General features: G+C 45.4%; 2 protein-coding genes across 5 annotated transcripts; one reads left to right on the top strand and one right to left on the bottom strand.

Moving 5' to 3' along the window:
• Positions 1 to 30,089: 30,089 nt before the first annotated feature.
• On the top strand, positions 30,090 to 41,749 carry CST7 (cystatin F). Of its 2 annotated transcripts, none has more exons than XM_037811206.1 (4): positions 30,090 to 30,258; positions 39,404 to 39,612; positions 40,628 to 40,744; positions 41,145 to 41,749. In XM_037811206.1, exons 1-4 carry the CDS (start codon positions 30,189 to 30,191, stop codon positions 41,220 to 41,222), a joined length of 474 nt encoding a protein of 157 aa, XP_037667134.1. In that variant the 5' UTR covers positions 30,090 to 30,188; the 3' UTR covers positions 41,223 to 41,749. The 2 variants fall into 2 exon arrangements, with proteins under 2 accessions (XP_037667134.1, XP_037667135.1); XM_037811207.1 differs by having other exon boundaries at positions 30,099 to 30,258; positions 39,404 to 39,576.
• Positions 41,750 to 44,413: 2,664 nt separating this feature from the next.
• Positions 44,414 to 136,595, bottom strand: LOC119515351 (adipocyte plasma membrane associated protein). 3 transcript variants are annotated; one of them, XM_037811204.1, is made up of 9 exons: positions 136,457 to 136,595; positions 66,315 to 66,431; positions 58,640 to 58,755; positions 56,806 to 56,898; positions 55,233 to 55,349; positions 54,059 to 54,233; positions 52,075 to 52,209; positions 51,563 to 51,755; positions 44,414 to 46,742 (listed from the first exon to the last, which is right to left on the bottom strand). In XM_037811204.1, exons 1-9 carry the CDS (start codon positions 136,546 to 136,548, stop codon positions 46,533 to 46,535), a joined length of 1,248 nt encoding a protein of 415 aa, XP_037667132.1. In that variant the 5' UTR covers positions 136,549 to 136,595; the 3' UTR covers positions 44,414 to 46,532. The 3 variants fall into 3 exon arrangements, with proteins under 3 accessions (XP_037667132.1, XP_037667131.1, XP_037667133.1); XM_037811203.1 differs by lacking the exon at positions 136,457 to 136,595 and adding an exon at positions 111,520 to 111,687; XM_037811205.1 differs by lacking the exons at positions 66,315 to 66,431; positions 136,457 to 136,595 and adding an exon at positions 63,314 to 63,421.
• Between the last annotated feature and the right edge of the window lie 7,584 nt (positions 136,596 to 144,179).

Genomic DNA, 144,179 nt, shown 5'->3' with positions numbered 1-144,179 from the left:
TTCAGGTATTTACTTCTAGCTATTCCAATACATTAATGCCTAAGAGGTGTTATCTATATAGTGCATAAGAATGTCCACCAGAGTGACCTCTCGACTCCATTTGGAATCTCTCAGCCACTGAAACTATTTCGTCTCATTTTGCATCCCTCTTTTGGTCAAGAAGATACTCTCAGTCCCACGATGCCGGGTCCACATTCATCCCCGGGAGTCATACTCTGCGTTGCCAGGGAGATTTACACCCCTGGGAGTCGGGTCCCACGTATTCACCCCTTAATTTTTATTTTTTGAATTAACATGCAGTGGAATTCACTCTTTTTGCTTATAGTTCCATGCTTTTTGACAAATATATGGAGTCACATAACCACCACCATAATCAAGATTCAGAAGTCGCATTACCCCAAACAATTCTTAGAGCTGCCCCTTTGTGGCCAGCTTGTCCCTAAATCAGGTTTGCAAAGACAAGAAGAAAGGAGAAGACGCCACTTTTGGATTCCATGACATCACCGACATCCCATAGCCATGGCCCTGTGAATAACACGAATGAACACAGAAAACCTTTGAGTGACAAAAGTTTCAAACTGCTTTGACATATGACTCCATCAAACTGAGGTCAAATAAGCCCATCTGGAACAGAGATGCTTTTCTACTTCCCAAGTCCCCCCATTCCACCTCCCAACCCAGGACAGCAGAGAAGGCTGTACCCTCTGCCTTTGGTCCCGGGCATTTAGCACGTCATGGCCTTTAGCATCTGCCAGTAAATAACAAGACCCAAACCAGACTTCCAAGGTTCCACATTTTGGTGCCACAAAACAGGGAAATGGGCAGTCTCCACCTTCCCCACCCATGAAAGCCCTGGTTACAAGAGAACTGAGAATGGGCATAGGTCTGCAGACGTGTTTACGCAACAGTCAATTACCTGGGAAAGAAAGGCAACCAAGGAAATTCCCTGTGCAGCTGCCTTTTGCTGCGAAGACACCATGCGTCAATGAGTTCTGGGAAGAACCAGGGTAAGGCGGGGCCAGGCCAAGGATTTCCATGTCCTCCATTGCCAGCTCTCTCTTGTATGAGACCTTAGGTAAGCGGTAGCATTGTAAGTCCAAGATCATGTTCAAACCAACAACTTGATTGTGCTGTTTTAATCTGCTTGTGACACTAGATACGATTGCTTTGGTAAAGTGGAGAAATGCCTCATTTCTTTGTGTGTACATTCTCTTCTGGACATTATCAACGCTGCTATGCTATGCATAGGCATCAAATCAAGCGAGAAATTGGGACCTGATGTAATAGGAAATAGGATCCTTTGTAGAGTCGATCAGGAGGTTGTTTTGAGGGAAGCACAGATGCAAATAGGTGGTTCTGGGGTCTCTATCAACACTGAGCAGGAGGCTGGCCCTGACCTCACCTAGCCAGAGCCTGACGTGGAAGATGGCCAGTGCCACACACAAGGGCCAGCGTCCTGGTGGCCCCAGAGCTACGGGATGGACCTCATGGAGAGTACAGCAATAATGACCACTACCTGAACTAGTTCTATGGGCCAGACATGGCTCCCTCCTAGGTACACCTGGGAAAGCTGAGTCTGAGAGGCTAACTGAATTTCCCCTGAGCAAAGCCAGGATTCCAAAGCCAAGCCCCATTGGCTCAGAAGCCGGCACCTAAAACCATGTGCTGTGTTGCCCACCTCCACCCAGTGAACTCCATTCCCTGGCACCCTAAGTGAGCTCCTTTGGTGTCAGAACTTCCCATATAACAGGGAAGAGGCACATGATGGAAAATCATTCAACTGTAAAGAAGAATGACGTTCTGATGCATGTCAAACGCACAAATATTTTATGATCTTGTTCATATGAAATGCCTAGAATAAGCAAGTTCCATCGAGTCAGAGAGTAGATTACAGGTTACCAGGGGCTGGGGGGTGGGATGAGGTGAAGGGGGAATTATTGCTTAATTGCTACAGAGTTTCTATTTAAGGTGATGGAGAAGTTGGAGTAATGGATGTTGCTGATGGTAGCACAATATTGTGAATGTCATTAATACCATCAACTTCTACGCTTGAAAGTGGATAAAAATGGGAAATTTTGAGTTGTACATATTTTACTACAACAAAAACTTTAAAACAAACAAAAAAAAAAGAGCATATCAAAAACAAAACAAAACGAAACCAAAAATAAGTGAGGAGGAAATAACCATGAAAGAGTGAGTCAGATACCATGCTCCAAGAAAGTGGTTAAAACTCAAAATGATGTGTTAACATCATCCTCAAACTGTGTACAAAGCAGGTGACAATTCCACTGAGTAGCACGTTTGTCATTGGGTCAGTCGTCAGATCCATCACCCTCCCCTCCCCCACCCAGGATGATACACCCAGACCTCTCTGCAGCTTTGCAGTGTCTCCCGCTAAAGAGGCAGAGGGTATTTGCCACCCCTTGATTTGGGTTTGGTCACGGGACTTGCTTTGGCAGATACTTAAGATAGAAGATATAGTGTGGCTGTTTCAAGCCAAGGTCATGAGACGCCTTGTGAGTTTCCGCTCACCCTCGGTACATCTGCCACTGCCGTGAGAACTTGCCCAAGCCAACCAGCTGGAGCAGGGGAGGTAGTGGTGCAAAGCCCCCCAGTCTCGGCCAGCCACTCCCGGCAACCTGCAGATGCAGCTGTGCTTTGGAGCGGTTTCTAATGCTGCAAGAGTTGACACTTGATTCTTCCTTTGCTTGATGTGGGCCAACTAGATATTGCTCTATAATCTTAGAGCCAAAGAGACTGAGGCTTGGGGGTGTCCAAGGTCAAGGCCACAGAAATAGGTGGTGACAGGGCTGGGAATTGACCTCAGGTCTTCTGATTACTGGGACAGAGCACTTAGCTGCCTTCTGGCCACCATTCATGGAATCCAGCCAAAATTCCTGAAATTACTTTTACCCAGAGGGTTGTTTTCTGGATCTGTTCCTTGGACTCTGGGCATCAAATTGTCTGGCTCCCATTAAAAGCCAACCCAGTGACATGAAAGGAGGAAGCTCTCGAAACAGAAAGGGGCCTTTCTGTAATGGAGGTGGCCGTCGGTTCTTTGTATCAGGGCAGGGTTTAATTGCACTCCGCGTTGGCGGATCTTCACAGAATGGACTTACTTGTGGTCTCTGGCGTCCCAGCTGAGCCTGGCTAACAAGTATGTCAAAAATGACACTGGCACAGAGAGTTGACAACAGAAGTTATATGGGAAAAATCTACATATTCCACAGTAGGGACTATAATTAATAGAAATACCTTACTGGTATCACACAATAAAATAGGGACAAATAATTAAGGGCTGACAAGAGCTACAAGGTGTTTTGGGTCATAAGAACTGTTTAAAATGGAGAGTGGTGAGGATTGCACAATTAAGTGATGATGATGTGAGATATGGATGGATTATCGGGAAAAAATGCAGCTAACCCTCTTGAAGTTTTAACTCGATCCAAAACCCATAATTAAGAGATGTGGGACATTGTAAAAGAAAAATCTAGTTTGTCAGCCTGCTTCACCTGAGGGGCGAGTTCCTCAGTCGCTTGTTTTTATATGACAAGTCTAATTCCTGCACTACTAGCATTATTAAACTGCATCACCTACCTTCAACTGCTGTGGACTCAGATATTTCTCAGAAGCCCAGCTCCTGGTACAAATCAGTTCTTGAAACATGGGCCAGTGACCCCCTTTAAATTTCTTAGGCACGAGTTGTGGCAAACAAGATGGTTGACAGGCATTTCTTGTCCTCCTGGCCAACAAGCCGCGATGGTGTTCAGACAACAGCGGTCCAACCCCAAGTGGTGATTATAACTGGCCCAAGCCAGACTAGGGAACCAAATTCCTTTTGTAGTCATTAGTTCACGGGTGGGCACATGACCTAGTTCTGGCCAATGACACATTAGGAGAACCCTGCTGTGGACTTCAGAGGAAGACATTTTCACTCTATGATTAACAGAAAGGAAAGTCCAGGATATCTGTCTATCTATCTATCTATCTATCTATCTATCTATCTAACTCTCCCCCCTCCTCCCTCCCTCCCTCCCTCTCTCTCCCTTTCTCTCCTCCTCCTCCTCTTCCTCCTTCTTCTTCTCCTCCTTCCTCTCCCTCTCTCTCTCTCTCTCACACACACACACATTTTCTAGGCTGCTCATACCCTTCCTAGGCTGTCCACATACCTCTGGCCTTTGAATACGATAATATGGGGAAATAGTGTGGGGAAATGAAGTCTGGAGCCAAGGCAACCATTCTGCAACCCTGAGGCAACAAGCATGAGGACAGAAAACCAACGAGTTGAGGATGGCAGAGAATAAAGATGGACAGAGTTCTAATCTGGGTCCCAGATGACAACAGTGAGCCACTGAATCATATCTGGAACCAGCTCCTTACTTACTCCTTGTAATGTTGAACACAACCAACTCATACGTAGATGCAGCAACTCATTTTATGAGGCCAGCATAGCCTTGGATTCCTAAACCTTGAAAAAGATATTTTGAGAATGTTAAATTAAAGGTTAGTCCTTCCCATAAACATAGATGTGAAAGTCTAAAGGAAAATATTAGCAAATCAAATCCAGCAATATATTTAAGGGTAATAGCAACACCAAGTTGGGTTTATTCCATATATGCAGGGTTGATCTATCATTTGAAAAGCATTTCTTATATCTCATCACATTAGGAGAATAAAGAGGACTCCAGATCATGTCAATAGATAAAGATGCATTTATTGGCAAACAATATGGTTGACAGACATTTCTCATCCTCCTGGCCAACAAGCCCCAATGGTGTTCAGACAACAGTGGTCCAACCCCAAGCCAGACTAGGAAACCCAATTCCTTTTGTAGTCATTAGTTCACAGGTGGGCACATGACCCAGTTCTGGTCAATGACGCATTAGGAGAACTCTTCTGTGGACCTCAGAGGAAGACATTTTTACTCTATGATTAAAAGAAAGGAAAATCCAGGACTAAGTTTATCTCATATATGAAACACCCACACTCAGGTGGGGACAAGAGGGCCGCGATACCACTGATCTGGATGATGGTTCCATGATATGTTCGCTGCCAACATTCACCAGGCTGTACCTTGTGACCTGGCCACTTTCCCACATGTCTATTACACATCCACTGGAAATGCTTACTTTAAAACGACAGCCCAAATAGTCACATAACAATTAAAGAAACTGAATGCTAAAATCTTCCCACCCAGAAAGCACCAGGCCTTGATGGTTTTACAGGCAAGTTCCAGTCAGGGGGCAGATCAGGTGGCTACGCAACCTGCCCAGAGCACATAAAGGGAGCTCCTTTCACACAGATGGTAAAACCTTGACACCAAAACCAAACAAGTTACAAGGCAAGCTTGCTCACGAACATAAATTCAAATCCTAGACAAAATTTTAGGAACTTGAATATAGCAATTAAAAACTGATAGTTTTATTTCAAATAATCTCAAAAAAGTTTATTTCAAATAACCTAAAAACAAAAACAAAAACAAAAAAAACTGATAGTATGACCAAGTGGGGTTTATCTCAGAAATGCAAGGTTGGTTGAAAATTGAGAAATGCAGTTTACCGCATGATGGATTAAAGGGAAAAGATCAAGATCATCAATAGATGCAGAAAAGGCATTTGATAAATGTCAACACCTCAGCCAAGGTAGAACTTCTTAGCAAAATAGGAATAGAAAGGCATGTACTCAACCTAATAGCAGTTCACACAAAAAGGCCTGAGCAAAACTCAAGCACAATGCAAACGGTTAAAAAACATTGCACTTTAAAATCAGAACAAGACAAGAAGAGCTATGTTCACAACTTCTCTATAACATTGTGCTGCAAGAGCTAGCCAGCACAGGAAGACAAATAAAATTCTTTTTTGTATAGAAGAAGTAGAAGGGAGGAAACAAATGTGTCACTTATGTTTGATTTAATTGTCTACAGAACCCGGGAAAAAACAGAAGTGACAGGAAAATTATAGAATTAGAGGTTCTTAGATATAAGATCATGTTGAAACATCAAATGGATTTCTATAGACTAGAAACATCCTGTTAGAAAATTAATTTGAACCGTAACAGTTACAATGGTAAAAGGTGGGGGGAGGAAGGAAAAGAAAGAAAGAGAGGCACACACACACATTTGATTATTCAGGGTTCTTCAGAGATATAGAACTGTCAGGATGGTAGAGGGGAGGGTTGATTATAGGAATTGGTTCATGCAACCATGGGGATTGGATAGTTCAAATTCTGCAGATGAAGTTGTATTCCCAGGAGAAGTTGGCTGTCTGAAGAAGAGGCAGAAATTCTTTTTGACTTCTGAAATCCTCAGTTCTGTCCTTAAGACCTCTTTTCCAGTTGCTAATGCTGCTGGAATGCAAAATTCAAAAAATGGATTGGCTTTTATAAAGGGGGTTTATTTGGTTACAAAGTTACAGTCTGAAGGCCATGAAAATATTCAAATGAGGACATCAACACAAGTATACCTTCACCTAAGGAAGGCCAATGGCATCTGAAAAATTCTGTTGGCTGGGAAGGCACATGACTGGTGTCTGCTGATCCCGGGTTGTGTTCTAGCTCCACTGTCAGCTCCTGTGCGTCCTTCAAAGCATCTCTCTTGGCTGCAGGTGCACTGAGTTCCTTCTGTTTGTCAGTTCTTTTACATGGCTCCAGTGATTTAATTAAGACCAACCCTAAATGGGTGGGGTAACACCTCCATGGAAATTATCCAAACAAAAGTCATGCCCACAGTTGATTGAGTCACATCTCCATGGAAACAATCAAAGGATTCCAACCCAATCTACACTAATATGTCTGCCCACACAAGATTACATCAAAGAACATGGCTTTTAGGAGGACATAATACACCCAAACCAGCACAACTTCCAATTGATTGGATGAGAAGACTCTCCTTGTTACTGAGGGCAATCTCTTTTGTTGACTGTAGATGCAATCAGCAACAGATGCAATCAATGACCATAGAAGTAAATCCATCTACAAAATACCCCACATGTAACCATCAAGCCAGTGCTTGCTTGAACAAACAACAGGACACCATAATCTAACCAAGTTGATATGTGAGATTAACCAGCATAGTAACTAAGAATAGATCTAAGAAAAAAAGAAAATCCAAAAATAGGCTTTATGGGGAAAAAAACATAAAACTGAAAGACATTTAAGGAAACCTCAATAAATGGAAAGCTATGGGTAGGATGATTCAATATAGCAAAGATGTCTACACTTAACAAAGATCAGTGGATTCAATGCCATACAACCAAAATCTCAGCAGAAATGTCTGTAGAAATTGACACATTGATTTTAAAGTGTATATGGAAGGACAAAAGGCTTAGCCGAGCCCAGCCACTCCCAAGGACTTGCTCTATGAGATGTCACAACTTATTATAAAGCCAAAATAGTTAAGAGTATGCTAGTAACACAGGGATAAACAACAGGCCCACAGAACGCAGAACAGAATGTAAAGCCCCAAAACAGACCCTGGGTGCATGCAACTGAACACAAAGCAAAGGCAGCACTGCAAATCAGAGGAGAAGGAAATGAGCCAGGAGCGACTGGAAACATGGAAAAGAATGAAAATGGATCACTACCTCAGGCCACATACACAACCAGTTCCAGAGAGACGAAAGACTTAAATGAGAGTGGTGACTCCAAAAAGATTTCAGAAGCCAGCAGAAGAAAACATCTTCATGAGTTTGCAGTAGAGAAAGTTTCCTTAAACAAGACATAAAAAGAGCAAACCATAAAGATTACAGTGGATATACTTGCTTATGTCATTTATAACTTCATCAGCAGATGCCCTAGAAAGGCAAAAACCATGTCACATGCTAGGGGAAGATTTGCAACATACATATTTTTAAAAATAATTTGAAGCCATAATATAGGCAGAGCTCCTAAAAAATACGAAAAATGTAAACAACATAATGGAAAATCTGGAAAAGACATGAATTTGCATTTCACTGAAAAGGAAACACAAATGATCAGTAAACACATGAAAATGTGCTTAACCTTGGTGATAGGAGATGGTCCGAGCACAGCCAGCCATCATTTCCTCTGACCCAAAGATAAGCCCTTTGCCCAGGACAAGGTGTGCTAGCCTGGCTTCTAGGATAGGATGATAAATGCCAGCTGGCCCCCTTCTTGGGGTGTTTGAGGTGAAACACATCCTGTAGTAGATGGTGGCCTGCTGGAACATGCCTTCCCCTTTTGCCCTGAGCACCTGTTCCTGGCCAGGAAGGAGCCACATCCCTCCACTCTGGCACAAGAAGGGTAGACATAGACCATCTCCCTGTGTTGGCCCAAGATTGAGGCCCACTGGCCAGGGGGGACCAACACCCACTAGCGAAGCTGAACTTGCTCTGTGTCTTCTCTATGAGAGTAAATGTTGTCCCATCTATGCCTGTGAGTTGTGCATCTGCTGGCAACCTGACACCTGCAAACTGTGGAGTGGGGTCAGGACCTGGACCCTCGTGCGGTAAGACCTCTGCCCCGGAGATGGTAACAGGTGCCCCTCTTTCTGACCCACTGTTTTGCACAGTGAGCAGGATGCTGACAAGCTCATTACTCATCAGGGAAATGCAAAATATAGCCACCAAGAGCCACAATTCCATACCGACCAGGTTTGGGGGGTGTTCTGGTTTGCTAATGCTGCCAGAATGCAAAACACCAGAGATGGATTGGCTTTCATAAAAGGGGTTTATTTGGTTACACAGTTACAGTCTTAAGGCCATAAAGTGTCCAAAGTAACACATCAGCAATCAGGTACCTCCACTGGAGGATGGCCAATGGCATCCGGAAAAGCTCTGTTAGCTGGGAAAGGCATGTGGCTGGTGTCTGCTCCAAGTTCTGGTTTCAAAATGGCTTTCTCCCAGGACATTCCTCTCTAGGCTGCAGTTCCTCAAAAATGTCACTCTTAGTTACACTTGGGGTATTTGTCCTCTCTCAGCTTCTCCAGAGCAAGAGTCTGCTTTCAACGGCATCTTCAAACTGTCTCTCATCTGCAGCTCCTGTGCTTTCTTCAAAGTGTCCCTCTTGGCTGTAGCTCCTCTTTAAAACATTACTCACAGCTGCACTGAGTTCCCTCTGCCCATCAACTCATTTATGTGGCTCCACTGATCAAGGCTCACCCTAAATGGGCGGGGCCACGCCTCCATGGGAATATCCAATCAGAGTCGTCACCCACAGCCGGGTGGGGCGCATCTCCAAAGAAACACTGGAAGAAATCTAATCAAAACTGATAATGTCTGCCCACACAAGATTACATCAAAGATAATGGTGTTTGGGGGACACAATACATTCAAACTGGCACAGGGGGTAAGGGGGAAAGTTTTTTAAAAAACAAAACTTTAATTCTGAAAATCCTGAGAATTGGCAGGAATCTGAAGCTGAGGGAACTCTTGATGGAAACTTGTACCATCAACATGGAAAACCCTTTGCCCTCGGCACATTCTCATCCTCTTCCACCAGAAATTCCAGCTGTCAGCCACACCTGGAGAACCTCACTCCCAACCGGAGAACCTCACCCCCATGCAGACACAGAGACAGGCATCAAACCTGCATCGGAGCACTGATTATGGAAATGAGAGATTGGGGAACAAATTGTCAGATCATCACACAGTGGAGCGCTACTCAACTGAGTTACAGCACAAGCTTGGATAGATTTTTGAAACTGTAATGTTGAAAGAAAAAGCAAGTTGCAAGAGATTATACATATGTAACAATAATATTAACACAAGAACAGGAAGTCTGAATACCAAATTCTGAGTCGCCGTACCCACTTGGAGAGGAAGGAGTGGAATGAAACAAATTGATTCACAGAAATTACTTTAAACTGTACCTACAATGTTTTGTTTCTTTTAAACATAAGTTATCTGAATCTCTAGAACAAGCAAATTTATAGAGATGGGACATAAATTAGTGGTTAACGGGGGCTGGGGGTTGGAAATAGGTGAGTTATTGTTTAATGGGTGCAGAGTTTCTGTTTGGAGTGAAGAAAAAGTTTCAGTAATGGATAATGGTGATAGTAATGCAACATTGTAGATGTAATGATGCCACTGAAGTGTACACCTGAAAATGGCTGAAATAACAAATTTCACTATATATATATATATAACCATGATTTTAAAATTTAAATAAGTTGTCTGAAGTAAATAGGGTCAAATACCAACATTCACTGACTTGACAGCAGGTATACTGATGCTAATTATAGAACTTGGGTGTTTTTCTGTATGTTTGAAATATTTCATAATCTTAAAAATCATGATCAGTTTTAAAGAAAAAAAAAAACTCAGGCTCATACTCTCTCTAGAGTCATTTCATCCTTCTTTCCTGGAGCTAAAGAATGTTCCTGTGGCAATGGAAACCTCAGGGGGTAGAAAATTATGAACAGGAAAAGAAAATCCCAAAAAGAAGGCTCTAGGCTAGGACCTCCCAGTCATATCCCAAGCCCCAGGGAAAGCTGAATTCCACCATCTGAAGTGCTTTCACAGGTGGCAGCAGCACTGCTGGCCCAACTATTAATGCCAGCTACCCTGTCTCCATGTGCTTGCCACATCTCTAGTGTCTTGTTTTTTAATATATATATATTTGTGGTAAAATATATATAAAATAGAGTTTGCCATTTTAACTATTTTAAGTGTACAATTCGGTGTCATTAATTACATTTACAATGTTGTGCACACATCACCATCATCTGTTTACAAAATTGTCAACACCTCAAACAGGAGCTCTGCACCCATTAAGCAGTAACTCCCCATCCTCCCCTGCCCACCGCCCCCCCCCCAGCCTCTGGTAACCTCTAACTTACCATCTGTCTCTATGAGTTTGCTCATTCTAGATAGTTCATGTAAGTGGAATCAGACAATATTTGTCCTCATGATCTGGCTTCTTTCACTTAACGTAATGTTTGCAAAGTTCATCCGTGTTGTTGCACGTATCAGAACTTCATTCCTTTTTACAGTTGAATAATATTCCATTATATGCAAGTGCTATATTCTGTTTAACCGCTCATCTGTTGATGGACAACTTGGTTATTTCCCCCTGTGGCTAGTGTGAATGAAGCTACAATGATATGGGTGAACAAGTGTCTGAGTCCCTGTTTTCAATCCTCTGTGGTATATATCTAAGACTGGAATTTCTGGGTCTTAATGGTAATACTATACTTAACTATTTGAGGAACCACCAAACTGTTTTCCACAGTGGCTGCACCATTTTACATTCCCACCAACAAAACACAAGTGTTCCAGTTTCTCCACATCTTTGCCAACACTTTTTACTTTCTGTTTTTTTTTTTTTTTTAATAATAGCCCTACTAGTGGATGTGAAATGGTATCTCATTGTGGTTTTGATTTCCATTTCCTGGATGACTAATGATGTTGAGCATCTTTTCATGTGCTTATTGGCCTTATGTATATCCTCTTTGGAGAAGTGTCTATTGAAGTCCTTTGCTCATTTTTTAATTGTTTATCTTTTTGTTGTTGAGTTGTAGGGGTCTTTTATATATTCTAGATATTAAATTCTTATCCAATATGACTTGCAAATATTTTCTCTCATTTGTGACTTTTCAGTTTCTTGATAATGTCCTTTGATGCTCAAAAGATTCAATTTTGGTGATGTCCAATTTACCCCTTTTTTTCCTTTGGTTGCTCGTGCTTTTGGTGTCATACCTAAGAATCCACTGCCAAATCCAAGATCATGATGATTTTCCCCTATGTTATCTCCCAAGAGTTTTATGTTTTTAGCACTTATGTTTTTGGTCTTTGACAATTTGAGTTGATTTGGTGGCTGGTATGAGGTAGGGGTCCACCATCACTCTTCTGCATGTCAGCATCCAGTTTCCCCACAGGCTCAGCTTTGAGGGGCTTTAGAAACACTGTGCACCCCACTAAATATGACACGCATAAAACTAGAGAGGGTCAGCAGTGCCCAGAAAACCTGAAGGGGTGCATTTATGAGTTTCTCATTTATTGAAAGAGTCAATAAAATAATGAGCACTGTGCATGCACACGTTACAAATTGATGAGCATCAACGACTGACATGTACAATACCACATCTATGCCCTCCGCTGGGTTCAACAAGAAGTAAAATCTGTGGGGTGGCTGGGGCACGACCGGGATGTCGACCCATTGGGGCTTTTCACACCCAGTGGTATCCGGCCTGTGGGACTTATCTCTAAGAGGACAAGGAAAGCACAGAGCTTTTTTTCAGTTGAGAGACTGAACACAGACTTGGAATCAGACACTTCTGGGGGATATCCCTGCTCCCCCAGCACCCAGCACCTTACAGAAGAAGGTCAGTCCTCCCTGAAGCTGCTGGGCAAAGGCAAGGATGACAGATGGGGAAACGGAGACTCAGAAGAGGCAAGTGCCAACCCCAGGATCACCCCACTGGTAAATGAAGAGACTCGGATTCTAACCCCGTGGGGCTGACTCCAGTCCTCTTTCTCCCAATACCGAGCAGGATGCTGGAGGATGAGGCCCGGGTCCGCCCGGAGGAGCTGGGCAGGAGCAGATGGGCCTGCGGGGCCCTGGGGGGCAGGGGCTTCCCAGGCACTCTGCAGTCACGGGTCTGGGGGCAGCACCCACCTCAGTAGATCCTCCCTGGGTGGGCAAGGTTTGCTCGATATCCCAGCCAGGCTGAAAGCAGTGGTCATCAAAGGCAGGAGAAAAAAGGCGCCAGGCTTCAAAAGGCCACTCCAGGGACACCCAACACCTTACTTCTACCTCAGCGGAAACCTCCTCTGAAGGAGGCCACCCACTGTGAGGAGGGCTCGCCAGGGCAGGGAAGAAAGGATATTAGCAGGAACAGAGCTCTAAGTCCCTAAGATCAATAGCTGTGCCTTGAAGCCATTTTGAATTCTTCAGGTTTTTTTTTTTGTTTTTTTTTTTAAGATAAAACTGTTTCATTCCATTTTGAGCTACTCATCGTCTTATCCTCAAGCCGCTGAGCATAATTTTGGCAGCATAATTCTGTTCTCCAGAGAAATGTATTTTGATGGAGAAAAAAGACATTTTCAGCTTGGTTTGGCTGGAAGAGTGGCGGCACTGGCTGGGTCCCACGGGCTCCGAGCAGAGAGCCAGGACTGGGGCTGTCTGCGGCATCAGGGCTTTCTGGGCTCCTGGGGGTGCTGCCTCTTCTCGGGTCCCCTGGGCCTCACTCTGCCCAGGCTCGCTTCAGACATCAACGATACCCTCCTGCTTTTTTCAAATCTGAAAGCCGCAGTCTCTCACTTGCATCCTCCGTTCTTCTTTCCTAAACATTTGGAGCTATCCACGGCCCGTGGTGCAGAAGGCAGACAGGATCCCCACACCAGGGCAAATGAGGCTCCTCCAACAGAAGTCTCCCACCACACAGGGCATCAGGAGCTGGAGAGATCCTTTGCGGGGTAACGAGTTTCTGTTTATCCTTGACAAAGAAGGATCTCCCCCGAGAGCCAGCCTGTGTTGCTTCTCCCTAAACCTGGGCTGGCTTGTGTTTGCCTTGCAGGAATGGTGCTGTTTGACCTCTGGGACACGTGACAAGAGGCACCAGGCACCTCTGAGGGCTCCAGGAAGCCCTGCAGCTGCAACACGGGCTCCCCAGAGCACTCCGAGAAAGAGGTGGCCGCTGGCCAGACCCTACTGCTCCAGCTCCAGCCTGGCCCCACCTGTCCCCTGCACCCCGTCAAGGGAACCAAGAGAGCCTGGAAGGCTGAGTGACGGCTCTTGTTTCTTGACACGAAGTTTGGGGGAGGTTGGCTACATGGCACTAGAGAATCTGAACACCTGCTTTTTACTTCTCACTGCAAATCTCTGTTTTCAGCTGATAAAATTGTATAGACAAAAGCCTGGAGGCCTCTCAGAGCCATAAACAAAAAACAAAAATCATGTCCTCTTCATCTTTTGAAATTTGAATTCCCCACCAAGGCCGCTGATCCAATACAAAATAAAGCCCACCTGCCCTAAACCTGCCCCATAAAATGGGCAAACCCTGATCCAATCCACAGGAGTCACGCTAACTTCCTTGTTATGGCCATAAAAATTGTTTGCCATCCCTAGAACCCCAAAGCTATTTCCATTTTGGCTTGCTTTGCTGCAGCAAAATTTTGGTGCTTTGAATAAAATGCAAATCAACTTTGCACACTCCACTCCGACTTGTCTATCACACGGTCTCCTCCACGTACCCTCCGCCGACCTCCCTGAGAGCAGGGATGGGGTTTCCCTTGAATTTGTGTTTCCAGGAAACATTCAGCAGACGGGAGGGAGGGAGGGAGGCAGAGAGAGGCAGTGGGGAGGAGCCCACTGCCAGCCACTATCTGCCCACACTAGGAGAATGAAGCCCACAGATGTCCAATATGACTGGGGGTCTCGGGCTGCTGGCCTGTCCACCCAAAGTGGTTCCATTTTTATAAGAACTGCCACCTGATGTGCTCTACCGGACCCTCTTTCCAGCGGGGAGCAGGCACCCCGAACGAGCTCCCAGCCTGGCCTGTGCACTTCCATCTCACTCTGTGCCATTATGGTTGCTAAGACTTGGCCCTGCTCATCTGAAAACATCAATCCCATTTTTTATTCAGAGATCCCATTCCTGGATGGAGGCGAAGGCACAGAAGCTGGTGGCTTATTCACTTGAGAGAGGACGGAAGTGACAGTGTCTGTGGCTTGGGAGAAACGCTTCAGAAACCAGCTCAGAGTTTCCCAGAGGGGAAGGCACAGACTGCGTCAAAATGCGTTTGATCAAGCTAGGATCCACTCTCTAAAGAGAAAGGGCACTAACACCAGCACACAGCGTCAAGCATGAAGAGGTTCCTATGAAGCAAGCGGTGATTGCACCTTATCTAGAAGTCCCAAGGAATCCCCACGCATGGGCTCACTGCCCTGACGAGTGGGACAGAGGGACAGTCTGGCCGAAATGAGGAGTGAATTTGAAGGAAAACACATGTGGACATAGTCATAACCCATTTTTTAAAAGATGAAAAACAGTTGAACAGGAACTGAGGATCTCCTGGGGAATTGTTTGGAAAATGTTTGAAGCATGTCATTTGAGAAAGGCAAAGAGCAAGAAAGTGTGGTGGCGTGCAAAGGGGGAGAATAAAAGAAAGGATATTTCTGAACAGAAAAGGGTTTATGGAGATGGATTTCACAAATCCGTTTCTTTGAAATGAGTTGGCAGAAAAGTACTATTGGATTGCAATTGAGTAAGTAAGACTCTTATTCACCTATCAGACTGAAAAAAGATTAAGCACAAAATGACATTTGGTGCTGATTAAGGACTCAGACAACCTCACCCATTGCTGGAGGTGGTGGGGTTGGTGCTGTGGGGAAGAAATCCACAAAAGCAAATAACACTTAAAATGCAAGCACACTATGACTCAACAATGTCACAAGGGGGCTTTGTACAACAGGGAGAGAAAGCAACAGCACACAAAGATCTGCTGGCATGTTTGCTTACTTGCTGGTTTGCCTGCTTTGTTCGAGGAGGCAAGAAGCTGAAAACAACCTGTCGGCAAAAGAAAAAAATTTTAAAAAAGAGAAATAGTTAAATGAATTGTGATATATTCATTCTCTGGAACAATGATGAAACAAGCAAAAACAACTGGATTAGATCTCTATCTACAACCTAAATGGACAAACCCAATATACTTTTAAGTGACAGGAGTTGTTTCTTGAGTGTGTAGTATAATCTTGTTTAAGTAAGAAAAGATAAAACCCCATATGTTTGTGCATATGTGTTTGTATGAACATGGAGAATGACACAGAAGGATATATACCAGGCTTGGATTACTGGTTACCTTGGGGTGAGTTGTGTATGTGTGAGACTGATGGAAATAATTAAATTTTTTAATTAAAAAAATAAATAAAAATCCAATCCTAGTTCACAGCATCTAACTACATCTCACTCAACTCACAAAAGCAGAAAGCACTCTTAAAATTAAAAACTGTCACAGAAAGGCAACATTTGGAAAATGACAAGACAAGCCATAGACTGGGAGAAACATTTGCAATATGTATATCTGAGAAAGAACTTAGATGCAGAATATGTAAACAATACAAATCAACAAGGAAGGACAAGAAACTCAATTTTACAATGGGATTAAAATACAGATACTTCACAAAATAAAATGTACAGATATACAATAAGTTTGTGAAAAGACGCTCCCCATGATCAGTTATCAGGGAAATGTAGATTACAATCACCATGAGATGTTCTGCACCCATGAGAATGGCTAAAATAAAGACAGATAGTATCAAGTGCTGGCAAGGATGTGGAGCAACAAGAGTTCTTCTACCTGGCTGGTGAGAGTGAAACAGTACAGCCACTTTGTGAAGCAGTCTGGAAGTTCCTTATAAACTAAACAAGCAGTTTCCCAATGACCCAACCATCCCACCCAAGAGAAATGAAAACATGTGTCCACACAATGCGTTGTACAAGAAACACTTATAGCAGCAGAAACTGGGGGGAGAAAATCTAACATCCATCAGCAGGTAAATGCATAAAATGAAATGTGGTCTATAAACAGTGTGCTGGTTTGGAGCTGTTATGTGCCCCAGAAAAAGCCATGTTCTTTTACTCCATTCCTGTGGGTGCAGATCTACTGTGGGTGGGACTTTTTGATTATGTTGTTTCAATTGAGATGTGACCTGGCCCATTCAAGGTGGGTCTTAATCCTTTACTGGAGTCCTTTATGAGAGGATAAAAGGCAGAGACATTTGGAGAGAGCCTTAGAGAGAGAAAAATGCCCCAGAGTTGCTAAGAGAGAATCCACAGATGCTCAGAGAGATAGCCACTGGAATCAGAAGCTGAAAGTGATGAAACCTGGGAGTGAAGGACCAGCAGATGCCAGCCATGTGCCTTGCTATCTGACAGAGGAACCCTGGCTAAAGCTTTGTGAAGCGGTCTGGAAGTTCCTTATAAACTAAGGAACTTAGTTCTTCAGAGAAGAACTTTCTTCAGAGAAGGTATCCTCTTGTTGATGCCTTAATTTGGACAGTTCCATGGCCCTAGAATTGCAACTTGTAACTTAATAAATCACCAGTGTTAAAAGCCAACCCATTTCTGGAATATTGCATTATGACAGTTTTAGCAAACTGAAACACAGGATGGACTATTATCCAGCAACAAAAAGGAGTGGACAAGTGATACGCTCAGCCACGTGGCTGCATCTCAAGTACCTTGTGTTGAGGCAAAGAAGTCTGAAGAGTGCGAGCTGGGTGATTCCACCTCCAAGGAGCTCAGGAACTGGTGAGACTAACCAGGACAATGGTTGCCCATGAAGGAGGGTGGGTTGACCGCCCAGGGGCACAAGGGAACTTTCTGGGATGATGGAGCTGTCCGATATCTCCACTGGGGTTTGGGTTCCACAAAGCTCGTGCCCCTAAGGTCTCACATTCACTGTATGTAAACTTTACCTCCATCAAAACAAACTCACTGCCCTCCCTGCTATGTGGGACATGACTCCCAGGGGTGTTAATCTCCCTGGCAAAGTGGGACATGACGCCCAGGGATGAGCCTGGATCCGGCATCATAGGATTTAGAAAGTCTTCTTGACCAAAAGGGGAAAGAGAAATGAAATAAAATAAAGTTTCAGTGGCTGAGAGATCTCAAGTAGAGTTGAGAGGTCACTCTGGAGATTATTCTTATGCTTTTTAGTTTTTAGTGTTTTGAAATAGCTAGAAGGAAATACCTGAAACTGTTGAGCTACAACCCAGTAGCCTTGATTCTTGAAGACAATTGTGTGGCTATGTAGCTTACACTGTGTGACTGTGTGATTGTAGAAAACCTTATGGCTCACACTCCCTCTATCCAGTGTATGGACAGATGAGTACAAAAATGGGGACAAAAATTAAATGAATAATGGGGGGATGGGGGTTAGGGGGTGTTTGGGGTGTTCTTTTTACTTTTATTTTTATTTTTATTCTTTTTTTGAAGTAATGAAAATATTCAAAAATTGATTGGGGTGATGAATGCACAATTATATGATGATACCATGAACCATTGATTGTACACTTTGGATGATTACATGGTATGTGAATATATCTCAATAAAATAGCATTAAAAAATTAAAAAAAAAAAAAACACACAAAGTAGCAAGTCTCAGTGATAGACGAGGATGCAAGAGGAACTTGTCCACATCAGCACCAAAGGGAAGCCAAGGGGAAGGGGTCACCAGCACAGGCAGGGTTGAGGCTGCAAAAGTTTCCATTTCTCTTTTCTCCAATCTCCAAAATCCCCACTTACACACCCCATAAGTAAGTTCTTGCTTTTAACAGCTCCAACCAGACCTGCCTTAATTAGCTTTAACCGCAAAGACAATTGCAGTGAAAAGAAAGTTGTCCTAGGAAAAAACTTGGCCTAATTATAATAGTAAAAATCACACTCCCTGAGCTGTAACCCAGATACCTTGTTTTGCTGACACTGTTTTGAAACTGCGCCCTGTAACTGGACAATGACACGACAACTTGTGACTGGCCCCGCTTGTATCCCCTTTTCTTGTTTTGCAACCCTGAAGTGGGTTCCCTTGCAAGTATCCTATTGAAGTCAGGATCCTCTGTAGGGAGCCCCTTATTGATATGAGTCAGCTCAGAACTAAACACCCGAAATTCCCACACCGTCTTGCTGAACTAAGCCAGTTCTAATCACCTGACATGGCAATAGCCCAGGTCTGCAGTCACTCTAGGCACACACAGCCACTAGACCATCTCTGACCTCGTCATCTCACGCCACCTTGCATATAAACCTAAGCCAGCCTGCCTTTGTTTGAATGCTTTTAAACACCGAAAGTTTCCCCAGTTCAGAGAGGCAGATTTGAGGACTGCCCTCCTGTCTTCGTGAGGCTAACCTGTGCCGAATGAACTTTTCCTCTTCTCAAAATCCCGGGGTCTACTGATTGACTCTGTGAACACGGGGCAAGGACTCACTTTGCAGCCGCCACAGTCATCATTGCAAGCTCAGCCCATCTGTTTCTGATGCACCCAGCTCCGACTAAAGCCTCTAGGGGCTTCACCCTCGCCATTTCTGATGGAAAGGAATTGCCTAAAGCCCGAGCCTACAAACCCACATAACCCCCGGAGCCACAGCCCAGCGCCTGCCCTCATTATGCCAACTCCAGAACATCTGAGCAACACAGTCGCCCGGGGGACGTCTCTGCGCAACAGAAGGTCATAAAACATATTGACACTGGCAAGAGTTAATTAAAGCTTTTACAAGAGTTCACCCGAGAAGGGCCTTGGAGTTCAAGGCAAGCCCCAAAAGGAAGGAGAAATGAAGGAAACCCATGCCAGCCCCCAGCCTGCAGACCCATGCACTTACTAATAAGCCATCTGCGATTTACAAAGTTTGCTCTTTCTTTACAACTTGATTTGCAAATTCAGAGTGTTAAAAGCAACATCCCCCTGGGACTGCAGAAAGAGACAGAGGTATTTTGGGTGCTGCATGCTTTTTCCACTGAACATTTTAGCCCTGAGCAGTGAAGAAATCAACTGGGCAAAAGATCATCACTGGATGCACGGTTCATCCAATTCCAGTAATGACTCTCTCCAGGGACTTAGCCAGGATCGCATCCCCTGACGGTCCACGAAGCCAGTGGACACCCAGATAGGGAGGAGAGCCCCGAAGAGGCCATGGGACAACTGGAGCCAGGCCCCAAGGAAACAGACGCACGCAGGAGGGAAACCAGATACAGAACACATTCAATTGGCACCTAAGGTGCCCACAGGCCGGCCACTGGGTGGATCTGGAAGCCCCTGGGCATGGCTGGCTGGGGCTTCCTTAGAGATAAAGGCATCCTCAGGCTGGGAGCATGCACCCAGATCCTTCCCCAAAGGACACCCCAAATCCTGATCACTCCTTTTCACCCTCCAGTTATTTTAGGGATAATTGGAGCCCCAAGTAGCTGGGGACGCTTGGGCCAGCAATTCTCAAAGTGGGGACCTGGAACCAGCAGCACCAGCCTCCTCCAGGAACTTGGCAGAAATGCACATTCCCAGGCCATACCCCAGACCTGCTGAAACAGACACTGAGGGAGGGACCTGCCATCTGTGTTTTAGCACACTCTCCAGGGGTTTCTGGTGCACAAGAAAATTTGAGAACCACTGATGCATGAACAATTCCCTTCCGTGCTCCTTTTCAACCCATTATTGGGCTCCTGGCACACAGGAGAACCTGGTAGCAGAGTGAAGCTGATGGAATGGGGAGCAGTTCCAGGTAGTGAGTTTCCCGTCTCTGGGGGAGTCTAAACAGAGGCCAGGGAGTCACTGGGTGGGGTGGGGTCACAGAGACTCAGCATGAAGTGAGGTGCAGCTAAATCGCCCCAAAACAAATCAATAAGACAGCTTGATGGATGGACAGATGATAAAGCAAATGTAGAAAAGGGTCGTTGTGGATTCCAGGGGACGGGCATATAAATTTTCACTGAATGATTCAATCAACTTTTCTCTATTTGAAAAAATTCATACTAAAAGTTGTGTGTGGGGGGTGGGGGGGGGATAAAATGAAGAACTGAGTTAGATGAACATTGCCATCTGCTCCTGATCCTGGATTCCTATCCCAACACACAGGGCAAAAATCCAAGCCAAGACGGGCTGTGTGGCCTCCCCTGGGGTGGAGCAAATGCCCGCAGCAGACTCGCCACAGAAGGGGAAGCAGCTCACGAAGCGAGCTCCTTGCAGCAAAGGCAAGGAAAGCAGTGCAGTCAATCCCGAACTTTCCATATAGACAGGGGTGTGCTTTAAAGGGTCAACTTAGGGTCTTGAAGTTGCCCTCTGATGATTTCATATGAGAGCTGCAGGGGCGAATGCTAGACAGAAAGCCAGTAAAACACACTTGTCCTTGGTTCCACGTCAGCATCCAGCAAACAAATACGCCAGAGGGGTACAGACATCTACACCAGGCCAGGGGAAGGGTCAACAGAGCGTTTGATTAAGAGGGTGGTGAATGGGTTGTCAGACACGGAAGGGGCATTGAAGCTGACGTACCATCTTCATAAATTTAAATCGGCACACATTCATGAGAAACTAAAGGGAAACAGGGCAGGGAAGGGCCATCAGGCCTTCAGGGACAGGCAGGCAGTTCTGCTTTGTGAATTGCATGGTGCTCAGCTATCCGTAAGGTTCTGCCCGGATCCCCCAGGGAGCAATGCAAAATGCTCATTCCCAGGCCCTGTCTACAGAATGGGGTGGGGATCATCGAGGAACAAGGAATCTGCATTCTGATGAGCAGCCACTCTAAGAAGCAAGAATCCCAACACAAAGCCTCCTGTGTCCTGAGGCATCACTCTGGGTGCCCTGACAGTGCCCTGGGAGCTGCCGTCCGCCAACACCTCCTCAGCATCCTTACCCTCCAGGAGACCCGGTGGGGCTCAGGTTCCATGCGGTCACCCCGAGGTGCTGGGGCGATTGGACCCTGAATGCCCACAGCCAGAATCTGCTCACCAGCTGTCTCATGTCCCCACTCCCCAATCCATGTTTCCTGGGGGGAACTCCAACCTGTGCCTCGAGGTCTGTTCCGGGGGACTCAGCCCAAGACATTTCCCACGGGAGGAGAAGGAAGTTTACGTGGGAAGGTCCGTAAACTCATCCAGCTGTGGATTCTGCTACCCCACCCTCACATTGCGAGGCCCTGGAGATTCTCCATCTGGGGCGAGCAGTGGGGCCAGCCCTGGGGTCAGTGCAGCTGCTTCTCCCTCCCTCATCCTGCTACCATCCCGTGGTCAGCAGAATAATAGCCTCCAGAGATGTCCACACCCTAATGCCCAGGCAAGGGGTTACTTTGCAGATGTGATTGAACCTTGATATGGGGAGATGACCCCGGATTATCTGGGTAGGCCAAATCTAATCACCTGAATCCTTAAAAGCAGAGAACCTTTGCTGGCTGAGATCAGAGGCAAAGACGTGAAGACAGAAGCAGAGTCAGACAGATATGATGTTGCAGGCTTCAAAGACAGAGGAAAGGATCATGAGCCAAGGAATACAGATGGTCTCTAGAAGCTGGGAGCAGCCTCATTGTACAGCCAGCAGGAAAATGGGGGTCTTGGCCCTACAGTCCCAAGGACCTGAGTTCTGCCCACAGCCAGAATGATCCGGAAGCAGGTTCACCCCTAGAGCTTCCAGAGAGGAACACAGCCCTGCCGATGCTGTGACTTTAGCCCTATTTTGGACTTCTGACTTCCAGAATCATGAGATAATAAATGTGTGTTATTGGAGCTGCTAAGCTTGTGCTGATTTTTATGGCAGCCCCAGGAAACTCACGTACACCCCATGCTGCTCTACTGTCCACCCCCCTCCCAGGCACCCCTAGAGCCTCCCCATGGCGGCCGTCACGCCCCTGGGTCCCCAGCCTGGACCTTGCCAGACTCTGAGCATCCAGCAGCTCTTTTCCCTATGCCTTTCCCTCCTTGTCCTCTGGTCCCAACCTCTTCCAGGAATTATCCAGCATCCCAACTCCAAAGACAACTCCAAACTCCATCCCTGGCAGAGACATGTAATTCCCAACAGTCCTTATACAAAAACCCTCAGGGTGGAATTTTAACAGGGCAGATGGTTGAACATTTTAGGATATACACAAAGTCTAAATCTCTAGACAGCCCTTGGTTCTCCCAAATGCCAGGCAACTGCCCACTGTCCACTTGCCGGGTGAGGCTTAACTGTCTCCTTGGACATTGGCAGATGAGTCCTACTGATGACAGCAGGAAAAAGAAAAAGTTGTGCCCCAAACCACTATTTGTTCCCTTTTAGCAAAGCTTTCTAGGGTCAAGCAGTTCCAAGGATGACCCAAAAATCCAGGACCTCATGCCAACTAGGCGTATCCTGGCACCAGAATCTTCCATCCCAGCTCCCACGTCATAGAAGAAACACCATTGCCCTAAATGAAGAGCACACTGACATGTCCATGCCACACTTTTGCTCACACTGTTCCCTTTGTTTTTGCCCCTCCTTCTCTTCCAGGAAAACTCCTACTTAATCATCAGAACCCCACTTAAATATCCCATCTGCCTAGACAGTGCACCCCACTTGTGGCAGGTGAGATCCTCCACTTTTTCTCCTGGAGCTTTGTGAGTAGGAGATCTAATGGGGAGAGCCCTTGAGATCCAGTCTTGTGGGGAAGGGCAAGGGAGGGAAGATTGTGAGAGGGGGCTATGGGGCTAAGATGAGGTTGCAACAAAGGCCTCAGCTGACCCTGTGGGGAGCTGTGATGGTCCTGCAGATTCATCTTCTGGGAGGTTAGGGGCCAGGCCTTTTTGTCCCCACATGGATTCAGGCAGCCCCCAGACAGGATGAAGCCCTGGGCAAGGCCACTGTCTCCAGCCCAAGGGCACCTCCAAAGGGGCACTGAGCTGAGAGCCATCAGTGCCTGCACCTCCAGCAGCTGGGGGGACCAGCACCTCCTCAGTCCTGAATAGGTCTGGGTGGGACTTCCCAGTGTCCAGCAAGTCACCCCAGCAAAGAGAACACCTCCATCCTCAGCTGTCTGCTGTGGGCTCCTCGGGGCCAGGCCTGAGCCATCACCCAAGATGGGACCCAGGGACAGAGTTCTGCAAATAGACATCCACCTGCAGCCTGAGTGAGGAGGCTGCTGCATCCTTCAGAAATCTCCAAATTACTTAATGCGTGAGTCATCACTGGAAGCAGTGCAGCAGGAAGCCTCGGCAGCCAGCTCCAAAAGGCTAGGAAAGAGCCCAACCCTCCAGGGGCCACCGGCACGGTCCGGAATGCAGTCGCCCCGCACAGAGGAACATGATATCAGGGCTCCTGACCAAATCGGGAAGAGCAAAGGAAACGTGTCCTGCCCTGTCAGTCCACATCTGCCTCCTGCTCTGGTGATTAATGCAGAACCCAGGGCCCAGGCAACAGGAGCTGCTCAGGCTGACTCACCACAGCTGAGACCTGCCCTCACCTGGAAGAATGAGGTACAAAGAGCTGGCAACTCTCTCAGGTTCACCAGGCGAGGAGAGGTAGGGTTGCCAGATTTTACAAATAAAAAAATACAGGATGCCCAGATATATTTAAATCTCAGTTAACAAATCATTTGGGGCATAAGTATCCCCCATGCAATAAATATTTAGAGCATATGTATATGAAGAAATTATTTGTTGTTTACGTGAAATTCAAATGTAACTGGGTATCCTGTACTATAACACTGGGTAGGTTTGTTCCCACCCCCAGGAACCAACTCCATTTCAGCCTGCTAAAACCGGCTGTGCCCCGTGGCACTCGTGATCAGTTCCAGCCTGGATTCAGGCCTCCATCACTCCTATTAGGGTTCTCAGTCCTCCTGGGGAATGACATTACCAAGTTCTCTGCCCTGATTTGCTGTCCACTGGCAAGCACATACCCCTGATACTCACCCAAGCCACAAACCTGTTTCCCACCATGTCAGTTGGGGCTTTTTCATTCTAGGGAGAAAAAACTGGAAAACCCAACTCAGGTGGTCTTAAACAGCAAAGGAATTTATGGGAACTCACAGCAGATGAGTTAAGCAGTAAGTGAGCCTCAGGATGGGTTTGATCCAGGGTCTCATCACAGCTGAGTCTGTACAATTCTCCCCTCTTATAGCTTCCTCCTCAGACTGGCTGCCCTCATGTACCACACTGGCCACCAACAGCTCTGGGAAGGCTACGTGCTTCCTTCATATCCTTAGGAGGAAGGGAAAGGGGAGGAAGGGAAGCAGAAGGAGGAAGAGATAGACATCTTTTCTTCCCCCAATTTTAGAGCATAAATCCTTCACTTGCCTCTGGCTGAGCCAGTCTGAACCCACGGATCTGACATAGGCTATTCAGAACACCTCCCCATTCCATGAGCTAGGATGGTGTCAGCCCCTCCTGAACCCCACAGCTGCAGAACCAGCATCTCAACTGCCTGTCTCCCAGCCTCTTGTCCATGCTAAGAATGAAGGGAACTAGGTGGTATCTACATGGACAAAATCAGGCAGTGTCCCCGACATATACTTTAATTCTCTCTGGACCCCTTGTTGCAGATTATTTTTCAAAGATGCCCACAGCAATCTGTCCCATCCCACATGCTCTTCTGAAAATGTGACTTTGACATTGTCCCATTGGGAGGCAGGCTCTTGTTTATCTCCTATCCCTTGAATCGTGGTAGGTCTGTGATTCTGGCAGAAGGGACACTCTGTGACTTTCAAGGCTGAGTCACAAAAGGTGATACAGCTTCCACCTGTTGCTCTAGAGGACACTGGCTCTTAGAACCCAGCCACCAGGGCATGAGGAAGCCCAAGCAAGCCCCTGGAGAGGCCGCGGAGGTGTTCTGGCCACTGAGGCCCGGCCAACAGCCTTCAGACGGATGACTCCGAGCTCAGCCTTCCAGTCTTCCCAGCTGATGTCCCAGACACCGGGAGACAAGACGCCCCCACTCTGTGCTTTCCAAGCCCCTGCCCCGCAGAATGTGTGCTCCTAATAAATGGCTGTTTTTTCAGCATCGCTAAGCATGGAGTGGAGATTGATAAGTGGGACACCGCTCTCACATGACACTTGGGATGCCGAGATTCTCAAGGTCCAGTCAGGATGTGTGTGAAGGACTCCATGGCCTTGAAGATGCACAGGATTTCCCACACACACTGAGAACCCTGAGGCCTCACATCCCAGAGAGCTTTGCAGCTGAGGGAGCACCTTCTCACTCACAGAACCACACGTCTCCAGCAAGGCCCAAGGATGCCGGAAGTCTCCATCCCTGGCACTGCAGCTCTAAACAGCACAGAGGGGCCCAGTGGCCTGGTGATGGGAACAAGAAGACCCACCCTGGGAGGGTGAACTGGGCTCACACCTGAGGAGACCAGCCCCGAGGGGGTCACAAGCACCAAGCGGCCCTGAGCCAAAGTCAGGAAATACTAGTTTTCAGGCCCAGTCCCGTGTCTTAGAGCACAGCGCCATCTGGTGTACAAAGTTCTTCTTACATGTCCCCACAGCTATGGGGAGAGACTTAAATTACATTCTTCACAGAGAAGCATAAAGATAAAAATAAACCATGTCTTCTAATCTACTATTCAGATAAGCACTGTTATCTTAAAACTAAATAAAAGGAAAAAAGTACAAACAGAGCAGACAGGTAGCAAAATTCACCCCACCCACTCATCCTGACAAACCCCAGATAACCTCCCCTGGGGCAGCAGTTTGTGCTTCCTCCCGCCAGCACTGTTGCTGTGCATAGAAATCCCCTCTCAAGCACAGTAAGATGCCTTCTGAGGCCCGCCTCACCCTCTACTCTGCACAGGGTGTGACTTTTTGCTCTCTGTAGTAATTCTTGAAGGTCTGAGAGCAGTGCCTCCCCCAGCCTGCCAGGGCCTCTTTCGGTGCTGGGCTATGTCAGAAATTCCTGATCCACCAGCGCAGAGTCTGTGGCTGGCAGCTCCACCCGCTCACACCACCCCTGCCCAGCCCCAAGAGTGCAGCCAAGGGGCCTGGAACATTCTTGCCCCACAGTGGACTCTGGCAGCCTGGAATGAGGGGCAATGGGGGCAGTGGACAGGGGGACATGTGGCCAGGCCACACTGAGCCCATCTATGTTGTACACACATCCTGGGCACCCACGGTCAGACTGTAACCTGGGTGGTCCCACTTGCAAAGATGGGCTGTCATTTGGGTGCAGGGACAGAGACACAAAGGATAGAGCTGAGACCCACCCAGCCTGACCCTCATACCCCATGCTCTGTCCTGCCTTGGAAAAAACAACATGTACCTGGATGGATGCAAAATGCCAGGCCTTGAAATTGTCCCGAGGGACCTGCCAGCCCTCCCTCCAGAACACGGATGCACCTCCAACTGCTCCAGGGGCCGGGCTGCAGGTTCCCTGGCCTCCCCGGAATGTTCCCAGGGTTCAGTCTTGCATTTCCACCATCACCACAGATGGGCATTTGTGAGTGGCCCCTCACACCTGAGCTGTCAGAGCTGGTCTTTGATGGCTTCGCTGCTCTCTGGGAATGTTCCTGGCTCCTCTTGTCCACGTCCTGCCCTGCCCTGGAATTGGCCATTTCTCCAAAGGGCCTTGATTCCTTCTGCTGAGAAAATACATTTATGCTCATTGCTATTGGCTTGGTCACTTTTTGTAGACCTCCTCAGTGGACAGAGTTAGAGTGTGAGTGTGTGTACACAACTCTAAGTTGACAACCATAGTCCCTGTTTCCTTGTGTGGTTCCTTCCCCTTGAGTGTGGGCAAGGCCTGTGACTTGCTTCTTACCTATAGAATATGGCAAATATGATGGGATATCACTTTTGGGATAAAGTTAACATCTTGCCAGGAAACCCTCCCTCTCCCTTCCTGGCTTTGAGGAAGCAAGCAGCCATATTGAGAAGGCCCACTGAGGGTCTCAGTTCCTTGCTGACTGTTGGACTGAGGGTCTCAGTTCCTTGGAGGTGGTTGGGCTGAGGGTCTCAGTTCAGTTTTCTACTGGTTGTTGTACTGAGACCCTCACTCAAACCACCTCCAAGAAACTGAATGCTGCGGACAAACGTGAGCTTGAAAGTGGACCCTTCCTCATTAGAGCCTTCAAATGAGACTGCAGCCCTTGGAAACAACTTGATGCAGCCTTTCCAACCCTGAGCAGAGGACTCAGCCAAGCCGACCCATGGAAACTGTGAGATAAGTGTGTGCTGACTTAGCACTAACTGCAGTGATTTATAAAGTAGCAGTAGAAAACTAGTGCAATACCTGCATGCGATTCAGTGGATTTTTCCTTTCAAATTGCAAAAGTGATCTATGGTGGTGGCAACAAGCCAAGTAACCCAAGAGCGGCACCTACCCAGAGGGCATGCCCAGCAACACAGTGGGTGCCCAAGTGTGCTCTCCATGTGGTGAAAGTCAACGTGTTTGGGTCAGCCATGTGCCAAGCTGCAGAAGAAGTGCTAGAGGAAAGGGCAAGACTTAGATGCACACATGGCACCTGAGATGTGTCTCCCTTGTTTTCACCCTGAGGGGAAGCAGGGAGGAGTTCCCAGGAAACTTCTCTGTCATTGCCAAGGTCTGGGATTCTGGAGCTCCTCAAATCTGAGCAAGAAATGGGAGGCTCACCCAGCCTTTCATCCTGGGCCTTAGATATCCTGGCTCCAAAGTTTCTGGAACATTCAGAGTGGAACCACCAGCTAAGAAAGAGACAAATATGGAGGACATTGCTGCATCCACTGGGGAGAAATCAGGTGAAGACGCCGTTGGATGCCTCTGCGCCAGCTTTCCTGGCTCACCCTGTCCCCTCTGCATTTCTTCACCCCTGTAGGGGCCAGCAGAGAGCCCTGACTTCTGCTTGATCAAACCACGCCCAGCCAGGGTCAGCAATGGGCTGACCACCCAGGCCATTCGATGCCATGCATGCCAGTGAGGAAAGAGGCAGGTGGGGTGAGAGCTGTGCTACATCGGTGCTTCTCCAACATGAGAGGCCCAAAAGTCCCCTGGAGAGATTGTTTGTGAAAGCAGATTCCTGGGCCTCACCCAGGAGAGTCTGATTGGGCAGGTCTGGGTGAAGCCTGAGATCCTGTTGCTCCATCTAGTTCCCAGGGGTGCTGATTCCATTGGTCAGAGACCACACTTTAAGTAACAAGGGGTTAAATGATGGGTGGATGAATGAATGAGTGAATGAATGAATATGAATGCCTGTGCCACAGAACAGAGTCCGTCACCCTCTGAGCGGCACAGGCATGCCTTGAATGGGACAGAAACAGTCCACACAACACATATCCATGCACACAGTCACACACACACAGATATACACAAACACACATACACATGCACTTACACATAAATGCTCCCACATTCATCGAGGCACAAGTACAGACACACAGAAACACACACAGACACATATAGAGATACACAGACGCATGCAGACACAGGTACAGATACACAAGATAAACGTGTAGACACAGACACAGGTACATATACACAGAAACATACAATCACACAGAATCGCACACGTATCACAGAAGTACACACACTCACACAGTCACAAAAACATACTTAGACACAGTCACGCTCTATATATAAAGACAAACAAAAACTTCTGGACACACACAGACACACACAGAGACACAAATAAATACAGACACACATCCACACATATAACACCATACACACACACACACACACACTATCCCCCTGAATCGTGCAGCTACGATGCTGTAAAAACAGCCCCTCCCAGGGTATGGCACCGTGCAATGTGACAAGGGCTTCCCTGCGCCTTTGCTCACCAGCAGGTCTAGGGAAGATGGTGGAGGCCGCAGAAAGGGGGTGCCCGCCCCCTCACTTTCACAGATGGAAGGAGTGAGCCAACAGCCACAATGAGCAGTCATGAAAACCTGCTCACCTTACATCATGGAGGATCGAGTGAAATAAAGGGCTGGGAATGCGGTGCTCACCACAACCCAGTGAGAGGGAAACTGAGGCACAGAGCGGCTGTATTGTGCCTCAATTCACCCCAGTGTTAAGAAACAGCCAGGATTCGAACTCAGGCCCAGGCTCCTGAGCCCACGTGCCTACCCATTAGGCTGCCCTTTGCCATCAGACTAACAAAATCTGGTAGGAAACTTTGGGGTGGCTGCTACACTCACTTCTCTCTCCTTTATCAGTTTTAAGCAAAAGATAGGATGCAATCAATCATTCGATCAACCAACACGGCTCATCTCCTGATCTCCTGCAGAAACCACAGGGTGTGTGCGCTGACCACGTCGAAGGGTGGCTGTTTCTAACACTAACTTTCTCTTCATCCTCCAAAAGTGCAGGTCCAGACCTTGTCTTCCCACCTGAGTCCCCTGGGAGAGGTGCCAACTCCCACGCCGACAGTCATGGGCCATTCCCAATGCCGAGTCTTCCGCGAGAGGGTATATCTTTTGCTTCTGCCAATCCCTGCTAATTTTTGGAGAGCATCGTCTCTCCCAGGCGTGGCTAGAGGTTGGAAAATCCCACATGGATTTGTTCATAGACCTCACTTCCTTTCCTCCTCCCCCGGCAAGAGACCACTGCTTGGAAACTTTCAGAAAGGAAGCGGTTGACTATGTGGCCTCTTGATCTGGAGGTAAAGAGCTTCTGGTTAAAGTGATTAAGCAAGAAACCCCCCAACCCCAAAGCAGACAGGCCGTCCCCTGCTCCACACCCCGGGGCGGTTTGCAGGCAGCGCCCCTCCCCTTCCCCTCCCGGCCCCTGACACCGGCCTCCCGGGCGCAGAGCGCAGAAGGCGGCTGCAGAATCCGAGGTGCGGACCGCTGCGTGCCCTGCCCTCTGCTGCACGCGCCATGCGGCCGGCCTGGGCGCTTCTCGGCCTCTGCTGCCTCATCTGGAGGGTCACAGGGGGCCCTTCTGGAGGTAAGAGGAGGGTGTCTCCCCTCCCCTCCCCGCATCCCCCCTGGGGCTCAGCGCTGTGGCATCCCCCAGAGTGTTCTCCTGCTTCCCAGCCCACTCTCCGAAGCCGCCCTGGGGCGCACGGTGACCTGGTCCCTGAGTCTTTCTGGGTGCGCTTTCCTGCCTTGGTGGCACCGGGGGACCTGCACCAGCCAGGAGAGAGGTGGGGCTCCCTGTCCAGCTGCAGGGGCTGAGGCTGCCTGTTGGGGGAATGGGCTTTGGGGAGGAGGGTGCGCCTGGGGGTGCCACTGGCACGGCCCTGCGGGCTGGGACACGGGAAGCTGGAGCCCACACGCCCTCTGTCCCCGCTGCTCCCGGCTCTGCTCTGCGGCCTGATTGGGGCCCCCGGGGTAGAGCTTCCCTCGGGCGGTTTCTATCTGGTGGCTGCTCCTTTCTGCCTGGTGCCTGCTGTCCTGTGACTCAGCTCGAGGGGCTCTAAAGCTGAGGCACCCCGTCCTTCCTGCGTCTGCACCTGGGTCAGCGCTGGGGAGGAGAAAGGGAGGGGACAGCGGAGGGCAACCTGGGGCTAGGAGGGGACGCATAGGGAGGTTCCTGGACGCCCACTAGCATGGAGCCCTGGGGGCTCGGACCCCCGGGAGCCAGGATGTTGGTGGAGACCTAGAGGACAGCACCTCACACCCACGAGGAGATGGGCTCTGGAGGTCCGGGAGGGATGGGACCCAGTGGGAGGCTGGTTTCTGCCCTCCTCCCTCCTGGGAAGCGGCCTGGAGCCAGGCAAAGGTGACAGGCTGGGGGTCCTCAGACAAGAGCCGGGTCAAGAGGACTGGGGCCAGCAGTCCATAGAGGGGTGACACCCCCACAACTGTGAATCGGGCCTGAACCCAGCCAGGGTGGGTGCCTGACTCAGGGAGACCAAGGGGGCCGAGCAGGTGGAGGACGGGAGGTGACGGCCAGTGGATGCTCACACACCTCTACCGATTCTGGGAGGCCACAGCCAGCAGGGGGCTGGGGACAGGTCACCCCTCGCCTGCCTGACCTTGCCCGCCCCCCGCTCCCTATGCTCTCAGCCCGGCAGACCCTGCCCCCTGGGCTCTCCCCCCAGGCTGGCCCTGTGCTCTGTCCCTCCCCATCCACGAGATGAGTGACCACTTCTCAAAGCCCCAGAGAGGGGCATCTAGAGGGCGAGCGGGGCCCACTGTCTTAGCACTGGCTGGGATCTAACCGTGCATCCTGACTGTGAACTACTTCCAGAAGGGGCTTCTCTGTGCCTCAGTTTCCCCATCTAAAAAAAACGGGGACAGTAACAGGACCACATGGGCTGACCCTGGTTGCAAAGCCCCGGGCGACTGCTCGGGGGCGTTATTACTGGTGGCAATGCCTCCCGCCTGGCCTGGAGTCTCCTGTCCCTTCCACTGAGGACACTCACAGAGGGAGATGGAGGAGAGGGGCCTCGCCCCCTTCCAGAGAGGCAGAACCAGGCCGGGGCACCAGGGCTGCCCCAAGCCCCTCTGGTCTGAACCCACGTCCTGATCTGCACTGCTCCCCCCACTGACGGAGTGTTCAGAGGTTCAAACCCATACACAGAGGGCCTGGGGGCACCTCACCAACCAGAACGTCATGAAGCCTCAGTCATATCATCTATGAAATGGGTAATTTAAAAAAAAAGAAAACTGCCTCCACCTTGGGGCTCCAGAGGGCACGGGGTCAGCACACACTGGGTCTGGGCACCTGAAGGGGGTCGGGGGGCTGGCCCACGGGAAGCGCTGAGCGGGCCACACACCACCCGGGTTGCCAGGAAGGCAGGAGTTTCTTGTGCTCACCTTATCTGAAAACCTTGGGGCCTTGGCTGTAGATTGGGGGGAAGGGAGGACCCCAAGGGGTAGCCCACTGGCTCCTTGCTCCTCTCACACCCAGGCGCCAGAGCCCTCCGAGCTGAGGCCCTGCAGCGGCTCCCCTGGCCTGGGCCCTCAGAGCTCAGGAAATTGCTGCGCTGGTTTCCTCAGACCCTCTGCCGTCAGCTGAGATGCAAACCCCTCTTCTTTCTCAACCTGACTTTCTTCTTTTCTGGGAAGTGCCACCGGCTGACCCCAAGCCTGCCCCTCCCCGGGCAAGCCTGCAGCTGGGGTAGGGGGGCTTGTCAAGAAGACTGTCTGCTCCTCCCTGCCCTCGCCGTGGGACACGTGGGTGGGTGAGCATGTGGGTGGCTTCACCAGGACAGAGAGCTTTCGTTTGGTTCCTGTTCATGAGGCACATGATGGATGGATGGATGGATGGATGGATGGACGGATGGGTGGACCTTCCCGTCTGCCCGAGGGGCGAATGCCATCCAATTAGGTTTTACTTCTCCATTGCAGCTTTTCAAAGCAAACGTTCTTCCACCTTGGCCCTGGAAGCTTCCACGGCCTGGCTCCGTACATCATCCTGACTCCTCTCTTTCTTCTCCCAACCTGCTCCCTGGTTTCTAAAAGACCCATCATCCACTTGCCCTCTCCCACCCCACAGTATCTCAGCTCCTGCCCCCAACACCTCCGAAGCCCCCTCTCAGGACTAGGGCACCCCCAGTCCTCTCCTGCAGCCTCCCCTGGCCCTGTACTCCCCGAGCCTCACACGTACCCCAGAAGGCTCTGACCTGGAGCCTGCTCCTTGTAGCTCCCATATTGCAAGTCCGTACAAGGACGACACATTTTTGGGGAGACTGAGACTCCATTGCCCCTTTGCAGGGCCCCATGTGACACCCAGCACTTCACGTGCATCATCAGCACAGAAAATTTCCACCACAACCCTGTGATGGGGTTTCTGTGGTCTTCCTTTTACAGATGAGGAAACAGGCACAGAAACTTACGCCAGCAAGGGGCAGAGATCTAGGATTGAGCCCTGGAGTCCAGCTCCATCCCCCAGGCTCCAGCCCCAGGCCCTGATGCATCCCTTCATCTGGGAGAAGGGTAGCAAGGGCCCCCCACTCTCTTCCTTCTCCCCAACACCTCCCTCTGCCACCACTGGGGGGGTTCCCAGTCCTAGTGGCGAGGAGCATCATCCTGCCTCCTGGGGAGGGGGCCAAGAACTGTTCCTGCAGGGGGCTGTGCCTGGGGCCTGGCAGGGACCACGGGCCCATCCTCTGTGGTTTGAGATTTTTCCAGTGGGGGCCATCCATTTGCCCCGCCAAAACCCCCACTGGAGCTGCATCATTTGATGTTATATTTTACAGCAATTGCACTATTGCACGCCACTCACTGACAAGCACCCTTATGTGCTGCCTTGTACCTCCTCCCCTGTGAGGATGAGAGCACAGGCTCAGAGAGGTCGTGCAGCTTGCCTGGGGCTGCCCAGCCAGTGAGGGTCAGTGCCCGTGGGTTAGCCCAGCATCTTATGTGTGCCTGGGGCAGGGAGACCTGTGTGCCCCCCAAAGGACAAGGTGTACACACCCTGCTCCCCACAGACCCCCAGAGCCTGTGGAATCCACAGCCACCCAGGCTCACTGAACTTGGATGGTGGCATGTGGGGGGAGCAGGGGGGCCCAGGATCACGGTGGGCAGAAGGTGGGCACCAGCACCCCTGAGCTTGGCTTGCACTTGTCCCTGCCCCAAACCTCAGGCCCTGAGCCCCAGGGGGACCCAAAGGACCCTAAGTTCCCTGAGTCCAGGCCCCTGAGGTCCCAGTGCCTGTCAGCAGGAAAAGCCGAGGGGAGGGGGGTTTCCTGAGCAGCTCCCGCAGGTGACCCAGGGTTAAGCCAGCACCACTTGCCCTGCTCAGGTTTCACAACACAGGGGTCTCCCCGCCTCCACAGCCATACCCACAATCCTCTGGGAAGAGGAGGACCCTGGCCCCTTCCCCACCAAACACAGGAGCTCCACAGCAATGTGCCTTTAAAATAATCCAACTGTGTACACATTTCTGTCAAAATATTGAATTGAGGATATCCCTCATGTAGTCTGATTTGTTCACAGAGAGTCAATTGAAGAGGTCAACAAGAGGTATGTATAAAGCGCAGCTTTAAGAAAATACAGGGAAATGTTATAGAAGAAAAATAACGCAATGTTGAAATCAGTCTCTTGAGAAAAATCCTAGAAAGGTAATGTTATCTTGGTCACAGGGGCTGGCAGGGCAGAGGGTGGCAGGGCGTGGGGCGAGGGACAGACAGCTCATCCGTGTGTCCAGCACTCAGAAACGCAGCCAGGATCACGGGTTCCGGACCCCCTAAGCTGTACGCGCCCAGTGTGTCTTCATTTGCTGGAAAAGTCCATTCGGGATGCATGCCCAAAGCTCACCATTGGATCTTTTTGGCAAGTGCCTCTTTGCGCTCCACAAAAGGTGGCTGCCCAGGGGATGGGGGCGCACGGGACCCCCCGCCTCAGCCTCAGAGCCCTTTAGGGGTCACCAGCCGCTCCGAGGTTGGCCATGGGAAGTCCAGTGCTGTTGAGGGGCAGGACGCAGAGGCGAGGGTGCCACGTTTCTTGCACCTGTCCAGGTGCTCACACAGCGGTTCTCCTCCCTGCCTCTCTCCTGGGCCAGGACTGGACGTGCCCAGCTCTGCAGGGCCCTCATCTGAGGAGGGGGTCCGCACACACAGATGACTGCAGCCACCCCGGGGCTTCCCAGCCGGCACCGGCTGTGCCCTCTCGGAATCTGCAGCATCTTGCATTTTGCACAGAGGTTCCCATACCCCTCGCCCCGGGGACCATGTCACCGTGCCCGTGTGCGTGAGCCCAGGGCGTGGCAGCCCTTTCTGCGGCCCAGAGCTCATCTTTCCTGTGTGGGTTCACACCCTTCTTAGGCTGCAGCTGCTAGGGGACAAGGAGAGGGGGTTCCTTCCGGAGGAGGTGACACGGCGGGGGGGACACACACTAGCCGAGGGGCGTGCTGGGTGCTCAGAGTACCTCCCCTTGCACTCTCGGGGAGGTGGCCAGGTGGGGACTTTGCAGTCACCCTGCGTCTCAACGGAGGGTGCCACTGGGAGCATCGGTCATACTGATGGGCTTTGAATTCTCTCTGAAGGCGCCTGCCGAGTCCTGGGCACTGTCTCCCTGCAGGAGGATTTCATGCCCATCCTCGTCATCACTTTCCCTCCGTCCCACCCCTGCCTCCCCCACCTCCACTGAGGCCAGCTGTGCCCTCAGCGTCTTCCAGCTCCTTCTTCCCACCGCTCTGCCCAGCTCCCAGCCCAGCCCCTTTGCACCCTCTTTACCAGCGAGGCTGGATTCACCTGACCGGACCCGCTGCCACCACTCCCCACCCCCACCTATGTGGGCTCTACCTCCCCCACCAGCCCCAGCTCTGCAGCCCCCGTAGCACCCATCAATGAATGGCTCTTGAAGGGGGATGAACAGAGTGTGCTCTTTAGAATTCGTCAAGCCTGGGTGTCGCCCCTGCACCACTATGGACCTCAGTCTCTTCGTCTGCGAAATGGGGCTGGTCTCATGACACAAGTCAGCTCCAGCTCTCAGGACCCCTCCAAGAACCCGCTGGGTGCGTCAGAAATCCCAGATTCCCCCAAGGACCCTGAGACAGCCTGGGGGTCTCCCAGGGGCGTTGAGGTGGGGGGGGGGTCTCCCAAACAGTTCCTGTGAGGGGTCGGCAACCCTGGCAGAGGCTTGGCCCCAGGGCAGGGCTCTCAGTCTGAGGTTTGGCTGTGGGTTTTCCTCCTAAAGGGGATTCACCACTTTGGGGGTGCTTATTCTTAAAGATGTGCCTTTCCCTGGTGATTTCTCTTGGCGGATCATCCTAAAAAGAGGTTAGACGCTTAACCTTTTTTTTAAATGAAAAATGGAGATTTTACTATATCTTTAGATGAATGTGAGACAGCCGATGAAGGTTTATTTCCTCAGAGCCTACATTTAAGAAACTTGTAGGTAATTAAAAACAAACCGACATCAGTATTTTTCATTGTCTTTTGTAACCTTACAGAAATCTTTTAGGAACTATCATCACATGTCTGGAAGGGATGTTTGTCTGCGGTTCAGCATGACCTCCGTTTCACTTCATTAAAAAAAGTAATAATTCTGTTAAATTCAAGGAAAACTAAATTTAAACATTTTATTTCAAAAACGGTTAACCGCAGTTACCTTTGAGATGTTGAGGAATGATTTTTAAATTTTTCATTATATTCTTCTGCATTTTTCAAATTCTCTACCAAACATACATCAACTTAGAAAAAGCAGTGAATGTAGTTTTTACTAAGAAAAGAAGTGGACGGTCCTATTAATGCAGGAACAGAAAAAGAAGGGAAACCTTGGGCACAAATGTGCTCATGTTACTGTCACGTCCACAGAGGTGTCGCTTGCTTGCTTCCTCCACAGTTTAGATGCAGCCATGAGCAGAAACTGGTTTCCAGAACAGGCTTTTGTTAGGGTCAGAAATGGCCAAACAAATCAACCTCGGCTTACTGTCCTCCGCAAGCACAAGGAAGGAGGGGGTTCAGCACTGGGGCCCCTCTCTCCTCGCTCCCCACCTTCCCTCCCTCCCCTCTCCCCTGCGTCCCTCCCTCTCCCCTCCCCACACCAGCCCAGGGAAATGCAGGTTCCAGGCCCTGACATGGACCCACCCAGCCCCGCCCAGGGGCTCATTTGCATCCCAGGGGCCTTAGGCACAGCTCCCACCTGGTGCTGTGGGAACACCCCAATGGGAGCTGCACTGCCACAAACTGGAGTCCCAGAGGGCACTGTGGGGGTGCTGTGGTAACACAGGCCCCTGCAGCCCCCCTGGTTTTCTGGAGGGACAGCAGGCCAGGCCCCTCGGACGGCCCATCCAGGGGGGCCTGGCAGGGAAGCCCGTTTGCCGTGAGGTTCCCTTGGGGTCTGGCTGCTGCCCCCTCCCCTTGCCTCCTTAGGTGCTGGGGGAGGAAAGGCCTGCAGGGCTGCAGAGTGCCAGGCCCACCTGCCCTGGTGCTTTCTCTGCACAGGGTGGGGGGGTGGGGGGGCGTGTGCTCCCCAGGGCCGGGAACTGGGTGGCCTGCATTTCCAGCCCTCTTTCCTCACAGTGTGACAGCCCTGGTAGGGGTTCCCAGCTGCCCTTGACACCCTCAGTGTCCCCCAGGAACTGGGGCCCAGCTCTGCCAGCCAGGCCAGGTCCTCCACAGACACCTACAGGCCCCCCACCTGTCCACCTCTACCCCCAAGCTCCAGGTCAAGGTGAAGGGTATTTCCTGTACTCCCTCTGGACAGGTCTCAGGGCCCATCCACTCGGTTCCCGTGAGTTGGGGACTCCTTCTCTTGGGGCCAGCGAGGACACTGTGGGCCCGGGCTGTCCCCACTCCTGCTACAGTTTAAGTCTCAGCGCTCCCAAGGCCCAGCCCCTGGCCACCCTCTTCTCCAACAGAGGAGCCTCTGCAACCCAGACTCTGCTGTGTCTCTCTGATTTTATTTGTGTGACAAGGATGGGTGACCACAGCCATCACTGATCACTCTGCTCCCAGACCTCGAAATCTGGAGCATGGCTGCCTGGTGCCACATCCAGAACAGCCACCTTCTGCGGCCCCCTGCTACCCGGTGTGCCCGTCACACCATTGGCCTCCCTGGAGAGGGGTGTCCAGGGCACACAGAGCTGGGGTCCCCAGGGCAGGACTGTCCAGGAGGACCCTGAGCCAACCCACACAGGCCCCTGAGCACTTGGAACTAACCCGTGTGGCTGAGGATTCATCTTGCACGATAGTGTTTAATTTTACTTAATTTTAGCTAATTCCATAAAAGAGCCGCATTGGCCAGCACCTGCCTAAGGTACAGCACAGTGCTGGGCCATCTCTGGCTCACAGATATTTTGGTAAAGGTCTGGGGATACCCTGAGTAAAGACCCATTTTACAAACCTGGAAACCCCGTTCCTCCTTTGCCCAATTTCTTTCCAAAACTTATAACTTGATTATCTAATACACAAGCAATCCATGTCTGTGGTAGAAAAATTGAAAACATAGAGAATCCTAAATTCAAGCCACCTGGAAGCCACACAAGAAAAGTCCCCCAGGCACTTTTTACTACATGGGGTTTGCAAGGCTTTTTCTGTTCATGTTTATATTCATTCATATTTATTAATAATAAAATCCAAACTCTGTAACTGACACCTCTCCCTTTGCCCTCTGCACTGTAGCCCCTCTGGTCTCCTCTTAGTCCCTCGGACACCAAGCCCACCCCTGCCACCTGGGCCCCAGCAGCCCCCAGCCCCTGCACCATCGCAGCCCACGGTTTTTCCATTCGGATCTGTGCAGGCCATGGCCTTGGCAATTCTCCCAGCTACAGCCTGGGGGTCTCCCTGCCTAACTTCTCTTGGGGCTCCAGGATATTTTTCTTTCTTGTTTATTTATAGAACGTAAGTTCTAGCAAACATAAGCTGCTGCAACCCCAGAGCCTGGCAGGTCAAGGAAGGCTCTGGAAGGTGCTCGGCAAATGCTTGTGAATGGATTGAACGAAAGAATGAACAGTTTGCACATTCGTCTTCAGCGAGCCAGTCCTAACTTGAGTGAGACCATCAAGGAAAGGGTCCTCGGGTCTGTCATGGCTCTGCCCCCATGGGAGCCAGGGGGCTGGAGAGTCGGGGATCACTGGCTCAGCCCGAGTCTGGCACAGATGCCAAGGGACATGACTTTTTGGGGAGAAGCCCTTGTTGCTTCCCTCATCGGTTATCCAAATATGGGCCTTCTTGGTACAGGAGACCATGGCACAGGTTAAAGAAAACAACCTATCCATCCCTCTGTCCATCCAACCATCCATCCACCGTCCACTGATCCGGTACCACACGCCCAGCTGCAGAGTGGGAACTGTGTGGGGTGCAGTGTTACCACTCCCGGCCCCACTCCCAGGGCTCTCGACATTCCAGGAGAGAGGGGGCCTGCACCCGAAGAACTCGCAGGGGGCAGCACCCGGGGGCACCGGAAGCCCGGCACTGCAGGGGGACCTCAGGCTGAACCCAACTCAGAGCTGAAAGTTGGGAAATAACCCGAGTCCTGAGCACTGTGAGGGCAGGGACATGGGGACAGGTGCTAAGCCTTATCTGTCCCTGTGCCCTCACAGCCTGGAACCTGGGGCTCCACAGGGAGCAAGGGGTGGGCGAGGAAGCCCTCCCTGGGAAGAGTAAGGGAAGCTGGGCACCCCCAGATGTGAGGTAAGATGCCAGAACTGCACCCCGCAACACCAACGTTCTTGTGTGTCTGTGTTTCTCTTTTAGATTTTTGCTCCCAGATCCATAACTCAGGTGTAAAGCCAGGATTTCCTAAAACCATCAAGACCAATGACCCAGGAGTCCTCAGAGCTGCCAGGCACACCGTTGAACGGTTCAATAACTGCTCAAATGACATCTTTTTGTTCAAAGAGTCCCATGTCAACAGCGCTATGGTCCAGGTGAGGGCCCCAGTCCAGGTGGGGGCCCCAGTCCAGGTGAGGGCTCCAGTCCAGGTGGGGGCCCCAGTCCAGGTGGGGGCCCCAGTCTAGGTAAGAACCTCAGTCCAGGTGAGATACCCAGTCCAGGTGAGGGCCCCAGTCCAGGTGAGGGTCCCAGTCCAGGTGAGGGTCCCAATCCAGGTGAGGGCTGAAGTCCAGGTGGGGGCCCCAGTCCAGGTGAGGGCTGAAGTCCAGGTAAGAGCCCAGTTCAGGTGAGGGCCCCAATCCAGGTGAGGGCTGCAGTCCAGGTAAGATCCCCAGTCCAGATAAGAGACCCAATCCAGGTGAGGGTTCTGGTACAGGTGAGGGCTGCAGTCCAGGTAAGAGCCCTGGTCCAGGTAAGGGCCCCAGTCCAGGTGAGGGCCCCAGTCCAAGTAAGAACCCCAGTCCAGGTAAGAGCCCCAGTCCAGGTGAGGGCCCCAATCCAGGTGAGGGCCCCAGTCCAAGTAAGAACCCCAGTCCAGGTGAGGGCCCCAGCCCAAATGAGGGCCCCAATCCAGGTGAGGGCTGCAGTCCAGGTACGAGCCCCAGTCCAGGTGAGGGCCCCAGTCCAGGTGAGGGTCCAATATAGGTGAGAGCCTTGTCCAGGTGAAGTATACTGCTCTAGGGGTTCAGTGGGTGCATGCCGGGAACAGGACTCTTGTCTTTGGCCTGTGGCCAGGGCAGCCCCAGGGAAATCTGAGGGCCAAGTTCTGGGCAGGAAAGAACTGTGCTAGGATGGAACAAAAAACCCACATCCCACCCTGGGATCAAGCAAGCCAATGACTGCCAAGCATGGATCCCCCACAGACCCCCCCCAATACACTAGATGGAGGGAGGGGGTCTCAGCACCATCCCGAGGCCCCAGTACACCATGGGTGCGGCTCCACACCAGCTCAGCACCTCCCCCCCCACCCCAAATGCTGATCTCGACAGCTCCCCACCTCTCCTGACGCCACCCTTGTTTCTGGAAGAGCCACCTCCTTCCACCTGTGCCAGGTAACCCAGAAGCCCATCCTTCTGGTCTCTTCAGATAGTGAAAGGCCTGAAATACATGCTGGATCTGGAAATCGGCAGGACCATGTGCAAGAAAACCAGGCACCCGAGTCTGGACAAGTGTGACTTCCAGACCAACCACACCTTGAAGCAGGTACAGCCACCTGCTCCACCAGGGCTTGGGAAACACCCCCTTCACCACGTCTCTGACCGCACAGCTTCTGGTTTCACTCCTGGAACACAGCCCATGGCTTTGGGGGAAAGTGCCACCTTCCAAGAGAACATGAGTGGGGTGGGGGAGGCTATGGCGCCCCAATTCCCCAGCTACATGCTGCTTCTCCACCTGATGGGCCACATCTCCAGGGAACGAATGTGGTGGGCTGGGGGGAGGGGGCCGAGAGCAAAGAGGAGCTTCCAGTAATCCAGAAACTATATATGTACACACACACACACACACACAGACACACACCTACATAGAGAGGCAGAGAGAAGAGCACTCGCTGGGGGCGGGTGGCCAATCCGGAGGATTCTCCAGCAACTCTTCCTGCTTGCAGACTTTCGGCTGCTACTCTGAGGTCTGGGTCATCCCCTGGCTCCACGAGATCGACGTGCCCGTCCTCCACTGTCACTGAGCCCCTCCTCACCAGCACTGCAGCCTGGGACAGACGGGCAGCTCCTTCCCCTCAGTCACCTTCGGCCGCAGGGCCACCATCCGGCTGGTACCAGGCTCTGAGTCTTCTGAAACAGGATCTCGTGCGTGAGCAGAGGGGGAGGGCAGGTGGGCTCACAGTGCAGCGCGGTGGAGGCAGCAGACCACCGGTGCCAGGCTCGCTGTGTCTCCTTTGCTTCTGGAATTTACTCATTTTGCAGACACCGTGCACTTAGATTCAGGGTCTGGCATAGGGGGCTGAGTCCTTGGGTGGGAATTACTCAAGTCAGGGGTGAATCCTGGCCTCCTGGGGGATGTCAAGATGTGGGTGTCCCCTGCCCCTGCCCACCCACTGGTCCCAGGCCCGCAGATGTGAGTCCCAAGGGCCACCTTTGATCTGAATACTAGTTACAGCACTGGGTAGGGGGATGAGCCTGCTCCCAGCCACCTTGACCTCTCGGGGACAGATGATGATGAATAAAGATGAACAAAGAACTGGCCATCTGGAAAGCCATGCCTCTGTGCTTTTCCTTCTACATGCCGGGTCAGGAAGGTAAGGCAAGCACCGGGAGGGTCTCTGTCCCCAGGTGGTCGGGAGAGCTGCTTCCAGAAAGCCCCTCAGAGGCTTCTCCAGTGACTAGCTTCTAAGACACATAAGATGTTGAAGCCGCCTGGGGCAGGCAGGCCTGGGCCAGCACCACTAACCGGTGGGTGGGCAGCCACCCCACCTCGGGGATCACCCCCTGGCTTTGCTTCACCTTCCCCTGAGCTGGCAGAGGGAGCCCAAGAGTGAACGGCTGACAGCCTGGGTTCTCTTGAGTGTGGAAATGCTTATCACAAGCAGGTCCCCACTTGGACATAGGGGGTTGGGACCCTCTCTTTAGACCTACCCAGGAGACAGGGGCCCATTGCAAAAGAGGCTAAGGAAGGCACCCTCTGTTTGGGGCTTGGGAGAAGGAGAGACCACTGCAGGCCGGAAGGCACCGGGGTCTCTCAGAAAAGACAGGCCTTGAGCTTCAGACGGAAGAAGAGCGAAGCAGCACAAGAAAGGAGAGACTCAAGGAGACTGCCAGGGGCTGGGACAGAAAGGGCCAGGGACAGAAAAGGTGACCCCTCAGACTGCCTGCACCAGTGAGCCCGGATGAGTGCCTCTCGACTGCACTTCCCCCTCCCCAGCGACAAAGCAGGGCATGCTGGCATTCAGGATGTGTTGTCACCTGCAAAAACGAAGGATTTGATCAGAGGAAACAGAAAATCTGCATTAAATGCATATGGCAGTTTAGCAGGTGTAACCTTGAGCCACATGCTCACCACTTGATTTCCTTCAGGGATGAGATTAACTTTAATTCCAAACTCCCCTGCACTTTTGCTGCCTCGACACACCTCCTTCTGGGCATCGAATTCTGGGATGGGGGTGGCATACCATGCTGTAAAATATTTAATTAAAGGGCCTGAAGTCAGCCCCCTCCATAAGGGATAAATGAGCTTATCCCAGCCCTGTCAGCTCCCGACATTCCCAATGTGGCCCAGCCTTGGGAGTCGGAGAGATTCCCTGCCAGCAGAGCAGCGGGACACATCTGGCAGGCCCGACGTGATTTACACCAGATGCAGCAGCAAAGGAAGATGGAATCCAAACCAGAGCCCATCAAGATCAGGCCTCCTCGCCTTGCCTCCCAGTATCAGAAAGGGGCATGCATGTGCCCAGGGGTGGAAAGCAGCAGCCTAGAAAGCAGCACTGGCCTGAGCGGTATTGGGGCTCCTGGCTGCTTCACAGTGGGACGAAGGAGGAAAACGCAAATCCTGCGAATCCTAATCTGAGGCCAGGAGCATGTACTTTAAACTGCTGGGTCTGAACACTCACCTTGGACCTGAGATTTTCATGACATTAGTTGGGAATGGGCATTTATCCCATCCTATCAACTTAAAAAGAAAGAAGTGTCTTAGTGCTAAAGAAGCCTGTTAGTCGTGTGGCCCCTTCCCAGTGCTTGGCCCATCTGTGGAGTCTCTGTCTGGGGACACCCCAAGACCATATCCCCAGCGTTCAGGGTCACCTTGTTCCTGATGTCCACGAAGGCTCTGTGTGACAATACAGCACCCATTTTAATTGTTCCCAAGCTTTCATGTATTATACGCCCCAAAAGAAAATGTTTCTTCTTAAACGACTCCTAAGCCAGCGACGGTGAAACGAGGGGACGGCACGTGTCTGGCGGGTGGGCCATGGCACACACAGCTCCAGGCACCAGGGGTAGGCCCCGCACACCACGGCACATGCCGCCATGCAGCCCCCTCGCTTCCCGGTCATAACTCTGCTGGGACAGACTGTCCACATGGGCCAGGTGCACCCGGGCCCATCTCAGTGTCCGGTGGGCGACTCTAAGAACGTCACGGGTGCAACTTCCCACAGGTGGCAGGTGGCAGCCAGCAAGGCCTGAATCCCGTCCTTCCAGCCCCACTTTACCCAGGTTTTAGCTCCATCTGTCAGCTTCTCCCTGACAGAGGGAATTAACTTGACATGGGGGGAGGGGAGGGTGCCACCATCTATTTTTATTGTTACTACGAAAACGTGGGTTTAAATACCCACGACTCTAAGATGTAGCAGAATTTTGATGAAAAAGAAGAAACACTTCCTTTCAGGGTCTCAGCCTGGCCAAACCAGAGTGGAAACTCTAACAGAGAGGCCTGCCCCGAGGATTCTAGTGCTTTCCCCAGCCCATGGGTGCCGGCCTCCGGTGTGGGCTCAGCTTAGCTCCTCTTTGGGTTGCAAATGGGCCCGGGTCTTGATGATGCAGAAACACTGAGCCCCACTGCTGCCCGTGGCAGTCACCCCAAGACTCCAACAGAAGCGGGTAGGGGCCACGGCCTGCCCTGAGCCCCGGGGTCCCCGGGGCTGCCTCCCTGCCTCCCTCAGGTCCCAGCATCACACACTGACAGCCACACCCCTGGGGGCCCAGCTCTGCTGCGTGCTGGCTGAGCAGATGGCTCTCCCTTGGAGCCACTGGTCCACCATCTCTAAACGAGGTGACTGCTCCTTGCCCTGTGGGAAGAGTCAGTGTGTGTGAGAAAACCTTCAGAGCAGCAGATGGGTGTGATGATAATAAAAATCTCAAAACAAGGATCTGTGTCTTATGATAACTGAACCCCGGAGGAGTTTTTGCAATGGAGAAGAAACAGGCACACAATGAATCACTTGATTTAATTTACAAAGCATGTTGATAATTCACTTTAAGCAGATTCTTTTTATGCTTACAACAAAAGCATAGCACATATTTAAACCTAATAACAAGGCTACAGTTTGCACGTTACTTTGCCAAATTACCAGATAAGACGCAGGAAATGACACTTTGAGTCAGAAAATCATCCTGAGTCAAAATCAAGCCTCATTTGCTGAAAACTGTGAAAACCAATTTAGCAGCTTCTCTGCATCAGTGAAAACCAAGCTCTGAGAGCAGCGCCCTCCGATCTTGACTGAAGAAGTGAGAAGGGAACTTGCAGGCCCAGCACATTTGAACTTTTTTTATGAGTGCACATATATCTGAGGCACAAAATTAGTTACTAAAAACTAACTTGCTCCAGTAATACAATAAAGACATTGCAACTAAAAAAAAAACCTAATTAACAACTCAACTTTTCTTCCTTCAAATTTACGTATAGCACTAGCAGTTGTTTGTGATGCCACACGGGGTGCCTCAAGCAGGCTGAAGGCGATCCCTGACCCCTGTTCTGCTGGTGCTCACGCCAAGCCCCAAGGAGGGGGAGATGGCCGGTTCACCAGTATCCACATTCCCAGCTCCCTCTCACCATGAAAATCAGGCCTGACCAGTGTGCAGCGATGGGGGGGAAGGGCGTGGGGGGGTCTGTTCATCAGAGAGAGAGCAGAGGGGTAGACAGCCAGGACAAGACACAGAAGACTCAGGCGTCACCACAGCTGCCAAGAGTCTCTGACTTCTGATGCCGGCACCTGTTTATACAGGTGTCTAAAACACACCCACAAGCCCGGCCTCCTGTGCCTTCCCACAGACACCGGGGGAAGAGAGGAACCAAATTACTGCCATTTGGCAGGTTGGAAAGCCAGGGAACAAAGTAGTATCAACGTGCCCCAGAACAACGCCGGGAGATGCACCCTGAGGCCAGGCTGCTCCCTAAAGGCAGGTGGCACAGTTGGGGGGCCTGAGACTTTCCTTTCTGAGCAAATCCAACAGATTTGCTTGTTGCCAAAACAAAACCCCTCGTAGCCAAACTCGATGCAATTACATTTTCAGTCATTGTTAAAATAATTATTTTAAAGCAGAGAAGGAACTCCAGGCAAGACCATGAGAAAGGTTCATCAGCAGAGAAGATTTCATTTGACTACTATTCCATGGGTCTCCCTAACAAAACCATGCCCAGTGTGCAGACAGACTTGCCAAGCTGTCAGCAACTCCGAGCCTTGAGCACTCGAGCAATCATGACATTAGAAAACCCTGTTCATGCCGCCAGGCCCAGAGGGGACAGAGTGGAGGTGCACAAGCAGCACCCCGCTCCCCACCCCGCCAACCGAGTCCATCTCTGAGGTGCCGAGTCACCGGATCATTCGGCTCCAGCGTGGCAGTGGTTTGCAGAAAGAAATCCAGTGAGGTCTTCTCGGAGCTGCCAGAATAAATACACTTTTCCTGTGAACTGCGACCAGGTCCTTGTCTCTAAATGGCTGGCAGGGACCAAGGAGTCTGGAGAGCTTCTGGCACGGAGGGAGGCCAAGCCGGCGCAGGCTCACTAGGGAAGGTGCACCAGGGCCAAGGGCCGTGTCCCGGCACAGCTTGGTGAACACAGTTCTCTGATCTAGGTCTGCACGGTGTCCGCCGGTGACCTCGGTGCACTTCTGCGCTCTGCTCCCATTGCCCATTCCTACTCCCCCAGAAGATAAGCTACTAACCCAGCTTTATGGTAAAGACACCGAAGCTGGCAGGACAGAGAAAGATCCCTGAGCAGCTTGCTGACTGCTCTATCCACCAAACCCTGAGCCCCGGTAAAACTGCAGGAAGTGTCCCAACTCCTAGAGAGCAGGTGTACATAGAGAGCCTTTTTTAAAGAAAGAGAAAATGGCTTTACATGGACTTATCTTCCCACAGCAGATATGTTACATGTCCCTTAAAACACGAAGTCAGCCCAGGTGAGGGGAGGGTGGACAGGTGCATGTGGACAGTGAGGCACCCACGGCTCACAGGACCAATCACCCCTTCCTGGGCGCCTGCAGCCTGACGATGCTCCAGGGGACACGTCATGGCCAGCTCTGGCAGCTCTGGGGTGGGGGTGCCAGTTAAACCAACTCGAGGCTGAGCCTGCAGAGGAACGGGGCCCGGAAGGAGCCCAGGTAGAGGTGCCCATCATGCTCATGCACTTCGCTGATGTACATGGCCACCAGCCCGTTGGGATCGTGCAGGCTCCTCCGGAAGGCCCCACTATCGCTGAGTTCCAGGACAAGGCTGTACCGTGGCACAAGCTTCATCACCGTGTCCTGACTGAAGAGCTGGAAGGGAAGCACAGAGCAAGGAGGTCAGGGCGAGCAGCCAGACCTCACAGCCGCTTCCCATGCAATGAAAGCAGCACCCCTGCCGGGGAACAGAGGCCACGGGCAGAGACAAGGCTCGTCCCGATCCGTCTGCCAATGCAGAGTTGCCCCCCATGCAAGGAGGCATTCTGCAACTCAGAACCAAACACACAAGGCTACCCTGGCCTAAGGATGGCATGTTAAAAGACATGCAGCAGATTCTCAATGGCTCAGCTGAGCACAGAAATGCAACCCTGCATCTGAGAAGGACAAGACACTGAAGCCAAGGTACCACCAGAAGGCTGGGCCAACACCAGCACAGCTTGGGTGGTGTCAACGGCAAGTCCTGGGATTAGGTTTAAAATATTTCAAATGTGCAAGTTTCAAATGACGGAGTTGAGTGGTTCATATTTAAAACAAACAAACGTGGGAGAGATGAATGGACATGTTTGCAACCCATGGGATACAGCTCCTGAAGGCAGCCCCCTGGCCCCAGCCTGCTTTACTGGGCACAGGGCCAGCCTGTGAGGACCCCTGTGCACTCAGCACTGCCAGGCTAAGGGCTCAGGCTTAGCTTCTAGGGGCAAGCAGGCTACTGAGGGTTAAAGAGAGAAAGCACGTGGTGAGAGTCACAATTTCTGGCAGAGCAGGATGCTGGCTAGGAAATTATACCAAGTACATTGGTATAATGAATGGAAATTAATAAGCACATTTCTACCTTTTAATATAAGGAAATTGCAAATGTCATACGAGTAGTCTACAGCACTGGAGCAAAGTTGCATTTTAGCGCAAACTATTCAGAAAGCTCTTGGGACCCCTGAAATGCCACCTCCCGCTGTCCTGGCCTAGATCCCCCCCACCTCCATCTAATCCCTGAGAGAGCTCACCCTTCTAATTACTTCAACTATTTACTTACCCCAGAAGCTCTCACTCTCAAATCTCTACCTGTATTTCCAACCCCCAGTGCCAGATTCCTCACTGCCACCTGGACTTTCTAATAGCACTTTCGCAGCTCAGCAGAGAGGACCCTTCCACCCAGCTGGGTCATCCAGGAGCCCAGGATTCCTGTCCTCCTGCACCCCACAAACCATCCATCACTGTCCTGCTGTCTCCAATGTGTGCATCTCACCCCCAGGCCCTGCCCCCTCCTCTTTCCTGGCTGCTATGCCCATCTCCACAGCCAGTCCAGCCCTGCACCAACCTCTTCAGCACACAGCAGCCTCCTGAGAAGATTCTTTGTACTATATCATCCCCCTCCTGAAGCGCCCCTCAGAGGGGTCAAGCAGGTCAGGCATCTTTAGAGGGTGTGGGAAACACTGTGGCCCAGACCAGGGTGTCGGAATCTGAGCAGGGTGAGGAGGGCATCTGCGGGGGCACAGCTTGGTGCCAGGTGCCAGGGCCCTCAAGGTAAGGCCAGCTTTGGACCATGGTGGGTGGTAGGAGGGGACAAGGCCCAGCCTGGGCTGTTAAAGTCCTAGCAGGGCCCTGTCAGAGGGGCAGTGGCTACAGACTGGTTACGTTTGGGGGACTGATCAAACATGGAAATCCATGAAGGGCTGAGGGCCCAGGTTTCTCACCCCTGGAGAAGCGATTTGTAAGCATAGAAGGGGAAAAGACGAGATGACTCCTGTGGTGCTGACCAGAACGGGGGGTGTCAGGGTGAACTCATGGTGTGCAGGTGCAAGCATGCGTGTGCACCCAGATGTAAACATGCAAACACACATGCACATGCTCCCTGGCTGTGTCTGCTGTGGCATGTGTGAGCAGTGAACCCCAAGGGCAAGGAGTATGCTCAGCACCCCAATCCCTTCCAGAAGGAACCAGGCTCCTGGGAGAAATTGCCGACGGCAGAGCTGGGGCAGGGAAAGTACAAGGTGAGCCTGGAACAGCTTGTGGTGCCAGAAAAGCTGGGGACTACTCCAAGAACAACAGGATGTGTCCAGAGGTCAAGGAGCCACATGGAGGGACCCCCACAAGCCGCACCCAGACAATCTGAGCATCAAAATAATCATAGCAACAGATTATAACCCATTGGGTAAAGTAGAGAACCATGAGATCTCACTTATACTTGGTTATAAATATTCATTAAGGACAAAAGGAGAAAGAGAGACAGGGAAGCACAGAAGCCTGGCCTTCCCCACCATCAGGTGACCAGTTCCCTCCACCAGTGATGCCAGGCGCCACCCGACAGGTGAGAAGACCACGACCTCTGCCCCAGTGGTGTTCCTGCCCAAGAGGCATCACCACAGCCTAATCATGAGAAAACACCAGAGAAACCCAAAGCGAGGGATGCTGCAAAACATAACTGACCTGTAATTTTCAAAAGGTCAAAAAGGCAAACAGAGACTGAGCAGCTGCTCCAGACGGGACGAACAGAGAGACTCGTGACAGCTGAATGCAGCACCGGGTCTGGGGTTAAAGGGCATTGCCGGGCAACTGGGGACACCTGAGAGGGGTCTGTGGCCTAGACAGCCACGTATGCTTGTGAATGTCCTGATTTCAGTGGGTGATCAGGAAGGAAAATACACACTTTAGTATCTGAGGCTGATGGGGCCTCGTGTCAGCAACTTACTTGTAAATAGTTCAGGGAAAGAAGTTATCTGTACTCTTCTTGCTACATGTAGCAGAATTTAAAAAATAAAAAACTGCAATGCTTTCTATTCTATTTTGAGTGGGATCTAACCCCTTCCCAAGTCCACCTGCCTGCAGTGCCCTCCCCCTCCTCAGCGCCCCCCAGGGACTCTCACAGAGGACCACCCATGAATGGGAGAGGAAGCTCAGGCTGTGGCTGAAGGGGCTGTGCCTGGTCACTGAGGGGCGGGTGGCTCCGTTTTAATGGGAAAGAGTTTGGTGTGTTGGGGTCAAAGGGCAGGGACCTGGGGAGAGCGGTGACCAAAGGGAGGTTCTGAGAAGGCTCAGGGTAGGGAATGGAGGCCGAGGCAAGTGCGTTTATGTGTGTGGCCTCAGAAGATGAGGAAGGGCCACCTGACAAACTGTTTTTTCAGTGAAAAAGGAGACAGCTTCTCTTGCCAAGGGCACAGGGCAAAGCCTCAGGGTCTTGAGGGGATGGGAGAAGGTCTGAATAGTCACAGAAGAGGGGAAAGTGACTGCCGGGCAGGGGAGAGGGCCCTCGTGATGAGGGGGTGACAACAGAGAGACCCAGAAACAGAGCACACTGGAGGACTACCACTTCCTGATTTCAAAACTTACTGCAATCCTACTGCCATCAAAACACTGTGGTCCTGGCACAAGGACAGACATACAGAACAATGAAATAGAACTGAGAGTCCAGAAATAAACTCATACATCTGTGGCCAACTGATTTCTGACAAGTCTGCAAGTCCATTCAATGGAGAAAGAACAGTCTCTTCCACAAATGGTGCTGGGACAACTAGCTTTCCACATGCAAAAGAAAGAAGTTGGTTTCCAACCTAAAACCACGTACAAAAATTTAATTCAAAATGGATCGACCTAAACATAAGAGCTAAAACCATAACACTCCTAGAAGAAAACATAGGGAACATCTTCATGACCTTGGATTTAGCCATTAATTCTTAGATTTTATACCAAAGGCACGAGCAACTAGAGAATAAATAGATAAATTGGACTTTGTCAAAATTTAAAACATTTGTCCATCAAAAGACATTATCAAGAAAGAGAAAAGTGAAAATAATGGGAGAAAATAATTGGAAATCAATTAATATCCAGAATATATAAAGAACTCCTACAACTCAACAACAAAAAGACTAACCACTCCATTTAAAAATGGGCAAAGGACTTAAATAGACAGTGCTGCAAGAAGATAAACAAATGGCCAATAAGCACGTGAAAAGATGCTCAAAATCATTCGTCATCCAGGAAATGCAAATCAAAACCACATTGAGATCTCATTTCACACCCAACAGGACAGCTAGAATCAAAAAGACTGATAAGAAGTCTTGGTGAGGATGTGGGGAAAATGGAACGAACCCTCATGCATTGCTGGTGGGAATGTAAAATGGTGCAGCTGCTGGGGAAAACATTTTGGTGGTTCCTCAAAAATTAAACATAGAATTATCATATGATCCAGTAATCCCACTCTTAGGTTTTCAAAATAATTGAAAGCAGGGACTCAAACAGACACTTGCACACCAATGTCCATAGCAGCACTGTTCACGGGAGCCCAAGTGTCCAACCACAGATAAATGGATGAACAAAATGCAGCCTATCCACACAAGGGGAGATGATTCAGCTATAAAAAGAATGAAGTTCTGATACATGAGCTAACATGGATGAACCCTGAAGACACTGTATTGAGTGAAATAAGCCAGATACAAAGGGACAAATACTGTATGATCTCACATATATGAACTATCTAGAATAGGCAAATTCATAGAAACAGAAAGCAGATTACAGATTACTGCTTAATGGGTTCAGAGTTTCTATTTGGGGTGATGAAAAAGTTCTGGAAATAGTGACGAAGGTTGCACAACATGGCAAATGTAATTACGCCACTGAATTAATTGTACATTTAAAATGGTTAAAAATGGCAAAATTTGTGTTACATGTAATTTTTACCACAATTATCTAAAATAAAATACCCAGAAACAAGGAAACCCAGAAGAAAAAAAATATCCAAGGATTCAAATATTTAAATTTACATTTCAGGCAGAAGAATGAAATGTGTTTTTTTTTAAGTAGTCTTTAAAAATTCCAAATATTACAAGCAGAACTAGAATTTTTAGGGTTATAAAGGTCAAAAAAGGTCACAATCGGATTCATTTCAGTGTGTTTTTTGGAATTAAAATTTTTAGAGTTACCTTAAAAATTATTCTCTTAATCCAGGGCCTCTCGGCTAAGAAATCCAACATAGAAAATCCAGGGTTGGCGCGGATTACGGACATGCCGAGCCAGTATCCCCCGGAGCTGCTGGGCCGGATGTTGTCTGGAAATCCAGGCAAGTTCTCCACAAACACATCGGCCCCTCCCTTCATCAGGCCGGACACGTAGAATCTGAAAAATTCCACCCACGTAGATGGTGACCAATAGCCCCCGCTTTAAGGAAGAAGTTTGGTCAGCACCAGACTGGTCTGGGTCTGGCCCAGTTTTCAGAAACCAGATGGGAAGTGGGACCAGCGGCCACGCCAGCCTCCAAGAGAGCTGCTTGCACAGACGGCAGCCGCCAGGCCTCCCAGGAGACGGGAGGAAGGACGCAGCGTGGCCGCGTAGTGGCCCCCAGGAGGCCCTGCGCACCTCAGCTCCCGGCCGTCCGTGTTCACCTGCCCGCCCGGCCACGACGAGCCCGGCAAGCCCCCAGCAGCTCCACACGCACCTTCGGATCCTGGCCATGGTGGTTTCTGCCACCAAAACAAAGTCCTCCGCAGGAGAGAGCTGGACTCCATTAGGGAACCGCAACTGGTCCAGCAGAACCTTCACCTCCTTGGTGACAGTGTCATACTCGAGCAGGCTGTGGAATGCCAGGAAGGAAGCGTCACAACTGAGGAGAACCATGGCCCCCATGGAAGGTGGCTCAGCCCCACACAGGGGTCACCGGGCCCCCCCAGTGGGTGCTGCTTGGATGCGGCTCCAGGCTGGCCCTTGAGGACCTGTCCTCATCCAGAGAGCCCCACAGCGCTCTCTCCCAGGGGACCTGCACAGTGGGTGCTCTCGCTGGCCTGGGGAATGGGACTGCCCCAGGAAGGCCAAGCCTGGCTCCACTTCACAGGGGCCCCCTTCAGAGGGGCGACCCAAAGCCTAGGCCTCCCTGGGCCACCGAGAACCAATGCCCAGCTGGACCAGCGGAAACCAGGCTGGCCCCAGAAATCCCCTTGACTCCTGCCAGACGCACCTCCTCGGGGAACACCCACCCTGCCCCCTGGCAGCTCCCTTCTATTTCAACATGCCCATCTTTCCCCTAGACAGAAGGGTCACTGGGTGCTTGCCCAGTGCTCCCTGAGAGTGGGGCACCAAGCTCAGCTGTGTGCTGTCACCTGATGGGGCCTGGCCTGCAGCTGCCACTGTCCGCCGTGCAAACAGAATGACCCAGAACTGCAGCACCAGCAGGAGTGCCCCAGAGTGGCCACAGCGTGCCACGTCTCTCAGCGGGCCGGGCAAATAGGGACAAATGGCTGCCAAGCTCTGTCAGCATGTGCTCTCAGGCGGGGTGCCATCCCACGTGAGGACTGCCTGCTGAGCAGGAGGGAAGCCGCCAAGGTGCCAGGCCCAGCTCGCACCTGCCACAGACCCTGTTTCTGGCAGAGAAAGCAAGGCTTTTTCTCCCTCACTGACACCAGAGATCTGACCGCTATTCCTGCCCACACTATTGGCCCACAGACCTGATGGCACACCAGACTCAGTTTACCCACCTTCACTGTACCCGAAATCCCTCCCTCTGAGTCCAGCCCCAAAGGTCCGCCCCAAGCAGGAGGACAGGGACAGAAGAGAGACCAGAGGGGGGTCCAGAGTCTGGGGAATGCCACACTATGGAAAGCCACCAAGGAATCGCCCATCCCCTCCTTCCCTGAGCATCCCCACACTGAGTTCCCACCTGCTCTCCTGGGAGGCTGCCCCAGGGCGAGGGGCTCGATTAGCCCCTCTCCCTGAGCTGAAATCATAGTGACAAACAGTAAAATGCCAACATGCTGAAGGTCAGCCCCTGGGAAGAGGGACTGGGCAAACCATCAACAGGGAAACCCTAAAGAGATGCTAGTCACACGGAGGAAAATATTTACTGCAAATCCTATTTGATGTTATTTTTTCAAAGAGAAAGCGAGAGCATCTTGCTCCGTTTTATTATATCCATCAAGGTCTTACGTCAAGGGCTGAAATAGTAGGCTTAGAAGCACGCCAGTTGCAACTACCAAACTGCAACCCAGTAGCCTTGATTCTTGAAGACGACTGTATAACAATGTAGATTACAAGGGGTGACAGTGTGATTGTGAAAGCCTTGTGGATCACACTCCCTTTATCCAGTATATGGATAGATGAGTAGAAAAATGGGGACAAAAACTAAATGAAAAATAGGGTGGAATGGAGGGGATGATTTGGATGTTCTTTTTTATTTTTATTTTTTATTCTTATTTTTATTCTTTCCAGCATAAGGAAAATGTTCAAAAGTTGATTCTGGTGATGAATACACACCTATATGATGGTACTGTGAACAGGTGATTATACACCACGGATGATATGTGAATATAACTCTATAAAACTGAATTAAAAAAAAAAAAGAAACATGCCAGTGATTCCTAAAAGTGAAAAACCCTGCTGGCGTTACCCTGCCCGCCAACTGTTTAACTGAAGAATGAACAAATACTCACCGCCCATCATCAGTTCCCTCCATAACCAAAAGCAGATAATCACGTCTCTGCCATTTGCTGCTAGAATCCGTAAAATAAATTTTCCTGCCATCCTTAGTTATCGTGAGATCATTGACAAAGGACATTTTCTTTCCCTCAATGGGTGTATCAGAAGACAAGAGCAGTTTCACTTCACCTGAGTTTTAAAAAATGAAAGGAAGGAAGGAAAAATTTGTTTTCATTCTAAGAACTTGTTTCTCAATAATTTCAAAATACTCATCAGCCCAATTTGATGTAAAAATGAAAACTAAAATGACCTTCTCCAAGCTCATATGTCAGATGATTCCTTCCTACGTAGAGTGAAAAATAGTACATTATCTGTTCGGTGATGAAATTTTGTGCACTGACTTTATCAAAGGCTGAATCTTCCTTCTAAGGATGAGGAAGTTTCTCTTTTATTGAGGCCAACTGATCTTAAAAAATCTGTTAAGAGCCTTAGGTAAAAGGCAATTTCGTTCTGTTTGTTAACCTGAGAGAAATATAAAATGCTCTACTCATCTGCTTTTCAAATAAAGAAGCAGCAACAGTAATAGTAAGTTTTTGAAGCAAATGGGCCTGAACGCTTACTGAATGCTGAGCTCCTGCCACATGTGATCTCACACCCTTGCAGCAGGCCCAGAAGGTAGGGCTGTTACCCTCCCTACTTCATGGACAAGGAAATGCCCCAGAGCCCCTGCCCACAAGGACAGACCCTTCCCGAGCCTCACCCTCCATCCAACACAGCACGTACAGCAAGTGTAACAGTGGTTAAATGAAAAGAGCAGACAAAGAGGGGAAGAAAAAGAGAGAAGACTGAGAGACAGTGAGCAAACAGAAGACCCAGATCAAGAGAGAAGCATAGAAAAATAAAGACAGAGGGACAAACCATCATGCCCTAACAGCCTCAAAATGAGACCCTGTGGCTGAAATGCCAATGCCAGGGGAAACTAGGGCAATGGCCAAATGCAGTCATGGTAGGGGGTTTCTGGTGTTCAGCTGACACCGTAGGCAGTGCATGCAGTACTACTATCCAACAAGAAAATACAACAGAGCCTCCAGCAGGCTGTATTCAAGGAATTCTATTGAATCTGCTTATGCATATATTATGTAAAGGATCTGAAATCCTCCCCAGAGGAAGCACAATGTTGTCACATACGTTTCCAGGGGTTGACTTCAAACAGTCCCTTGTAGGCGTCCGCCACAAAAAGGGTTCCGTTGGGCCCCACCCGGATACCCAGGGGCCGCCCACAGGCAGGCTCGTCGTCTCGGGTTTCTAGGAGGATAAACAGACAGGAATCAACAACAGGCCCAGGACTTCATCCGTGCCCTCCTCAGTGCCCAAATGCCTCTTCTGTCCCTTCATAAATATGCATCAGGCATCAGCTCTTTAAAGCTCTTTAAAGCTCTTTAAAGAGCTCAAAGGATGATGGCATAGAGGCAGGCCACCACCCACCCGGTCTTCCAGCCTCCTCAGGACTTAGAGTGACCATCCGATGGGTCGAGAGGGACCATCCAAAAATCTGGACATATGCATAACCACCGGTACCTAAGAATCATGCTCATGTCAGCAACCAAGTCACAAACAGCTGACTCAGGAGCAAAATCAGGACCCAGGCCCAACTCCAGAAGCCGCTCAGAATCCCAGGAGTTGGGAGTTTCAGCCCTACAGCTCGATCTGTACACTTTTACCCATCTAACAGCATGAAACTGCTTTGTCTTCACTTGGCACAAAGTGGAGACACCTGGGTGTAGACACTTCACCCCTCCACCACCCAAACTTTTTAAAATCTGTGGCAATGCATATTTATAGCAGGGGTGCTTTCCACAGGGTGCTTACCACAGGATGCTTTCCTCAGGGTGCTAATTGTAGGAAGCTTATTGTAGGCTGCATATTTCAGTATCCTTACCATAGCATGCTTAGTGCAGTGGTATTTACTGCAGGGTGCTTATGCAAGGTGCTCACTGCAGGGTATTCACTGGCAGGGGTGATTACTGCAGGGTGTTTGCTGCCAGGAGCTTATTGTCAAAATATGGAGTGGAAAAATGCAAGCTTAAGAACCACAGGCCCAATATAAGTCCATTATATAAAACTGAGAAGGGGGTGGGGGAAGGGTGTTCATGAAAAGAAAGACGTCAGAAAAACCATTCACCAAAATGTTAATAACAGTAACATCTGAGAGGACTTAGATGATTTTTACTATCTTCTTTGTATTGTTTCCACTTTATAATAAAAATAAGTCACTTTTAAAGAAACATTCCAAACTATTAAATAATGATAACTGGCAACTAATGAGAAGTCTGTGGGCTACCAGTTTTTAAACAGTGAGATTCTTGTTGTCTAGTTTTCAAAACTCAGAGTGACCAAGTGTATTTTCACTTTTGAGTGGCACTGCTGACACTCCTGTGCTGCTAATGCAGAAACTGCATTTGAGCATGTGAGAAATGGCAACACCAACACTTTCTACAGCAACACTCTGACGGCAGAGGTGAGTGTGGGCCTGAGTGGAATGGTGGGGGCCCATGGGTGAGCAGGCACTGATTAGGCCTCAAGAGGTCCAGAGACCACGCTGGAAAATAAAGAGTTCTTGGTACCCCCCATGGCGTGTTCTGTCAAAGGTCAGGGGTTCTTCTCAGGAGCATTCGTGACTTCTTGGGAAAAGCGGCCACACGTGGTCTCCTCCTGAGTGATGGGGGAGACACACGGTCATGGGGCACGGCCAACGACTTACTGCACGGGCCTGTTCCAAATCGGGCGATTGTCTCTACTTCATCGTTTTCAAGTTTTACCACCCGGCCATCTGCTGTACCAGTGAACAACACATCTGTTTGAAAAACAAGCAAGGAGTAAGAAAGAGCATTTTTGGGCTGGCCTACAGTGCTGCAACCACCCCCTCGCCTTCTACAGCACATCTCTCCACAAGGAGATGGCAGCTCTGAAGATGAAGAAGTAGAAGTGATGTCTGGGAATTTTAAAATAATCCTGGAAACTTAGAGGAATAAAATCATGGGTCCTGGGGACTGCAGAGCAAGGGTACAGGAGGTTCCAGTCAGCGGCAAAAACCAGGACTGGCTACTCCCAAAAGAGAGCCCGGCCATCCTGCAGGCCTCAGCTGACGTCAGCGGTCAGGGGCAGGAGCGCAGAGTTGCCTCATGCCCACGTCTGCTGCTCGTGCTGATTAGATCCAGCTTACGTGGAGGAACTGCTAGGAAGTCCTTCAGGATCAAATGACACTTGGTAACTGGTGATCACGGCCCCTCGGTGTTCTCTAAGAGGCTAGTCCCCCCGCACTGTCAGCACCAAGTGGACACCCACCCGACCACTGGGGAGGCAGCAGCAGTGGGTCCCCAAGGCCTCCCTGTGGCTCATACTATGGGGGTAACCAAAGGGGCCCTACAGGCCTCACGAGAAATGTCACCCAGAGGATGACATGTGGGGAAAGAGAAAAAAGGTGAAAAAGTTCAACAAGAGGTCAGTCCAGGTAGAAAGAGAGAAGACAGGAAAAGCTTCTCTTGGAGAGGTAAAGACCACTGCATTGTACTTGAACTCCTGGAAATTCCAGTTTTAAATATCAATATCTGGTTTTTCACCAACCAAAATTTATGACACTTACAAATACAATGTCCATTTCTTTTTAAGAGAAATAAAAAGTTTTATTAATAAATGGCCCACATGAAGTACTTAGCCCTCCTGAAACAATTTTGACTTTGCCAAAACGACTGCAGAAGTGACCCAGCCTTTGGGCCTTGTCAAACAGCAGGGACAGGGACAAGAAAGTAGCAGAACACACCTGGAGGAGGGGTATCTGCCGATCTCCCTGAAAAAGAAATCAGAACCCTGGACACAGGTCTATCCCCACCTCACAGACACATGCTGATATGTTGTATGAGGGATGTGTCGAAACAAGCTGTTCATAAATCCTGCACCATTTCAAGTTTGCAAACTTTTCATTAACGGTATTTTTTAATTCCGTTTTAACATTCAGAAAATGCCTTGCTCCAGATTGCTAGAGACTCAAGCAACAGAATTGGACCTGATTCTGGTTCTCCAGTTTAGGCAACTGTGAAGCAGATGGTCAGCCTTAACTATAACTACCAACATGAGCTTAAAACATAAAATAAAATTGTGGAACTAATAAGGACTACTCATCTTCATTTCAAAACTGAAATTTACACCAGGACAAATCGAGCTAAGAAACAATGTCGTCAAGTAATATCTACTGACTAACTCTGATAAATCAATTCATCACCAACGTCTGCATTTTCCTTTCATTTTAATGGGCCCAGCACTTTCAATAGTCGAGTGCTCCATGGAGATGAGCTCAGATTCACCCAGGCCTCCAAGGGCATTGCACCTGGAAGCAGCCACTCCCAGGAAGAGCCCACAGTCAGCTCCCGGGGATTGCTGGCTTGACCAGCAGTGTGCATGGGGCTAAGTAGGCGGCCCAGGCCCCACCTGGAGCTGGGGGCCCGCTGTGCCCAGTCCCTCCAAGTCCCTCTGTCATGGCAGTTGGCAGCCGTGAAGGCACCTCAGGGCCACACTCTGAAGGCCGGGCCTGTACTCACCCCCAATGTTGGCTATGGACTCGGGTCCAATTAGTTGATTTTCAAATAGCCTTTCCGCCTGCCGCAACTTCGTATTTGGTTGCAGAACACCAAGCATGAGAGGAGGTTCTTTGAAGCTGTAAAATAATGCAATTATAGGGATTTGTCTATAAAAACAAGATGAAGAAAATATTCACTGAGGACATACTGCACGCATAATTCCCTGCTCTCTGACAAAGAGGGCACATTCCAGTAAGATCCTTAGTTTCCAGAAATGCAAATGTTGAGGGAAAAAACTGTTCTAGGGCACCAGAGAAGATCACAGTACAAAATAAATATGAAAATAGGAATATGGCCTTTGTTGGATGATCAGCTCAGCGGCCACCTGTCAACCGCCTGCCACGTGGGAGTGCCTGGGGCCTCTGCCCACCCTCACTAACCCAGCCCCTCCTTTGCCATTGCCCAACGCCCATGGGTGTTTTAAGCCCACCCATCCTCTAACCTATAGAACCCTGGAGTTACTTTCCCAGCCATTAAGGTCCAGCCAAGACAGAAGGAAACAGTGTCTGTGTCTCAGCCCACGAGCACCCACCCACCTTCAGCTGCCAGTCTTGCTTCCTGCTTCCCACAGAAGACAGAAGAAATCAGGGAAGACCTTCTTCAGCAGGCCCCACGCCACCTGCCTGTCCCCATCCTCCTGCACGGCCCATCGGCCCCTCTCTATGCACAGTCTCTCCTGGGGGCAGTCCCTGCCCCTCACACATTCATTCTCCTCTCTCCATGAGTGGGTCCCATCCATGTGCAAAAGTGCTACATCTCCCAGTCCATCAGCAAATCCTGCTGACGATGCCTTCACAACCACTCCCCCCATCCTCTGCTCTTAGCACAGGGCCTCTGCTCCTCCCTTCTGCCCCACAGCCAGGGCTCAGCACAGCAGCCAGGGGGAGCCTCTGACAGGAAACCAGATCACGTAGTGTCTCTGCTCAGCACCCCGCAGGGCCAGGGCCCCATGACCTTGCCTCTCTTCTGCCAGCCCCCGGCTTGCTGCACTCCCTGAACATACTGCCCGTCTCCATCCAAAGCCCTGAGCGCTGGCGGCTCCCTCCCCTGGAGCACCCCCCCCATGGACCCTCACCCACATCTCTCCTTCTCAGTGGGGCCTATCCTGACCTCCCAAGTGCACATTCACCCCCAGCCCCACGCCCTTTGCCCTGCCCTGAATTTTCATAGTGAGTGGCACTTCACGTCCCATCTCACTGACTTCTGTTACGTTACTGTCTGTCTGTCTCCACTAGGTCTTACACTCCTCCGTGAGATGGGGAATCTGTTTCTGTGTTTTTCTCTGCTGTACCTCGAGCACCGGGCCCTCTAATTGCACCCAGAGGCTCCCAGGAACACCACTGAAGGAAGGAAGGAACAGGAAGGTCCTCCAATTCTCTCCCCCAGGCAGGCTCCTGGCCTCCCTGCCAGAGTGGGAGAACCAGGGGTTTGGGGGTGGTCCCGGGGCAAAGGACGGAAACCACTCTCGGCCCTGTCCATGCCCTCCCTTCCAGGCACAACACTTCACTGCCCAGCACCCCCTCTGAGTCGTTTACTCAGGACACAGCACAATCCCCCAGCTCGAGTCCCTCCCCTTCCCTCTTGGCCCAGCCCCCAGCTGTGGCCTCCCGCCTGCTCTTAGAAAAACACTCCTGGTTTAACTAAGGAGCTCTGTTCACACAGGGTGACCAGGGAGGCACTTCGAAAGCAGCCTGCACGCTCCAGTTAAAGAGCTCGGACTGTGGAGTCAGACCCGGCAGGGTGCAAAGCCTGACCTTGAGAAGGTCATCCTCCCACCTGCACCTGTCCTCCTCCCCACCTCAGAGGTCACTGGGTTCTGGGTTTAAACATAACCAAGTCCAGAAAGCCCCAGGACAGAGAGTGGCACCCAGGGGGTCCTCAGCCACCCCCCACCCTCTGGGGCCTCAGACTGGGCCTGATTCCTTCACACAGGAAGAACTCAAAAATATTGTTCAGTTAAACTAACCACACTCTAGGATGCACCATTCCTACCCACACTGATGCTGGCTGTACCCTCAGCAGGGAGACCAAGGAAACGCTCTGTAAGACAATGCAAAGGGCGTGCAGTAAAAGCCTCGGACCCTGCGGCAGCCAGGCTGCAGGAACTCCTGCTACAGCCGGTTGACGCCTGTCTGCTCTTAGTGGTGTCCTTGACTTTTAAAACACAAATGAAGGTCTTTATGTTCAGTCTGAACTTTTATCTTGTTCCTTCCCACAGCTTTGGCTGATCAGGACTCCTCTTTACTCTTCCTTCTGAGAGCAAACATAGTCAGTGTTCCTGCCAGCTCTGTCATCCATGAATGTGACGAGTGTGTCGCACACGCTCCACGTGGCCGGGACACGGCCACCCGTGCAGACCCTGACTCGGGCGTCAGCCCTTTCAGCCTTGCAGCCCAGAGTCATTCTGAAACAGAACCTGGCTTCTACTCGAAAGGAACAAAATGATTATTTTTCATAGACTATGAATGTGGCTAGTCGTTTTTTAAATTATCAGTAAAAGTAAATGTAAAAGTCAAAAAAATACAGTAGTGTTTTGAGAAACAGATTTTGTTGGTAGAGTTTTAAAGACCAACAGGAATAGTAATTCTACCTGCAGCTGAAAGTCGTTGCAGAACTGTCAGAAAACCACATTTTGCTACCAGGGTAAAACTGTAAAACTCAGATAATAAATACAAAATAGCCACAACCTTTATGGGTGGTCAGGGATGCAAAGAGTCAACAGAAGTGCAATAAACAACCCAGGGGGTCCACAGGCGCTTGCAGGGCAGGAAGAGACTGAGGGCACAGTGCCCCTGGCTGCCTGATCTCCCGCTGCAGGGAGAGATACGGCCCCTGTCCATCCGGGCATCCCAGGCGACGTCTGCAGCTGACACTCACGGAACCGATCCGCGCTTTCTTGCCCAGGGTCGAGCACAGCCACTCCACTCACATCTCAGCACACTATCAACAGGACCCTGAAGGCACCCTCAAACAGCGCTGAGCAAACCAGTCTGCCCATATACGCTGTGTCTCTGGCTTCCCTCTAAGCGTCCAAATAATGAAAGGAAAAGGAAGCTCCTCTGCATGGCAGGTCACCAGCAAAGCTCTGCAGTCGTCCTGCTGACCCTCTCTCTAAGCTTCACACTCAGAATCCACCCTGGAAGGGTTTCTGCCCCTCTCCTCTTGGTTCCCACCGGTCTCCTGGCCTGCCTGTTCCCCGGGATTTCTCAGATTCCTACCCATGTCTAAGCTCCCATGGTGAGGCCATCTGGCTCAAAGGCCCTTCGGTCAGCTGGATGCCCACTCCTGCCCGCCCATCTGGCCCGACGCCATACTTCCAGTGGACGGAGATGACAGAGGCGGAGCGGAAGCTGTGGCTCTTTTCTTCTGGTCCCAACTGCCCCCAAGAGTGGGTCTCTTCCGGGCTCTTTCTGCTCTGAACAAAGCTTTCAAGAAGCCCTCTCGGCTGCTGCCATTCGCATTTCTTCCCAAACTCAGCGCATTCCTCTTCTTAAGCTCTGTGCCATCTCTGGGCCCATCCTTCCACATTGGAGCAAGTCACTCACGGAGTCAGAGCCGCGGGAGGACTCTGTGGGCATGTGGGGCTCACTGGGTGCTCCCCTCTCCCTCCTCTTCAGCTCACCTGTGACTCCTCAGACAGAATCCACTTTTCAGAATCCCACACCTTTCTGGGGTCATGTTTCCTCTCAGTTTTTGATCAGGGACACAAATCTATCTTTCCTCTTAATTTTTCCACCACTCTTTGCACACATAAAATTCACTTTTCCATTATAGAAGTTGAAGTTTTTCGGTCATTTAAGCTCTATCCCTCCCTCTCCAACTCAAACTCCCTCCTCAGCTGCTCTCTCCCCTTTCCTCCTTCCATCTGCAGAAGGGCCCCCTCTTGTCCAAGGCTAACTCTGTAATCCAAGCCTTAGGTCCCCAGCTACATACACTGTTCCAATCATCCTGCCTTAGCCAACTAAACTATCCACAAAGGCCCTGGATTGGTTTCTATTTGGGGTGGGCCGAGCCCATCCTTCTACATGTTGAGGGGCTGAGAGATGACCCTCCCCCAACACGTCAAGGGAGCCCCAGGGGATGCTGACCCAGGCATTGCTGGGGCGTGCCTTGGCCCCTTCAGAAAGGTAACCTGGATGACCTTGGGGCTAGCACATGCAGAAAATGTGCCTAGGGACCCACTGAAACAGCAGGAATGACAGAGCTAGTAATCTTCACAACTGTCTACAGGCCCCAGGCTCCCAGACATTCTCAATCTTACATGCACTAATCATTTGTTTACTGCACCTCGTGTCCTGACTGATTCTGAATTCAATATAAAGTCAGTGCTTGTATACATGTGGCAATCTAGAGTCAGAAGCATGCCCTCCCTGTATCTTTGTATTCAGCTGGGTACACCCACCCTAGGCATCCTAGGGGACGAACACATTTTTATTGAATTGGATTCAATATAAAGCCTTAACTGTTATTTATAAAAAACCAACACATTATTCATTTGCATATGTTATATTTGCTCTTATAATTAGACATGGTCCTTGTCTGAATTTTTTATATTTTACATGGATTAACTCATTTAAAATGAGCTTCAGACAGCTTCACCTCCCTTGGCAGTATCAACGGGAAACGTGAACTTACTTAACCAGACTGCACAACCCTTTTGAAACCAGTTCTACATCCATGTCGTAAGTCATCATGACCAATAAAAGCCCATCGCGAGGTCGGGCAAGATGGCGGCATAGAGAGGAGTGGAAGCTAAGTAGTCCTCGTGGAACAACTACAAAAAACCAGAAACAACTAGTAAATAATCCAGAATAACTGCGGGGGGACAAACGAGACCATCCACTCATCATATACCAACCTGAATTGGGAGGAATGCCCGAGAACACAGCATAAAATCTGTAAGTAAAACCTGCGGAACCAGGTCGGAAGACCCCCTCCCCCATAGCCCGAGCTGCGGAGCCGCGTGGTGCCACAGAGAAGCTCTCTCCCAGCAAGCGAATACAGCTCAGCTGAGCTCCAACCGGGGTTTTAAGTAGCGAGTGTGAACTGCTCACTACAGGTACGCAGCCCCAAAAAACAGACAGAGGCTTTGGGTGATGACTGACCTTGGAGAGCCTTGGACTGGGCCTGAAGGGGACTATCTGTTTCTTTTTCGGCTCGTGGAGAAAGCCCCAGTCATTTTCAGTTTCCAGGGCTGTGAAGCGGAGAAGGGTGGAGACAGCACAAGCAGAAAGAGAGACCACTGAAATGCTAATAACCTCCACCTGGGGGGTCTGTCTTCTCTAGGAGGAAAGGGGTGGGGCCCTTTCCATTCAGGACCAGACCCCAGAGCCTGGGGGAACACGGCCATACCTCCTCATACCAGTCAAGAATTAGAGGCTAACAGGCATCATCTGCTGGGCAGAAAAGCACAGTGACCCGAAGCATCAAAGGGTGGAGCAATTTTCTAAGACCCACCCTCAGGTAAACCAGATACTGAATATTTCTTCTCTCTGGGACCTGAGCCTGTTCTGGTCTGAGAAAACCCGATTTGGATAACCAAGGAAACCATGCCTAGACAACAGAAAATTACAACCTACACTAAGAAAAACAAAGTTATGGCCCAGTCAAAGGAACAAACGTACACTTCAACTGAGATACAGGAATTTAAACAACTAATGCTAAATCAATTCAAAAAGTTTAGAGAAGATATTGCAAAAGAGATAGAGGCTGTAAAGGAAGAACTGGACATGTATACGGCAGAAATCAAAAGTTCAAAAAACCTACTAGTAGAATCTATGGAAATGAAAGGCACAACACAAGAGATGAAAGACACAATGGAAACATACAACAGCAGATCTCAAGAGGCAGAAGAAAACACTCAGGAACTGGAGAACAAAACACCTGAAAGCCTACACGCAAAGGAGCAGATGGAGAAAAGAATGAAAAAATATGAGCAACGTCTCCAGGAACTCAAGGATGAAACAAAGTACAATAATGTACGTATCATTGGTGTCCCAGAAGGAGAAGAGAAGGGAAAGGGGGCAGAAGCAATAATAGAGGAAATAATTAATGAAAATTTCCCATCTCTTATGAAAGACATAAAATTACAGATCCAAGAAGCGCAGCATACTCCAAACAGAAGAGATATGAAGGGGCCTACGCCAAGACACTTAATAATCAGATTATCAAATGTCAAAGATAAAGAGAGAATCCTGAAAGCAGCAAGAGAAAAGCGATCCATTACATACAAAGGAAGCTTAATAAGACTATGTGCGGATCTCTCAGCAGAAACCATGGAGGCAAGAAGGAAGTGGTGTGATATATTTAAGATACTGAAAGAGAAAAACCACCAACCAAGAATCCTGTATCCAGCAAAGCTGTCCTTCAAATATGAGGGAGAGCTCAAAATATTTTCTGACAAACAGACAATGAGAGACTTTGTGAACAAGACACCTGCCCTACAGGAAATACTAAAGGGAGCACTACAGGGTGATAGAAGACAGGAGTGCGTGGTTTGGAACACAATTTTGGGAGATGGTAGCACAACAATGCGAACTTGCTGCCCTCCCCCCTATGTGGGATCTGACTCCCAGGGGTGTAAATCTCCCTGGCAATGCAGAATATGACTCCCGGGGATGAATGTGGACCCGGCATCGTGGGACTGAGAATATCTTCTTGACCAAAAGGGGGATGCAAAATGAGACGAAATAGTTTCAGTGGCTGAGAGATTCCAAATGGAGTCAAGAGGTCACTCTGGTGGACATTCTTATGCACTATATAGATAACACCTTTTAGGTTTTAATGTATTGGAATAGCTAGAAGTAAATACCTGAAACTACCGAACTCCAACCCAGCAGTCTGGACTCCTGAAGACAATTATATAATAATGTAGATTACAAGGGGTGACAGTGTGGTTGTGAAGACCTTGTGGATCACACCCCCTTTATCTAGTGTATGGATGAGTAGAAAAATGGGGATAAAAACTAAAGGACAAATGGGGTGGGATGGGGGGATGATTTGGGTGTTCTTTTTTCACTTTTATTTTTTTATTCTTGTTCTGGTTCTTTCTGATGTAGGGAAAATGTTCAGAGATAGACTGTGGTGATGAACGCATAACTATGTTATCATACTGTGGACAGTGGATTGTATAACATGGATGATTGTATGGTGTGTGAATGTATTTCAATAAAACTGAATTTAATTAAAAAAAAAAAAAAAAGCCCATTGCATGAAGATAACTCATAAGCCCCAGGTGAGTACTATTCTTTTTTAAGTTGTACTTGACAGCATTGCTCATAGATCTCCACTGGTGAAAGGTAACTTAGGAAAAACAGAACACTGCAATCACAGGTTTGTAAAAAATCAGTTGCTGATAAAATTTGAACAAGGTAACAAAATCAACCTCTGAGTGTGAGTGCTTTTGACATTTCAAGTGAACTGAAGTTAAACTATCCCTAATACTTAAGCTTCTCTTCAGCTAGGACGTTCCTGACTTTTGGTTGTGGTTTGTATAGTCTCACTTCTGGAACAGTGGAGTGGACAACACCACGTGCGCATTCTGTATGGTGTCTAATCCAATGTGAGGACTCGGGCACCAGAGACTCCCCCCACCCAGAAGTCACCGCGGCTCCTGACACGCTGCCAAGAGGCTCACCTGAGTGGCTGTGGGTCGATGGGGGAGTCCAGCAGCAGCATGGCACCAAACAGGGGCACCGTGAGGGAAACAGCGAGCATCAGGAAGGTCACTCGGAAAACCCGGGCGCTGAAGGAGCTGCCAGAAACGAACACAGAGGCATTCAGTGGAGGCTGACACCATGACGAGCTCAGCTGTCTTCAGAGCCAGCTCTGACCCAGGACCCATGGAGCAAGACCTCTCACCCAGCTTCCCACAGCACGGTCCCCGACCTCAGGGGCCTGGGGTTAAAGATCATCACTGTGCACCACGCTTGGCAAACAGACCTTTGCTCTCAGAAAATCTTCCAGCTCTGGGAGACACTCTGACCGGATATAGTCCATATAGGATAATAGGCTACATCTTGAGTCTTCTAGCAGAGTTATAAAGAGAGCAAACTCCCAGAATTAATGAAAACAAAAAGTAATGGGAGAAAAACAACAACTAGATACCACTGCTCCCTGATTAGAATGGCTAAAATCCAAAACACTGACACCACCAAATGCCAGTGAAACCTGCAACTGTGTACTACCTTTTGTAGCAACTGAATTACTTTATAAAATTAGCTCTTATTTCTATTATATTCTTGATATATATATATGCATATATATACATATAGTAAAATAGTCAAAACTTAAATGAACTGTAACCCAAAAATGTGCTAATCTTTGATGAAGCCAGAATACTTCTCTATCTAAAATATAAACAGCCTCACTGAGCTTTTGTACAGTCTTGAGATCTGTAACCTTTTGAAGTCGCCAGAAGCAAAAACCTGTAACTACTTAAGGCACTGAGCTGTAACCCGGATGCCCGGATGCTCTGATAATAATGCTTTATTGTGTGTCTGTACAAACCTTATCTGTAAATGAAGACAGGTGACTGGTCCTGCCAGTAAACCCCTATCTTGTCTTAATGTCTGTTTACCTTTGAAGTAGCAAATACCTGTAAATGTTGTAAGGCTCTGAACTGTAACCCAGATGCTCGTATGTTTGGATAATGATATCTCACATTATAACTGATGACAAGCTCTGCCAAGGCTCACCTATCTCTCAGGTTATGTAACTGGACACTAACAGGACAATTCGTGACTGGCCCTGCTTGCAGCCTCTTATCTTATGTTACAATCCTGAAGCCTGGTCCCTTGCACGTAGCTCCCTAATAATTTATAAAGAAGTAACATGAGTCAGCCCAGAATTAACCACCTTGCTCACTACCCTAAGCCTGCCTGCCTCTGTTTGAATACTATAAAACTCTCCAAGTTTCTGCACCTCGGGGAGACAGAGCTGAGTTTTAGCCTCCTGGTCTCGTTGGGCTGCACACCACAAGTAAAGCTCCTCTCTCTCTGAAATCCCAGTGTCTTGGGATCAGTCATTGAGCGCATAGGGCAGCAAATCTGCATTTTTGTCCAGTATCAACCGGTGACCCATGGGATGGATGGTCCGTAAGGAGTGTGACTGCCCAAGGATCTGGGGCCCCAGCTAGATGGGCGAGCAGAGCAATAGAGTCTTTGTGGCCACCTAGACCAGTTAGCCTAGAGACCAAGCTGAGTTTATCCCATCCAGTTGGCATTCCAGGCTCACTGGCACTTCAACACTTCAAAGGGAGAAACAGTTCCAAGACCAGAGATCAGATTGGGTAAGTTATCAAGGCAGAGGCAAACCAGGAGGAAAGAAAATGGGTTAGAGTCCCTTAGACCCGATTTGAGGCCAAGGTCCTGCCTCCAGACGGTTCCCCTTGCTCTAAGCACTATACCTTATAAAAGAGGGTTGGAGACCCCTAAATAGGGATGAGCCCCCTAACAATAAGCCTTTGAGTCCCTGAGCATATAAGTGCACCTTGTATTATATATAGATGCATATGTGGTATACTGGTTTATGATTAAGTGTAAAAATTGGTAGTCAGTGATACTTAGTGTTAATATTAGCTATTATTAATAAGCCTGTACTAGAAGATTATGACATGGGGAATACTAACATTATTCCTAAACATAGCCCATTTGTCTGCACTCTAAGGAATTGGGATGAATTTGCCTACGTGTCCATGAAAAAGCAGAGAATGATTCCTTACTGTAACACTGCTTGGGCTGGCCATGTGTTAGAAGCAGAAGGGAAATGGTGTGAAAATGGAACACTGGATAAGGATATTTTACTGCACTGAGAACTGTTCTGTAAAGGGAAGAAGAAATGGGATGAATTAATGTATGTTGAATCTTTTACTTTTGCCTTTCCCAACAAGCTGTACAATGAGGAAATGGTACTATCTTACCTGAGATGTCAGTTAAAAACTCAAACAGAAGTGAAAACCGTCCTCCCTGATTCTAAACCAGAGGACCCAACAGACCCTGTATTAACCTTCATCCACTCCTCTGCCTCCCCCTTACAACCAAGGAGCCGGATAATCGGGAGGGGAGGGAGGGAATGCCTCTTTCTCCCCTCCACCCCTTTCTCCCCGTTTTCCTCCACTCCACTTCCTTCCCCTCCTTCACCATGCCCTCAACCCCATACTTTCTCCTTTGACTCTGTATACCCCCTTACCCGAATTAAAGAAATCAGAACTGGAAAGAGAAATGGTCTCTTCCTCACGTACCCAGCAGGGTACTCAATTTGGCCAGGGCGACTCTCTAAAACCAGCAGCAGAGCCACCGGAAAAGCTTCCTCCCTCTGATGAGTACCAGCAGGAAAAGATGAACAAGGGAGACTGAGGGAATCTGCATATGCACAGACCCCCCTTTCCACCTCGGATTTGTACAGTTGGAAAAATAGCAATCCTCTCTATAGAGAAAATCCCAGGAAAATGGAAAGTCTAACCTCTTCTGTATTTTCAGCCTACAATCCCAACTTGGATATATACAAGCTTTATTAAATAGACAGGAGAAGGAAGAAGGATGAAAATAGAAAAAGCAAATCAGGAAGCAGATAGAATACGAGGTGAACTGCCCGGTAATCCAGCACATGCTGGAGCACATTTGGCTGTACCAGTAACAGACCCAGGGTGGGGTCCAAATGATGGTGGAGACTGAGCCAAATTGGAACATTATAGACGGTATTAAAGTAGGCATATGAAATGGAGTTCCTAGACCCAGAAATTTGCAAAAAGTTCAACAATACAAAGGCCTACAGAAAACATCTTCAGCCTTCCTAGAAAGAATCTATGATACTTACAGACAAAATGCACTGACATAGACCCGGAAAGCCCAGAAAATGCTAGAAACATAAATATGACTTTTATTTCCTGGTATAAGGAAGAAAGTACAAAAATTTAGACGAGGAACTAGGGTGACCTATTTATAGATGGGTGGAAATCACTTTTAAGATCTATAATAACAAAGATCAAGTCAATGAGAATCAATAGCTCAAGAAATGATCAGCACTAGAGGACCAAAGCATGGAAAGACAAGCAGCCCTCACGGGAGCAAGGATCAACTCATGACAAATAAGACCTTCAAACTATGAAAAGGTAAGCACTTTGAGCCCAATTCAAGGACCAGGGAAGTCTCTAGAAAGCTGGAGACCAACAAGTGTGTGTACTGCAAAGAAAAAGGGCATTGGAAGAGGGACTGCCCCAGTTTCCCTCGAGGGAAGACTCGGAGGGACAGGGAGACTCAAATTCCAGATGCCCCCATGATGACAAGACAGAGACTAGGAATGAAGAGGCTGGGGGCTCCACTAGAGGGAACCTCACTCCTCTCCATCTCCCACCCGAGCCTCGAGTGACCATGTCGATAGAAGCTACATATTCAGTGTTAAAACAAAAGACCTAATGCTATTTATAACCAATTAGTCACTATAATGGGAGTATCTAGTAAAAGCACATGGAAGCCCTTCTTACAACCACTGGATTGTTTAATTGGAACGAAAAATGTAAAAACTCAGTTTCACGTATGTGTCCGAATGTCCAGTCCCCTTGTTAGGAAGAGACTTATTAACTAAACTCAATGCACTAGCAGTACGGGCAGTTGCCATCTGGGATGAGGTGGAAGTGGACCTTGTTCCTCTGCCACAGATACTTTTCCTGCTTCTCCACCCCAGCCAGTGGTACATACAAAGACACCTATTACAACTGATGAAATCTTAGCCTGGATGAAATTATGGACAAGACGGAGGATTAGGAGAGACCGAACAAACCTCTCCTCCTTGAGGAACACCAGATAAAGAACAGAAAGTGCCCGAGAAGAGTGGTTCCAGAGTTCCACCAGCTAGGCAGGGACCTCTCCACCCATAGCGACCGTGTGCTTGGAGAAACTGAGAGGCTGTGTTCGGATGAGTGAAGCTGTGTTTGGGTGAGTGTTCGGCCCAGAACACCAATGGGGAAAGGGCAGCCGGAGCTGAAGACAAGCGCACTGGGGAGTGACCTTCCACACGCTGCACACCCTCCTCAGTACCTGGCGTGAGTGATAACCATTCACAGACCTGCGGCCAGGAACCCCTGTGCCAGGAACTAGCTGTTGTAGCAGGCAAAAGATCACAGAAGGGGGTAGCTTTCCACATACCATGCAGCCATCTTTGCAGCTGGCTTGGAAGTCACCCCTTGGCAGGGCCATGGCCAAGAGGTCCCTTAAGGGAATTCGGAATTTGGCAGGCTTGTGATGGCATCTGCTCTTCCTCCACAGAAGCAAATGGTGTGCACAGCATAGAGGCAGGAGTGCCGCACAGAAGTGCCAGGAACCCTCCCCCAATCTCAGGGACCTGTGGGCGCTCCCAGAGAGGGACTGCGGGGCATCTGAACAGGAGGGGGAGACACACAACTCTGTAGCCCAAGAGTACTCCACTCACAGCCCCGGGAAAGGCTGGGATCACTATGTCCTGAAGCGGCTTCCCTGCCAAACTGCATAGGGCATGCCCCCCCCCACAGGGCTGGCAGTCCCCACTGCAAACAGAAAATAGGTGCACTGATTGGACTTCCACATGGTTTGGACCCCCACTGAGTGCATGGACAAAGTTGGGGAGAACTGGCTTGAGGGTAAGAAGTGGCTCAGGAGTGCCATCTGCAGATAGGTCAGGAAAAGTGCATGCATCCAAGCTGTAAGTCTGTCAAATTATAGATAAGTGCTCAAATAAGCCAGTATACTCTAAAAGAACCCTATCAAGATAAGCAAATGCTAAGAGGCCAAAAACAACAGAAAATTATAAAGCATAAGAAGAAACCGGAAGATATGGATAATCCAAAACACCCAAATTTAAAAGCCAGAGGAGACACAGAATTTGGAGCAATTAATCAAAGAACTACTCACAAATATCAATATCATGGCTCAGGATATAAAAGATATGAAGAAGACCCTACAACAGCATAAAGAAGAATTTGCAAGGGTAAATTTTAAAAATAGCGGATTTTATGGAAACAAAAGGTTCCATTGCCCAAGTTAAAAAGATTCTTGAGACACATAAGACCAGATTTGAAGAGACAGAGGAAAAAATTAGCAAAGTTGAAGATAGTGTGAAAGTAAAAGCATAAAAGAATGAATGGTGAAAAAAATCTAAAAATTTGAAGTAGATCTCAGGGAAATGAAGGACAATATGAAGCACACAAATATAAGAATCATCGGTGTTCCAAAAGGGGAAGAGAAGAGTAAAGGGCTGGGAAGACTATTCAAACCCACATTGTTGGGGAAAACTTCCCAACTGTTCTAAATGACATAAATATGCAAATCATAACACCCAACAAACTCCAAATAGAATAAATCCTAATAAACCCACTCCAAGACACATTCTGATCAGATTATCAAATGCTGAAGAGGAGAAAGTTTTGAAAGCAGTAAGAGAGAAGCAATTTACCACATACAAGGGAAACAACGTACGAATAAGTAGTGACTGCTCAGCAGCCACCATGGAGATGAGAAGGCAGTGGTATGACATAATCAAAATTCTGAAAGAGAAAAATTGCCAGCCAACAATTCTTTATCCAGCAAAGCTCTCCTTCAAAATTGAAAGAGAGCTTAATATTTTCAAAGACAAACAAATGCTGACAGAATTTGCTAAGAATAGACCTGCCCTACAAGAAACACTAAAGGGAGCTCTACTGGCTGAGATAAAAAAGAAAGAGAGATCTGGAGAAGGGCACAGAACTGAAGAGTTTTAGTAAGGGTACATTAAAGGGAATAAAAAGAAAGAGGAAAAAATACATCTGACAAATAAAAACCAAAGGATAAGACGGCTGATTCAAGAACTGCCTTCACAGTAAAAACATTAAATGTGAATGGATTAAACTCCCCAATTAAAAGATATAGATTGGCAGAATGGATTCAAAATATGAACCATCAATATGTTGCTTACAAGAGACTCATCTTATACCCAGAGACACAAAGAAAATGAAAGTGTAAGGATGGAAAAAATATTCCATGCAAGCTACAGCCAAAAGAAAGCAGGTGTAGCAATATTAATCTCAGATAAAATAGACTTTAAATGCAAAGATGTCATAAGCGATGAACAAGGACACTATATACTAATAAAAGGGACAAGTCAACAAGAAAAAGTAACAGTCATAAATATTTATGCACCCAATCAAGATGCTCCAAAGTACATGAGACAAACATTGGCAAAACAGAAGGGAGCTGTAGATGTTTCCACAATAATTGTGGGAGATTTTAATATACCACTCTCTCCTATAGATAAATGAACAAGACAGAGGACCAATAAGGAAATTGAGAACCTAAACAATGTGATAAATGAATTAGACTTAAGAGGCATACACAGAGCAAAACACTCCCAAAAAACAGGATACACATGGAACATTCTCCAGGATGGATCATACGCTGAAGCATAAAACAAGCCTCAATAACTTTAAAAAGATTGAAATTATTCAAAGCACATTCTATGGTCACAAGGAATACAACTAGAAGTTAATACAAAAATCTACAACATTCACAAATCTGGAGGTTAAACAACACACTACGAAACAATCAGTGGGTTAAAGAAGAAATTCCAAGAGTAATTGCAAAATATCTAGAGACAAATGAAAACGAGAATACAACATATCAAAACTTATGGGATAAAAGCAGGTATGACTGGGTAGTGGTGAGAAGTTTCCTGTGGAAGGAATGTAGGGTATGGGAGATGGGGCCATAAGCACAGAGCTGAGAAAACAGGCCAAGGCCACATATCGGGAAGATACTTATATACCAAACTGGGAATTTTACTCTATAGGTAAAATTTGGGGGAGAAGAGCTCTATAAGCAATGGGAAAGGTGGTTTGGAGTAAAAAAACCATTCCAGGGAGATGGAAGAAGATGGCACCATAGAGAGAAAAGGAAGTTAGTTAGTCCCCCCGGAGCAACTAATAAACAACCAGGAACAACTAGTAAATGATATGGAATAACTGCTGGGGGACAACCATGACTGTCTACACATTGTGCACCAACCTGGTTTGGGAGGAATGCTTGAGATTACAGTGTGGAATCTGTGAGTAGAAACTGTGGACATAAGCTGGGAGCCCCTTCTCTCCCACAGCAGCCCGAACTGCAAAGCCACACTGAGATAGAGAGCAGCACTCTCTGAACAAGCGAATATACCTCAGGCCAGCTCCAACTGGAGTTTTAATTGGCAAACGTGGACTGCTCAACCCAAGCTGAAAATCCCCAACAAGCAGACAAAGGCTTTTAGTGACGACTGACCTTGAAGAGCCAGGGAACTTCTCTGTCTCAGGAGGGTGAGCCCAGAGGACCAGGTGCTATCTCTGGCCAAAGGGTGAAACTGGGGGCTGTGGACTGACCCTGAAAGGGGGCTTTCTATCCCTTTATCTCTCTCTAAACCTGAGTGGCTCAATGGAGAAAGCCTTAGCCATTTTCAGTTCCCAGTGCTCTGACCCAGACAGTGGTAGAAACAGCAGAGTGAGAGAGACAAAGAACCTATTTAAATGCAAATGAAAACTCCCTAGGGAGTGTATCTTCCCTAAGAGTAAGGAGGTGGTGCCCAGCTCTACTACCCACCTTCCATGCAGAACCAGACCCCAGGGCCTGGGGAAAAACAATCAAATCAGAAACAACTTAAGCTGAGAATTAAAGAGCCACACCTCCTTACACCAGGCAGGAGCTATAGGCTGACAGGCACCACGTGCTGTACAGATTAGGAGAAGCACAACGGCTAGAGGCCTCACAGGGTGTGTCAATCTTTGAAGACACAACCTCAGGGAAACCTGGTGATGAATATTTCCTCCTTCTGGTACCTGAGCCAGTTCTGGTCTGGGAAAACCTGACTGAGGTAACCAAGGAAACTAGATGCCTAAACAACAGAAAACTACAAGCTACACTAAGGAAAACAAAGTTATGGCCCAGTCAAAGGAACAAACTTCCACTTCCACTGAGATACATGAATTCAAACAACTAATGCTAAATCAATTCAAAAAATTTAGGGAAGATAAGGCAAAAGAGATGAAGCATATAATGAAAACACAGGGCCTACATAAGGTAGAAAGCAAAAGTTCAAAAAAACAACTGGCAGAACCTATGAAAATGAAAGGCACAACACAAGAGATGAAAGACACAATGGAAGCATACAACAGAAGATCTTAAGAGGCAGAAGAAAACACTCAGAAACCGGAAAACAAGACACCTGAAATCCTACACATGGAAGACCAGATGGGGAAAAGAATGGAAAAATATGAGCAACATTTTTGGGAACTGAATGACAACATGAAATGCTTGAATGTATGTGTCATGGATGTCCCAGAGGGAGAAGAGAAGGGAAAAGGGACAGAACCAATAATTGTGGAAATAATCAATGAAAATTTCCCATCTCTTATGAAAGACATAAAAATTACAGTTCCAAGAAATGCAGGGTACCCCAAACAAAATAACTCTGAATAGGCCTATGCCAAGACACTTAATAATCAGATTTTCAAACATCAAAGACGAAGAGAGAATCCTGAAAGCAGCAAGAGAAAAGTGATCCATCACATACAAAGGAAGCTTGATAAGACTATGTGCAGATTTCTCAGTAGAAACCATGGAGGCAAGAAGGAAGTGGTGTGATATACTTAAGATACTGAAAGAGAAAAACCAACAAACAAGAATCCTATATTCTATAAAACTGTCCTTCAAATATGAGGGAGAGTATAAAATATTCTCTGACAAACAGACAATGAGAGTTTGTGAACAAGATGCCTACTCTACAGAAAATACTGAAGGGAGCACTACAGACAGGAAGAGACAGGAGTGAGAGGTTTAGAACACAATTTTGGGTGATGGTAGCACAGCAATGTAAATACACCGAACAAAGAGGACTGTGAATATGGTTGAAACAGGAAGGTTAGGAGCATGCAGGACACCAAAAGGAAAGAGGAAAGATAAAGACTGGGACTGTATAACTCAGTGAAACCTAGAGTGCTCAAAAATTGTGATAAAATGTACAAATATGTTTTTTCATGAGGGAGCACTAAATGAATGTCAATCTTGCAAGGTGTAAAAAATAGGGAGATATTGGGGGAAAAATACAATCAATGCAAACTAGAGACTGTAATTAACACAAACATTTTATTATGCTTCCTTTAATGTAACAAAGGCAATATACCAAAGCTAAATGCATATTAGAGGGGGACATAAGGGAAGGGTATGGGACTCCTGGCATTGGTAATGTTGTCTGAATCTTTATTCTACTTTAGTTTAATGCTGTCTTTCCTTTTGTTGCTTCCCAGCTGTCAAGTTTTTCTTTTTTTTTCTATTTCTTTTTCCTTTTTCTTTTGTCTCTCTACCTTCTTTGACTCTTCCTCCTGCTTTGTGGAAGAAATGGAGATGTCCTTATATAGATAATGGTGATGGTGGTGAATACATAAATACATAACTATACAGGGAACCATCAGTTGTTTACTCAGGACAGAATGCATGGTGTGTCAACAAAACTGTCAAAAAAATGGGTTGATATAAAAACTTTGAGGGCACTATATTGACTGAAATAAGTCAGACACATAAGGACAAATATTTCAGTGTCTCACTGATATGAAGTAATTATAATATGTAAACCACAGACACAAAATAAAAGTTACCAGGATATAGAACAAGGCTAAAGAATGGGGAGCAGCTGCTTATTATGAACAGAATGTTCAACTAGGTTGAACTTAAATGTTTGGAAATGGACAGAGATGACAGTAGCACTTTGTGAGAGCAACTAACAGTGCTGAATGGTACGTGAATGGGGTGGAAATTGGAAGCTCAGAGTCATGTGTGTCACCAGATGGAAAGTTGGAGGTTAAAAGATGGGAATGTATAAAACAGGGAACCTTGTGGTGGGCAATGTCCGTGATTAACTGTACAAATATCAGAAATCTCTTTCATGAACCAGAACAAATGTATGACACTATAACTAGAAGTTAATTATAGAGGGGTATACAGGAAAAAATATATAGCTATTGCAAACTATATACTACAGTTAGTAGTATTTTAACATTCTTTCATCAACAGTAACAAACGTACTATACCAATCCTATGAGTCAACAATGGAGGCGGGGTGGTTAGGGATATGGGAGGATTTGAGTTTCCTTTTCTTTTCTTCATTTCTTTTCTGGAGTAATGAAAATGTTCTAAAAATTGAAAAAAAAAATTGTGATGATGGATGCAAAGCTGTATGGTAGTACCATGGGCAACTGACTACAATTTGGATCTCTGGATAATTGTATTGTAAGTGAAGAATCTCAATTAAAAAAATTCCATCTTAAAAAATAAGAGAGCACAAAATACTATTTCTTGAACTTCTTTCCATTTTAATAAATATGCTTCTCAACAACACTTCTATAGACTGTATAAAATAACACTATTTATCAAACTGTTATGTTGGGACATCTTCGGTGTGCTGGTTTGAATCTATTACGTCACCCACAAAGGCCATGTTCTTTAATGCAATCTTATGGGGGCAGACTTATTAGTCTTTTGATTAGGGCGAGATCTTTTGATTAGATCATTTCCACTGACCATTCCAGGTGGGTATTAATTAGATCACTGGAGTCCTTCAAGAGAGTTCACGGAGAGAAGGGGCCCAGAGAAGCTGAGAAAGACATTTTGGAGAGAAGCTAAGATATGTAACCCTGAGTTTACCCCAGGGAGAAGCTAAGAGCTGACACAGACCCAGATGCTTGGAGACACTGGGACATGCAGACAGAAGGATGATAGGAGATGCTAAGGTAAGAGATGAAGCCCAGAGTTTGCCCTGGAGAAGCTAAGAGAGGACGCCCAGATACTTAGAGAGAAGCACCCCAGGAGAACTAAGCAGAGAGCTAACAGAGGCTAAGAGAGACAGAAGCCCAAAGACATTTTGGAGAAAGCCACTTTGAAACACAACCCAAGAGCAAAGGCCCAGCAAATGCCAGCCATGTGCCTTCCCAGCTGACAGAGGTATTCCAGAACGGCCATCAGTCATTCTTCAGTATCCTCTTATTGATGCCTTAGTTTGAACACTTTTATGGCCTTAGAACCGTAAATCTGTAACCTAATAAATCCCCTTTATAAAAGCCAAAAACAAAAATAAAAACAAACAAACAAAAAAAAAACTTATGGGATGCAGCGAAGGTGGTATTGAGGGAGAAATTTATAGCTCTAAATGCACACATTAAAAAGGAAGAAAGAGCTAAAATCAAAGAACTAATGGAACCACTGAAGAAGCTAGAAAATGAACTGTAAACTAATCCTAAACCAAGTAGAAGAAAAGAAATAACAAGGATTAAAGCAGAAGTAAATGATACGGAGATCAAAAAAAAAAAAAACAATAGAGAGAATAAATAATACCAAAAGTTGGTTCTTTGAGATCAACAAGATTAGTTAGACTGACAAAATCAAAAAGAGAGAAGACCCAAATAAACAAAATCATAAATGAGAGAGGGGACATTACTGAGAATCCCGAATAAATTTAAAAAATCATAAGAGGATACTACGAACAACTGTACGCCAACAAACTAGATAATTTAGAGGAAATGGATAATTTCCTGGAAACACATGAACAACCTAGACTGACCAGAAAAGAAACAGAAGACTTCAACAAACCAATCGCAAGCAAAGAGATCCAATCAGTCATCAAAAAGTTTCCCACAAATAAAAACCCAAGGCCAGATGGCTTCACAAGGGAATTCTACCAAACTTTCCAAAAAGATGTGACACCAATCCTATGTAAAATTCTTTCAAAACATTGAAGAAAATGGAACACTACTTAACTCATTTGATGAAGCTAACATCACTCTAATACCAAAACCAGGTAAAGATGCTACAAGAAAGGAAAACTACAGACCAGTCTCCCTAATGACTATAGATACTTCAACAACTTCCCTCCTTGCTGTTCCATGCACATCCCTCCTAAGGGCCTCTGAACTTGCATGCTGCTGCCTGGAATTCTCTGCACTCTCCACTGTCCCATATCCACATGGATATGGCCCTCAGGTCTGTGCATTCTCCCAACACCTGAACACAAAACCCTCAGACCCTCCCACTATCACTGTCTACTTCACTTGGCTTCTTCTTCTTAGCACTTATCACTAATATATATCACTAAAAAATGCTGTTTTACACTCTGGAGAGCAAGGACTTTGTTCACTGGTTTATGTTCCGTGTCTAGCACAATGGCACTTCCTAAATATTTGCTTTAGGAATGACTCAATCACCTCAACCCCCCAAGGAGGGGCTAGCATCCCTGTTCTACAGCTAAGGAAGTGAGTTTGGGGGAGGTTCAGAGACTTTGCCAAAAGGCCCAAATTAATAAGTTTATGGCAGAAGAGGGATGTGGATGCTGGTCCTTCGACCACAATCCTGCAGCACATTCCATGGTAGAATTGTGTGTGTGATAAAAACACTTGGCTCAACTCGGCAGCTTAACTCACTGTCCTGCCCCCTATGTGGGATCTGACTCCCCCTGGCAACGCAGTATATAACTCCTGGGGATGAATCTGGACCCAGTCATGGGATTGAGAACATCTTCTTGACCAAAAGGGGGATGTGAAATGGAACGAAATAAAGTTTCACCGGCTGAGAGATTTCAAATGGAGTCGAGAAATCACTCTGGTGGACATTCTTACGCACTATATAGATAACCCTTTTTAGGTTTTAATGTATTGGAATAGCTAAAAGCAAATACCTGAAACTATCAAACTCCAACCCAGTAGCCTTGACTCCTGAAGATGATTGTACAACAATGTAGCTTACAATGGGTGACAGTGTGATTGTGAAAACCATGTGGATCACATTTCCTTTATCCAGTGTATGGACGGATGAGTAGAAAAATGGGGACAAAAACTAAATGAAAAATAGGGTGGGATTGGGGGGATGATTTGGGTGTTCTTTTTTACTTTTATTTTTTATTCTTATTCTTCCTGGTGTAAGGAAAATGTTCAAAAACAGATTGTGGTGATGAATGCATAACTATATGATGGTACTATGAACAGTTGATTGTACACCATGGATGACTGTATTGTATGTGAATATATCTCAATGAAACTGAATTTAATTAAAATATACATATATATATATGCAGGAAAAATACACTAAGGCCCCAAAATAGCTAAATGGGAGAAAACCAACCCTGCCAGCAGATAGATCCCAGTTAATGGTTAACTTTTCAGTACTCTGCCCTAAAATGCAGATCACACGCTGCCCCAACAAAACTCACTAAGCATTTATTCCACAAGATGGCAGAGCTGCCTCAAATACCAGAGCTGGGTTTGGAGCAGCCATTGCTCTGTGCTGTGGGCTGAATTTCTTGCCTTCTCCAGTTCCTCCTCCTGTTTCCCACATGCCTCCCTCACACTGATTTCTAAAAAAGTGTGACACCAATTCTCAAAAAAGTGACATTATCTCAAATTGGAAACTCTAAGACTATAGCACCAGCTTGGGGGAAGGAATCACTGACCAGTCACTAACATAGCATGCTGGCCTCCAGGGGTGTTGTTAGATGATTCTGGTGAAGATGTCAATACCACCCTCCTTCCTGCTTACTTACATAATACATTCCTGGTGAGTGAGTTCCCAACTACCCCACCAACCCCCACCAATCTTTCTAGATCATCCTACATTCACCACTAAGCCCTTGTCCGCCACCCCCCCCAAAAAAAAAATTGAAGAAAATGGAACACTACCTAACTCATTGTACGAAGCCAACATCACTCTCATACCAAAACCGAGTAAAGATGCTACAAGAAAGGAAAACCATAGGCCAATCTCTCTCATGAATACAGATGCAAAAATTCTCAACAAAATACTTGCAAATCAAACCCAAAGACACATTTAAAAAATCATACACCATGACAAAGTGGGATTCATTTCAGGCATGCAAGGATGGTTTAATATAAGAAAATCAATCAATGTAATACAATACATTAACAAATCAAAAGGGAAAAATCAAATGATCATCTCAATAGATGCTGAAATAGCATTTGACAAAATTCAGCATCTTTTTTTGATAAAAACACTTCAAAAGGTAGGAATTAAAGGAAACTTCCTCAATGTGATAAAGGGCATGTAAGAAAAGCCCACAGCCAGCATAATACTCAATGGTGAGAGGCTGAAAGCCTTCCCTCTAAGATCAGAAATGAGACAAGGATGCCCACCGTCACCACTGTTATTCAACATTGTGCTAGAAGTGCTAGCCTGGGCAATCTGGAAAGACCAAGAAATAAAAGGCATCCAAATTGGAAAGGAAGAAGTAAAACTGTCATTATTTGCAGATTATAGGATCTTATATTTGGAAAACCCTGAGAAATCCATGACACAGCTACTTGAGCTAATAAACAAATTTAGCAAAGTGGCAGGATACAAAATTAATGCATTTAAGTCAGTAATGTTCCTATATGGTAGAAATGACCTAACTGAAAAGACACTCAAGAAAAAGATTCCATTCTCAATAGCAACTAACAAAATCAAGTACATAGGAATAAACTTAACCAAGGATGTAAAAGACCTCAACACAGAAAATCACATAACTTTATTAAAAGAAATAGAAGGAGATCTAAAGAGATGGAAAATTATTCCATGTTCATGGATAGGAAGGCTAAACGTCGTTAAGATGACAATCCTACCCAAACTAATCTACAGATTCAATGCAATCCCAATCAAAATTCCAAAAGCCTACTTTGCAGACTTGGAAAAGCTAGTTATCAAATTTATTTGGAAGGGAAAGATGCCTCAAATTGCTAAAAACATTGTAAAAAAGAAAAATGAAGTTGGAGGACCCACACTTCGTGACTTTGAAGCTTACTATAAAGACACAATAGTCAAAACAGCATGGTATTGGCACAAAGATAGACATATTGATCAATGAAATAGAATTGAGGCTTCAGAAATAGACTCCCAGATCTATGGTCAACTGTTCTTTGATAAGGTCCCCAAGTCCACTGAACTGGTACATAACAGTCTCTTCAACAAATGGGGCTGGGAGAGTTGGATATCCATATCTAGATGAATGGAAGAGGACCCCTACCTCACACTTACACAAAAATTAACTCAAAATGGATCACAAATCTCAATATTAGAGACATTACCATAAAACTCCTAGAAGTTAATGTAGGGAAACATCTTCAATACCTAGTATTAGGAGGTGGCTTCTTAGACCTTACACCCAAAGCACAAGCAATGAAAGAAAAAACAGATAAATGGGAACGCATCAAAATTAAAAGCTTCTGTACTTCAAAGGAGTTGTCAAAAAAGTGAAGAGGTAGCCAACTCAATGGGAAAAAATATTTGGAAACCATGTATCTGATAAAAGACTGATATCTTGCATATATAAAGAAACCCTACAACTCAACAACAATAGTACAAACAACCCAATTATAAAATGGGCAAAAGATATGAAAAGACATTTCTCTGAAGAGCAAATACATGTCTAAAAAACACATGAAAAAATGTTCATCTTCACTAGCTATTAGGGAGATGCAAATCAATACCACAAGATATCACCTCACACCAATTAGAATGGCTGCCATTAAACAAACAGGAAACTACAAATGCTGGAGAGGATGTGTAGAAATTGGAACTCTTATCCATTGCTGGTGGGACTGTACAATGGTGCAGCCACTGTGGAAGACAGTCTAGCAGCTCCTTAGAAAACTAGATACCAAGTTACCCTTTGATCCAGCAATTTCACTTGTCAGTGAATGCCCAGATGTGAAAGCAGTGACACGAACAGATATTTGCACACCGATGTTCATAGCGACATTGTTCACAATTGTCAAGCAACTGAAATAATCCAAATGTCCTTCAACAGAAGAGTGGATAAACAAAATGTGGTATATACGCATGATGGAATACTATGCAGCAGTAAGAAGGAACAAGGGTAAAACATATGACAACATGGATGAACCCTGAAGACATAAGGCTGAGCGAAATAAGCCAGACACAAAAAGAGAGATATTGTATGTTACCACTAATGTGAACTCTGTGAAATATGTAAAATAAGTGTCTTTTATTGTAGAATACAGGGGACCGAGCAACTAGTGAGGGAAGAATGATAATCTAATAAAAACAGATAAGCTTTTCAGGGTAATCTTAATAATATGTGAATGCTCAGGAATGACTATGGTTCACCAATTTTCTTGGGGTATGGTAGGAACATATTGGAAGCAATGCAGTTATTTTAGGATATTTGTTTTTCTTATTCCTTTGTTTTATTTGGCTTGAAATTTTTTTTTAATTTTTTGATAAAGTTTTTTTTAATTATGCTAATTTGAAAACAGACACAAATATTTCATATTCAATTATTTCATTTATATAAAATGTAAATATAAATAAATCTGTAGAGACAGAATTAGATTAGTGGTTGTGTAGGCCTGGGGAAGGATGAGGGATTGAGAGGTGACTGCTAAGTGCTATGGGGTTTTTCTTTCTGGAGTAAAGAAAATGTTCTACACTTGATTGTGGTGATTATACTAAAAGCCACTGACTTTGGATGAATTATATGGAATGTGAATATACCTCAATAAAACTGCTTCAAAAAAAACCTCAATGCATAAATAACTTTTTCCTCAGAATATTTATCAATAGAAGCACCTCCCGGACAGGCTTGTGCTCTACAAGCTGCCCTGCTGTTTGCAGGAGATGAAGATGCTATCCCTATTCCAGAAGGATCTTGAAAGCTGTAATCCCTGGGGTTTGGGCAAATGAGAAGCCATGACAACCAAAGATGGCAAAACTAGTTCTGGTAAAACTTCGAAAACAAGGTACGCTAAGAAAAGTTTAAAAATATCCCCTCAAGCTAGAAACTAGAGAAAGAATTGCTCCACTAACTGAAGCCTTTCTAAAACATCAACTAATACAGCCTTATCAATCCCCTTATAATGTACCAATATTGCCAGTCAGAAGAGCCAATGGGATAAGCGGATATCTGTTTGCACAAAATCTCTGAGCTATCAATTGGATTGTGGAAGACATACACCCTTAAGTTCCCAACCCTTATGCCTTACTCATGACCTTATCAGGAGACCTCTGCTGCTTCACTGTCTTAGACCTAAAAGATGCCTTTTATTATCTACCTCTTAATACAAAATCTCAAGAACTCTTTGCTTTTGAGTGGGAAAAATTCCATTACTAAAATAAAACAATAATATTGTTGGACGTAAGGATTTTTAAATGCTCTGACAGACTTCCAGGAAGATGGTGGAATAAGGAGTGGCAGAACTCATTCCTCCACCAAAAACACCTAGAGAACAGGCAGAAACTGTCCAAAGCAGTGGTTTTGGGGCTCAGGACACCAGGGAAGGACCATACAAGGAAGAGCTGAATGAAGAAATGGAGAAACTACAACTGAGAAATTGCAGTGAGTGAACTGGACCAAGGCTCTCGGGCGCGTCCTCCAACCCCAAGGCTGGCAGCTTGGGTTCACCCTAGTTCTCACCCAGCCGGCAAAATGTGGCACAGTCTGACCCAACTGTTAGCTAGAGAAGTTAACCCTCTGGGTCCTGCAGCCTTGAACCTTTACATGCAGGAGCTCAGGGCACCCCTGGCTTCATTATTTCCACACAAAGAGAAACTGCTGCAAGTGACTGAGCCCCACGTTGCTCCTAGTCCCCACCCTCCACCCCCAAGGCCAGCAGCTTAGGGTTGGTCTGGTTCTCACCCAGCTGACTGCTGGGGACTAGAAGATAGGGAGGCCATCCCCCAGGAAATGAGGGGATGCAGAAAGGTCCTGATCCAGTTGTTGACTTGTGAAGGTGACTCTCTGGGTCTCACAGGCTTGATCCCTCCCAGGAAGGAGCCCAGAACGCCCCAGCACCACTGTGGTAAGGGACTCAACTCCTCCATGGTTCCCAGAGCCCATCCCTCACCATCAAGGCCAGCACCTTCTACTCAGCCCAGACCCTGACCAGTTACCTGCTGCAGATGGGAGGGTCTGGGTTGTAAGGAATAGGTTGCTGAAGAGTGCTATCTGCTGGAAAGGCTGGGAAAGTGCAATCATGGGAAGCTGCTTTCCTGAGTCCCCTGGAACTGGTCTGTACCCCCTGCATGGGACCCTGGCCCATTTTGGCTGGGAAATACTGAAGAACCAAGTGGCAAAGAAGAACTTTAACATGAACTCAATCAACAACGCAATCTTAGACAAGAGAGGGAAACCAACTTTTAAAATAATTTTATTAAGATAATCTGACGGCCAGATACCAGCAAAAAATCACAAGATACACTAGAAAAATGAAGACGTGGCCAAGCCAAATGATAAAATTTAAAAGCTGACAGAGATACAGAATTTGGAACAACTAACCAAAGATGTTCAAACAAATCTAAATAATTTCAATGAGATGGCTAAAGAGATAAAAGATATTAAGTAGACACTAGGAGAGCATAAGGAAGAATTTGAAAGAATACATAGAAAAATAACAGATCTTAGGGAAATGAAAGATACCGTAGATGAAATTTAAAATATATTAGAGACACACAACAGCAGATTTGAAGAGGGAGAAGAAAGGATCAGTGAAGGACAAGACAGAACAACCAAATTTGAAATCACAAAATTAAAAATGGAGAAAAAAATGGAAAAATTTGAGCTGGGTCTCAGGGAAATGATTGACAACATGAAGTGCATAAATATATGCATTATTGGTATTCCAGAAGAAGAGAAGGGAAAGAGGCCAGAAATAACATTTGAGGAAATAATGGCTGAAAATTTCCCCACCCTTACAAAAGACATAGATATGCAAATCAGAGAAGCCCAACATACTCCAAATGGAATAAATCTGAATAGATCCACTCCAAGACACATACTAATCAGACTGTCAAATGCCAAAGAGAAGAAGAGAATCCTGAAGGCAGCAAGAGAAATGTGACTCAACACATACAAGGGAAGCCACACAAGGCTAAGTGCTGACTTCTAAGCAGACAACATGGAGGCGAGAAGGCAATGGTACAATATATTTAAGATTATGAAAGAGAAAAATTGCCAGCCAAGAATTCTTTATTCAGCAAAGCTGTCCTTCAAAAATTAGGGAGAGTTTAAAATATTCATAGACAAACAAAAACTGAGAGTGTTTGTTAATAAGAATCCTGCCCTGCAAGAAATATTGAAGGGAGCTCTGTCAGCTGAAAAAAAAAAAAAAAAAAGAAAGAGAGAGGCTTGGAGGCGAGCATAGAAATACAGATTATCAGTAAGAGTAACTAACAGGATAAAAAGAGAGAGAAAAGATAGATCTGATAAATAGAAAACAAAGAATAAAGTGGTCAAAGTAAGAATTGCTTTTACAGCAGTAATACTAAATGTTAATGGATTAAACTCTCCAATCAAAGACACAGATTGGCAAAATGGATTAAAAAAAATTGTATGATCCATCTGTATATACTGTTTACAAGAGATTCATTTGAGACCCATGGATACAAATAGGTTGAAAGTAAAAGGACAGAAAAAGATATTCCACTCAAGCAGTAACCAAAAAAAAAAAAAAAGCTGGGGTAGTTATACTAATATCAAACAAAATAGACTTTAAATGCAAAAATGTTATAAGACAAAGAAGGACACTATATATTAATAAAAGGGGCAATTCCCCAAGAAGAAATAACAATTATAAATGTGCATGCACCTAATTAAGGTGCCCCAAAGTACTTAAGACAAACACTGACAAAACTGAAGGGAGAAACAGACGTCTCTTCAATAATTGTCGGAGACTTCAACACACCACTAGCTTCAATAGATAGAATGTCTAAAGAGAGGATCAACAAGGACACAAAGAACCTAAATAATAAGATAAATTAACCAGACCTAATAGACATATATAGAATATTGCACCCCAAAACAGCAGGGTATACATTCTTCTCAAGTGCTCATGGAACAACCTCCAGGATAGATCACATTGTGGGGCACAAAACAGGTCTTAAAAAATTTTTAAAGACTGAATTATGCAAAGTACTTTCTCTGAACGTAATGGAAAGAAGGTGGAAACAGCCAGAGAACTGGAAAATGTACAAATATATGGAGGATAAACAACAGGCTCTTAAACAATCAGTGGGTCCAAGAAAAAATTGCAAGAGGAATCAGTAAATACATTGAGAAGAATGAAAACAAGAACACAACATATCAAAACTTAAGGGATGCAGCGAAGCAGTGCTGAGAGAAAAATTTATATCCCTAACCACCTACATTAAAAAGGAGGAAGCAGCTAAAATCAAAGACCTAACTGAACACCTGCAGAAACTAGAGATAGAGCAACAAACTAATCCCAAAGCAAGCAGAAGGAAAGAAATAACAAAGATTAAAGAGGAAATAAATGAAATGAAGAACCAAAAAAAAAAAAAACAAACAAACAATAGAGAGAATCAATAAAACCAAAAGTTGGTTCTTTGAGAAGAGCAATAAAATTGACAAACCCTTAGCTAGACTAACAAAAACAAAAAGAGAGAAGACACAAATAAATAAAAGCAGAAATGAGAGGGGGGTCATTACCATGGACTCCGAAGAAATAAAAAAGATCAGTAGAGGATACTATGAACAACTGTATGCCAACAAACTAAACAACTTAGATGAAATGGGCAATTTCCTAGAAACACACGAACAACCTACACTGACGTGAGAAGAAACAGAAGACCTCACAAACCAATCACAAGTAAAGAGATTGAATCAGTCATGAAAAATGTCCCCAGAAAGAAAAGCCCAGGACTAGACGGCTTCACAGGTGAATTTTACCAAGCATTCCAAGAATTAATACCATTCCTGTGCAAACTCTTCCAAAAAATTGAAGAAGGTTTAATACTACCTAACTCATTCTATGAAACCAAAATCACCCTAATACCAAAACCTGATAAAGACACTAAAAGAAAAGAAAATTACAGCCCAATCTCTCTGTTTAAGGAATATAGATGCAAAATACTTGCAAATTGAATCCAACAGCACATTAAAAGAAATATACACCATGATCAAGTGGGTTTTATCCTTGGTATGCAAGGGTGGTTCAGCACAAGAAAATCAACTAATGTAATACACATTAACAAATCAAAAAGGAAAAACCACGTGATCATCTCAATTGACACAGAAAAGGCATTTGACAAAATCCAGCATCTTTTCTTCATAAAAACACTTCAAAAGATAGGAATCAAAGGAAACTCCCTCAATATGATAAAGGACATATATGAAAAACCCACAGCTGACATCTTACCCAACAGTGAGAAACTGAAAGCTTTTCCTCTAGGATCAGGAACAAGACAAGGATGCCCACTGTCACCTCTGTTATTCAAATTTGTGCTAGAAGTACTAGCTAGAGCAATTAGGCAAGAAAAAAAAATAAAAGGCATCCAAATCAGAAGGGAAGTGAAACTTTCACTATTTGCAGAAGACATGATTCTGCATTTAGAAAGCCCCCGTAAAAACTATGACAAAGCTACTGGAGCAAATAAACGAGTTCAGCAAAGTGGCAGGATACAAGATCAACACATGAAAATCAGTAGGATTTCTATAAACTAGTAGTGAGCTGTCCAAGGAGGTAATCAAGAAAAAAATTTCATTCACAATAACTACAAGAATGAAATATCTAGGAGTAAACGTAACCAAGGATGTAAAGGACCTGTACACATAAAACTATAAAACACTGCTAAAAGAAATCAAAGAAGACCTAAGCAAATGGAAAGTCATTCTGTGTTCTTGGATTGGAAGGCTAAAATATCATTAAGATGTCAATTTTGCCCAAATTCATCTACAGATTCAATGCAACACCTATCAAATTTCCAGTAGCCTATTCACTGAAATGGAAAAGCTAATTATCAAATTTATTTGGAAGGGAAGGGGATCTCAAATAGCCAAAAATATCTTGAAAAAGAAGAATGAAGTGGGAGGATTCATGCTTCCTAACTTACAGTTATTATAAAGCCACAGGGGTCAAAACAGCATGGTTCTGGCATAAAGGCAAACATACTGATCAATGGAATTGAATTGAGAGTTCAGAATTAGACCCTCAGGTCTATGGTCAACTGATTTTTGACAAGGCTCCCAAGTCCACTCCACTGGGACAGAACAGTCTCTGCAATAAATGGTGCTAGGAGAACTGGATATCCATATCCAAAATAATGAAAGAGGGCCTCTATCTCACACCATAAACAGAAACTTAACTCAAAATGGATCAAAGACTTAAATATAAGAGATAGTACCATAAAACTCCTAGAAGAAAATGTAGCGAAACATCTTCAAGAATGGTGATAGGCAGTACTTTCCTAGAACTTAAACTGAAAGCACAAGCAACAAAAGAAAAGTAGGTAAATGGGACCTCCCTGAAAATTGAATACTTCTGCACTTCAGAGTACTTTGTCAAAAGGATAAAAACGCAGTCAACTCAATGGGATAAAATATTTGGAAGCCACATATCTAATAAGGGTTTGATATCCAGAATAGAAAATAAAATCCTACAGCTCAACAATAAAAAGACAAACAACCCAAATTTAAACATGGGCAAAGGCATAATAGACATTTTTCCAATGAAGAAATACAAATGGTTAAAAATCACATGATAAGATGCTCATCTTCACTAGCTATTAGGGAATGTAAATCAAAACCACAATGAGATATTTCACACCTATTAGAATAGCTGCTATTAAACAAATAAGAAACTACAAGTGTTGGAGCTGTAGTTTATTATTCACAGCTGGTGGGAATGTAAAATGATATGGCCACTGTGGAAGATGGTTTACTGGTTCTCAGAAAGCTAAGTATAGAGTTTCCCTATGATCTGGCCATCCTGCTTCTCAGTATATACCCGGAAGAACTGAAAGCAAGGAAGCGAACAGACACTTGCACACCAATGTTAACAGCAGCATTATTCACAGCTGCCAAAAGATAGAAACAATCTCCATTCCACCAACTGATGAATGGATAAACAAAATGTGGTATATACATATGACGGAATATTACTCAGCACTAAGAAGGAATGAAGTCCTGAAGCATGCGACAACATGGATGAACCTTGGGGACGTGATGCTGAGTGACATAAGTCAGGCACAAAAGGACAAATATTATACGATCTCACTAATATGAACTAATTATGCTATGTAAACTGATGGACCTGGAATCTAGAATACAGGTTACCAGGAGATAGAATGAGGCTAGAGAATGGGAGGCAGTTGCTTAAAATGTGCAGAATTTTTAACTACATTGAATCTAAATGCGTAGAAATGGATAGAGGTGATGATAGCATGTTATTGTGACTATAATTAATAGTGCTGAATTGTGTGTGAATGTGGTTGACAGGGGAAGTTTAGAGTCACATACTTCACCAAAAGGAAAGCCAGAGGTTAAAACATGGGATGGTATAACCCAGTAAATCTTGTGGTGGACAATGAGTGTGATTAACAGTACAAATATAAAATATTTCCTCCATGAACTAGAACAAATGTATGAAACTATTACAAGGAGTTAATAATAGAATGGTATATGGGGGAAAAAAACACACCTATTGCAAAATATGGACTATCATTTTAACAGTAATATCAATATTATTTCATCAACAGTAACAAATGTACAACACCAATGCTAGGGATCAATAATGGGGGGGGGGATAAATATAGGATGTTTGGGGTTTTCTCTTTTTTTTTCTTTTTCTTCCTTTCTTTCTTTCTTTCTTTATTTTTTTTTTTTTACTTCCTGGAGTAATGAAAATGTTGAAAAGTTGATTGAGGTGATGAATGCGCAACCAAATGTGATAATACTGTGAGCCACTGATTATATATTTTGGATGGATCGTATGTTGTGTGGCTATATCTCAATAAAATTGCATTTAAAAATGCTCCGACAATATTTGGAGAAGCATTAGCTAGCAATTTAAGAGAATTACATCTTCACAAAGGAATATTATTACAGTCTGTAGATGATATCTTAATTGCAAGCTATACTGAAGAAGCATCTAATTAGAATACTATACAGCCTCTAAATTTTCTAGCCAATAGGAGCTATAAAGTTTCTAAGAAAAAAGCCCAAATTTCTCAACCATCAGTAATATACTTAGGATTTAAATTATCAAGAGGACAAAGAGATCTACTGGCTGGTAGAAAAGAAGCTTTAGCCAGAGTCACAGAACCAGTCAATAAAAGACAACTTCAAGAATTCTTAGGAATGGCTGAGTTTTATAGAATCTGGATTTCTAACTTTGGACTTAGAGCAAAGCCATTATCGAAGGCACTTAAAGGACCTGAACAAGAACCCCTAAAATGGACTGCCAAATGTACAAAAGCCTTTCAAGAAATAAAGAAAAAACTTTTAACAGCTCCTCCTTAGGGCTTCATGATCCAAGAAAGCCATTCGACTTGCTCATTCGTCAAAGGCAAGGGATTGGATTAGAGGTACTTACCCAAAACTTAGGAAGTAGCAAATGTCCTGTGGCCTATTTTTCAAAATTCTGGATAACATCACACAAGGATGGCCAGTATGTCTAAGAGCTGTAGCAGCCACTCGCGATATTCTTCAAGAAGCGGAAACATTTTCTCTAGGACAGCCCACTACTGTCCATTTGCCTCATCGTGTGTTGCCCTTCTTAGAACACCAAGGTGGATACTGGCTCACACTACTGGCCATTTTATTAGACAATCCAAATGTTATCCTAAAAGCCTCCTCTTGTTTAAACCCAGCTACTCTTCTCCCCAGTGGGGAAGAAGAGCCCATACAGGATAGTATACAAATAACAGATGAAGTCTATTCCACCCAACCCAAACTGACTGATCAGCCTTGAGAACACCCAGAAGTCGAAATGTATATAGATGGCAGCAGCTTTATAGACCAAGGACAACTAAGATATGCAACTGTAACTCTACAAGTGGTATTAGAAAGTGGCCCTCTTTCATCAGGTGCATCTGCGCAATGAGCAGAACTTACTGCACTCACTACATTTAGGCATTTAGGAGAAAACCAATGAGTAAATATATATACTGACTCTAAATATACCTTTAATATAGTACATGTTCATAGAGCAATTTGGAAAGAAAGAGGACTTTTAACCTCTGGAAAAAAAGAAATCTAACATGCAGATATAATTTTAGCTTTATTAATAGCAGTAATGATGTTTAAAGAAGTAGCTATAATGCATTGCTATAGCCACTAACAAAGAGATACAGTCTATAAAAGGAAATCAGAAAGCAGATTTAGAAGCTAAAGCACAGCTAAATCAAAAGTTCCAAACACACTATTAATATTTTCTCATACTAAATATGGAATTTAAAAACTATACACCTTACTACTCGGTTTATGATTTACTCAGAGCAAACAAATGGGGTTTTGCTCTAGATATAACAGATACTCAATACCAACCCGAGTTTCCATATGATCAAACAGACAAAGGATGGATCATTAATGAAAATGGGGCAATTCTCATCCCTGAATATCTATCTAATGGGAGAAGTTCTCACTTCTTTGCATGAGAGCATGGAAGAGAGGCTATTTATCAATGGCTAAAAAAAACTTTTTAATAGGGCCAAAAAATGCAAAGAACTATTCATAAAGTAAAACAAAATTGTTTAACTTCTGCTAAAAAAAAAAAAAAAAAAAAAATCCAAAGACGGGACCCCCACCTCCCACAAAGGGAATACAAGCAAGAGATGTTATTCCTGGTGAAGACTGGTAAGTAGGCTTTACTGTTATGCCTAAAACATGTGGAAATTACAAACATTTTCTTATCTTTGTTGATACCTTTACAGGATGGGTTTTGCAGATCACACCCTTAAGTATCCATAAAGAAATCCCAGCTTTTTCCCTGGTATAAGTCTGACAGAGATCAACAATTTTTCACAAAGATTTATAAAATTATAATTCCAGATCATGGCTACTAAATCCTTGGGGAAAAGATCTGAAAGATGCCTTAGGAATCTTGAGTGAAAGTTTTTGGATAAATGACCAATAGTAACTGAAATATCTCTCAGCTAACCCTCACACACTTTACTACACACCTGGTAAACAAGTCATCTGGTAAACAAGTGAGACCACTTAGTTTATTGCTACTAAATAAACCTCATGGGATCATTATTTGCTTAAATTAACTGCATGCAAATTTCCTAAACACTTGGCCTTAAGATTAACATACAACTAAGAGCCCTGATCAACCAAGATAGTGACATAGGATGCTCTGGGGTTCCATCCCCCAGAGAATCTTTGAACAACTAGCAAGAACTGGAAAAGTCATCTTCCTCAGAGCTCCAGAAAACAGTTAGAGGGTTGCAGTAACATGGTAAGCACCAAATCAAGAAAATGCAGCTTACAAAAGATAGGAGAGGCTCACAGTGCCCTTGCTGGCCCCTCCCCAGTGCAGCATGGAGACAACTTGTACTATCAGTGTGAGTCCCTGGACCCATTCTGGAGGAAGCCAATATCCTTTATGCACACACTGGAGTGCCTGTATGTCAGTGCCAATCTATCAGGTGACAGTCCCAAAGACTGAACCAGGATACTGTCTCTGACTTGCCTTCCCAGAACTTGCACTGCAGGCAGAAGCAGCTTGCTGACAGTTAAGGCAGCATAAGAAACAATCAAATCAGAGCAGCCTTGGCAAAGGATTACCAGTTTCAAGGAGAGCATCTAGGAGAGGGAGGAAGTCTGTTTCAAAGGGAGTACCGGGGGCATATGGATGCCTGTAAACAAGGGAACACCTAAGGCCATGAGTGCATGTCCGAGACAGGATGTGTGCTCAGAAAAGACAGAGGACCCATGCTTTAACCTTTGGTGGATCTTCTTGATAGGACGCACCAGCCAGCCAACAGAGGGCCAATTTACAAAGACTGTGAAAGGCATTTTTTGTTCTGGACTGTTTGTTTTTATTAGCTCTGGTCTTCAGGGAAATAGCTGTCATATAGCTAGATAAAATGCAAAGAACAGATAGCTCAGAAATTAAATTCCAGAATTAACACATTAAAATATTAAAATGTAGCATGCCATAACTGTCAGCAAGCTGCTTCTGCCTGCAGTGCAAGTTCTTCGAAGGCAAGTCAGAGACAACAAAGATTACAAGACAAATACAGAAACAGGAAATGACAATGGAATGAGATAAAATTTCAGAAACCATCAACAAAGGAAACCTAGGAAAATGATAAATGAACAGAATGAGAATCTCAGTAAAGAGATAGGAGTTATAAAAAGGAACCAAAATGAAATCCTGGAGGTGAAGACCACAATAACTGAAATAAAAAATTCTTCAGGGTTCCACAAGCAGCTTGGAGCTGCAGAAGAAAGAATCAGTGAAGCTGAAGATAAGAAAATTGAAATAATTCAGGCTGAGGAGCAGAAAGAAAGAAGAAGAAAAGTATAAAGAGTCTAAAAGATACATGGGACACCATTAAGCATACTGGGAGTCCCAGAAGGCAAAGAGAGAAAGAGGCAGAAGAAATATTCAAATAAATAATGGCAGAAAACTTCCCATACTGAATGAAAGACTTTAATATACACCTTCAAGAACCCCAACAAGCCCCAACAAGATAAGAGAAATAAGATCAGAGAGAACCATGTCCAGACACACAGTAGTCAAACTGTCAAATGCCAAGGACAAGGAGAGAGTTCTGAAAGCTGCAAGATAAAAGCAACATGTCATATACAAGGGAGCCTCAATAAAATTAAGTGCCAACTTTTCATCAGAAACCGTGTCGGAAAGAAGGCAGTGAGGTGAAATATTTAAAGTGCTGAAAGAAAATAAATGCCAACTAAAAATTTTATATCCAGAAAAAATGTCTTTCAAAAATGAGAGAAATTAAGTGTTCCCAGATCAACAAAAGCTGAGGGAGTTTGTCACTACTAGACCAGTCATATAATCAATGCTAAAGGAAGTTCTTCAGATTGAAAAGAAAGGATACTGGACAAGAGATCAAAGCAACATAAATAAAGATCTCTGGTAAAGGTGACCATATACGTAATTATAAACATCAGTAGTATTATATTGTATTTTTGGTATGTAACTCTACTGTTTAGTCCTTATAGGCTCAAAATGCATATGCATAAAAAGTAATGATAATTCTATGGTTTTGGACACACACTGTATAAAGATATAATTTTTTACAACTACTAAAAAAGGTAGTGGGAGGGAGAAGCCTCCTAAAACAAATATGATACCCTGGGTTTGCTTAAACAATGGGACTTTATTGGCTCACAACTTTGAGGCTAGGAGAAGTCTAAGATCAAGATGTCAGCAAGGTGATACTTTCTTTCTGAAGACAGTGGTACTCTGGGACTGGCTGCTGGAGAGCCTTGACCCTTGGTTTTTCGGTCACGTAGCAATGCACATGGCAGCCTCTCTTGGTGTCTCTCTCCATCTGGCTTTCACACTGCTTATAAATGTAGGACTTCAGTAATCTATATTAAAGCCCAACCTGATTCAGTGGGGCCACACCTTAACTAATGTAACATCTTCAAGAGATATGATTTACAATGGGCCCACATCCACCAGAATGCCTGCCAAAACCAAGAACATGTCCAAACGGGGGTACACAATTCAATCCACCACAGAGGGTTATAGGAAAATAGTTTGTGTTTGCTATTAGAGTTCAGTTGGTATCAAATCAAACTAGATTGTCATAGATTTAGAGTGTCAAAGTTAAGCCCCATTGTAACAAAAAATAGAATATCTAAAAAATACATAAGAAGGAAATGAGAAGGGACTCAAAAGAGTAAAATACAAAAAAAAAAAATCAAATAAATATGAAAGAAAGCATTAATGGAAGACTTGAGGGACAAAAACAGTACAAGACTTACAAAGACCAAACAGCAAAATGGCAGAAGAAAATCCTGCATTATCAATAGTTCCTTTAAATGTACATGGATTAAACTCTCCAGGCAAAAGGCAGAGATTGACAGAATGGATAAAAAAGCAGGACCGAACCACACAATGTTTACAAGAGACTCACCTTATATTCAAAGAAACAAGAAGTTTGAAAGTGAAAGGATGTGAAAAAAATAATCCATGCAAATACTAACAAAAAGACAGCTGGGGTAGCCATGTGACCTATTTGTTGTATTGTGCTTCACTTTACTGCACTCTGCAGATACTGCAACTTTTACAAATTAAAAGCTTGTAGCAACCCTGAGTCAAGCAAGTCTATTGGCACCATTTTTTCAACAGCATATGCTGACTTCATGTCTCTGTGTCACATTTTAATTAAGGCACGTACATTGTTTTTTAGACATATGCCACTGAATACATAATAGACTATAGAATAGTGTAAACATAACTTTTATATGCACTGGGAAACTGAAAAATTTGTGTGGCCCGCTTTATTGCAATATTTGCTTTATTGCAGTGACCTGGAACGGAACCCGCAAGATCAACAAGGTATGCCTGTACTAATATCAGATAAAATAGACTAAGTCAAAAACTGTTACAGAGAACAAAGAGTGACACTATATACTGATAAAGAGGTCAAATCAACAAAAAGATATAACAATTATAAATATATATGCACCTAATAGCAAAGCCCCAAAATATAGGATGCAAATATTGATAGATTTGAAGGGAGAAATAGACAATTCTCCATTAATAGTAGGAGACTTCAATATACCACTTTCAATAATGGATTGAACATCTACACAGAAGATCAAGAAGGAAACAGAAAACTTGAATGATACTATAAACCAACTGGACAAAACACACATATAACATTTCACCCAATGAGAACCAATTACACATTCTTCTGTAGTGCACATGGGTCATTCTCTAGGATAGACCATAGGTTAGGTCACAAAACAAGTCTCAATAAATTTTAAAATATTGAAATTGTACAGTGTATCTTCTCCAAACACAATGGAATGAAGCAGAAATCAGTAACAGAGAGAGAACTGGAAAACTTACCCATATGTGGAAATACAACAACACACTCAAACAACCAATGTGTCAAAGATGACATCAGAAGGGAAATTAGTAAATATCTTGAGGTGAATGAAAACAAAATCACAACATACCAAAGCTTATAGGATATGGCAAAGGCAGTGCTGAGAGGAATATTTATAGCTCTAAATGCTTACATAATAAAAGAGGAAAGATATCAAATCAGAGCCCTTACCTCACACCTGGAGTAACTAGAAAAAGAAGAGCAGAAGGAAAGAAATAACAAAGATTAGAACAGATATAAATGAAATAAAAAAACATAGAATCAACAAAACCAAAAGTTGGTTCTTTGAAAATATCAATAAAATCAACAAATCTTTAGCTGTAATGACAAGGAAAAAAACAGAGGACACAAATAATTAAACGCAGAAATGAAAGAGGAGACAATGCTGTCAACTCCATGGAAATAAAGATTATAAGGGGATCCTATGAACAATTGAACCAAGAAATTTGATAACCTAGATGAAATGGGAATTCCTAGAAACCACAAACTACCTACAATGACTCCAGAAGAAAGAGAAGATCTTAACAGACCAATAACAAAGAAATTGAAATGTTAATCAAAAACCTCCTAACAAAGAAAAGCACAGGGGAGGCGGGGCCAGATGGCAACCTAGGGAGGTGTTGAATTTAGTTAGTCCCTGGAACAACTAGCATATAGCAAGGAACAACTAGTAAATAGCCTGGAACAATTGTTAGTGGACATCTGTGACCGGACGCACACCGTACACCAGTCTGCAATAGGTGGAATGGTTGAGATGACAGCATAGAACTGTAAGTAAAGCCCCCAAACTGCAGAGCTGGTGCCCCTCTCCCACTGGCATGGCAGGCTGAGCAGAAACACTTCTGTAGGAAAAAGAAGCAGTCTACTAGGAGGAAGGGAAGGTAGCTTAACCAAGCTCCAACTGCAGTTTTAGATAATGAATTTGGACTACTGAATACAAGGTACAAGCACAGAAAAACCCAGAGTAAGCAGGAAAGGAACCTGGAGGTCTCTCTCAGCAGAGAGAAGGCAGAACTGACAGAAAAAAAAATACATAAATAATTTTAAAAAGAGGCTTTTGTAGTCTGCTGAGCTCAGAATACTGAAAAGGGGCTGTGTGCCAACAAAAGGCAGACAGAACCAGGCACCGATTCTGCTTCTTGACTGGTAACACAGGCTCTGAAAAAGGGATTTCTTTTTTTTTTCCTTTTTATTCTCTCATTCTAAGTAGCTCATTAGAGAAAGCCTCAGGCATTTTCAATTTGTCAGTGTTGCCCCAGGCAAGGGTGGAATTAAGATAGCTGGAGAGACAAAGGAAGAAGTCAAATGTAGGAGATAAACCCTAAAGGGCTTATCTTCCCTAAGAAAAGGGGGAGGTGGGGCCCAGCTCAAATTGTTGCCCTCACTCAGAGAACTCAGACCTAGGGCCTGAAGCAAAAAAAAAAAACAGAAACAGCTTAAGCTTGGCTTCTGACACTCTCAGCCCCTGGCAGGGACAGGGTCTACTGGGAATTAAAAGGCAACGTACGTCTTTACACTGGTGGGGAGCTGCAGGCTGACAAGCACCACCAGCTGGACAGGGTAGGAAAAGCACAGCATCACAGAAAGTTCTGACAATTTTCTGGGTGTCATCCTCTGGAAAATTTGATACTGATTACATCCTCTTCCTGAGACCTGGGACCATCTGGCCTGGGAAAATCTGATTGAGGTAATCAAGGAAAGCACATGTCTAGACAACAAAAAATTAGGAATCACACTAGAAAAAATGAAGGCATGGCCCAGTCGAAGAAACAAACTTACACTGCAAATATGATACAGGAGTTGAAACAACTAATTAAAGATCTTCAAACAAATATGCTCAATCAATTCAAAAATCAAATCAACAAGTTGAGGGAAGATATGGCAAAAGATATGAAGGACATAAAGAAGGCATTGGGTGAACATAAGGAAGAACTTGGAAGTGTGAAAAAACAATTGGCAGAACTTAAGGGAATGAAAGGCACAAAGGAATAGATGAAAAACACAACGGAGACATACAACAGCAGATTTTAAGAGGCAAAAGAAAGGATTCAGGAACTAGAGGACAGGACATCTGAAATACTACACAAAAAAGAACAGATAGGGACAAGAATGGAAAAATATGAGCAGGGTCTCAGGGAATTGAATGACAACATGAAGTGTATGAATATATGTGTCATGGGTGTCCCAGAAGAAGAGAAGGGGAAAGGAGCAGAAACAATAATGGAGAAAATAATCACTGAAAATTTCCCATCTCTTATGAAAGACATAAAATTACGGATCCAAGAAGCACAGCATACCCCAAACAGAATAGATCTGAATAGACCTACTCCAAGACACTTAATAATCAGATTTTCAAATGTCAAAGACAGAGAGAATTCTGAAAGCAGCAAGAGAAAAGCAATCCATCACATACAAAGGGAGATCGATAAGACTGCACAGATTTGTCAGTAGAAACCATGGAGGTGAGAAGGCAGTGACATGATATATTTAAGATACTGAAAAACTGCCAACAAAGAATTCTATATATGGCAAAACTGTCCTTGAAAAATGAGGGAGAGCTTAAAATATTTCAGAAAAACAGACACTGAGAAAGTATGTGAACAAGAGATCTGCTCTACAAGAAAGAGTAAAGGAAGACAAGAAAAGACAGGAGAGAGAGGTTTGGAGAAGAGAGTAGAAAGGAAGACTATCAATGAGGGTAAAAAGAGAGGGGGGGAATAAAATAAGATATGACATATAAATTCCAAAAGTCAAAATGGTAGACAGTAGACATTACATAGCCAGAAACAAAAGCATGGCTATTCTATGGACTCACTAATATGAACCAACATTGATGAGCGAAATTTGAGAGTTAAAGGTGAGAACACAGGTATCAGGAGACAGAAAGAGGTTAGAAATTGGGCATTTCATGCTGAAGGATTACATAAGGGTAAACAGGATTGACTGTATAGATCCAGAAATGGATAGCATAATACTGTGTGAGGGTAGCACAATATTTTAAGTACTCTGAACAAAGATGAGTGTGACTACAGGTGAAAGAGGAAGGCTAGGGGCGTGTATGCCACAAGAATGAAAGAGAGAAGATAAAGATTGGGATTGTATAACTTAGTGAAACCTAGAGTGGTCAATGATGGTGATTAAATGCACAAATATAAGAATGTTTATAAAGAGGGAGAACAAATGAATGTCAACATTTCAAGGTGCTGAAAATTGGATGGTACAAGGGAAAAAATATAATCAATGCAAACTAGAGTCTATAGTTAATGGTAACAATTGTAACATGTTCCATTAATTGTAACAAAGGCCATACACCAAAGCTAAATATCTATAAGAGGGGGTTATATGGGAGTAATACCGGATTCTTGATGGTGGTATTATTGTCTGATCTTTTCATTGTATTTTACTTTATTTTTATTTTTCCTCTTTTATATTTTTAATCTTTACTTTTTTTCTCCTTTTCCTCTTTCTTTGCAGAAGAAATGGAAATGTCCTCATATAGGTTGTAGAAGTGAATGTGTAACTTTGTGACTATACTGGGAGTCACTGATTGTTTGCTTAGAATGGATTATATGGTGTGTGAATAAAACTGTTTAAAAAATAAACAGGAGGATACAAGTGCTGGAGAAAATGTGGAGAGTGGGATGCACCTATTCACTGTTGGTAGGGAAGTAGAATGGTGCAGCCCATCCGGAGGGCAGTGTGGTGGTTCCACAGGAAGCGATCGGGTTGCCACATAGTCCCGCAACCCTGTTATTGAGCATGTACTTGGAAGAACTGAGAGCAGGGACATGAATGGACATTGCACACTGGTGTTTATGGCACAGTATTCATGATTCGTAACAGATGGAGGTGACCTAAAGATACATCGATCAATAATTGGAATGGTGAACTATGGTGTATACATTCTATGAAATACTGAGCAGCGGCAAGAAGAAATGAAGGTATGCAACTAGGTGAATGGACCTTGAGGACAGTATGTTGAATGAAATAAGCCAGAATTGAAAAGATAAACATTGTAACACCTCACTAAAATGGACTAACTATAATGTGCAAACTCTCTGAATTGAATCTGAGAGCACAGGTCATCAGGGGAAGGCTTACGGTAAAGGTTCCTAGATTGTAAGCTCTTACAGCAGTCACATCTATTCATGAGCTGTAATGGTTATTTCTAAATTCTGCGATAATATGCTGTTTGTGTATAACCTGATCAGTCCCTGGAACTTCGGGTATCTGTGTGACACCTGAGACTCAGAGCCAGAGCTTGGCAGCTATAAATGTCAGCATTACCCCATACAGCAAATGTTAAAGAAGCTGAAAAAGAGATCAGACTTTAATTAGAGATATGGACAAAATGGACTTGGTTAGGACTAAGGTAAACCAGACTAAAGGGTAAAGGATGATATTGACTGTGTTTTTAAAAAACTTGACCTTCTATATGAGACCAAAGGAAGAGATGTTTATTTAGTGGAAAATCTGTATTTTCTGTAGCAGGCTATATAATGTTACTTGTATGGTCAGTTTATTCAAACACCATAATTACATGGAACCTTGAATAGGGGGTGAGATCTGGTTGGTTTGTACAGGTTAGCATGAAGCCCTGATACATCTCAGAGTAATTTGGGCAGAAAATAAAAGTGTATTTGCAAAGCCCCCTTAAGGGACTGGGGAAAAACTGGAAATATTAAACTTCCCCACCTGGGGAATTCCTGATATTCTAACAAGCATTAGGGACTAACACTGTAGTAGGCCAAGCCCTTGATCTTGGGGCTTGCCCTTATGAAGCTTGTTACTGCAAAGGAGAGGCTAAGCCTACTTACAGTTGTGCCTAAGAGTCACCCCCAGAGAACGTCTTTCATTGCTCAGATGTGGCCTCTCTCTCTAAGCCAACACTGCAGGTAAATTCACTACCCCACCCACCCACCCACCCTCTATGGGACATGAATCCCAGGAGTATAAATCTCCCTGACAACATGAGACATGACTCCCAGCAATGAGCCTGGACCTGGCATTGTGGGATTGAGAAAGCCTTCTTGACCAAAAAAGGGAAGAGAAATGAAACAAAATAAGGTTTCAGTGGCTGAGAGATTTCAAATGGATTCAAGAGGTCATTCTGGAGATTATTCTTATGCATTTTATAGATACCCTTTTTAGTTTTTAGTGTATTAGAAAAGCTAGAAGGAAATACCTGAAGCTATTGAACTGCCATCCATCCTTAATTCTTGAAGATGACTGTATAACTATATAGTTTATATGGTGTGACTCTGTGATTGTGAAAATATTGTGGCTCACACTCCCCTTATCCGGTGCATGGATAGATGAGTAGAAAAACAGGGGACAAAAGTAAATGAATAATGGGGGGGGGGGGGGAGTATTACATGTTTTTAGATGTTCTTGCATACTTTTATTTTTATTTTTATTCTTATTTTCATTTTTATTTCTTGGAGTAATGAAAATGTTCAAAAAATTGACTGTGGTGATGAATGCAGAACTATATGATGATACTGTGCACAACGGATTGTATACTTTGGATGAGTGTATGGTAAGTGAATATATCTCAACAAAATTGCATTTAAAAAAAAAAGGAAAGAAAAGCACAGGACCAAATGGCTCCACTGGTGAATTTATCAAACATTCTAGAATTAACACCATTCCTTCTCAAACTCTTCCAAAAAAACTGAAGAGGAGGGAATACTTTCCTAACTCATTCCATGAGGTCACCATCACCCTAATGCCAAAGCCAGATAAAGATATCACAAGAAAAGAAAATTACAGACCAATATCCCTCACAGATATAGATGCAAAAACCTTCAACAAAATATTAGCAAACCAAATCCAACATACATTAAAAGAGTTATGCACCATGATGAAGTGGGATTTATTCCAAGAATGCAAGGGCAGTTCAACACGAGAAAATCAATTAGTGTAGTACTCCAGATTAATAGAACAAAGGGAAAAAAAACCCAACATGATCATCTCAATTGATGCAGAAAAGGCATTTGACAAAACCCAGCATCCCTTCTTGATAAAAATGCTCAGAAAACTAGGAACGGTAAGAAACATTCTCAACATGATAAAGGGCATATATGAATAACCCACAGCTAACATCATACTCAATAGTAAAAGACTGAAAGCTTTCCCTCTAAGATCAGGGGATGCTCACTGTCACCACTTTTATTCAACATTGTATTAGAAGTTCTAGCCAGAGCAATTAAACAAAGAAAAAAAAAAAGAAAGAAAAGGCATCCAAATTGCAAAGGAAGATATAAAACTTTCCCTATTTGCAAATGACATGATCCTATACAGAGAAAATCCTGAAAAATCCACAACAAAGCTTCTAGAGCAAATAAATGACTTCAGCAAAGTGGTAAGATACTAGACCAACATACAAAAATCAGTGCTGTTTCAATACACTAGTAATGAACAATCTGAAGAGGAAATCGGAAATCAAGGAAACAGTTCCATTTACAATAAAACTAAAGGAATCAAATATCTAGGAATAAATTTAACCAAGGATGTAAATGACTTGTACAAGGAGAATTACAAGATCTGGCTGAAAGAAATCAAGGAAGACCTAAATAAATGGAAGGACAGGAAGACTAAATATTATTAAGACATCAATTCTACCCAAAGCTATTTACAAATCCTGTACAATCCCAATCAACATTCCAACAGCCTTCTTTGCCTAAGCGGAAAAGCCAATAATCAAATTCACATGGAAGATTAAGGAGCCCAGGATAGCTGAAACCACCTTGGAAATGAGCTAAATTGGAGGTGTCACCCTTCCTGATTTTAATCCTCATTATAAAGCTATAGTAATCAAAACAGTGTGGTACGGGCACAAGGTCAGACATATAGACCAATGGAATCTGGATGAGTGTTCAGAAATAAACTCTCACATCTATGATCAATTGATTTTTGACAAGGGTGCCAAGTCCACTCAAAGGGCAAAGAATAGTCTCTTCAACAAACAATACTGGGAAAACTGGGAAGTCATATGCAAAAGAACGAAGGTGGACCCCCTCCCTCAAACCATATGCAACAATTAACTCAAAATGGATCAAAGACCTAAATCTAAGAACCAAAATTATAAAAATCCTGTAAGAAAATATAGGGAAACATCTTTGGGACCTTGATCTAGGCAATAGTTTCTTAGAGTTTACACCAAAAGCATGAGCAACAATGACAAAAATAGATAAATGGGACTTCATCAAAATTGAAAAATTCTGTGCACCAAAAGACATAATAAGGAAAATAAAAAGACAAGCTGCAGAATGGGAAAACATATTTATAAATCAAATATCTCATAAGGGTTTAATATCCAGAATATATTTTTTAAAAAACTCCTACAACTCAATATCAACAATAACAAAAAAAAAAACAATTAAAAAGCAATTAATTATTTTGAATAAACATTTACCATAGTTGAATAAACATTTCTCCAAAGAAGTTATACGAATGGCCAATAAGCACATGAAAAGATACTCATCTTCCTTAGCCATTAGGAAAATGCAAATCAAAACCACAATGAAATACCATCTCACACCCACTAGCATGGCTACTACTAAAAAAAGAAAGAAAATAACAAGTGTTGGAGAGAATGTGTAGAAGTAGGAAACCTCATGCACTGTTGATGAGAATGCAAAATGGGGCAGCTACTGTGGAAAATAGTGTGGCAGTTCCTCAGAAAGTTAAGTATAGAATTACTATATGACTCAGCAATCCCTTCTAGGTATATACTTGAAAGAATTGAAAGCAAGGGTTCAAACAGATATTTGCACACCAATATTCCTAGTGGCATTATTCCCAACTGCCAAAAGACGTCTGTGGAAGACGCAATCCAAGTGTCCATCAATAGATGAACAGATAAACAAAACGTGGTATACATACAGAATGGAGTATTACTTGACCATAAAAAGGAATGAAGTTCTGATGCATCTACAACCTGGATGAGCCTTGAAGACATCCTATTGAGTGATATTAGCTGGATACAAAAGGACAAATATGAAATAATAAGAATATGCAAATTCATAAAGTCAGAGACTAAAATACAAGTTACCAGGGGCTGGGTGGGGGTGGGCAATATGGAGTTAACACAATTCATAGGGAGTTTCTGTGTGGGATGCTGGAAAAGTTTTGGTAACGATGGTGTGATTAGCACAATGGATTGTATAATTAAGAGTGATTAACATGGGAAATTTTAGGTGGTATATATGTTACCAGAATAAAAATTAAAGTTAAAAAAAAAAAAAACACATAGAACTGTACAACACAAAGAGTGAACCCTAATATAAACTATGGACTGCAGTTAACAGTATAATTATAATAATATTGTTGCATCATTGGTAAGAAAGTTACCACACTAAGGCAAAATGTTAACAATGCAGGAAATTGTTGTGGGGGGGGGGGGTAGGTACATGGGAACTCTGTACTAGCTACATGATTTTTCTGTAAATGTACAGCTGTCATAATTTAAAAAAAGCCAAAAAATAAAGATTAATTTAAAGCAAATTAAAATCACCAGCTCCTAAGGTGGAGAATCTTTTTCTAGCCAAAAAAAAATTGACTAAAGAAATAAATCACAACTTGCACTTAACAATATGGACTTGGTATACGGGAAAGGTTGCTTGGTTTTGCTTTGTGTGTTTTTGGCGTGACAGGATGTTCTGCTGCTTACTGCCACGTTGTTGGCTCTGTTCCGGTGCAGTGTGGAAACGGATAAAAGTACAAATGTGAAATGCCAGCCCTAACTTTCTCAACAACCAACTGAGCAACTTTAGGGGAGTTTCCTAAAACCCACTGTTTCCTTGATGTAAAACTGGGGTTTGGAGGACGGCGATCTCAATATCCCAGCCAGGACTGAACATGCAGGATTTTAAGAATAGAGCAGAAAATAAAGAATTCTGTTTCTAGTGGGGGGGTTGGTCATCGGGGAAGGCAAAGGGAAAGACAAAGGAGGAGCAAGTCAGGGACAGGCTTTGAAGTGCCCTGGACAGGGCTTGAATTCTGCCAACAACCAGAATGAGCAGGAAATGCAGCTGTCCCCAGAGCCTCCGGGAAGGAACACAGCCCTGCCACACCCTGATGCCCACGTCTTGATTTCAACCTGGTGAGGCCTGGGCCAGACTCCTGGACCACAGAATTGTAAGACAATAAATTAGTGGTGAGCCACTAAGTTTGTGGTCATCTGTTATGGCAGCAATAGAAAAGCAATACAGATTTTGGTGCCTGGAAGTGGGACTGCTCTAACAGATACCTAAACAAGAAGTAGTGGCCTTGGAATAAGGCAGTGGGTATAGGATGGGAGAAATTCTGAGACCCCACCTTATCTTACCCCAGACCAGGTAAACTGCCAAGTCATCAGTCTTCACTCCCTTTTGCCAGCTGGGAAAGGAGATGTCTGGGTCCCACAAACCCAAACAGAAGGCTGCTGACACACCTGGGGAGAGACCGAGAGAGGCCCAGCTCCTGGAAGAGAGCAGGTGGCCAGGAAGAGAAAATCAAGCCAAAGCCTCCCCACAGTTCTCTCAGCACAACCCCAGAGCCACACAACCTTCTTTTAATGCAGCTGATGTGGGTCAAAGGGCATAAGTACCAGATGTGTGGGAAAATGACTAATAAGACGAACGAGCCAGATGATGGTGGCAGGCAAATGCAACTGAAGAGGTTTCAGTGGGGAGGGAAAGAGAGGAGAGAGGACCAGAATATGATAAGATTCAAATATTCTTATATAAACAAGAATGGGCCAGGCAACATGCTCTACCTGGGTAACGATGAATCTCGGCTTTACGAATGAGGAAAATGGGCAGAGAAAGGTTCACATGGCTTACCTGCAGCCCACGGCAAGGAACTGGAAGAGCTGATATGAAAGCCAGGCCTGGCTCCAAGCCTGTAGCTTAAAAACATTAGCAAGCAGCTGCCAGAGGACAGGACTAGTGGACAGGCCCTGACCCAGCAGCGCCTTCCAAGTTAGAGCTTGAAACAAGTATCTAAAACTTAATGGTGATGAAAATTCTCTAAACTTAGATTAGGGTGATAATTCTGAATATACTAAAATCCACTGAGATGGACAATATAAATGGGTGAATTTTTATGGTATGTGACTTGTATCTCAATAAAGATGTTAAAAAAAAAATTAATGATTCCCCAATTCAAACTGCCCTTTAAAGGGCAGGTGTGCTCTTTAACACATGTGATTCTCTTTAAATCAAGATGCCCAAAGCCGTTGAATAAAATAGAAGCCACAAGCATCTGTCTGGGAAAGCTGGGCTAGTTTACAAGTGCAATGACAGATATGCTTTTGCAGGTGTGGTTCCTTACAAAGCAGAATCCCAAAGAGAGAAAAACGCACCTTTGTCTTTGGGAAGACTAATTAACCATGCAAGCTGCCCATAAGTGATGGGGAGGGCTGGCCATATGCAGGGTCAGAGCAGATAATCTCTGAGGAGACTTCAGGGAAGGTGGGGTGAGCACAATCCGGCAGAGGAAACTTAGTAGCACAGCTAGGACTTGCATGAGCCAAGGACAAATGCCCTGAGGAGTTCAGTTTATCTAGAGGCCCCCAACTCTCAACCATAACCACAGAGGTGGAAGAATTCAAAGGGCAATGGAGAGGCTGAGGCAGAGATGTCCAGCCAGCACAGACCACACAGCCCGGAAGGCCGGGGGAGCTGCTGCTAGTGTACACTGTGAACGTCCACAGAGGGCCACAAGACAGAACCTCCCCAGCTCATCTCCTCGTGGAGTCCTGCTTCTTGGGCCCCCTGGAGCGCCAGACCCCAGTCCCCCTGACAGCGCTCATGAACTGATGCCTACCACCATGGCACCTCCTGCAGCCCTCCGTCCTCTGGGAAGCAGCCCTGTCTTGCAAGTGCCTAAGATGATGGGGCTCGCAGAACATTCTCTCTCCTGGTTGTCCCAGGGTTTCTCAAAGTCTTCCAGAAAACCAAAGCAAAGCTCTAGTCTAAACCATAACTGCCATTCCACAAAGGGGCTTTAGTTGCCAAAACTGAAAAATAAGGGGATTGCACATAAAAGTATGGGTTTCCAACTTCTCTTGGAAAAGCAGGAAGTCGAGCCCTCTGAAACCCCAATGCCACAGGGCCACAGGCTCTTCGGGCAGCACCATGCTCCATTTCTCCCCAGTGCCCACACTTCGTAGTGCCCTGTCAGAGCCAAATGGTGTGATGCAGGTGCAACTCTAACTAAGATCAGGGCCAAACACAAAAGGCACCTAGCAAATCTCAGCAGCAGGATCACCACCAGTGGGGACAGCCCCCCTCTCACCAGCTCACAGGCATTGAGTCTGTGACAGCCAGGTGCAGAACTGGGTGGGGAACAGGGGATGTGTGGACTCCAACACCCAAGCTCTGGGCACCACAGTGTGGCCCAAGGTTCATTAACTTCTCAGCAGCCCGTATCAGTGCGGGTTCCTGCAGATGCAGCCAACTACAACTGTCCTGCCTTCCCCCAGTGTGCCCCCCTCAGAGCTTGTGCACCTGCATTACATTAACTTAAGTAACGGGCAGGACATTTATCCCTATCAATCCTTGTTGGCAAAAGGTTGTGTTCCCATGAGAATTTCCTCCCCAACCTGTGCTGACACATCCAGGTGAGCTGGCAAGGGCCTCCCCAGGGGCAGTCTGGGTAATCAACTTCTTTGCCCCCGTCTCTTGGAATAGCCCCGAGCTATGCTTGCTCTCCTTAAGGAGATCTGTACCCGGAAATTTCATACAGTCTCTGAGGTCAAGCGAGCAATCATGGTGATGCAATAAGATTTGACAAACACTGCTGGCTCAGCCACAATTTACAAAATCCTCCGTGGATTCACCAGTCGAATCTAACCCTTTCTGTACTTGGAACATCAGAGTCCTGAGTCCTGATGGACAGACTTGGTGAGATCAAAAATGATCTGTGATTTGTGAGCCCCAAAAGGGGAGACCAGCACCCACCCAGGAATCAAGGAAATCCTTCCAACTTGAGAAAGTCAAACAGCAACAAGCATAGTCTTTTTAAGTGACTGCTCCTTGAACTTCTCACCTTCCTTTAAACTGGGGCTCCTAGGCTATAGAGGTCAGCATTTTATCACTGAAAAAAATTAAGAAACAAGTTAGAAGAAGCATTTGAAAACACATGGCGGGGCTAGGAAGAAAACGCTGGGCTCCTGAATGCTCAAGGATTGCCCTATCTGTTCTCCACTCTGCCTCCCTCACTCCTCAGTCTAGAATAGGAAAAAGGAAAATGGATCAAATAGAGGATTTTTTTTTTATTTAATCTAAAATCCTTCAGAAGTTTATTGGAAAAGCAGCCATAAATTTTTGAAGAGAAAGGAAAATCAACCGTAGAGATATTTTTGATTAGCCTAAAATCTTTTAGAAGTTTATTGAAAAAGCAACTGTTAAATTTTCAATGTATCCACTCTTCAACCCTAAACAGTTACATGGTCCTGAGGCAGCTATTTTCCTCCTCCCAGACAGAGCTGTGTTCCAAAGCAGAATGAAGAGTTTCACAGTGTACAATTATTCTGCCAAAAAAGTTTCTAAAGCATCAGAGGAAATGGATGTCTAATAGTAATAATTACAAGCTTGCCCTGGTCAGGTAAAGTGCTCATCTCCTCCACTTCCCACACTGAATAACAGGATTTAACAACCAAATTCTCCATTGCAGCTCTCCATTAGATGGAAAATCAGGGCGTTGGCATAAAATCTCAGTGCCAAAGCCATAACTGTAAACATATACTTTTCAGTCCTTGTCGGGCTACCAATTCTATCCCTTTGTCATTCATTTTCATTTCTTTTTGACTCTATAGACTACTTCACTCATACAGACCTCAATGACTTCTTCAGAAAAGCAGAGCTAGAGTGCCTTTCATGCCCAGGCTCAGGAGAACAGCCAAGGTATCACTAGGTATCCCCTCTCCTACTAAAACCAGTTGTCCTCCTTCTGTTCTGTTCCCCTAGTAACATATCTTTCAAGGCTTTGTAAAGTATTTCCACAGTTGTCACATTTCTGCTTCCTTCCGATTTCTTTCCTTCACCCACTATACACAAGGCTTTCCTGCCTTCCTTATATCAAACCCTCAATTTTTAAGGTAATCAAGAAGATAATCAGAAAAACTACTAGAAACAAGCACAAAGAAAAGAAAAATAGAGAATTACAGAAGAAAATAAGAAAAATGGCCATAGTGTTATAATAATAAATGCAGAAAGGAAGAAGAATGACAAGAACTCACTTTGAAAGAAGATCATCACAGATATATAGAAAAGAGATCAAATAAATAAGAAGGGAAAGAGGAACACAGGAAAATAAGAACAATGTTCATGGGAAGGCAAGTCCAGAAAGCATCAAACAAACAAGATGTGAAAGGAGCACTGGAAAAGATCAGGCAACAGCAGATGACTTCAGGACATTCAATTTACCCTGCCTTTAAAGAAATCCCCACAGGGAACTTTTACAAAAACAACTTAATTAACTCTGCCCCTTGGTTTTGGGGCCAGGAGAGTCAAAGGAGCGAAGCTGAGAGTTGGGCCCATCTTAGCTGAGCTGCTTGTATGCCCTAGCTTTCAACATGCCACACCTCAGGATAAACTCAGGGCCAGCTGTTTTTTCCCTTCCTATGTGACTGTATGTAGCAGAGCCTTGTTTTCATATTTCTGGCAGTAAAGCCTGGCCAGTCCTTGCATTCCATTCTAAAAGATCCATGAGCCATTGGCAAGTGATGGATTCATCCACAGTCAGTAGGGTGGCCCCCTCGTCCTGGTTTGCCTAGCTTTAGCACTGACAGTCTCAAGTCCCTGGAAGCCCTTTAGTCCAGGACAGGTCACCCATCAGTCAGGATACATGGCAGCATCTTCTCCATCTTTCCATTGGCCCTGGGAGTCAGGCATTACCACATAACCTTCTCTCCTAATTGCCCTTCTAGAGCCAAAACTTGGGACAGCCCACTGGCAGGCCTCTCTCTCTCCACTCCACCTTCCCCTCAAATGTGTTCCTCTTATTATCCTCAGTGAATATTCAGTCTATCAGGGGCAATTACTGTCTCTCATTCCATATGTACCACATGTCCTGGCACACTATTGATGATCTATAAATATTTCCCATATTTCTGTCAACATATATGCCAATTAGTTTCACATTCTTTGGGCTTGGTCTATGGGACCTCTCGACTCTTCCTAAATCTCAAAGTATGAAACTCAGGATGCAAAGTTGAAAAAAGAATTGTAAGCATTTTATATTTGAAATGAATGTTTAAAAGGATTATGCTTCAGTTTTTAGCTAACAAAACAGCATAGTTAAATTCTGGAAGGTTGGGAGAGGAAGCAAAGGCCAAAAGCCCGCGATTTCTTTGAGCAGGCATCAACAACTGGTTTTCTATGCTTCTCTGGCCCTACAAAGAAAAACCTGCAAGGCCAAATTCTGCAAAAAAAAAAAAGCCTAACATTGTCATTCCGGGTCTCTGCTCTTTCCCGAGGACGGTCAAGCAGAGAGCCGGGGCAGGTGCAGACCAGCAGGTGCAGAAGCCAGCTCTTGGCTGGATTACCAGGCTGGTCCCAAGAGTATTTTCGGGCACCGCGCAGATGGCTCTGCCGGGTCTCAGATAAGCCAGCGGGAAGGACGGCGCTAGGGGCGCGGAGGACAAGCAAGCCATCGCCCTGGAAAATGGGGCGAGAGGAAGGGGCAGGAAGGGGCAGCGCTGCAAGAGGCGGTCTCAGGCCCCTCAAGAGCCGAGAAGAACGCTGCTATCCGGTGCAGAGGGCTCCAAAGCCCGCACGTCCCGGTAAGTGCATCCGCCTCATCCAAGCGTGTTCCCTGCTCTGTAAAATGGGTTGCTGGGAAGACATAAACGACAGCACACGCAAAGCGGTTGCCCCACATCTACCCTGGCACTGTCACCGTGGTTGTTGGGGAGGGTGGTACCCACAACCTCGGCGCGCACCCTCCCCGAGTGGCCCGACTCCAGCGCCCGGGTGTGCGGGCCTGACCTACCTGCCGTCCTTGGCCTCCGGGGCCTGGCCATCGTCCGTGACCACCTGCGGCCGCAGGGGCCGGCGCTGCCGCAGCCCGTCCGCTTCGCTCATGGTGCAGGTGCCGCTGCGCTCCCAACCACCAGCAGGAACTAAGCCACCCAGGCCCTGCTCCACGCCGCGCGCCGCGATTGACACGGCCCCGCGCCGCCCTCGGCTCGGCCCCGCCCAGGCCCGCCCAGGCCCCGCCCCGGCCCCGCGCCCGCCTGGCCTTCCGCGGCGCGCAGAAATGACGTGAATCATCGGCCAATCCGCTGAGCTGGTCCCGCCCCTTCCGGTCGCTGTTCGTCGTGTCCTGGCCTAACTTGCCGTTTCTACTAGGCCCGGGCTTGGAGCACCTGGCGGCGGCGGGCGGTAGGGCAGGGGCGGGTGACTCTGGCCGCGCGCGGATAAGGACCCAGTTCCCCAAGCGAGTCCCGAGGCCCAGAACGCGGATGGCCTTACTGGGCTCGCCTCGCCCAGCGCCTACGCTAACCGCTTTCGTTTCGTTTTCTTTCTGACTGTGGGACGAGGATAATCATGAATCTCGGCAGTGCTATTCTGAAGGGTTGGCCTCTTGGCCGTAGGAGAGCACGGCGCTGCTTGCCAGGGGACAGACTCCCTTTCGTGCAGCCAGCGCCAGTAAGTGCGGCAGCACACACGGTTACCTCAAAATTATACCATCTTTTCCCAGCCGATCCAGTGACGGGAAAAACTTCAGCTAGAAAATGTTTTCGCTTTGGGTAAGGCCAGATGTTGAGTATTAAATCTTTATATGAAGTAACAGTTATGTGTAAATTGAAACTGTCACTAATAATATATAACATATAAGAAAGCATGAAGCAAACATTAACAGTGTTTTAGTGAGCCACGTGAGCTAGGTGCTGGGAGATATGGTGAGCAAACAACAGACAAGGGCCGTCTCTTGGAGAATTCAAACTAATAGGAGACACAGTTTAGATCAGATTATCAGGAAAATAACGTTAAATTTGAAATGTAATTGTTTTGAAGGGAGAAGGCACCGACAGTTTTAATGGAATTGGGGGGGAGGGGGGCATTTCCAGGCAGATGACACGCAGTCCTGTTGCCAGTGCCACTATAATCTAAAAGCAGCATGTTCCTTACTGAATTCCCTTACTGTTACCTGGAGGCCTTCCTGATGCAAACATTGCCTTTTTCTGCTAGGTGGCACTAAAATGCCATATGAATGTTCCGTATGAACAGAGCCAAAGAACAAGCATAAGAGAAATGGAGCATTCTTACATAAATGTAGCTCTGTAGCAATCCCAGATAATAATTCAGGCCTGGCAATATTTTAATTCACTCAGTGTCATTAATATAATTATAGCCCATATAGCTATAAATCAGGGTACTTTTAACAGGCCCTTCATGACCTGGCCCCATCCCACCTCTCTGTATTATCCATGCTCTGAACCCTGTTTCAGACACTGAGAATTGCTTACCATTTCTGATTCCAGCCTTTGTCTATATTATTCCTTCCCACCTTTGCTTTACCAAAACCTTTTTTTTTTTTAACATTCAGGACCCACTTCAGTTATCATTGCTGAAAATCCCCCCTAATTTCTCAAGCAGAACATTTCCTCTTTGTTTGCAAGGCACGTTGACCATGACTCAACTGTAGCCCTCAGCCCACTGCATTGGAGAAGACAAATTGGAGAACTTGTATTCTGTGCTCATTGTTGAAGTCACGACTGAAAACAGCCAGGAACACATTTGTGCTAAGTATTATAATAAAAATAAAGTTAGGTGTACTGAACTGGCCTGTGAGGGTCCTCAAAATGGGAGTCTGGGAAGGGTACTCATGGGGTTTGGGAGGCAGGAGTTAGTCATGAGATGGTCTTGACCACTGGGGTGGTCTTATCTTTGAAACACACGAGTCCAGGCAGAATTATTGGGAGATCAGCTTGAGGTCTTATCTTGGGGCGCATGGGCCTGAGGGACCTTGTGTTAAAACGGTCTGAGCTATCACTTGTGTTGCATGACACAGTTCAGTGGAGTTTTTATGTTGTTGGATATGGTGAAGTCTGCCTATTTGTGGTTTGTTTCCATTCTGAGTTCCCCCACTGCACCTTCCAGCCTGGCTGCCAGCCAGGTTGATGTTCACTTTCTCATCATGCCTGAACCAGGTGCTGGCAGGGGACTGAGTCCACTGCATTTGGTTAGACCAAGTTTGTCAACCTCAGCACTACTGACGTTTGGGGCCAGTTAATTATTTGTTGCCGGGACTGCCCTGTGCATTGTAAGCTGTTTAGCTAACATCCCTGTCTTCTACCCAATAGATTGCAGTAGCAATGCCTCGTTTGTGACAACCACAAATATCTCCAGACATTTCCACATGTCCCTCGGGAACAAAATCTCCCCTAGTTGAGAACCGCAGGGTTAGGCCAGCCAGAAACCACCTCTCAGAACTGAGGACAAGGCCACTTCCACTGAAACTTTGGTTCACACGGGGGGAATTTACCTTGACAAAATCAGGGTTCTGCCAGCAAGGAAGAGGGAAATGAAGCTGAGCAGACAGCCAACAGTCTGCCTTGCAGCTAGAACTAGAAACCAAGCCCTAATTCCATCCAGGGCTTTTTTTTCCCCAATACCATGCTGTTTCAGTTCCTCCCACAGATACCTCTTGAAAGCCTTCTAGGGATACTCAGCTAGGGGCTTTGACAAAGCAAAGGTGGAATAAAGTGGGCCAACATTCAGGGCCCTTATTATCTGGGAGCGGAGATAAAAAGCATACTACCTGCTGTAAAACAGTGCCACAGAAGAGACACAGGGTATCTTGTGGACCAGAAGGAAGAGTAAGTTCCATGGGGGACAGGGGGTGGGCAATCAGAGAAGGCATCTTAGAGGAAATAGCACTGTAAAATTACAGTGGGGTGCAGGTGGGGGGTGGAGGACAGGAAAGTTTCAGGGGGAAGTGTGGGGTACCCTGGGATTGGTAAACAAAGGTGTTACAATCAGCGGTAGATGTCCTGGTTACTGAGTCATCAGGGAAGAAGAGTCTGAAGGGACAAAGAAGGCAGGAAGTCAGCTGAGGCCTCCTGCCTGCCCACATGTCCAGAGAACAGGAGAAAGAGTGGCCCACTTTGAAAAGGGTTTCAAAGTAAGTTGCTTTGTTGTGGTGGCAAACTCTGGTTGCAGTTAAGGTGGGACAAGGAGAGCGGAAATTTAGAGAATGTTGCATGGCTTGTTCACAGTAGAAACTCATTTGGTTATAGGAAACACATCCACAAAAGCAGCTGAAGATAAGGTAGGGGCTGGGGACTTATCAGAAGGATACAGGGATATATGGAACTTGAGCACAGAGAGTGCAACAGGGGACCTGGAAAGAAGAGCAAACTTACACCCCACCTCCCCAGTGCCTTGTGCTTGTCTCTGTGTCCCCTCCATGCTCCCACGGCAAACTGTGTTTGGCTGGCCTCCTATTTTGCTGCCCTCTGCTCTAAAACCTGGGAAAAATAAATTGTCACCTTTTCAGCCACTGTTGTAGCTTGGGTGGCCACGGGCAAGGTTTCTGCCATGAGATAAAAGCATAAATTTACTGAGGGCTTCCAGGAAAGCTGATAGAAGGGACAGATGTGATTGGCACTGCCCGCTGCCCCCTTCTTCCTGCCCTGGATCTGAGAGTAATGCTTGGAACAGCAGAAGTTTACGACCACACTGAGGAGAAGACAACCTAAGTCCTTAAACCATAATTGAGCTGGCCAGTCCCTGCCAACCAACACCTTCCTCTTGGCTCCTGGTTGCATGAGAAAAATAATCCCTTATGCATTTAAGCCCCTGCCAGTTGAGCAGTTTGCACTCATATCTGAATGCATCCTGATATGCCAGCTGTCTCTGCTCATACGTGCCCATGAAAGAAATGTATTGCCTCAAGTGCTTCATAACTTTCCATCTCAAGTGCTGTACAACAACTGACCACAGTCTCTTTGTCCCAAGTCCAAATTCCCTGACTGGGAATCTGGTGATTCCATGTTCAGATGCCCACACCTGATCTGACCATTTGTGGCAGAGGACAGGACCCCATGGCCTCCCGTCCACTCAGCAGGAACCAGCAGAGCAGGCTAGGAGGTAGGTGTGAGCATGGCAGGACATGGGAGGCCGGGCATTCAAGAGCAGACAGTAACACGGAACAGGACAATGAAACGAAACAGTAGGAAAGAGGCTAAAAGCTCCTGGTGGCACTAAACATAGAAAAGAGGAAGCAGAGTTTTGTTACAGGAAGAATTACAAAATACAGATTATAAAAAGGTTGAGTGGGGGGAAATTGCTTTAATTGCCCTATTGAGGAGGATTCTGGAGGTCCCTCCAGACTTGGTGGGAAAGGCGTTCTGCAGTCAGCATCTCCCATGGGTGTGGCATTCATATTTGTGATCCTTGCTGCCAAGTGAACTCACCAGCCCCATTGTTCCCCTTGGAAACCTTAACGCTGTCCTTCCTTGATTGGCACGGATCACTCATTGAGCACGTGTCTCATACACACTAGTTGAAGGCAGCACCGTCATTTCCCTTTTGACAACTACCGCCCCTGCATTTTGCCTCTGGTGGAACAAACTTGTAAGAGTTACATGTTCCTCAACTCTCGCTAATAAGAAATGAGGGGTGTTTTGAGTGAGATGATTCCTTCCTTAGTAAAGGAATTGGCCCAGATGTATTTATTCATCCAGAAGGCTAAGTGGCAGAAAGACTAGAAAACCCAGGACTACCCAGCTGGTGTCTCTTACCAAGCAAATTCAAATAAAAGCTGACACATTGATTATTCCAACAGGTTTTCAAAACTCCTTAGACTGCTTCTTGGTTTATTAACAATAGCTGCCTTGTACTAGGGATGGCCAACACCCAGTTTTTCTTCCCTTTTCTGTTTGTTTATTTAGGATTTATTATTTATTTAGGGTTTATTAGGATTCTTGCCCTCCAGAATGTACTACTTTAGCTAGGTTTGGCAGCCTGTGCTCATGCTTCAGGGTCACTAACCAGCTCCTTCATAGGGTTTGGCACAAAGGCTGTTACAAGTGGCAGCTTCAGCATTACATTTAGCAGCAGCCACTTTGATGGACTCAAATGCAGACACAGGAATCTGCAAATGGTGAGCTTGAAGGGTGATACCGGGCTTTTCTGCATGGCCGATAGGGAACAAATTTTGGAGGATCCTCTTGAGTCTATGATAAAGGTGAAGAAGAGGAGGCCAGGCAACTGAGCAAAGAGTGACACACATTCTTTTCCTCCCACTTTCTGCCTCAGAGAGAAGGGCAGGTGAGGACAAAATGAGTCCTGGCCAATTCGGTTTGAATGAAAACTAAACTGCAAAGTGAGCTAAACAGGAGGCAGGGTTGGAGAACTGGACTCGGTTTCAGACTTCCCAATGTGCCCCGAGTCCCGCATGTGGTACTGCAGCTCGAGGCAGCAGGCAGGAGGGGGCAGGTCACCCAGGTAGCCCACGGGGGTTGGCTGGCATTGCTGAGTTCCACACAGGTCTGCCTTGCTTCTCTGGCAGCAGGTCATTTCCCTCGTCCCTTCACAGAATTCCAGAACCAGAACCTGGCACTGTCTATGCTACTCTTCTCCACTGTGCAAGCCAAAGCTCCATCCTTTACACACATCGGCGTGACAAGTGTGACACTCATCCATCCATCCATTCATTCAACAAATATTGAGCACTTTGCACATGTCAGGCACAGTTCTGGGCACAGGGTTCAAGGTGACTCCTGGAAGGCAGACAGCAAATGCATACACGCCTAGCTAGGGTGGGCTCAGAGAGCAGGGCCTGCTGCTTCCCAAAACGTGGTCAAGGATTGAAGCATGTGACACTAAGCTGTGACTAACAGACTTACTGCATGGGCTATTGGCAACTCCTCTGGGGCCTTTTAAATGACTTGTCTATTAGCTGCACATGAAGAGGAAGATAATTTTGAGCAGGGGTCCTTCTAGTGTTATTTGTACTGTTTATCAGTATGTGAATGCAGTTGCAAGCCATCAACACCTTCGCTTGCATTTCAGCAAGTGACATGGAGTCTCCAAGTCTGTAGGGAAGAGAGCCTGATTGGAATCCAAGGCATTTAAGAATCTAAGGAGGAAAGATCTCCTGAAATCAGAATCTGATTTTAAGTATTTACATTTTCTTAAGGGCACAGTTTCTCATTCCATTCTTTTCCAAAATTCACATACCAGGAAGATAAAACAAGATGGATGACTTCTTCCTCCCCCTTCCATTCCACCGGTTCTGCTTTTCCACTTTGTCCTCTTTCTCTTAAGCCACCTGTGCCAGGAGGACTGTTAGCATTGGTAAGCTCCCTAATAAAAGCATTATAGCCCTCACAGTGCAGCTATTGGGCTGAAAGGCATAACATGGAAGGTAGAAGAATCAGGTATACTGGGCAGCGGTGACATGGGTCTCAGCTGGGAATAATGAATTGTGACTGGAGTTCATCTGTGTCCCTTGAGGCATGAACTTGAACACAGGGGTTCTGAACTTGGACTGGACGTTGGAGTCATCTGGGCAGCTTCAAAGTATATTGATGCCTAGTCCCAGCCCAGACACTCAGATGTCATTGGTCTGGAGAATGGCTTAGAAGTTGGCAATTTTAAAAACCAAGTTGAGCATCACTGCTGAAAGAAGAAATAGGAAATCGAGAAAGATATACAGCCTTCCAGTTTGAACTCCAGATTCAGAGTTCAGTATCTCCAAGATTGGAAACCCTGGAAAATCACTGACACCACTTTGCATTGGGAGCCTGAGCTCTGGGCCAAGAGGGGGTGGAGATGCTAATGAAATGCCCCACTCTGGGCTGGGCTCCGAGGGGCAGTCGTCTCGAGTGGGAACACAGATTCTGACCAGGAGTGGGTGAGGGGCACCTTCTGGTATGCTGACACTGTTTCACAGCAGGACCTTGGTGCTTCCGTGGGTTTTTGTTTGCCATCAGTCTGTTTACGAACATGATGTTAAAGTCCAAGCAAATCTACAAATTACTAGAATAGTGTTTTTCAAATTCTCAATTTTGGAATTCCCAAAATTGCAAGTTATTCTTTAAAAACATGCAGCAATCTTCATGTTCTCTACTCATTTACTCATTATTATGGATATATGAAAGAAAATGTTTAATAAATAAAGAACTATTAAAGCATCATAGTATTCACAAACAACTGTACCCTATGGCATATTTTCAAACACTGGAAAACCCAGTGAACATTATTAAGTAGTATTCACATAACATAACATTCAGACCTCTTAGCAAAGTTCCAAGAATTGCATGTTGAAATTGCCAATATAAAGACTTATTTTGCTTTCAAAACTTGTTATTCTTGGAGCATCAATTTGTATAAAGTGTAGTATGTCTAAAAATTATAAGTACTTATTCTGTTTGTAACAATGACTTACCATTTTCAGGAGAGAGGACCAGGGACACAGTCGTAATCTGGCACAGCTACAGGCAAGGCTGGTGACGTAGATGGAGGCTGCTTCTCTTCATACCAGGAAATGTCAGCCTGACCTTTGACTCCATAGGTCAGGGTTTTCTGCTCTTGCTTTCCACGTGGTGTCACTGAATTCCTTGAACCAGTAAAGTTATTGTTTAAGCTTTAATTCTCATGAGAGAATTATCACACTTTTTCTCATTTTCCCAATTTCTCATTTGATTTCTCCAGAAACCGTGTCGGAAAGAAGGCAGTGAGGTGAAATATTTAAAGTGCTGAAAGAAAATAAATGCCAACTAAAAATTTTATATCCAGAAAAAATGTCTTTCAAAAATGAGAGAAATTAAGTGTTCCCAGATCAACAAAAGCTGAGGGAGTTTGTCACTACTAGACCAGTCATATAATCAATGCTAAAGGAAGTTCTTCAGATTGAAAAGAAAGGATACTGGACAAGAGATCAAAGCAACATAAATAAAGATCTCTGGTAAAGGTGACCATATACGAATTATAAACATCAGTAGTATTATATTGTATTTTTGGTATGTAACTCTACTGTTTAGTCCTTATAGGCTCAAAATGCATATGCATAAAAAGTAATGATAATTTATGGTTTTGGACACACACTGTATAAAGATATAATTTTTTACAACTACTAAAAAGGTAGTGGGAGGGAGAAGCCTCCTAAAACAAATATGATACCCTGGGTTTGCTTAAACAATGGGACTTTATTGGCTCACAACTTTGAGGCTAGGAGAAGTCTAAGATCAAGATGTCAGCAAGGTGATACTTTCTTTCTGAAGACAGTGGTACTCTGGGACTGGCTGCTGGAGAGCCTTGACCCTTGGTTTTTCGGTCACGTAGCAATGCACATGGCAGCCTCTCTTGGTGTCTCTCTCCATCTGGCTTTCACACTGCTTATAAATGTAGGACTTCAGTAATCTATATTAAAGCCCAACCTGATTCAGTGGGGCCACACCTTAACTAATGTAACATCTTCAAGAGATATGATTTACAATGGGCCCACATCCACCAGAATGCCTGCCAAAACCAAGAACATGTCCAAACGGGGGTACACAATTCAATCCACCACAGAGGGTTATAGGAAAATAGTTTGTGTTTGCTATTAGAGTTCAGTTGGTATCAAATCAAACTAGATTGTCATAGATTTAGAGTGTCAAAGTTAAGCCCCATTGTAACAAAAAATAGAATATCTAAAAAATACATAAGAAGGAAATGAGAAGGGACTCAAAAGAGTAAAATACAAAAAAAAAAAAAATCAAATATAAATGAAAGAAAGCATTAATGGAAGACTTGAGGGACAAAAACAGTACAAGACTTACAAAGACCAAACAGCAAAATGGCAGAAGAAAATCCTGCATTATCAATAGTTCCTTTAAATGTACATGGATTAAACTCTCCAGGCAAAAGGCAGAGATTGACAGAATGGATAAAAAAGCAGGACCGAACCACACAATGTTTACAAGAGACTCACCTTATTCAAAGAAACAAGAAGTTTGAAAGTGAAAGGATGTGAAAAAAATAATCCATGCAAATACTAACAAAAAGACAGCTGGGGTAGCCATGTGACCTATTTGTTGTATTGTGCTTCACTTTACTGCACTCTGCAGATACTGCAACTTTTACAAATTAAAAGCTTGTAGCAACCCTGAGTCAAGCAAGTCTATTGGCACCATTTTTTCAACAGCATATGCTGACTTCATGTCTCTGTGTCACATTTTAATTAAGGCACGTACATTGTTTTTTAGACATATGCCACTGAATACATAATAGACTATAGAATAGTGTAAACATAACTTTTATATGCACTGGGAAACTGAAAAATTTGTGTGGCCCGCTTTATTGCAATATTTGCTTTATTGCAGTGACCTGGAACGGAACCCGCAAGATCAACAAGGTATGCCTGTACTAATATCAGATAAAATAGACTAAGTCAAAAACTGTTACAGAGAACAAAGAGTGACACTATATACTGATAAAGAGGTCAATCAACAAAAAGATATAACAATTATAAATATATATGCACCTAATAGCAAAGCCCCAAAATATAGGATGCAAATATTGATAGATTTGAAGGGAGAAATAGACAATTCTCCATTAATAGTAGGAGACTTCAATATACCACTTTCAATAATGGATTGAACATCTACACAGAAGATCAAGAAGGAAACAGAAAACTTGAATGATACTATAAACCAACTGGACAAAACACACATATAACATTTCACCCAATGAGAACCAATTACACATTCTTCTGTAGTGCACATGGGTCATTCTCTAGGATAGACCATAGGTTAGGTCACAAAACAAGTCTCAATAAATTTTAAAATATTGAAATTGTACAGTGTATCTTCTCCAAACACAATGGAATGAAGCAGAAATCAGTAACAGAGAGAGAACTGGAAAACTTACCCATATGTGGAAATACAACAACACACTCAAACAACCAATGTGTCAAAGATGACATCAGAAGGGAAATTAGTAAATATCTTGAGGTGAATGAAAACAAAATCACAACATACCAAAGCTTATAGGATATGGCAAAGGCAGTGCTGAGAGGAATATTTATAGCTCTAAATGCTTACATAATAAAAGAGGAAAGATATCAAATCAGAGCCCTTACCTCACACCTGGAGTAACTAAGAAAAAGAAGAGCAGAAGGAAAGAAATAACAAAGATTAGAACAGATATAAATGAAAAAAAAACATAGAATCAACAAAACCAAAAGTTGGTTCTTTGAAAATATCAATAAAATCAACAAATCTTTAGCTGTAATGACAAGGAAAAAAACAGAGGACACAAATAATTAAACGCAGAAATGAAAGAGGAGACAATGCTGTCAACTCCATGGAAATAAAGATTATAAGGGGATCCTATGAACAATTGAACCAAGAAATTTGATAACCTAGATGAAATGGGAATTCCTAGAAACCACAAACTACCTACAATGACTCCAGAAGAGAAGAGAAGATCTTAACAGACCAATAACAAAGAAATTGAAATGTTAATCAAAAACCTCCTAACAAAGAAAAGCACAGGGGAGGCGGGGCCAGATGGCAACCTAGGGAGGTGTTGAATTTAGTTAGTCCCTGGAACAACTAGCATATAGCAAGGAACAACTAGTAAATAGCCTGGAACAATTGTTATGGACATCTGTGACCGGACGCACACCGTACACCAGTCTGCAATAGGTGGAATGGTTGAGATGACAGCATAGAACTGTAAGTAAAGCCCCCAAACTGCAGAGCTGGTGCCCCTCCCCACTGGCATGGCAGGCTGAGCAGAAACACTTCTGTAGGAAAAAGAAGCAGTCTACTAGGAGGAAGGGAAGGTAGCTTAACCAAGCTCCAACTGCAGTTTTAGATAATGAATTTGGACTACTGAATACAAGGTACAAGCAAAAAACCCAGAGTAAGCAGGAAAGGAACCTGGAGGTCTCTCTCAGCAGAGAGAAGGCAGAACTGACAAAAAAAAAATACATAAATAATTTTAAAAAGAGGCTTTTGTAGTCTGCTGAGCTCAGAATACTGAAAAGGGGCTGTGTGCCAACAAAAGGCAGACAGAACCAGGCACCGATTCTGCTTCTTGACTGGTAACACAGGCTCTGGAAAAGGGATTTCTTTTTTTTTTCCTTTTTATTCTCTCATTCTAGTAGCTCATTAGAGAAAGCCTCAGGCCTTTTCAATTTGTCAGTGTTGCCCCAGGCAAGGGTGGAATTAAGATAGCTGGAGAGACAAAGGAAGAAGTCAAATGTAGGAGATAAACTCTAAAGGGCTTATCTTCCCTAAGAAAAGGGGGAGGTGGGGCCCAGCTCACAATTGTGTGCCCTCACTCAGAGAACTCAGACCTAGGGCCTGAAGCAAAAAAAAAAAACAGAAACAGCTTAAGCTGGCTTCTGACACTCTCAGCCCCCTGGCAGGGACAGGTCTACTGGGAATTAAAAGGCAACGTACCTCTTTACCACTGGTGGGGAGCTGCAGGCTGACAAGCACCACCAGCTGGACAGGGTAGGAAAAGCACAGCATCACAGAAAGTTCTGACAATTTTCTGGGTGTCATCCTCTGGAAAATTTGATACTGATTACATCCTCTTCCTGAGACCTGGGACCATCTGGCCTGGGAAAATCTGATTGAGGTAATCAAGGAAAGCACATGTCTAGACAACAAAAAATTAGGAATCACACTAGAAAAATGAAGGCATGGCCCCAGTCGAAGAAACAAACTTACACTGCAAATATGATACAGGAGTTGAAACAACTAATTAAGATCTTCAAACAAATATGCTCAATCAATTCAAAATCAAATCAACAAGTTGAGGGAAGATATGGCAAAAGATATGAAGGACATAAAGAAGGCATTGGGTGAACATAAGGAAGAACTTGGAAGTGTGAAAAAACAATTGGCAGAACTTAAGGGAATGAAAGGCACAAGGAATAGATGAAAAACACAACGGAGACATACAACAGCAGATTTTAAGAGGCAAAGAAAGGATTCAGGAACTAGAGGACAGGACATCTGAAATACTACACAAAAAAGAACAGATAGGGACAAGAATGGAAAAATATGAGCAGGGTCTCAGGGAATTGAATGACAACATGAAGTGTATGAATATATGTGTCATGGGTTGTCCCAGAAGAAGAGAAGGGGAAAGGAAGCAGAAACAATAATGGAGAAAATAATCACTGAAAATTCCCATCTCTTATGAAAGACATAAAATTACGGATCCAAGAAGCACAGCATACCCCAAACAGAATAGATCTGCATAGACCTACTCCAAGACACTTAATAATCAGATTTTCAAATGTCAAAGACAGAGAGAATTCTGAAAGCAGCAAGAGAAAAGCAATCCATCACATACAAAGGGAGATCGATAAGACTGCACAGATTTGTCCAGTAGAAACCATGGAGGTGAGAAGGCAGTGACATGATATATTTAAGATACTGAAAAACTGCCAACAAAGAATTCTATATATGGCAAAACTGTCCTTGAAAAAATGAGGGGAGAGCTTAAATATTTCAGAAAAACAGACACTGAGAAAGTATGTGAACAAGAGATCTGCTCTACAAGAAAGAGTAAAGGAAGACAAGAAAAGACAGGAGAGAGAGGTTTGGAGAAGAGAGTAGAAAGGAAGACTATCAATGAGGGTAAAAAGAGAGGGGGGGAATAAAATAAGATATGACATATAAATTCCAGAAGTCAAAATGGTAGACAGTAGACATTACATAGCCAGAAACAAAAGCATGGCTATTCTATGGACTCACTAATATGAACCAACATTGATGAGCGAAATTTGAGAGTTAAAGGTGAGAACACAGGTATCAGGAGACAGAAAGAGGTTAGAAATTGGGCATTTCATGCTGAAGGATTACATAAGGGTAAACAGGATTGACTGTATAGATCCAGAAATGGATAGCATAATACTGTGTGAGGGTAGCACAATATTTTAAGTACTCTGAACAAAGATTGAGTGTGACTACAGGTGAAAGAGGAAGGCTAGGGGCGTGTATGCCACAAGAATGAAAGAGAGAAGATAAAGATTGGGATTGTATAACTTAGTGAAACCTAGAGTGGTCAATGATGGTGATTAAATGCACAAATATAAGAATGTTTATAAAGAGGGAGAACAAATGAATGTCAACATTTCAAGGTGCTGAAAATTGGATGGTACAAGGGAAAAAAATATAATCAATGCAAACTAGAGTCTATAGTTAATGGTAACAATTGTAACATGTTCCATTAATTGTAACAAAGGCCATACACCAAAGCTAAATATCTATAAGAGGGGGTTATATGGGAGTAATACCGGATTCTTCATGGTGGTATTATTGTCTGATCTCTTCATTGTATTTTACTTTATTTTTATTTTTCCTCTTTTATATTTTTAATCTTTACTTTTTTTTCTCCTTTTCCTCTTTCTTCTTTGCAGAAGAAATGGAAATGTCCTCATATAGGTTGTAGAAGTGAATGTGTAACTTTGTGACTATACTGGGAGTCACTGATTGTTTGCTTAGAATGGATTATATGGTGTGTGAATAAAACTGTTTAAAAAATAAACAGGAGGATACAAGTGCTGGAGAAAATGTGGAGAGTGGGATGCACCTATTCACTGTTGGTAGGGAAGTAGAATGGTGCAGCCCATCCGGAGGGCAGTGTGGTGGTTCCACAGGAAGCGATCGGGTTGCCACATAGTCCCGCAACCCTGTTATTGAGCATGTACTTGGAAGAACTGAGAGCAGGGACATGAATGGACATTGCACACTGGTGTTTATGGCACAGTATTCATGATTCGCAACAGATGGAGGTGACCTAAGGATACATCGATCAACAATTGGAATGGTGAACTATGGTGTATACATTCTATGGAATACTGAGCAGCGGCAAGAAGAAATGAAGGTATGCAACTAGGTGAATGGAACTTGAGGACAGTATGTTGAATGAAATAAGCCAGAATTGAAAAGATAAACATTGTAACACCTCACTAAAATGGACTAACTATAATGTGCAAACTCTCTGAATTGAATCTGAGAGCACAGGTCATCAGGGGAAGGCTTACGGTAAAGGTTCCTAGATTGTAAGCTCTTACAGCAGTCACATCTATTCATGAGCTGTAATGGTTATTTCTAAATTCTGCGATAATATGCTGTTTGTGTATAACCTGATCAGTCCCTGGAACTTCGGGTATCTGTGTGACACCTGAGACTCAGAGCCAGAGCTTGGCAGCTATAAATGTCAGCATTACCCCATACAGCAAATGTTAAAGAAGCTGAAAAAGAGATCAGACTTTATTAGAGATATGGACAAAATGGACTTGGTTAGGACTAAGGTAAACCAGACTAAAGGGTAAAGGATGATATTGACTGTGTTTTTAAAAAACTTGACCTTCTATATGAGACCAAAGGAAGAGATGTTTATTTAGTGGAAAATCTGTATTTTCTGTAGCAGGCTATATAATGTAACTTGTATGCTCAGTTTATTCAAACACCATAATTACATGGAAACTTGAATAGGGGGTGAGATCTGGTTGGTTTGTACAGGTTAGCATGAAGCCCTGATACATCTCAGAGTAATTTGGGCAGAAAATAAAAGTGTATTTGCAAAGCCCCCTTAAGGGACTGGGGAAAAACTGGAAATATTAAACTTCCCCACCTGGGGAATTCCTGATATTCTAACAAGCATTAGGGACTAACACTGTAGTAGGCCAAGCCCTTGATCTTGGGGCTTGCCCTTATGAAGCTTGTTACTGCAAAGGAGAGGCTAAGCCTACTTACAGTTGTGCCTAAGAGTCACCCCCAGAGAACATTGTTCATTGCTCAGATGTGGCCTCTCTCTCTAAGCCAACACTGCAGGTAAATTCACTACCCCCCCCACCCACCCACCCTCTATGGGACATGAATCCCAGGAGTATAAATCTCCCTGACAACATGAGACATGACTCCCAGCAATGAGCCTGGACCTGGCATCGTGGGATTGAGAAGCCTTCTTGACCAAAAAAGGGAAGAGAAATGAAACAAAATAAGGTTTCAGTGGCTGAGAGATTTCAAATGGATTCAAGAGGTCATTCTGGAGATTATTCTTATGCATTTTATAGATATCCCTTTTTAGTTTTTAGTGTATTAGAAAAGCTAGAAGGAAATACCTGAAGCTATTGAAATGCCATCCATCCCTAATTCTTGAAGATGACAGTATAACTATATAGTTTATATGGTGTGACTCTGTGATTGTGAAAATATTGTGGCTCACACTCCCCTTATCCGGTGCATGGATAGATGAGTAGAAAAAACAGGGGACAAAAGTAAATGAATAATGGGGGGGTGGGGCACGGGAAGGGGAGTATTACATGTTTTTAGATGTTCTTGCATACTTTTATTTTTATTTTTATTCTTATTTTCATTTTTATTTCTTGGAGTAATGAAAATGTTCAAAAAATTGACTGTGGTGATGAATGCAGAACTATATGATGATACTGTGCACAACGGATTGTATACTTTGGATGAGTGTATGGTAAGTGAATATATCTCAACAAAATTGCATTTAAAAAAAAAAGGAAAGAAAAGCACAGGACCAAATGGCTTCACTGGTGAATTTATCAAACATTCTAGAATTAACACCATTCCTTCTCAAACTCTTCCAAAAAAACTGAAGAGGAGGAATACTTTCCTAACTCATTCCATGAGGTCACCATCACCCTAATGCCAAAGCCAGATAAAGATATCACAAGAAAAGAAAATTACAGACCAATATCCCTCACAGATATAGATGCAAAAACCTTCAACAAAATATTAGCAAACCAAATCCAACATACATTAAAAGAGTTATGCGCCATGATGAAGTGGGATTTATTCCAAGAATGCAAGGGCAGTTCAACACGAGAAAATCAATTAGTGTAGTACTCCAGATTAATAGAACAAAGGGAAAAAAAACCCAACATGATCATCTCAATTGATGCAGAAAAGGCATTTGACAAAACCCAGCATCCCTTCTTGATAAAAATGCTCAGAAAACTAGGAACGGTAAGAAACATTCTCAACATGATAAAGGGCATATATGAATAACCCACAGCTAACATCATACTCAATGGTAAAAGACTGAAAGCTTTCCCCCTAAGATCAGGGGATGCTCACTGTCACCACTTTTATTCAACATTGTATTAGAAGTTCTAGCCAGAGCAATTAAACAAAGAAAAAAAAAAAGAAAGAAAAGGCATCCAAATTGCAAAGGAAGATATAAAACTTTCCCTATTTGCAAATGACATGATCCTATAGAGAGAAAATCCTGAAAAATCCACAGCAAAGCTTCTAGAGCAAATAAATGACTTCAGCAAAGTGGTAAGATACTAGACCAACATACAAAAATCAGTGCTGTTTCAATACACTAGTAATGAACAATCTGAAGAGGAAATTGGAAATCAAGGAAACAGTTCCATTTACAATAAAACTAAAGGAATCAAATATCTAGGAATAAATTTAACCAAGGATGTAAATGACTTGTACAAGGAGAATTACAAGATCTGGCTGAAAGAAATTAAGGAAGACCTAAATAAATGGAAGGACAGGAAGACTAAATATTATTAAGACATCAATTCTACCCAAAGCTATTTACAAATCCTGTACAATCCCAATCAACATTCCAACAGCCTTCTTTGCCTAAGCGGAAAAGCCAATAATCAAATTCACATGGAAGATTAAGGAGCCCAGGATAGCTGAAACCACCTTGGAAATGAGCTAAATTGGAGGTGTCACCCTTCCTGATGTTAATCCTCATTATAAAGCTATAGTAATCAAAACAGTGTGGTACGGGCACAAGGTCAGACATATAGACCAATGGAATCTGGTTTGAGTGTTCAGAAATAAACTCTCACATCTATGATCAATTGATTTTTGACAAGGGTGCCAAGTCCACTCAAAGGGCAAAGAATAGTCTCTTCAACAAACAATACTGGGAAAACTGGGAAGTCATATGCAAAAGAACGAAGGTGGACCCCCTCCCTCAAACCATATGCAACAATTAACTCAAAATGGATCAAAGACCTAAATCTAAGAACCAAAATTATAAAAATCCTGTAAGAAAATATAGGGAAACATCTTTGGGACCTTGATATAGGCAATAGTTTCTTAGAGTTTACACCAAAAGCATGAGCAACAATGACAAAAATAGATAAATGGGACTTCATCAAAATTGAAAAATTCTGTGCACCAAAAGACATAATAAGGAAAATAAAAAGACAAGCTGCAGAATGGGAAAACATATTTATAAATCAAATATCTCATAAGGGTTTAATATCCAGAATATATTTTTTAAAAAACTCCTACAACTCAATATCAACAATAACAAAAAAAAAACAATTAAAAGCAATTAATTATTTTGAATAAACATTTACCATAGTTGAATAAACATTTCTCCAAAGAAGTTATACGAATGGCCAATAAGCACATGAAAAGATACTCAACTTCCTTAGCCATTAGGAAAATGCAATCAAAACCACAATGAAATACCATCTCACACCCACTAGCATGGCTACTATTAAAAAAGAAAGAAAATAACAAGTGTTGGAGAGAATGTGTAGAAGTAGGAAACCTCATGCACTGTTGATGAGAATGCAAAATGGGGGCAGCTACTGTGGAAAATAGTGTGGCAGTTCCTCAGAAAGTTAAGTATAGAATTACTATATGACTCAGCGATCCCTTCTAGGTATATACTTGAAAGAATTGAAAGCAAGGGTTCAAACAGATATTTGCACACCAATATTCCTAGTGGCATTATCCCAACTGCCAAAAGACGTATGTGGAAGACGCAATCCAAATGTCCGTCAATAGATGAACAGATAAACAAAACGTGGTATACATATAGAATGGAGTATTACTTGACCATAAAAAGGAATGAAGTTCTGATGCATCTACAACCTGGATGAGCCTTGAAGACATCCTATTGAGTGATATTAGCTGGATACAAAAGGACAAATATGAAATAATAAGAATATGCAAATTCATAAAGTCAGAGACTAAAATACAAGTTTACCAGGGGCTGGGTGGGGGTGGGCAATACGGAGTTAACACAATTCATAGGGAGTTTCTGTGTGGGATGCTGGAAAAGTTTTGGTAACGATGGTATGAAAGTAATTAGCACAATGGATTGTATAATTAAGAGTGATTAACATGGGAAATTTTAGGTGGTATATATGTTACCAGAATAAAAATTAAAGTTAAAAAAAAAAAACACATAGAACTGTACAACACAAAGAGTGAACCCTAATATAAACTATGGACTGCAGTTAACAGTATAATTATAATAATATTGTTGCATCATTGGTAAGAAAGTTACCACACTAAGGCAAAACGTTAACAATGCAGGAAATTGTGGGGGGGGGGGTAGGTACATGGGAACTCTGTACTAGCTACATGATTTTTCTGTAAATGTACAGCTGTCATAATTTAAAAAAAGCCAAAAAATAAAGATTAATTTAAAGCAAATTAAAATCACCAGCTCCTAAGGTGGAGAATCTTTTTCTAGCCAAAAAAAAATTGACTAAAGAAATAAATCACAACTTGCACTTAACAATATGGACTTGGTATACGGGAGAGGTTGCTTGGTTTTGCTTTGTGTTTTTTTGGCGTGACAGGATGTTCTGCTGCTTACTGCCACGTTGTTGGCTCTGTTCCGGTGCAGTGTGGAAACGGATAAAAGTACAAATGTGAAATGCCAGCCCTAACTTTCTCAACAACCAACTGAGCAACTTTAGGGGAGTTTCCTAAAACCCACTGTTTCCTTGATGTAAAACTGGGCTTTGGAGGATGGCGATCTCAATATCCCAGCCAGGACTGAACATGCAGGATTTTAAGAAAAGAATAGAGCAGAAAATAAAGAATTCTGTTTCTAGTGGGGGGGGGGTGGTCATCGGGGAAGGCAAAGGGAAAGACAAAGGAGGAGCAAGTCAGGGACAGGCTCTTGAAGCACCCTGGACAGGGCTTGAATTCTGCCAACAACCAGAATGAGCAGGAAATGCAGCTGTCCCCAGAGCCTCCGGGAAGGAACACAGCCCTGCCACACCCTAATGCCCACGTCTTGATTTCAACCTGGTGAGGCCTGGGCCAGACTCCTGAACCACAGAACTGTAAGACAATAAATTAGTGTTGAGCCACTAAGTTTGTGGTCATCTGTTATGGCAGCAATAGAAAAGCAGTACAGATTTTGGTGCCTGGAAGTGGGACTGCTCTAACAGATACCTAAACAAGAAGTAAGTGGCCTTGGAATAAGGCAGTGGGTATAGGATGGGAGAAATTCTGAGACCCCACCTTATCTTACCCCAGACCAGGTAAACTGCCAAGTCATCAGTCTTCACTCCCTTTTGCCAGCTGGGAAAGGAGATGTCTGGGTCCCACAAACCCAAACAGAAGGCTGCTGACACACCTGGGGAGAGGCCGAGAGAGGCCCAGCTCCTGGAAGAGAGCAGGTTGCCAGGAAGAGAAATCAAGCCAAAGCCTCCCCACAGTTCTCTCAGCACAACCCCAGAGCCACACAACCTTCTTTTAATGCAGCTGATGTGGGTCAAAGGGCATAAGTACCAGATGTGTGGGAAAATGACTAATAAGACGAACGAGCCAGATGATGGTGGCAGGCAAATGCAACTGAAGAGGTTTCAGTGGGGAGGGAAAGAGAGGAGAGAGGACCAGAATATGATAAGATTCAAATATTCTTATATAAACAAGAATGGGCCAGGCAACATGCTCTACCTGGGTAACGATGAATCTCGGCTTTACGAATGAGGAAAATGGGCAGAGAAAGGTTCACATGGCTTACCTGCAGCCCACGGCAAGGAACTGGAAGAGCTGATATGAAAGCCAGGCCTGGCTCCAAGCCTGTAGCTTAAAAACATTAGCAAGCAGCTGCCAGAGGACAGGACTAGTGGACAGGCCCTGACCCAGCAGCGCCTTCCAAGTTAGAGCTTGAAACAAGTATCTAAAACTTAATGGTGATGAAAATTCTCTAAACTTAGATTAGGGTGATAATTCTGAATATACTAAAATCCACTGAGATGGACAATATAAATGGGTGAATTTTATGGTATGTGACTTGTATCTCAATAAAGATGTTAAAAAAAAAAATTAATGATTCCCCAATTCAAACTGCCCTTTAAAGGGCAGGTGTGCTCTTTAACACATGTGATTCTCTTTAAATCAAGATGCCCAAAGCCGTTGAATAAAATAGAAGCCACAAGCATCTGTCTGGGAAAGCTGGGCTAGTTTACAAGTGCAATGACAGATATGCTTTTGCAGGTGTGGTTCCTTACAAAGCAGAATCCCAAAGAGAGAAAAACGCACCTTTGTCTTTGGGAAGACTAATTAACCATGCAAGCTGCCCATAAGTGATGGGGAGGGCTGGCCATATGCAGGGTCAGAGCAGATAATCTCTGAGGAGACTTCAGGGAAGGTGGGGTGAGCACAATCCGGCAGAGGAAACTTAGTAGCACAGCTAGGACTTGCATGAGCCAAGGACAAATGCCCTGAGGAGTTCAGTTTATCTAGAGGCCCCCAACTCTCAACCATAACCACAGAGGTGGAAGAATTCAAAGGGCAATGGAGAGGTTGAGGCAGAGATGTCCAGCCAGCACAGACCACACAGCCCGGAAGGCCGGGGGAGCTGCTGCTAGTGTACACTGTGAACGTCCACAGAGGGCCACAAGACAGAACCTCCCCAGCTCATCTCCTCGTGGAGTCCTGCTTCTTGGGCCCCCTGGAGCGCCAGACCCCAGTCCCCCTGACAGCGCTCATGAACTGATGCCTACCGCCATGGCACCTCCTGCAGCCTCTCCGTCCTCTGGGAAGCAGCCCTGTCTTGCAAGGGCCTAAGATGATGGGGCTCGCAGAACATTCTCTCTCCTGGTTGTCCCAGGGTTTCTCAAAGTCTTCCAGAAAACCAAAGCAAAGCTCTAGTCTAAACCATAACTGCCATTCCACAAAGGGGCTTTAGTTGCCAAAACTGAAAATAAGGGGATTGCACATAAAAGTAATGGGTTTCCAACTTCTCTTGGAAAAGCAGGAAGTCGAGCCCTCTGAAACCCCAATGCCACAGGGCCACAGGCTCTTCGGGCAGCACCATGCTCCATTTCTCCCCAGTGCCCACACTTCGTAGCTGCCCTGTCAGAGCCAAATGGTGTGATGCAGATGCAACTCTAACTAAGATCAGGGCCAAACACAAAAGGCACCTAGCAAATCTCAGCAGCAGGATCACCACCGGTGGGGACAGCCCCCCTCTCACCAGCTCACAGGCATTGAGTCTGTGACAGCCAGGTGCAGAACTGAGTGGGGAACAGGGGATGTGTGGACTCCAACACCCAAGCTCTGGGCACCACAGTGTGGCCCAAGGTTCATTAACTTCTCAGCAGCCCGTATCAGTGCGGGTTCCTGCAGATGCAGCCAACTACAACTGTCCTGCCTTCCCCCAGTGTGCCCCCCTCAGAGCTTGTGCACCTGCATTACATTAACTTAAGTAACGGGCAGGACATTTATCCCTATCAATCCTTGTTGGCAAAAGGTTGTGTTCCCATGAGAATTTCCTCCCCAACCTGTGCTGACACATCCAGGTGAGCTGGCAAGGGCCTCCCCAGGGGCAGTCTGGGTAATCAACTTGTTTGCCCCCGTCTCTTGGAATAGCCCCGAGCTATGCTTGCTCTCCTTAAGGAGATCTGTACCCGGAAATTTCATACAGTCTCTGAGGTCAAGCGAGCAATCATGGTGATGCAATAAGATTTGACAAACACTGCTGGCTTCAGCCACAATTTACAAATCCTCCGTGGATTCACCAGTCGAATCTAACCCTTTCTGTACTTGGAACATCAGAGTCCTGAGTCCTGATGGACAGACTTGGTGAGATCAAAAATGATCTGTGATTTGTGAGCCCCAAAAGGGGAGACCAGCACCCACCCAGGAATCAAGGAAATCCTTCCAACTTGAGAAAGTCAAACAGCAACAAGCATAGTCTTTTTAAGTGACTGCTCCTTGAACTTCTCACCTTCCTTTAAACTGGGGCTCCTAGGCTATAGAGGTCATCATTTTATCACTGAAAAAAATTAAGAAACAAGTTAGAAGAAGCATTTGAAAACACATGGCGGAGGCTAGGAAGAAAACGCTGGGCTCCTGAATGCTCAAGGATTCCCCTATCTGTTCTCCACTCTGCCTCCCTCACTCCTCAGTCTAGAATAGGAAAAAGGAAAATGGATCAAATAGAGGATTTTTTTTTATTTAATCTAAAATCCTTCAGAAGTTTATTGGAAAAGCAGCCATAAATTTTTGAAGAGAAAGGAAAATCAACCGTAGAGATATTTTTGATTAGCCTAAAATCTTTTAGAAGTTTATTGAAAAAGCAACTGTTAAATTTTCAATGTATCCACTCTTCAACCCTAAACAGTTACATGGTCCTGAGGCAGCTATTTTCCTCCTCCCAGACAGAGCTGTGTTCCAAAGCAGAATGAAGAGTTTCACAGTGTACAATTATTCTGCCAAAAAAGTTTCTAAAGCATCAGAGGAAATGGATGTCTAATAGTAATAATTACAAGCTTGCCCTGGTCAGGTAAAGTGCTCATCTCCTCCACTTCCCACACTGAATAACAGGATTTAACAACCAAATTCTCCATTGCAGCTCTCCATTAGATGGAAAATCAGGGCGTTGGCATAAAATCTCAGTGCCAAAGCCATAACTGTAAACATATACTTTTCAGTCCTTGTCGGGCTACCAATTCTATCCCTTTGTCATTCATTTTCATTTCTTTTTGACTCTATAGACTACTTCACTCATACAGACCTCAATGACTTCTTCAGAAAAGCAGAGCTAGAGTGCCTTTCATGCCCAGGCTCAGGAGAACAGCCAAGGTATCACTAGGTATCCCCTCTCCTACTAAAACCAGTTGTCCTCCTTCTGTTCTGTTCCCCTAGTAACATATCTTTCAAGGCTTTGTAAAGTATTTCCACAGTTGTCACATTTCTGCTTCCTTCCGATTTCTTTCCTTCACCCACTATACACAAGGCTTTCCTGCCTTCCTTATATCAAACCCTCAATTTTTAAGGTAATCAAGAAGATAATCAGAAAAACTACTAGAAACAAGCACAAAAGAAAAGAAAAATAGAGAATTACAGAAGAAAATAAGAAAAATGGCCATAGTGTTATAATAATAAATGCAGAAAGGAAGAAGAATGACAAGAACTCACTTTGAAAGAAGATCATCACAGATATATAGAAAAGAGATCAAATAAATAAGAAGGGAAAGAGGAACACAGGAAAATAAGAACAATGTTCATGGGAAGGCAAGTCCAGAAAGCATCAAACAAACAAGATGTGAAAGGAGCACTGGAAAAGATCAGGCAGCAGCAGATGACTTCAGGACATTCAATTTACCCTGCCTTTAAAGAAATCCCCACAGGGAACTTTTACAAAAACAACTTAATTAACTCTGCCCCTTGGTTTTGGGGCCAGGAGAGTCAAAGGAGCGAAGCTGAGAGTTGGGCCCATCTTAGCTGAGCTGCTTGTATGCCCTAGCTTTCAACATGCCACACCTCAGGATAAACTCAGGGCCAGCTGTTTTTTCCCTTCCTATGTGACTGTATGTAGCAGAGCCTTGTTTTCATATTTCTGGCAGTAAAGCCTGGCCAGTCCTTGCATTCCATTCTAAAAGATCCATGAGCCATTGGCAAGTGATGGATTCATCCACAGTCAGTAGGGTGGCCCCCTCGTCCTGGTTTGCCTAGCTTTAGCACTGACAGTCTCAAGTCCCTGGAAGCCCTTTAGTCCAGGACAGGTCACCCATCAGTCAGGATACATGGCAGCATCTTCTCCATCTTTCCATTGGCCCTGGGAGTCAGGCATTACCACATAACCTTCTCTCCTAATTGCCCTTCTAGAGCCAAAACTTGGGACAGCCCACTGGCAGGCCTCTCTCTCTCCACTCCACCTTCCCTCAAATGTGTTCCTCTTATTATCCTCAGTGAATATTCAGTCTATCAGGGGCAATTACTGTCTCTCATTCCATATGTACCACATGTCCTGGCACACTATTGATGATCTATAAATATTTCCCATATTTCTGTCAACATATATGCCAATTAGTTTCACATCTTTGGGCTTGGTCTATGGGACCTCTCGACTCTTCCTAAATCTCAAAGTTATGAAACTCAGGATGCAAAGTTGAAAAAAGAATTGTAAGCATTTTATATTTGAAATGAATGTTTAAAAGGATTATGCTTCAGTTTTTAGCTAACAAAACAGCATAGTTAAATTCTGGAAGGTTGGGAGAGGAAGCAAAGGCCAAAAGCCCGCGATTTCTTTGAGCAGGCATCAACAACTGGTTTTCTATGCTTCTCTGGCCCTACAAAGAAAAACCTGCAAGGCCAAATTCTGCAAAAAAAAAAAAAAAAGCCTAACATTGTTATTCCGGGTCTCTGCTCTTTCCCAAGGACCGCAGTAAGGACGGGTCAAGCAGAGAGCCGGGGCAGGTGCAGAAGCCAGCTCTTGGCTGGATTACCAGGCGGGTCCCAAGAGTATTTCCGGGCACCGCGCAGATGCAGGGCCTCGGGACAGGTGGCTCTCCCGGGGCTCAGATAAGCCAGCGGGAAGGAAGGCGCTAGGGGCGCGGAGGACAAGCAAGCCATCGCCCTGGAGAATGAGGGAGAGAGGAAGGGGCAGGAAGGGGCAGCGCTGCAAGAGGCGGTCTCAGGCCCCTCAAGAGCCGAGAAGAACGCTGCTATCCGGTGCAGAGGGCTCCAAAGCCCGCACGTCCCGGTAAGTGCATCCGCCTCATCCAAGCGTGTTCCCTGCTCTGTAAAATGGGTTGCTGGGAAGACATAAACGACAGCACACGCAAAGCGGTTGCCCCACATCTACCCTGGCACTGTCACCGTGGTTGTTGGGGAGGGTGGTACCCCCAACCTCGGCGCGCACCCTCCCCGAGTGGCCCGACTCCAGCGCCCGGGTGTGCGGGCCTGACCTACCTGCCGTCCTTGGCCTCCGGGGCCTGGCCATCGTCCGTGACCACCTGTGGCCGCAGGGGCCGGCGCTGCCGCAGCCCGTCCGCTTCGCTCATGGTGCAGGTGCCGCTGCGCTCCCAACCACCAGCAGGAACTAAGCCACCCCGGCCCTGCTCCACGCCGCGCGCCGCGATTGACACGGCCCCTGCACCGCCCTCGGCTCGGCCCCGCCCATGCCCCGCCCAGGCCCCGCCCGCCCCGGCCCCGCGCCCGCCTGGCCTTCCGCGGCGCGCAGAAATGACGTGAATCATCGGCCAATCCGCTGAGCTGGTCCCGCCCCTTCCGGTCGCTGTTCGTCGTGTCCTGGCCTAACTTGCCGTTTCTACTAGGCCCGGGCTTGGATCACCTGGCGGCGGCGGGCGGTAGGGCAGGGGCGGGTGACTCTGGCCGCGCGCGGATAATGGACCCAGTTCCCCAAGCGAGTCCCGAGGCCCAGAACGCGGATGGCCTTACTGGGCTCGCCTCGCCCAGCGCCTACGCTAACCTGCTTTCGTTTCGTTTTCTTTCTGACTGTGGGACGAGGATAATCATGAATCTCGGCAGTGCTATTCTGAAGGGTTGGCCTCTTGGCCGTAGGAGAGCACGGCGCTGCTTGCCAGGGGACAGACTCCCTTTCGTGCAGCCAGCGCCAGTAAGTGCGGCAGCACACACGGTTACCTCAAAATTATACCATCTTTTCCCAGCCGATCCAGTGACGGGAAAAACTTCAGCTAGAAAATGTTTTCGCTTTGGGTAAGGCCAGATGTTGAGTATTAAATCTTTATATGAAGTAACAGTTATGTGTAAATTGAAACTGTCACTAATAATATATAACATATAAGAAAGCATGAAGCAAACATTAACAGTGTTTTAGTGAGCCACGTGAGCTAGGTGCTGGGAGATATGGTGAGCAAACAACAGACAAGGGCCGTCTCTTGGAGAATTCAAACTAATAGGAGACACAGTTTAGATCAGATTATCAGGAAAATAAACGTTAAATTTGAAATGTAATTGTTTTGAAGGGAGAAGGCACCGACAGTTTAATGGAATTGGGGGGAGGGGGGCATTTCCAGGCAGATGACACGCAGTCCTGTTGCCAGTGCCACTATAATCTAAAAGCAGCATGTTCCTTACTGAATTCCCTTACTGTTACCTGGAGGCCTTCCTGATGCAAACATTGCCTTTTTCTGCTAGGTGGCACTAAAATGCCATATGAATGTTCCGTATGAACAGAGCCAAAGAACAAGCATAAGAGAAATGGAGCATTCTTACATAAATGTAGCTCTGTAGCAATCCCAGATAATAATTCAGGCCTGGCAATATTTTAATTCACTCAGTGTCATTAATATAATTATAGCCCATATAGCTATAAATCAGGGTACTTTTAACAGGCCCTTCATGACCTGGCCCCATCCCACCTCTCTGTATTATCCATGCTCTGAACCCCTGTTTCAGACACTGAGAATTGCTTACCATTTCTGATTCCAGCCTTTGTCTATATTATTCCTTCCCACCTTTGCTTTACCAAAACCTTTTTTTTTTTTTAACATTCAGGACCCACTTCAGTTATCATTGCTGAAAATCCCCCTAATTTCTCAAGCAGAACATTTTCCTCTTTGTTTGCAAGGCACGTTGACCATGACTCAACTGTAGCCCTCAGCCCACTGCATTGGAGAAGACAAATTGGAGAACTTGTATTCTGTGCTCATTGTTGAAGTCACGACTGAAAACAGCCAGGAACACATTTGTGCTAAGTATTATAATAAAAATAAAGTTAGGTGTACTGAACTGGCCTGTGAGGGTCCTCAAAATGGGAGTCTGGGAAGGGTACTCATGGGGTTTGGGAGGCAGGAGTTAGTCATGAGATGGTCTTGACCACTGGGGTGGTCTTATCTTTGAAACACACGAGTCCAGGCAGAATTATTGGGAGATCAGCTTGAGGTCTTATCTTGGGGCGCATGGGCCTGAGGGACCTTGTGTTAAAACGGTCTGAGCTATCACTTGTGTTGCATGACACAGTTCAGTGGAGTTTTTATGTTGTTGGATATGGTGAAGTCTGCCTATTTGTGGTTTGTTTCCATTCTGAGTTCCCCCACTGCACCTTCCAGCCTGGCTGCCAGCCAGGTTGATGTTCACTTTCTCATCATGCCTGAACCAGGTGCTGGCAGGGGACTGAGTCCACTGCATTTGGTTAGACCAAGTTTGTCAACCTCAGCACTACTGACGTTTGGGGCCAGTTAATTATTTGTTGCCGGGACTGCCCTGTGCATTGTAAGCTGTTTAGCTAACATCCCTGTCTTCTACCCAATAGATTGCAGTAGCAATGCCTCGTTTGTGACAACCACAAATATCTCCAGACATTTCCACATGTCCCCTCGGGAACAAAATCTCCCCTAGTTGAGAACCGCAGGGTTAGGCCAGCCAGAAACCACCTCTCAGAACTGAGGACAAGGCCACTTCCACTGAAACTTTGGTTCACACGGGGGGAATTTACCTTGACAAAATCAGGGTTCTGCCAGCAAGGAAGAGGGAAATGAAGCTGAGCAGACAGCCAACAGTCTGCCTTGCAGCTAGAACTAGAAACCAAGCCCTAATTCCATCCAGGGCTTTTTTTTCCCAATACCATGCTGTTTCAGTTCCTCCCACAGATACCTCTTGAAAGCCTTCTAGGGATACTCAGCTAGGGGCTTTGACAAAGCAAAGGTGGAATAAAGTGGGCCAACATTCAGGGCCCTTATTATCTGGGAGCGGAGATAAAAAGCATACTACCTGCTGTAAAACAGTGCCACAGAAGAGACACAGGGTATCTTGTGGACCAGAAGGAAGAGTAAGTTCCATGGGGGACAGGGGGTGGGCAATCAGAGAAGGCATCTTAGAGGAAATAGCACTGTAAAATTACAGTGGGGTCAGGTGGGGGGTGGAGGACAGGAAAGTTTCAGGGGGAAGTGTGGGGTACCCTGGGATTGGTAAACAAAGGTGTTACAATCAGCGGTAGATGTCCTGGTTACTGAGTCATCAGGGAAGAAGAGTCTGAAAGGGACAAAGAAGGGCAGGAAGTCAGCTGAGGCCTCCTGCCTGCCCACATGTCCAGAGAACAGGAGAAAGAGTGGCCCACTTTGAAAAGGGTTTCAAAGTAAGTTGCTTTGTTGTGGTGGCAAACTCTGGTTTCAGTTAAGGTGGGACAAGGAGAGCGGAAATTTAGAGAATGTTGCATGGCTTGTTCACAGTAGAAACTCATTTGGTTATAGGAAACACATCCACAAAAAGCAGCTGAAGATAAGGTAGGGGCTGGGGACTTATCAGAAGGATACAGGGATATATGGAACTTGAGCACAGAGAGTGCAACAGGGACCTGGAAAGAAGAGCAAACTTACACCCCACCTCCCCAGTGCCTTGTGCTTGTCTCTGTGTCCCCTCCATGCTCCCACGGCAAACTGTGTTTGGCTGGCCTCCTATTTTGCTGCCCTCTGCTCTAAAACCTGGGAAAAATAAATTGTCACCTTTTCAGCCACTGTTGTAGCTTGGGTGGCCACGGGCAAGGTTCTGCCATGAGATAAAAGCATAAATTTACTGAGGGCTTCCAGGAAAGCTGATAGAAGGGACAGATGTGATTGGCACTGCCCGCTGCCCCCTTCTTCCTGCCCTGGATCTGAGAGTAATGCTTGGAACAGCAGAAGTTTACGACCACACTGAGGAGAAGACAACCTAAGTCCTTAAACCATAATTGAGCTGCCAGTCCCTGCCAACCAACACCTTCCTCTTGGCTCCTGGTTGCATGAGAAAAATAATCCCTTATGCATTTAAGCCCCTGCCAGTTGAGCAGTTTGCACTCATATCTGAATGCATCCTGATATGCCAGCTGTCTCTGCTCATACGTGCCCATGAAAGAAATGTATTGCCTCAAGTGCTTCATAACTTTCCATCTCAAGTGCTGTACAACAACTGACCACAGTCTCTTTGTCCCAAGTCCAAATTCCCTGACTGGGAATCTGGTGATTCCATGTTCAGATGCCCACACCTGATCTGACCATTTGTGGCAGAGGACAGGACCCCATGGCCTCCCGTCCACTCAGCAGGAACCAGCAGAGCAGGCTAGGAGGTAGGTGTGAGCATGGCAGGACATGGGAGGCCGGGCATTCAAGAGCAGACAGTAAACACGGAACAGGACAATGAAACGAAAACAGTAGGAAAGAGGCTAAAAGCTCCTGGTGGCACTAAACATAGAAAAGAGGAAGCAGAGTTTTGTTACAGGAAGAATTACAAAATACAGATTATAAAAAGGTTGAGTGGGGGGAAATTGCTTTAATTGCCCTATTGAGGAGGATTCTGGAGGTCCCTCCAGACTTGGTGGGAAAGGCGTTCTGCAGTCAGCATCTCCCATGGGTGTGGGCATTCATATTTGTGATCCTTGCTGCAAAGTGAACTCACCAGCCCCATTGTTCCTTGGAAACCTTAACGCTGTCCTTCCTTGATTGGCACGGATCACTCATTGAGCACGTGTCTCATTACACACTAGTTGAAGGCAGCACCGTCATTTCCCTTTTGACAACTACCGCCCTGCATTTTTGCCTCTGGTGGAACAAACTTGTAAGAGTTACATGTTCCTCAAACTCTCGCTAATAAGAAATGAGGGGTGTTTGAGTGAGATGATTTCCTTCCTTAGTAAAGGAATTGGCCCAGATGTATTTATTCATCCAGAAGGCTAAGTGGCAGAAAGACTAGAAAACCCAGGACTACCCAGCTGGTGTCTCTTACCAAGCAAATTCAATAAAAGCTGACAACATTGATTATTCCAACAGGTTTTCAAAACTCCTTAGATGCTTCTTGGTTTATTAACAATAGCTGCCTTGTACTAGGATGGCCAACACCCAGTTTTCTTCCCTTTTCTGTTTGTTTATTTAGGATTTATTTATTTATTTAGGGTTTATTTAGGATTCTTGCCCTCCAGAATGTACTACTTTAGCCTAGTTTGGCAGCCTGTGCTCAGGCTTCAGGGTCACTAACCAGCTCCTTCATAGGGTTTGGCACAAAGGCTGTTACAAGTGGCAGCTTCAGCATTACATTTAGCAGCAGCCACTTTGATGGACTCAAATGCAGACACAGGAATCTGCAAATGGTGAGCTTGAAGGGTGATACCGGGCTTTTCTGCATGGCCGATAGGGAACAAATTTTGGAGGATCCTCTTGAGTCTATGATAAAGGTGAAGAGGAGGCCAGGCAACTGAGCAAAAGAGTGACACACATTCTTTTCCTCCCACTTTCTGCCTCAGAGAGAAGGGCAGGTGAGGACAAAATGAGTCCTGGCCAATTCGGTTTGAATGAAAACTAAACTGCAAAGTGAGCTAAACAGGAGGCAGGGGTTGGAGAACTGGACTCGGTTTCAGACTTCCCAATGTGCCCCGAGTCCCGCACTGTGGTACTTGCAGCTCGAGGCAGCAGGCAGGAGGGGGCAGGGTCACCCAGGTAGCCCACGGGGGTTGGCTGGCATTGCTGAGTTCCACACAGGTCTGCCTTGCTTCTCTGGCAGCAGGTCATTTCCCTCGTCCCTTCACAGAATTCCAGAACCAGAACCTGGCACTGTCTATGCTACTCTTCTCCACTGTGCAAGCCAAAGCTCCATCCTTTACACACATCGGCGTGACAAGTGTGACACTCATCCATCCATCCATTCATTCAACAAATATTGAGCACTTTGCACATGTCAGGCACAGTTCTGGGCACAGGGTTCAAGGTGACTCCTGGAAGGCAGACAGCAAATGCATACACGCCTAGCTAGGGGTGGGCTCAGAGAGCAGGGCCTGCTGCTTCCCAAAACGTGGTCAAGGATTGAAGCATGTGACACTAAGCTGTGACTAACAGACTTACTGCATGGGCTATTGGCAACTCCTCTGGGGCCTTTTAAATGACTTGTCTATTAGCTGCACATGAAGAGGAAGATAATTTTGAGCAGGGGTCCTTCTAGTGTTATTTGTACTGTTTATCAGTATGTGAATGCAGTTGCAAGCCATCAACACCTTCGCTTGCATTTCAGCAAGTGACATGGAGTCTCCAAGTCTGTAGGGAAGAGAGCCTGATTGGAATCCAAGGCATTTAAGAATCTAAGGAGGAAAGATCTCCTGAAATCAGAATCTGATTTTAAGTATTTACATTTTCTTAAGGGCACAGTTTCTCATTCCATTCTTTTCCAAAATTCACATACCAGGAAGATAAAACAAGATGGATGACTTCTTCCTCCCCCTTCCATTCCACCGGTTCTGCTTTTCCACTTTGTCCTCTTTCTCTTAAGCCACCTGTGCCAGGAGGACTGTTAGCATTGGTAAGCTCCCTAATAAAAGCATTATAGCCCTCACAGTGCAGCTATTGGGCTGAAAGGCATAACATGGAAGGTAGAAGAATCAGGTATACTGGGCAGCGGTGACATGGGTCTCAGCTGGGAATAATGAATTGTGACTGGAGTTCATCTGTGTCCCTTGAGGCATGAACTTGAACACAGGGGTTCTGAACTTGGACTGGACGTTGGAGTCATCTGGGCAGCTTCAAAGTATATTGATGCCTAGTCCCAGCCCAGACACTCAGATGTCATTGGTCTGGAGAATGGCTTAGAAGTTGGCAATTTTAAAAACCAAGTTGAGCATCACTGCTGAAAGAAGAAATAGGAAATCGAGAAAGATATACAGCCTTCCAGTTTGAACTCCAGATTCAGAGTTCAGTATCTCCAAGATTGGAAACCCTGGAAAATCACTGACACCACTTTGCATTGGGAGCCTGAGCTCTGGGCCAAGAGGGGGTGGAGATGCTAATGAAATGCCCCACCTCTGGGCTGGGCTCCGAGGGGCAGTCGTCTCGAGTGGGAACACAGATTCTGACCAGGAGTGGGTGAGGGGCACCTTCTGGTATGCTGACACTGTTTCACAGCAGGACCTTGGTGCTTCCGTGGGTTTTTGTTTGCCATCAGTCTGTTTACGAACATGATGTTAAAGTCCAAGCAAATCTACAAATTACTAGAATAGTGTTTTTCAAATTCTCAATTTTGGAATTCCCAAAATTGCAAGTTATTCTTTAAAAACATGCAGCAATCTTCATGTTCTCTACTCATTTACTCATTATTATGGATATATGAAAGAAAATGTTTAACAAATAAAGAACTATTAAAGCATCATAGTATTCACAAACAACTGTACCCTATGGCATATTTTCAAACACTGGAAAACCCAGTGAACATTATTAAGTAGTATTCACATAACATAACATTCAGACCTCTTAGCAAAGTTCCAAGAATTGCATGTTGAAATTGCCAATATAAAGACTTATTTTGCTTTCAAAACTTGTTATTCTTGGAGCATCAATTTGTATAAAGTGTAGTATGTCTAAAAATTATAAGTACTTATTCTGTTTGTAACAATGACTTACCATTTTCAGGAGAGAGGACCAGGGACACAGTCGTAATCTGGCACAGCTGCAGGCAAGGCTGGTGACGTAGATGGAGGCTGCTTCTCTTCATACCAGGAAATGTCAGCCTGACCTTCTACTCCATAGGTCAGGGTTTTCTGCTCTTGCTTTCCACGTGGTGTCACTGAATTCCTTGAACCAGTAAAGTTATTGTTTAAGCTTTAATTCTCATGAGAGAATTATCACACTTTTTCTCATTTTCCCAATTTCTCATTTGATTTCTCCTGGAATCAGAGAAACATAAATTTCCCAAGAAATGA

The sequence above is a fragment of the Choloepus didactylus genome, chromosome 19 (assembly GCF_015220235.1).
Source record: "Choloepus didactylus isolate mChoDid1 chromosome 19, mChoDid1.pri, whole genome shotgun sequence".
Classification (NCBI taxonomy): Eukaryota; Metazoa; Chordata; class Mammalia; order Pilosa; family Megalonychidae; genus Choloepus; species Choloepus didactylus.
The sequence above is the reverse complement of the archived record's forward strand: the minus strand, read 5'-3'. Positions and strand labels throughout refer to the sequence as shown.

Bases quoted from the DNA above. Each gene is read 5' to 3' on its own strand.
- CST7 (XM_037811206.1), top strand. From the start codon at position 30,189: ATGCGGCCGGCCTGGGCGCTTCTCGGCCTCTGCTGCCTCATCTGGAGG. The intron at 30,259-39,403 runs GTAAGAGGAGGG...TTTCTCTTTTAG, and splicing joins CACAGGGGGCCCTTCTGGAG to ATTTTTGCTCCCAGATCCAT. The intron at 40,745-41,144 runs GTACAGCCACCT...TCCTGCTTGCAG, and splicing joins CCAACCACACCTTGAAGCAG to ACTTTCGGCTGCTACTCTGA.
- LOC119515351 (XM_037811204.1), bottom strand. From the start codon at position 136,548: ATGAGCGAAGCGGACGGGCTGCGGCAGCGCCGGCCCCTGCGGCCACAG. The intron at 52,210-54,058 runs GTGAGTATTTGT...GGCATTCCACAG, and splicing joins GAGGGAACTGATGATGGGCG to CCTGCTCGAGTATGACACTG. The intron at 51,756-52,074 runs GTGCGTGTGGAG...GGAATTTTTCAG, and splicing joins ACCATGGCCAGGATCCGAAG to ATTCTACGTGTCCGGCCTGA.